The 124,523-nt window shown below is 43.8% G+C and overlaps 4 protein-coding genes across 8 annotated transcripts; 2 read left to right on the forward strand and 2 right to left on the reverse strand.

The window, feature by feature from the left end:
* The first annotated feature begins 43,775 nt into the window (after positions 1 to 43,775).
* LOC135524749 (thromboxane A2 receptor-like) lies at positions 43,776 to 61,122 on the forward strand. 2 transcript variants are annotated; one of them, XM_064952545.1, is made up of 4 exons: positions 43,776 to 44,080; positions 44,176 to 44,220; positions 50,743 to 51,619; positions 56,730 to 61,122. In XM_064952545.1, the coding sequence occupies exons 3-4, from the start codon at positions 50,834 to 50,836 to the stop codon at positions 57,048 to 57,050; spliced, it is 1,107 nt and encodes a 368-aa protein (XP_064808617.1). In that variant the 5' UTR covers positions 43,776 to 44,080; positions 44,176 to 44,220; positions 50,743 to 50,833; the 3' UTR covers positions 57,051 to 61,122. The 2 variants fall into 2 exon arrangements, with proteins under 2 accessions (XP_064808617.1, XP_064808616.1); XM_064952544.1 differs by lacking the exon at positions 44,176 to 44,220 and having other exon boundaries at positions 43,777 to 44,080.
* A 212-nt stretch (positions 61,123 to 61,334) lies between these two features.
* On the reverse strand, positions 61,335 to 82,355 carry gipc3 (GIPC PDZ domain containing family, member 3). The gene is made up of 7 exons (XM_064952823.1): positions 82,347 to 82,355; positions 81,697 to 82,038; positions 78,779 to 78,964; positions 77,623 to 77,803; positions 68,380 to 68,489; positions 65,166 to 65,247; positions 61,335 to 63,176 (listed from the first exon to the last, which is right to left on the reverse strand). Exons 1-7 carry the CDS (start codon positions 82,353 to 82,355, stop codon positions 63,025 to 63,027), a joined length of 1,062 nt encoding a protein of 353 aa, XP_064808895.1. The 3' UTR covers positions 61,335 to 63,024.
* A 5,913-nt stretch (positions 82,356 to 88,268) lies between these two features.
* Positions 88,269 to 113,175, forward strand: LOC135524750 (GRAM domain-containing protein 2B-like). Of its 3 annotated transcripts, none has more exons than XM_064952546.1 (12): positions 88,269 to 88,447; positions 104,696 to 104,833; positions 104,972 to 105,032; positions 105,162 to 105,234; positions 105,556 to 105,659; positions 106,725 to 106,823; positions 107,118 to 107,258; positions 107,390 to 107,486; positions 108,356 to 108,433; positions 108,642 to 108,741; positions 110,368 to 110,475; positions 110,995 to 113,175. In XM_064952546.1, exons 1-12 carry the CDS (start codon positions 88,356 to 88,358, stop codon positions 111,008 to 111,010), a joined length of 1,107 nt encoding a protein of 368 aa, XP_064808618.1. In that variant the 5' UTR covers positions 88,269 to 88,355; the 3' UTR covers positions 111,011 to 113,175. The 3 variants fall into 3 exon arrangements, with proteins under 3 accessions (XP_064808618.1, XP_064808619.1, XP_064808620.1); XM_064952547.1 differs by lacking the exon at positions 88,269 to 88,447 and adding an exon at positions 94,881 to 95,090; XM_064952548.1 differs by lacking the exon at positions 88,269 to 88,447 and adding an exon at positions 97,897 to 98,160.
* Positions 113,176 to 115,164: 1,989 nt separating this feature from the next.
* Positions 115,165 to 121,266, reverse strand: LOC135525344 (lens fiber membrane intrinsic protein-like). 2 transcript variants are annotated; one of them, XM_064953048.1, is made up of 6 exons: positions 120,828 to 121,266; positions 120,331 to 120,444; positions 118,365 to 118,587; positions 117,792 to 117,932; positions 117,178 to 117,312; positions 115,165 to 115,437 (listed from the first exon to the last, which is right to left on the reverse strand). In XM_064953048.1, the coding sequence occupies exons 3-6, from the start codon at positions 118,540 to 118,542 to the stop codon at positions 115,367 to 115,369; spliced, it is 525 nt and encodes a 174-aa protein (XP_064809120.1). In that variant the 5' UTR covers positions 118,543 to 118,587; positions 120,331 to 120,444; positions 120,828 to 121,266; the 3' UTR covers positions 115,165 to 115,366. The 2 variants fall into 2 exon arrangements, with proteins under 2 accessions (XP_064809120.1, XP_064809119.1); XM_064953047.1 differs by having other exon boundaries at positions 120,331 to 121,266.
* Between the last annotated feature and the right edge of the window lie 3,257 nt (positions 121,267 to 124,523).

Below are 124,523 nucleotides of genomic sequence, written 5' to 3' on the forward strand. Positions count from 1 at the left end.
CTCCAGGCAGTTAGATCTGGGAATGTCATTTTAGGCGGGAATTGAGATGAAGGGTCCGATCCTTAAGAGACCAGTTTGTCTGTCTCCCAGCAGTCAAGGGCAATAAACTAAATATGTATCTTCAGTACTGTTTATGTATCCTTGCTGAGGCTTTCTGCATCAATCTGTCTCTTCTTCCCTCCCTCCCTCCCTCCCTCCCTCCCTCCCTCCCTCCCTCCCTCCCTCCCTCCCTCCCTCCCTCCTCTTCTCTCTCCTTCCTCTGTCTGTGTTCAGGCTCAGCAACGCCACTGACTGATGGCTCCCATTAAACTTGGATCATGTTAGAGAGAGAGGGCCATCGGTAACACTCCCTCTCTCTCTCTAGCTCTCGTTCCCTCTCTATATTTCTCTACCTCTGCCTCTGCAGTTGTTTCTTTCTTGCTACCTCTCTTTGGCTACACTCTCATTTTAAATTTCTCCCCTCAACACCTCTCAATAGAATGAGGCTTTCTCTCCCTCTCTCAGCGTGCACTCTCTCCTTTCTCTCGCTATGTCAGTGTACACTCTATTCTCTCCTTCTCTTAGCGTACTCTCTCTTTTCCCTCCCCTGCTCTTGCTGTGTGAGAATATTAGTAACTGCATTTGAGTGTTGTCTCTAGTGTGAGTGTATATTTACAGTGCTACTAACAACCTGAAGTACAGTGCCTTCAGAAACTATTCAACCCTTTGACTTTTTCCACATTTTGTTGTGTTACAGGCTTAATTTAGAAACGTGAGAAAAGGCTACTGTCACATCCTGGCCTTAGTTCCTTTTGTATGTTTCTATTTTATCTTGGTCAGGGCGTGAGTTGGGGTGGGCATTCAATGTTTTTGTTCCATGTGTTGTATTTCTGCTTTTGGTCTGGTATGGTTCCCAATCAGAGGCAGCTGACAATCGTTGTCTCTGATTGAGAACCATACTTAGGTAGCCTGTATTCCCACTATGATTTGTGGGTAGTTTTCTGTTTAGTGTATGTCACCTTGCGGAACTGTTTCGTTTCTTCCATTCACTTCGTTATTTTGTTTTTGTGTGTTCAGTTAATAAATTAACATGGACACTTACCACGCTGCGCATTGGTCCGATATGTCATACTCGTCGTCAGACGACGAAGAGATGCGTTACAGCTACTGAGAAAAGGAAACATACTGTACACTGTACAATTAAAACATTGGAGAGTGCCCAAAGTTTAAATTTGGCGGGACTGTCATTGCGCAATGAGGTCTCCCCACTGGAAGCCCGAGGTAGGGGGGTGGGGGTAGGTTGACCTCAGGTCTCCTCACTGGAAGCCCGAGGTAGGGGGGCAGGGGAATCTATCAAATAGCCCACCTCTAACTTTGTACAGTACAAATGCAATTAGATGTGTAATTTAGTTTGTGTGTTTCTTGTTTGAAATTCAATAATGTAATGTTCTATTCTTTATAAGTATGTTATTATATTTGTGTATTTGTGTCATATAGGATTTGTGCAATTTAGTTTTATTTGTGTTTTTTGTTTGCAATAGGGTAATAATTAAATTCCCTTTTCTATTTGTATTTATATACTACAATTTGTTTCTATTTGTCTTTGTTAATTATTTTGGATATTTATGAATCTTATTTTTGTATATATTTTTATATTTATATAGTTTTAAATTACATTATTTATTTGTGTTGTTCCAAATGTCTGAGTAAAAATTACAATTTGTGCAGAATGGTGGGGGGATTTTTGTCAGGGGGGGCTGCAAGGGGGGTTCACCCAGGGAGCCATACAAGCGATGGGAGAAAAAACACACACAACATATCCCTCCCCACCGAGACTTGTCCAGAAACGTTTTTAACTGAAGAGGAAAAGTTCATTGTGAGGAATGTTCCCAGTGCGACACTGCGTGGGAGGAAGAGCCAGCCAAAGCAACCACACAGATACGGTATACCCAAGCTCCACTGAATCCAGACCCAGTGGTAGAATCTACATATATGTTTTATGAGTGGCTGGAAGATTACGTGAGGAGTTGAAGCATCTCAAATAGGCTATATTTAAATCTGCAAAGGCAGGCTCTGTGCTGATGATGTCATTAATGTAAAATGCAGCTCTTGCTGCTGCTAGATTGAGATTCTGCTTGCAGGAAATTGTGGGGATACTGAAGGATACTAGCAGATATCATGTTACCGCAGATAACCTTCGGCTCAATAGCCCTACTTCTATATACGTTAACGTTAAGGTCTGAGGTTTCTGCTTTAGGATGGAATACAATTGACTTTGTTTCCCAGAATTATCCTGGTTGAGATTGAATTGTGTTCAAATGTACCTGCTCATATTTATGTGGTGGGTGGCGATGACATTTGTTTGGCTTATTAACTGTAGCAGTAAAACGCCAAATAACATTTGCATGTCTGTTTACATAGTCTGAAACAGTGCAGCCTAGCAATAACAGAAGGCATGAGAAAGGTGGTCAAGTCTAATAGCAGAATGACACAGTGTGTGGAGTATGTGTTGTATTTATCAATGGGAACCAGTCCAATCCAGTGGCTTTTAGAAAGAAGGCCTGAAATGGAGATGTCTCTGTAATCCTGGAGTCAAACATGTATGTGTTTCACATGCACTAGCACCAGTTCTTCACATTTGGATCATGCGTGATGTGGAGCCGACCTTGCAAATGAGGTAGTGTTTTTTTCCGTCTCAATGGTGATTCAGAAACTTCATCAGAAATATAAAGTGAACACATCATCCCTGTAGGAATTCCTCCATCAAATGTCTCTTGTCCTTTTATGGACATTATCAAAGCCTATGAGATTAGATAGAACATGCTTCAAAGACAGGCCAAATACTTTTCATCCCATTACAGGATGATTTCCAAGTGCACTTGGCACTGTGTGTTATAATGCAAACAGCACTGTCTGGCATTAGTTGGCTCTGTTCAAATCAAATCACATGTTATTGGTCACATACACATGGTTAGCAGATGTTATTGGTCCCATACACATGGTTAGAAGATGTTATTGGTCCCATACACATGGTTAGCAGATGTTATTGGTCACATACACATGGTTAGCAGATGTTATTGGTCCCATACACATGGTTAGCAGATGTTATTGGTCCCATACACATGGTTAGCAGATGTTATTGGTCCCATACACATGGTTAGCAGATGTTATTGGTCACATACACATGGTTAGCAGATGTTATTGGTCCCATACACATGGTTAGCAGATGTTATTGGTCCCATACACATGGTTAGCAGATGTTATTGGTCCCATACACATGGTTAGCAGATGTTATTGGTCACATACACATTTTTAGCAGATGTTATTGGTCCCATACACATGGTTAGCAGATGTTATTGGTCACATACACATGTTAGCAGATTCTAGTTCACATGGACAGATTTTATTGTCCCATACACATGGTTAGCAGATGTTATTGGTCACATAAATGGTTAGCAGATGTTATTGGTCACATACACATGGTTAGCAGATGTTATTGGTCCCATCATGGTTAGCAGATGTTATTGGTCCCATACACATGGTTAGCAGATGTTATTGGTCACATACACATGGTTAGCAGATGTTATTGGTTAATACACATGGTTCAGATTTTATTGGTCCCATACACATGGTTAGCAGATGTTATTGGTCACATACACATGGTTAGCAGATGTTATTGGTCCCATACACATGGTTAGCAGATTTTATTGGTCCCATACACATGGTTAGCAGATGTTATTGGTCCCATACACATGGTTAGCAGATGTTATTGGTCACATACACATGGTTAGCAGATGTTATTGGTCCCATACAGATGGTTAGCAGATGTTATTGGTCACATACACATTTTTACCAGATGTTACAACGAAATGCTTGTGCTTCTAATACACACAAATCTAAAAAAAGGAATGGAAGAACCAAATTTAAAGGAATAAGAATATATACATTCGGAACAGTGGGTTAAATATATGGATGAGCAATTTTCACATTGTTAGCACAGGCATAGGCAATTTGATTCTGGTTAGGCTCGGTTTGGCTACCTAAATATCTAACATGAAATCTAACAATTCCACAACAACTACCTAATACACACAAATCTGTGAATGGAATAAGCATTTAAATATATGGATGAGCTCTGTGTGGCAATTTGATTTGGCTCGGTTTGGCTCTGTGTGGCACTATTTGGCTCTGTGTGGCACTATTTGGCTCTGTGTGGCACTATTTGGCAGTCTGTAACGATTTTGGTTGGTGGAAGAAGGAGTCGACCAAAGTGCAGCGTGGTATGTGTTCATATTTACTTTTAATACACTGAACACAAAATACATTCCTCCTTCCAAGATGGCGTAGCAGTAAGTCGTCCTGTCGTCCTGTCGTATCGTCTCTCTGTAAATATCGTCTCTTTTTCGTTTTAGATATTTTTCTTCGCATATCTTTAAAAACATTTTTGCTCGCTTCCAAATACTCTCCTGCAACCCGCCTCACCCAATGTAGCTACTTTTCCTAAAGTATTTATATTTACTTCGGAACCGGAACCCCTCAACTGAAGCTAGCCAGCTAACCACCTGCTATGCTAGCGGACTTCAGCTAACCGGTCATCAGGACAACGCGACGCTAACCAGAGCATAACGGACCTATTTTTTTTTTTAACCCCGGATTCCCACCGCAAACGGAACATCTTTCAGCCGGATCTTCACAACTAGCTATCAAGCTAAACCGCAACCCTGGTTGATTACTCCTGGCCAGCGTTTCCACCCACGTAGCTTGAAGCTAGCCCGGCCAGAGCTCCTGTGCTCATAGCATACTCCTGGGCTACAATACCCGGACCCACGACCGGTCTATCGATGTCACTGCATGAAGAGGAATAAACAGACTCACCCCATCGCGACGCCCTCCAAAGGCGAACTCTCTAGCCCTCGCTATCTCCTTGCTTGCTAATTCGGCATGCTAACTGCTAGCTTGTTTAGCCCAGGTCCGCTAACTACTACCTTGTTTACCCCGGCCTGTTAATCTGCTAGCACAGGCCTGCTAATCTGTTAGCTTGTTAGCACAGGCCTGCTAACCGTCTGCATTGCCGCGTCCCAAACACGCAGTGGCCCATATGTACTTTCTATCTCTTCCCGATTTTAATTTTTTTTTTATACCTTCCGGAAACCTGCCTCAACCAATGTGATACGGAATCGCTATTATTTTAAATTTTTAGAACACACTCAAGAACCTCCAGAAGCTAACCAGCTAACTAGCTACAAGCTATTTAGTCATTGTTAGTTTTTTAACCTGGATAACACTCGCCAGTCCAGCCCCCCTGCCCCATGGACTCTGATCACTTGGCTACATAGCTGATGCACGCTGGACTGTCCATTAATCATGGTACTCCATTCTGCTTGTTTGTTTTATCTGTCGGCCTCGTTGCCTAGTCAATGCCATTTTACCTGCTGTTGCTATGCTAGCTGATTAGCTGTTGTTTCACCCACTGTTTTAGCTAGCTTTCCCAGTTCAACACCTGTGATTACTGTATGCCTCGCTGTATGTCTCTCTCAATTGTCAATATGCCTTGTATACTGTTGCTCAGGTTAGTTATCACTGTTTTAGTTCACAATGGAGCCCCTTGTCCCACTCCTCATACCCCTGATACCTCCTTTGTCCCACCTCCCACATATGCGGTGACCTCACCCATTACAACCAGCATGTCTAGAGATAAAACCTCTCTCATCATCATCCAGTGCCTGGGCTTACCTCCGCCGTACACGCACCCCACCATACCCCTGTCTGCGCATTATGCCCTGAATATATTCTACCATTCCCAGATACCTGCTCCTCTTATTCTCTGTCCCCAACGCTCTAGGCGACCAGTTTTGATAGCCTTTAGCCGCACCCTCATACTACTCCTTCTCTGTTCCGCAGGTGATGTGGAGGTAAACCCAGGCCCTGCATGTCCCCAGGCACCCTCATTTGTTGACTTCTGTGATCGAAAAAGCCTTGGTTTCATGCATGTCAACATCAGAAGCCTTCTCCCTAAGTTTGTTTTACTCACTGCTTTAGCACACTCTGCTAACCCTGATGTCCTTGCCGTGTCTGAATCCTGGGTCAGGAAGGCCACCAAAAATTCAGAGATTTCCATACCCAACTATAACATCTTCCGTCAAGATAGAACTGCCAAAGGGGGAGGAGTTGCAGTCTACTGCAGAGATAGCCTGCAAAGTAATGTCATACTTTCCATGTCCATACCCAAACAGTTCGAACTACTAACTCTGAAAATAATCCTCTCCAGAAATAAGTCGCTCACTGTTGCCGCCTGCTACCGACCCCCCTCAGCTCCCAGCTGTGCCCTGGACACCATTTGTGAATTGATTGCCCCCCATCTAGCTTCAGAGTTTGTTCTGTTAGGTGACCTAAACTGGGATATGCTTAACACCCCGGCAGTCCTACAATCTAAGCTAGATGCCCTCAATCTCACACAAATCATCAAGGAACCCACCAGGTACAACCCTAACTCTGTAAGCAAGGGCACCCTCATAGACGTCATCCTGACCAACTGGCCCTCCAAATACACCTCCGCTGTCTTCAATCAGGATCTCAGCAACCACTGCCTCATTGCCTGTATCCGCTACGGTGCCGCAGTCAAACGACCACCCCTCATCACTGTCAAACGCTCCCTAAAACACTTCTGTGAGCAGGCCTTTCTAATCGACCTGGCCCGGGTACCCTGGAAGGACATTGACCTCATCCCGTCAGTTGAGGATGCCTGGTCATTCTTTAAGAGTAACTGCAGAACTAAGAACAGATACAGCCCTTGGTTCACTCCAGACCTGACTGCCCTCGACCAGCACAAAAACATCCTGTGGCGGACTGCAATAGCATCGAACAGTCCCCGCGATATGCAACTGTTCAGGGAAGTCAGGAACCAATACACGCAGTCAGTCAGGAAAGCTAAGGCCAGCTTCTTCAGGCAGAAGTTTGCATCCTGTAGCTCCAACTCCAAAAAGTTCTGGGACACTGTGAAGTCCATGGAGAACAAGAGCACCTCCTCCCAGCTGCCCACTGCACTGAGGCTAGGGAACACGGTCACCACCGACAAATCCATGATTATTGAAAACTTCAACAAGCATTTCTCAACGGCTGGCCATGCCTTCCGCCTGGCTACTCCAACTTCAACCAACAGCTCCGGCCCCCCCGCAGCTCCTCGCCCAAGCCTCTCCAGGTTCTCCTTTACCCAAATCCAGATAGCAGATGTTCTGAAAGAGCTGCAAAACCTGGACCCGTATAAATCAGCTGGGCTTGACAATCTGGACCCTCTATTTCTGAAACTATCCGCCGCCATTGTCGCAACCCCTATTACCAGCCTGTTCAACCTCTCTTTCATATCGTCTGAGATCCCCAAGGATTGGAAAGCTGCCGCAGTCATCCCCCTCTTCAAAGGGGGTGACACCCTGGACCCAAACTGTTACAGACCTATATCCATTCTGCCTTGCCTATCTAAGGTCTTCGAAAGCCAAGTCAACAAACAGGTCACTGACCATCTCGAATCCGAAAGCCAAGTCAACAAACAGGTCACTGACCATCTCGAATCCCACCGTACCTTCTCCGCTATACAATCTGGTTTCCGAGCCGGTCACGGGTGCACCTCAGCCACACTCAAGGTACTAAACAACATCATAACCGCCATCGATAAAAGACAGTACTGTGCAGCCGTCTTCATCGACCTTGCCAAGGCTTTCGACTCTGTCAATCACCATATTCTTATCGGCAGACTCAGTAGCCTCGGTTTTTCGGATGACTGCCTTGCCTGGTTCACCAATTACTTTGCAGACAGAGTTCAGTGTGTCAAATCGGAGGGCATGCTGTCCGGTCCTCTGGCAGTCTCTATGGGGGTGCCACAGGGTTCAATTCTCGGGCCGACTCTTTTCTCTGTATATATCAATGATGTTGCTCTTGCTGCGGGCGATTCCCTGATCCACCTCTACGCAGACGACACCATTCTATATACTTTCGGCCCGTCATTGGACACTGTGCTATCTAACCTCCAAACGAGCTTCAATGCCATACAACACTCCTTCCATGGCCTCCAACTGCTCTTAAACACTAGTAAAACCAAATGCATGCTTTTCAACCGATCGCTGCCTGCACCTGCATGCCCGACTAGCATCACCACACTGGATGGTTCCGACCTTGAATATGTGGACACCTATAAGTACCTAGGTGTCTGGCTAGACTGCAAACTCTCCTTCCAGACCCATATCAAACATCTCCATTCGAAAATCAAATCAAGAGTCGGCTTTCTATTCCGTAACAAAGCCTCCTTCACTCACGCTGCCAAGCTTACCCTAGTAAAACTGACTATCCTACCGATCCTCGACTTCGGCGATGTCATCTACAAATGTCATCTACATCTACACACATTGTATATAGACTCCCGCCCTTTTTTTCTACTGTGTTATTGACTTGTTAATTGTTTACTCCATGTGTAACTCTGTGTTGTCTGTTCACACTGCTATGCTTTATCTTGGCCAGGTCGCAGTTGTAAATGAGAACTTGTTCTCAACTAGCCTACCTGGTTAAATAAAGGTGAAATAAAAAAAATAATAATAAAAGTAAACCGAAACAGTCCCGTATGGTGCAAACACTGAAACGGAAAATAACCACCCACAAACAAAAGTGGGAAAACAGGCTACCTAAGTATGGCACTCAATCAGTGACAATAATTGACAGCGGCCTCTGATTGGGAACCATGCCAGGCCAAACACATAGAAATATAAACACAAGAACAAAACATAGAATGCCCAAGGAACTACAGTCAGGACGTGACACAGTCAGACTTAACTGGAATGCCTTCAGAAAGTTTTCATATCCCTTGTATTATTCCACATGTTGTTGGGTAAAAGCCTCCCATCTACATGTTTTTAGACATTTTTTCATATTTATTGAAAATTATATATATATTTAATTTGCATAAGTATTCACACCACTGAGTCAATGCATGGCAGAATCACCTTTGTCAGTGATTACAGTTGTGAGTATTTCTGGGTAAGTCTAAGAGCTTTGCGCAACTGGATTGTACAATAGTTGAATTGTTTTATGTTTTTAATTATTCAAGCTCGGTCAAGTTGGTTGTTGATCATTGCTAGACAGCCATTTTCAAGTCTTGCCATGTATTTTCAAGCCGATTTAAGTCAAAACTGTAACTATTCTAAAACACTCCCTAGTCCTTGCCAATGACAAGCATATCTATAACATGATGCAGCCACCACCATGCTTGAAAATATGAAAAGTGGTCCTTGGTGATGTGTTGTGTTGGATTTGCCCCAAACATAATGTTTTGTATTCAGGACATAGTTATTTTTTTTGACACGTTTTTTGAAGTTTCACTTTAGCAAAAAGGATGCATGTTTTGTAAAATTTTTATTCTGTACATGCTTCCTTCCTCTCACTCCATCATTTAGTTACTTGTCAGGTTTCAAGACTAGTCATTCAACTGAGACTGCTCTTCTCTGTATCATGGAGGCGCTCCGCACTGCTAAAGCTAACTCTCTCTCCTCTGCTCTCATCCTTCTAGACCTATCGGCTGCCTTCGATACTGTGAACCATCAGATCCTCCTCTCCACCCTCTCGGAGGTGGGCATCTCCGGCGCGGCCCACGCTTGGATTGCGTCCTACCTGACAGGTCGCTCCTACCAGGTGGCGTTGCGAGAATCTGTCTCCTCGCCACGCGCTCTCACCACTGGTGTCCCTCAGGGCTCTGTTCTAGGCCCTCTCCTATTCTCGCTATACACCAAGTCACTTGGCTCTGTCATAACCTCACATGGTCTCTCCTATCATTGCTATGCAGACGACACACAATTAATCTTCTCCTTTCCCCCTTCTGATGACCAGGTGGCGAATCGCATCTCTGCATGTCTGGCAGACATATCAGTGTGGATGACGGATCACCACCTCAAGCTGAACCTCGGCAAGACGGAGCTGCTCTTCCTCCCGGGGAAGGACTGCCCGTTCCATGATCTCGCCATCACGGTTGACAACTCCATTGTGTCCTCCTCCCAGAGCGCTAAGAACCTTGGTGTGATCCTGGACAACACCCTGTCGTTCTCAACTAACATCATGGCGGTGGCCCGTTCCTGTAGGTTCATGCTCTACAACATCCGCAGAGTACGACCCTGCCTCACACAGGAAGCGGCGCAGGTCCTAATCCAGGCACTTGTCATCTCCCGTCTGGATTACTGCAACTCGCTGTTGGCTGGGCTCCCTGCCTGTGCCATTAAACCCCTACAACTCATCCAGAACGCCGCAGCCCGTCTGGTGTTCAACCTTCCCAAGTTCTCTCACGTCACCCCGCTCCTCCGCTCTCTCCACTGGCTTCCAGTTGAAGCTCGCATCCGCTACAAAACCATGGTGCTTGCCTACGGAGCTGTGAGGGGAACGGCACCGCAGTACCTCCAGGCTCTGATCAGGCCCTACACCCAAACAAGGGCACTGCGTTCATCCACCTCTGGCCTGCTCGCCTCCCTACCACTGAGGAAGTACAGTTCCCGCTCAGCCCAGTCAAAACTGTTCGCTGCTCTGGCCCCCCAATGGTGGAACAAACTCCCTCACGACGCCAGGACAGCGGAGTCAATCACCACCTTCCGGAGACACCTGAAACCCCACCTCTTCAAGGAATACCTAGGATAGGATAAGTAATCCTTCTCACCCCCCCTTAAATGATTTAGATGCAGTATTGTAAAGTGGCTGTTCCACTGGATGTCAGAAGGTGAATTCACCAATTTGTAAGTCGCTCTGGATAAGAGCGTCTGCTAAATGACTTAAATGTAATGTAAATGTCTAACATACACAGAGGGTGTTCTTTAATGGAAGCCTCTCAAATATAATCCAGTTAGAATCAGGAATTCCCCAGGGTAGCTGTTTAGGCCCCTTGTTATTTTCAATTTTTTTTCTAACAACATGCCACTGACTTTGAGTAAAGCCAGAGTGTCTATTTATGCGGATGACTCAACACTACACACGCCTGATACTACAGCGACTGAAATGACTGCAACACTCAAAGAGCTGCAGTTAGTTTCAGAGTGGGTGGCAAGGAATAGGTTAGCCATAAATATTTCTAAAACTAAAAGCATTGCATTTGGAACAAAACATTTACTAAAACCTAAATCTCAAATAAATCTGGTATTAATGTGGAAATTGATGACTAAACTGCTTGGAGTAACCATAGATTGTGAACTGTCATGGTCATGCAGTAGTAGCTGAGATTGGGAGAAGTCATATTGACAGAGTAAGTCTGATTCCCATTGTTGACACTGCCTGGGACAAAAAAAAACATTTTTTTAATTATTGGACATTAAAATATTGATGTTTTGTTCACTGAGCCACTTATGTGCAATCATAATAATAATTGCCTTATGGCAAGGTGCTCCATCATGCTGTAAAAGGCATTGTTCGTCATCAAACTGTTCCTGGATGGTTAGGAGGAATTGCTCTTGGAGGATGTGTTGTTACCATTCTTTATTCATGGCTGTGGTCTTAGCAAAATTATGAGTGAGCCCACTCCCTTGACTGAGAAGCAACCCCACACATGAATGGTCTCAGGATGCTTTACTGTTGGCATGACACAGGACTGATGGTAGTAACACCTGACAAAAATATCTAAAGACACTGAAGCAGCAAACTTTGTGGAAATTAATATTTATGTCATTCTCAATACTTTTGGCGATGACTGTTCACACGGTCACTTATCGATGCACTTATTGATGAAGCCGATGACTGAGGTGGTGTACTCCTCAATGCCATTGGATGAATCCCGGAACATATTCCAGTCTGTGCTAGCAAAACAGCCCTGTAGCGTAGCATCCGCGTCAATTGACGACTTCCGGATTGAGCGAGTCACTGGTACTTCCTGCTTCAGTTTTTGCTTGCAAGCAGGAATCAGGAGGATATAATTACGTCAGATTTGCCAAATGGAGGGCGGGTGAGGGCTTTGTATGCATCTCTGTGTGTCGAGTAAAGGTGGTCTAGTGGTCTAGAGTTTTTTCCTCTGTTTGCACGTGGCATACTGGAAAAAAATTGGTAACACTGATTAAAGTCCCTGGCCACTAGGAGTGCCGCTTCTGGATGACGGTTTCTTGTTTGCTTATGGCCTTATAGAGTTGGTTGAGTGCATTCTTACTCCGGGCATCGGTCTGTGGTGGTAAATCGACGGCTGTGAATAATATAGATGAGAACTCTCTTGGTAGATAGTGTGGTCTACAGCTTATCAAAAAGTACCCCACCACAGGTGAGCGATACCTCGAGACTTCTTTAATATTAGATATTGCGCACCAGCTGTTATTGACAAAAAATACCCCCCCCCCCCCCCCACAGCTCTCATCTTACCAAACGACAGGGATTTGGGCTTGTTCCCAGGAAAGCATTATATCTTTCTCGTCAGACTCATTAAAGGAAAAAGCTTCTTCCAGTTCGTGGTGAGTAATCACTATTCTGATGTGCAGAAGTTATTTTCAGTCATAAAAGATGGTATCAGCAACATTATTTACTAAATAAGTCAACAAATGAAGTTACAGGGGTTTTGGAGGGATGCCATGTGCGACTGACATGTTTTCCGTTTGCTCCCGCGTTATTCTTAAAGTTTATGTGAATTTTGCAGCAGAACCGTATTTATTTTCAAATATTAGTTTGATGATCCCTGTCCGTAAATACCAAGACTACTTTGCTTTCAAAGTGTCAGCATGTCAAAGTGTCAGCATATCGACGAAACATAAGGCAAAAAACATGACTTTGAGAAAACCCGGCCTACAAGACCCACTCTCATCACCGCCATCTCCTGAGTCTGAGGGCCCGGGGACTCACACTTTACCGGGGGTGCCGCTTGGCCTGGTGGAGCTGAAATGAACATTCGAGGCCATCAAACTACTACGCTCTGAGATAGTTGAAATGAAAACGGAGGTGGTTGCTACGATTGAGGCCCGAATACAGGAGGTTTCTGATACTTTAAAAGCAGATCTAACCATCCTGCGGAACGAGACGGTGCCAGCAATCACATTACTCAAAACAACAACGGCGTCACACACTACAACAATTGCAGCACTGGAGACCTCCGCTACTAATGTCTCCGATTTAACTACATCCCTGGAGGCTGACGGGAAACGCCTAGCTGCGGATTTCAAAAAGGTGAAGGAGAGCTGTGTGAGTTTACAGGGATTCTCTCACCACAATAACCTGAGACTTGTATTGGTCCCATAGTCAACGGAAATGCCTCACGCCACGGATTTAGTTTCTTGGCTGCTGAAGGATGTTCTTGACTTAGATGAGAAGCCCCTGATAGATCACCGGTTGCTGTGCCCAAAGCCTGGGATGGTAAGAGGCCCCATGACATAATTCTTCACTTTTTCCATGAGAAGATGGAGATTCTCCAATGAGCCCGCAATACCACTCTGAGCTTTCAAGGACAGAGCTTCTCCATCTACCAGGACTACTCCCCCACTGTTTCCAGGCAGTGCGCAGCTTTCGGGCAGGCCAAATGACTACAACGGGACCATCCAGGTGTGAAGTATGGACTGCGATTTCCGGTCCTTTTATGGCATGATGGTAAAGACTACACATTTTAGTCTCCGGATGAGGCTACGGCTCACATTCAATGTCACATCAAGAAGTCTTGAACTTCCTCTTAGATCAGCAACTGTTGCTTGCGAACTGTGGATAGTAAGTAGCCCACCTGTGGTACAATTATGTTTAGATATAACATGCTAGTCTTGTATAGTTAGGGAGTTGGCGAAGCCATTCAGGCTTATTTGATGTGATCTAATGTTTTGATCATCTATAGTGTGCTTGCCTTACAAGAATTCAGTCATTTTAATTTAATTGTATTGAGGTTTTACTCAACTCCTGTGTTTCTAGGCTGTCTCATTCACCTATTCAGTTTGTCTTCATAGTGTCTCAGTGACTCAAAATATTTTGGGTTATTTGTTTACTGCGTCCGTTTGCCCCAGCCCAGTAAACAGTAAATGTTCTGAGGCTGCACGTTTTTGGGCGGTTTTCACTTCAATTTTAAAAGTTTTGAGCGTCATTTATGCCCAGCAAACGTTCAGCGTTGCGCACACGTAGTTTTTTGTTCTTGGTTGTAAGTTGTCTCAGCGTCAAACTTGTCACGTTCTGACCTTTATTTCCTTTGTTTTGTCATTATTTAGTATGGTCAGGGCGTGAGTTGGGGTGGGCAGTCTATGTTTGTTTTTCTATGATTTGGGTATTTCTATGTTTCGGCCTGGTATGGTTCTCAATCAGAGGCAGGTGTCATTAGTTGTCTCTGATTGAGAATCATACTTAGGTAGCCTGGTTTCACTGTGTGTTTGTGGGTGATTGTTCCTGTCTCTGTGTTTGCACCCGATAGGGCTGTTCTTGGTTTTCCACGTTTATTGTTTTTGTAGTGTTCGTGTTTATCTTTTTTTATTAAACATGAATCAATATAACCACGCTGCGTTTTGGTCCGCCTCTTCTTCACCACAAGAAAAACCGATCAGAATCACCCACCACAACAGGACCAAGCGGCGTGGTAACGGGCAACAGCAACAGCGGCGCAATGAGGAAAGGACATGGGACGATGTATTGGATGGCAAGGGTTGCTACACATGGGAGGAGATCCTGGCGGGAAAGGATCACCTTCCATGGGAACAGGTGGAGGGCAGCGAGGAGAGCAGAGGCAACCGGAGAGAGGAGCCGGCGATATGAGGGAACACGGTTGCCAAGGAAGCCCGGGAGTCAGCCCCAAAAATTTATTGGGGGCCTCACAGGGAGTATGGCGACGCCAGGTAGGAGACCTATGCCAACTTCCTGTGCTTACCGGGGGGCGAGAGAGACCGGGCAGGCACCGTGTTATGCTGTGGTGTGCACGGTGTCTCCAGTGCGGGTGCATAGCCAGGTGCGGTACATACGGTTCCGGGTTGGAGCGAGCGGTCGCATCTACACTTCGGTCCGCAGGTAGTATAACTTTTCATTACATTTCATTATAGTACAACGGTTTGATTTGTCTAATCTTAGCAATTTCTTCTTAGCTAGCTACATAGCCGTCTTTGTATCAAAGATAATTGCATAATTATCGTATTTCGTCGTCCTAACGTATCTGCCCAGCAGCTAGCTAAGCAGCTAGCTAACATCCACTGTCCACCAGCACTGTAGAAACTATTACACTCAACTGAACGACTCGATTAGCGTAGTGTCAGCTAGCTACATAGTTGTCTTCGCTGTCTTCGTATCCAAGATAATTGTGTAGTTTAGAGTGTGTAGACTTAGAGTGATTATCTTAATTTACCGAGGTTAGCTAGCCAGCTATTTGTCGTCCTTAACGTAGGAGATGCTGCTAGCTAGCTAGCCAACAGCTAGCCAACCTCTACCGAATTGAACTTCAACTACCCGGTCAACATTCTGCGTCGCTCCACAGGTAGTATCACATTTTCATTTCACTTCATTACAGTACAACGGTTTGATTTGTTTGATCGTAGCTAGCCAGCTACATAGCCGTCTTTGTATCTAAGACAATTGTGTAGTCTAGAGCGATTTTCTAGGTTAGCTAGCCAGCTATTGTCGTTCTTTTAAGGTAACGTAACGCAATCAACCTGCTAGCTAGCCAGCTAGCCCCCGAATAGCAGCACTGTAGAAACTATTACACTCGACGGAACGACTTGATTAGTGTAGTGTCAACATCGCAGCCACTACCAGCTAGCCTACAAAGTCAACAACGCAGCCACTGCCAGCTAGCCTACTCCAGCAGTACTGTAGCATTTCAATCATTTTAGTCAATAAGATTCTTGCTACGTAAGCTTAACTTTCTGAACATTCGAGACGTGTAGTCCACTTGTCATTCCAATCTCCTTTGCATTAGCGTAGCCTCTTCTGTAGCCTGTCAACTATGTGTCTATCTATCCCTGTTCTCTCCTCTCTGCACAGACCATACAAACGCTCCACACCGCGTGGCCGCGGCCACCCTAATCTGGTGGTCCCAGCGCGCACGACCCACGTGGAGTTCCAGGTCTCCGGTAGCATCTGGAACTGCCGATCTGCGGCCAACAAGGCAGAGTTCATCTCAGCCTATGCCTCCCTCCAGTCCCTCGACTTCTTGGCACTGACGGAAACATGGATCACCACAGATAACACTGCTACTCCTACTGCTCTCTCTTCGTCCGCCCACGTGTTCTCGCACACCCCGAGAGCTTCTGGTCAGCGGGGTGGTGGCACCGGGATCCTCATCTCTCCCAAGTGGTCATTCTCTCTCTCTCCCCTTACCCATCTGTCTATCGCCTCCTTTGAATTCCATGCTGTCACAGTTACCAGCCCTTTCAAGCTTAACATCCTTATCATTTATCGCCCTCCAGGTTCCTCGGAGAGTTCATCAATGAGCTTGATGCCTTGATAAGCTCCTTTCCTGAGGACGGCTCACCTCTTACAGTCCTGGGCGACTTTAACCTCCCCACGTCTACCTTTGACTCATTCCTCTCTGCCTCCTTCTTTCCACTCCTCTCCTCTTTTGACCTCACCCTCTCACCTCCCCCCTACTCACAAGGCAGGCAATACGCTCGACCTCATCTTTACTAGATGCTGTTCTTCCACTAACCTCATTGCAACTCCCTCCAAGTCTCCGACCACTACCTTGTATCCTTTTCCCTCTCGCTCTCATCCAACACTTCCCACACTGCCCCTACTCGGATGGTATCGCGCCGTCCCAACCTTCGCTCTCTCTCCCCCGCTACTCTCTCCTCTTCCATCCTATCATCTCTTCCCTCTGCTCATACCTTCTCCAACCTATCTCCTGATTCTGCCTCCTCAACCCTCCTCTCTTCCCTTTCTGCATCCTTTGACTCTCTATGTCCCCTATCCTCCAGGCCGGCTCGGTCCTCCCCTCCCGCTCCGTGGCTCGATGACTCATTGCGAGCTCACAGAACAGAGCTCCGGGCAGCCGAGCGGAAATGGAGGAAAACTCGCCTCCCTGCGGACCTGGCATCCTTTCACTCCCTCCTCTCTACATTTTCCTCCTCTGTCTCTGCTGCTAAAGCCACTTTCTACCACTCTAAATTCCAAGCATCTGCCTCTAACCCTAGGAAGCTCTTTGCCACCTTCTCCTCCCTCCTGAATCCTCCTCCCCCCCCCCCTCCTCCCTCTCTGCAGATGACTTCGTCAACCATTTTGAAAAGAAGGTCGACGACATCCGATCCTCGTTTGCTAAGTCAAACGACACCGCTGGTTCTGCTCACACTGCCCTACCCTGTGCTCTGACCTCTTTCTCCCTCTCTCTCCAGATGAAATCTCGCTTCTTGTGACGGCCGGCCGCCCAACAACCTGCCCGCTTGACCCTATCCCCTCCTCTCTTCTCCAGACCATTTCCGGAGACCTTCTCCCTTACCTCACCTCGCTCATCAACTCATCCCTGACCGCTGGCTACGTCCCTTCCGTCTTCAAGAGAGCGAGAGTTGCACCCCTTCTGAAAAAACCTACACTCGATCCCTCCGATGTCAACAACTACAGACCAGTATCCCTTCTTTCTTTTCTCTCCAAAACTCTTGAACGTGCCGTCCTTGGCCAGCTCTCCCGCTATCTCTCTCAGAATGACCTTCTTGATCCAAATCAGTCAGGTTTCAAGACTAGTCATTCAACTGAGACTGCTCTTCTCTGTATCACGGAGGCGCTCCGCACTGCTAAAGCTAACTCTCTCTCCTCTGCTCTCATCCTTCTAGACCTATCGGCTGCCTTCGATACTGTGAACCATCAGATCCTCCTCTCCACCCTCTCCGAGTTGGGCATCTCCGGCGCGGCCCACGCTTGGATTGCGTCCTACCTGACAGGTCGCTCCTACCAGGTGGCGTGGCGAGAATCTGTCTCCTCACCACGCGCTCTCACCACTCGGCAAGACGGAGCTGCTCTTCCTCCCGGGGAAGGACTGCCCGTTCCATGATCTCGCCATCACGGTTGACAACTCCATTGTGTCCTCCTCCCAGAGCGCTAAGAACCTTGGCGTGATCCTGGACAACACCCTGTCGTTCTCAACCAACATCATGGCGGTGGCCCGTTCCTGTAGGTTCATGCTCTACAACATCCGCAGAGTACGACCCTGCCTCACACAGGAAGCGGCGCAGGTCCTAATCCAGGCACTTGTCATCTCCCGTCTGGATTACTGCAACTCGCTGTTGGCTGGGCTCCCTGCCTGTGCCATTAAACCCCTACAACTCATCCAGAACGCCGCAGCCCGTCTGGTGTTCAACCTTCCCAAGTTCTCTCACGTCACCCCGCTCCTCCGCTCTCTCCACTGGCTTCCAGTTGAAGCTCGCATCCGCTACAAGACCATGGTGCTTGCCTACGGAGCTGTGAGGGGAACGGCACCGCAGTACCTCCAGGCTCTGATCAGGCCCTACACCCAAGCAAGGGCACTGCGTTCATCCACCTCTGGCCTGCTCGCCTCCCTACCACTGAGGAAGTACAGTTCCCGCTCAGCCCAGTCAAAACTGTTCGCTGCTCTGGCCCCCCAATGGTGGAACAAACTCCCTCACGACGCCAGGACAGCGGAGTCAATCACCACCTTCCGGAGACACCTGAAACCCCACCTCTTCAAGGAATACCTAGGATAGGATAAGTAATCCTTCTCACCCCCCTTAATGATTTAGATGCACTATTGTAAAGTGGCTGTTCCACTGGATGTCAGAAGGTGAATTCACCAATGTGTAAGTCGCTCTGGATAAGAGCGTCTGCTAAATGACTTAAATGTAAATGTATACCAGCTCCGCGTATTGGCCGGGCTAGAGTGAGCATCGAGCCAAGTGCCATGAAGCCGGCTCTACGCATCTGGTCCCCAGTGCATCTCCTTGGGCCGGCTTACATGGTACCAGCCTTGCGCACAGTGTCCCCGGTTCGCCTGCATAGCCCAGTCCGGGCTATTCCACCTCGTCGCACTGGCAGGGCGACTGGGAGCATTCAACCGGGTAAGGTTGGGCAGGCTCGGTGCTCAAGAGCTCCAGTGCGCCTGCACGGTCCGGTCTATCCAGTACCACCTCCACGCACCAGCCCTCCGGTGGCAGCTCCCCGCACCAGGCTTCCTGTGCGTGTCCTCGGCCCAGTACCACTAGTGCCAGCACCACGCATCAGGCTTACAGTGCGCCTCGCCTGTCCAGCGCTGCCAGAGCCTTCCTCTCCAGCGTTGCCGGAGCTTCCCGTCTGCCCAGCGCCATCAGAGTCGCCAGTCTGCCCAGCTCCATCTGAGCTACCCGTCTGTCCAGCGCCGCCTGAGCCACCCGTCTGCCCAGCACCGCCTGAGCCACCCGTCTGCCCAGCGCCGCCTGAGCCACCTGTCTGCCCAGCGCCGCCTGAGCCACCCGTCTGCCCAGCGCCGCCAGTGCCGCCAGTCAGCCAGGGGCCGCCAGCGCCGCCAGTCAGCCAGGGGCCGCCAGTGCCCCTCAGCCCAGAAGCGCCAGAGCCCCTCAGCCCAGAAGCGCCAGAGCCCCTCAGCCCAGAGGCGCCAGAGCCCCTCAGCCCAGAGGCACCAGAGCCCCTCAGCCCAGAGCTTCCGCCCTTCTGTCCAGAGCTTCCGCCCCTCTGTCCAGAGCTTCCGCCCCTCTGTCCAGAGCTTCCGCCCCTCTGTCCAGAGCTTCCGCCCCTCTGTCCAGAGCTTCCGCCCCTCTGTCCAGAGCTTCCGCCCCTTTGTCCAGAGCTTCCGCCCCTCTGTCCAGAGCTGACCCTCTGTCCCGAGCTGCCCCTCTGTCTAGTGGGGTCATTTAGTAGGGACGCCATGGTTAGGAAGCCACGGGGGCGGACAATAAGGCGGACTAAGACAATGGTGAAGTGGGGTCCGTGTCCGGCGCCAGAGCCGCCACCGCGGACAGACGCCCACCCAGACCCTCCCCTATAGGTTAAGGTTTTGCGGCCGGAGTCCGCACCTTTGGGGGGGGGGCACTGTCACGTTCTGACCTTTATTTCCTTTGTTTTGTCATCATTTAGTATGGTCAGGGCGTGAGTTGGGGTGGGCAGTCTATGTTTGTTTTTCTATGATTTGGGTATTTCTATGTTTCGGCCTAGTATGATTCTCAATCAGAGGCAGGTGTCATTAGTTGTCTCTGATAGAGAATCATACTTAGGTAGCCTGGGTTTCACTGTTGGGTTGTGGGTGTTTGTCTTCCGTGTCAGTGTTTGTCACCACATGGGACTGTTTCGTTCATTTCACGTTTATTGTTTTGTATTTCAAAGTGTTCAGTTTATGTTTTTAAATAAACATTATGGACACTTACCACGCTGCGTTTTGGTCCTCCGATCCTTCTCGCTTCTCCTCCTCAGAAGAGGAGGACGAGGGTTGTTACATCAATGCCTATTATAAGACTGGGAATATAATTATTTACATCTACAAGTGGTGCTTTTGTAATTTTGTTTGCACAAGGAATTCACTTTTATTTTTTATTTTTCTCTCTTTTTTTGCTGTTTGATCCACTAACACAAAACGCGACTTTAAACAGCGGGACTGTGGGTTTAGGTTTAAGACCGCACTCTCACAGACACACTGTGCTAAGGGAACATGTTCTATTTAGGCTTGTACCTCGTTTGGGGAGGTACTATCTGGGATGGGGGGAGGGCGTTGGGTGGAGGAAGGTTGAATTGTTCAGTTCTAATGTTCTCATTCTGTCCTTTTAGTTCTGTAGTTTTTCCAAACATCATGCACTGTACATTATTACTCTGAGACAAGTTATTCTGGGGTTTTTGGGCACTCATTGCTTTTGCACTCTATTGACAGGGTTGTACAACGGGAGTGCCCAGGGTGGCCGAAATAATGCGATCAAGTACATTTCATGGAACATCATAGGGGTTAACAACCCTGTGAAGCGTAAGAGGGTGTTGACACACTTCAAGGGTTTGAATGCAAATGTTGCATTTCTACAAGAGACTAACTTAAGAATTGGTGAGCATTTTAGGATGCGTAGGGACTGGGTTGGTCATGTGTTCCACTCTAACTTTCATAATAAATAAAGAGGTGCTGCCATTTTGGTTGATAAATCTACTCCCTTTGTAGCTTCTGAGGTTATTGCTGATCCTAAGGGACGATACGTTATCGTAACCGGTAAACTGTTTTCTACCCCTCTTGTTTTGGCTAGTGTTTATGCTCCCAATTGGGATGACAGAAGTTTAATTTCTTCCTTTTTATCTGCTATACCCAATTTAGATTCTCATTTGTTGATTTTAGGGAGGGATTTCAACTGTAAAATGTCCACAGAACTACAGGCCCATCTAAATGTGCCCTACTTATTAAATATTTTCTTCAGAAATATGCTATGTTTGAGGCTTGGCGTTTCCTACACTATACAGATAGACAGTATTCCTTTTATTCTCATGTTCATCAAACATACTCCCGGATTGATTACTTCTTTTTGGACAAAAAACTTCTGCCTAACCTTCGGCGGTGTACTTATGAGAGTTTTGTTATTTCTGACCATCCACCATTAGTTATTGAACTAGAGTTTCCCCAGCGACCTCCTATGTGTTATCAATGGCGTCTTAACCCCATTTTACTCTCAGATAAGGAGTTTGTCAATTTAATTTCTTCTGATATCACCTTATTCCTAGAAACTAATTCAACACCAGGTATGTCCTGCTCTACCATATGGGAGTCTCTCAAAGCATACCTACGTGGCCGAATTATTTCTTATACAGCCAACCAAAACAGAGTTCGCTCTCAGCGACTTCGGGACCTGAGCGAATTCACAGCCACATGAGAGGAGAAGTATGCTACGGATCCTTCCTCTGATCTGCATAAAGAGCGTCAACTTCTCCAATCTGAATTTGATGAGCTTTCTACCTGGCAAGCTGAATGGTTACTCTTGCGAGCTCGATACAGAGTGTATGAACAAGGCGACAAGGCCAGTAAACTCCTTGCACATCAGGTCCGAAAATCTGAGGCCTCACATTTAATCCCACAAATAAGGACCCCGTCTGGTGCCACCACAGTAAAACATAAAGAATGTTTTATGGTAAATTACCGGGTGAAAAAGGGGTAAATTACCGGGTCCGGACGGTTTTCCAACCGAATTTTACAGGACGTTTTCTGGTCTGCTTTGCCCATTCTTGTCTCAATTATTTGCAGAGTGCCTTAATACCTCAAAGCTACCGCCTAGTCTTTATCAGGCTTCAATTTCATTACTATTACAGAAAAACAAAGACCCCCTGGAATGTGGATCTTATCGCCCAATCTCACTTTTAAACTGTGATTACAAAATCCTAGCCAAGCTTTTATCTATCCGTATGGAAGGTTTGCTGCACCAAGTAACACACTCTGACCAGACTGGCTTTGTGAGAAATAGGTATTTGTTTTTCAATATTAGGCGTCTCGCTATATGCTGACAACCTCCTTTTGTTTATCTCTAACCCTGATACCTCATTGCCACGTGCCTTATCTGTTCTTAAAAAGTTTGGATCAATCAAAATCTCAGTTTAGGATTGTCCGGGATCAATTCACCTACTTGGGAGTTGTGACAAGGAAATATTCAAATTTGTTTCAGGAAAACTTTGTTGCTCTAGCAGAGAGTTTGAAACAATCTTTGACTTTTTGGAATTCGCTACCTCTTTCTCTTATTGGAAGGATTAATGTCATTAAAATGAATGTGTTGTCCAAATTTTTAGATTTATTTCAATGTTTACCCATTTTTATTCTTTTTTTTATTCACTGGATCAAACCTTTCATGTATGTTACTTGGGATGGCAAGGTACCACGGATTGGTAGAAGACATTTACAGAAGCCTAGGTCATTGGGGGGTTTAGCTCTTCCACATTTTCAGACATATTATTGGGCTGCAAATTTTAGAGCCCTTCTGTACTGCAGACTGATCCTACTGGCCCTAGACCACTCTGGGTCCAGATGGAGTCTGAAACATGTAAACCTGCTGCACTTTCCTCTGTGTTGAGCTCATCTCTCCCAGTGTCCTTAGGCAAAAGGTGTGTCAACCCAATTGTAAAGCAGTTTCTTGAAATTTGGAATCAGTTCTGTTTAGCCTTTAGCCTTCGAGGCTTTTCTCTATCAGGCCCAATCAATCAGAACATTTTATTTCCTCCATCTTTGAATGATGGGGCTTTTGCCATCTGGCACTCACTAGGCCTCTCCTCACTAGCCCAATTATTCTTTGATGATACATTTGCCTCTTTTGCTCAGCTACAGGAAAAATTCAACCTCCCCCAATCCTACTTTTTCCGATATCTCCAAACTTGGAAGAATATTCTCTGATTTTGATCCTACCTGTGTCAGATGTAAAGTGGAACCAGCCACACTGTTGCATATGTTTTGGGGCTGTCATAAACTGTCAGGTTTATGGGAATTCATATTTAAATGTTTCTCTGATATATATGACACTGTTATAGATCCGTCTCCCCTTACAGCCCTTTTTGGAGTACTGCCCATTGGTACCCCCCCTATCAAGAATCCAGTCGGACACTGTTGCTTATACAACTCTTTTAGCTAGACGGCTAATACTACAGAACTGGAAGATGGCAGCTCCCCCATCTTATAAATATTGGAAGAGAGATGTGTTGTGCTCTCTGAAACTAGAAAAAATTACATTCAATACATGTGGGAACCCCAAACTGTTTAATGAGGCTTGGGCTCCATTCCGGTCTTACTTTAAACAGTACATCCTCTGATGGCACTCCTATTAAAACTAAAATAAGTCTGTATTTGACCCCATTGTGACTTAAGGGTTGGAAGAGCATTTCTTTGTGTTTTTTCTGGGATGGCACTAAGGTTGATGTGCTTATTGATTGTGACCAACGGATGCCTTGTTCATCTTGCCGGTCAGAGACTAAAATGTGAGCTTGTTTTTCCCAGTTTTTTATTTTTACATTTTGTTCACACCTACATAAAATGATTATTATTATTTTTTTGTTATTTGAAAGCATTGTAAACTTTTTCTTTTTGGTCCAGTGGATGGTCGGTCTGTGGTCATGACTGTCTGTGAGTGGTTGCATTTCTCCACCCCTATCCCTTGTCTGTTTACAGGAATAATGGTGAGGTGTTTGCTCTGTCCCTGTACTATAGATTGCCCTTTAACCTTTGTAGCCTTCTGCCTGGTGTGTTTAACTTGTCTAAAGTATGGTATCTTTAAAGCTAATTATTTATTTTTTATGTATTATTTGTATTTTTTTCTAGTTGAGTATATTATTTATATTGCTTTGTGTTGTCTTGGTCTTGTGTCTGTAAAACTTAATAAACATAGTTTAAAAAAAAAAAGACAAACAATGCAAAAAAACCAAACAAATAGCACAGTTGGTTAGGAGCATGTAAAAAGTCAGCCATCCTCTTCGGCGTCATCTTATTCCAAATGCAGTCGCAGAGAACCTAAAAAACCTTCCCAAGTTCTGGAAGCTAATCAAATTACGGTCAGGTTCTAATGTGTCCTCTGACCTTCCTGACCATTTAATGATGGATTCTAATGAAGTGAAGGATAAAGCCGATATTGTAGGGGTTTTAACAAGTACTTCATATCAGCTGGTGCAGTTTTTGATAATGGTGGGGCCCAGGCCTCTAATGTAAGCTTTGTTACAGTAAACTATAATATAGGCCCTCATGTGAACCATTTGAACTTTGAGCCTGTTTCTTATGCTGAGGTCTATAATGCACTAAAGGCAATAGACACTGACAAGTCTGCAGGTCCAGACAACCTGGATCCCTACCTCTTAAATGTAGCAGCTGGTATTACTGAATTATTACTGTGGCTCACAATTTAAAGTCAAGTCTCTTGACCAATTCCATATGCAGCATTTGGAAATCAGCTTATGTCATCCCGCTACTAAAGGGAGGAGATCCCTCAGATGCTAATAACTATGGTCCCATCTCTAAACTCCCTATCCTGGCCAAAGTCTATGAATCCCTAGTGAACTCACAGTTAAAGAACGTCTTAATTGAATACAACGTACTGAGTGGGGTTCAGTCTGGCTTTAGATTGGGGCACAGCACCACACCTGCAGCTATGGCAGTGGCAAATGACATCATAAATGCACTTGATAAAAGGCAACATTGTGCTGCCCTGTTTGTGGATTTATCAAAGGCATTTGATTCAGTTGACCATTCATTGTTGCTAGCTGGACTCAGTAATATTGTTCTCAGTGAAGGGGCAGTTAATTGGTTTAGGAACTATCTTTCTGTAAGAACACAATATGCATATATTGACAAGTCTAGCTTTCTTGAGATTAATAGAGGTGTGCCTCAGGGTTCCATTTTAGCTCCTGTGTTGTTCTCAATTTGTATGAATTATTTGGGAAATGGGATGCAACCAGCAAAGTTACCAGCAAAGTTATATGCAGATGATACAGTCATATATTCATGTGCTCTTTCTCAGGTTCAGGTTGTTGAAGAGCTCCAGACTGCTTTTCAGTCACTGCAGGCCTCCCTTTATGGTCTCAAACTGGTCTTGTACAAAAATGTAACAAACGTCGTCGGGAGAAGGAGAGGAGGACCAAAGTGCAGCGTGGTACGTCTCCATAATACTGTTAATCAAGAATGAACACGAACAAATCCAACAAAACGATAAACGAACAGTTCTGACAGGTGCAACAAACACTAACCAGAAAATAATCACCCACAACTCAAAATGGGAAAACAGGCTATCCAAAGTATGGCTCTCAATCAGAGACAACGATAGTCAGCTGCCTCTGATTGAGAACCATACCAGGCCAAACACATAGAACACGAAAACCTAGACCTTCAACATAGAATACCCACCCACATCACACCCTGACCAAACTAAAAATGTAATCATAAAAAGCAATCTACAGTCAGGACATGACAAAAAAAGCAAAATTCCTGACCTTTACCTGAGCTAGAAGTTAGCATTGACTCATCTGTTGGCTTATCCATTGAAAAAGTGTCATCCTACAAATACCTAGGTATATGGTTGAATGACAAGTTGTCCTTTAAAGTTATGAATAATCTTGTGAGGAAGCTTAAATTGAAATTGGGTTTTTATTTTTGTAATAAGGCTTGCTTCCCACTTCTGGCTACAAAGAATCTTGTTCAGGCAACTTTTCTCTCTGTAATTGATTATGGTGGCTTGTTGTATATGCATGCAACCTCCTACGTTTTACAGAGACTGGAATCTGTTTATCATTCATCCTTGCGCTTTAATACAAATGCCAAGTCATTCACCCACCATTGCACCTTGTACCAAATGGTAGGTTGGACCTCACTTTATATGCGCAGAAAGATACATTTGTTTGGGTAAACTCCCTCTTTACCTCTGTAGTCTGGTCTCCTTCCCCACCAGCAGTTACCATACCTGGTCTGCTAGGTGTTGCTACTTAAAGACCCCAGGACATTCACAGTATTAGGCAAGACTGCTATTCTTGTGCACCAGACGCATTGAATGATCTAAACTCAGAAAAAAAGAAATGTTCTCTCACTGTCAACTGCGTTTATTTTCTGCAAATTTAATGTGTAAATATTTGTATGAACATAAGATTCAACAACTGAGACATAAACTGAACAAGTTCCACAGACCTGTGACTAACAGAAATGGAATAATGTGTCCCTGAACAAAGGGGGGGAGTCAAAATCAAAAGTAACAGTATCTGGTGTGGCCAGCAGCTGCATTAAGTACTGCAGTGCATCATGTAGATATGTTAGTGCCACTGAATGAATTTAAAATATGCTTTTTTTTGGGCTGGATCATGCTGGATCATGTTGTTGTATTGTATTGTATGTTTTAATTCTGTAATGCATTGATTGTTGCTGCCTTCTTGGCGAGATCCCGCTTGAAAAAGAGACCCTTGGTCTCAATGGGCTTTTCCTGGTAAACGGATCAGTAGAGACGGCTTGCATTGCTGGCTTTGGACAATCATGCAGCCTGAATTTTGTGGAAGGTCGGCTAATAAGCAAAGTGCAACATGTGTAACATTCTTTAAAATAAGCGATGACAACAGGGTAGCCTAGTGGTTAGAGCGTTGGACTAGTAACCAGAAGGTTGCGAGTTCAAACCTCCGAGCTGACAAGGTACAAATTTGTCGTTCTGCCCCTGAACAGGCAGTTAACCCACTGTTCCCAGGTCATCATTGAAAAGAAGAATGTGTTCTTAACTGACTTGCCTGGTTAAATAAAGATAAAATAAATACAATCAGCCTACATGTGTTGTGTTGACAGTTACTATAACCAATAGGCTACTATTATGATACAGGTTCTCAGATGATATCTATGATCAATTTCTGCATTACTTGGTCTTGTAATTTATGTTTAAAACCTATTTTCTTTGTTCCTTTTTTTTCTCGATGTAAGTGTGCAATATTGCCTTATCTAGATATAGAATGTTAAAATAGTCAGGCTTAACATAGCAGTTAAACCAAACGTTTTGTTGGATGAAAGCTGACTTGAGAATGTCATGATTTGTTTGTTATGTTAATAACATGTATTTGTGGATCAAAAGAACTACTGTATTAATGTGGGGAATCTGTAAGTATCCTGTCAAATCTCATGATGTTGAAGCAAAATAAGTTTATGGAGTCCAGGTGAGTAGGGTATAAAATGTATTTAAACATGTCAGCATCACATGTATTTCGTTAGTGTTCTCGTTTTTCTGGGTGAATAAGGTTTGTAAAATATCCTTGTGGTTGGGGGTAATGCCTAAAGTATGGTCAGTATAAGTGGTCTCATCTCATTGGGAACAATAGCAAGGTACGTTTATGATTAAACTTACATGTGTTTTGATTAAGTTGATCACACAGTCAAACAATTGTTAATAATGGGATTTTCTCAGAATGTATTTTTTTGTAATAAACATTCTATCACAGTTGTGGCATGACTCAAGGAAGCTTTGAGTTACTGCAAGCTCAGCCAAGAAGGTCCCTGTCAGGGAATCCACCAACCCTGGTAAGTTTCTCCAGGAGCATCTGTACCCCAGGTTCCAAGGGAATGCAGACTCACGCTACGGGAAAGATAATGAGCAGATGGCCTCCCAGTGGCTGGAAAACTGTGGATACTCTGTGAACCACAGAGGCACTGTTGTCAGTGTTGAAGAGCCATGGCTATCAGCAAGCCCTGATGGAGTGTTGAACTCCAAGGAGCTGTGGGAGATCAAGTGTCCTGTCATGGGGAAGGGCTGTGATTCTCTGGATGATGTAATCAATGGGAAAGCCAGTGACGTGAAGGTGGTGCGGGGCACAACCCAACAACAACCACTACTACTACATGCTGGTACAAATTGGTGTGGTTTGCACAGGATTGAGAGAAAGTAAGTGGCTCATCTGGACTCTGTTCCAGCAAGTTGTCATTCCTGTTCCCTACGATGCACAGTTCTGTGCAGAGGCTGTCCTGAGGTTGAAGGCATTCTACTTTACACACATTTGTATTTGTATTTACTATGGATCCCCATTAGCTGCTGCCAAGGCAGAAGGAGTTCCCACACACGAAGGCCTGGTTCACGCAGTCTCCTCTGAAAAGTTGACGTTGAGATGTGTCTGTTACTTGAGATGTGTCTGTGAAGCTTATAATTGGGCTGCAATTTTTGAGGCTTGTAACTAATGAACTTATCCTCTGCAGCAGAGGTAACCCTGGGTCTTCCTTTCCTGTGGCGGTCCTCAAGAGACAGTTTCATCATTGCTATTGATGGTTTTTGCGACTGCACTTGAAGAAACTTTCAAAGTTCAAATATTCCGTATTGACTGACCTTCATGTCTTGAAGTAATGCTTTATTTGAGCTGTTCTTGCCAAAATATGGACTTGGTCTTTTACCCCAAAAATGTGTACATTTAAAATTAACGAGGCAAGTCAGTTGAGAACAAATTCTTATTTCCAATGACGGCCTACCGGGGAACAGTGGTTTAACTGCCTTGTTTAGGGGCAGAACGACAGATGTTTACCTTGTCAGCTTGGGGATTCAATCCAGCATCCTTTTGGTTACTGCTCTACCCACTAGGCTATCTGTCGCCCCAAATAGGGCTATCTTCTGTATACTACCCCTACCGGGTCACAACACAACTGATTGGCTCAAACTCCTTAAGAAGGAAATAAATTCCTCAAATTAACTTTTAACAAGGCACACCTGTTAATGTAATTGAATTCCATGTGACTACCCCACGAAGCTGGTTGTGAGAATGCCAAGAGTGTGCAAAGCTGTCATCAAGGCAAAGGGTGGCTACTTTGAAGAATCTCAAGTGATTTATTTAACACTGTTTTGGTTACTACATGATTCCAAATGTGTTATTTCATGGTTTTGATGTCTTCACTATTACTCTTGTCATGCCCTGATCTGTTTCACCTGTCCTTGTGCTTGTCTCCCCCCCCTCCAGGTGTTGCCCATCTTCCCCACTTATACCCTGGGTATTTATACCTGTGTTTTCTGTGTGTCTGTGCCAGTTCGTCTTGTTTATTCAAGTCAACCAGCGTTTTGTCTCTGCTACCTTTTTTTCTCCAGTCTCTCTTTTTCTCGTCCTCCTGGTCCTTGTACCCGCTCGCCTGACCACCCTGCCTGTCCCTGACCCTGCCTGCCGTCCTGTACCTTGGTCTCTACTCTGGATTACCGACCTCTGCCTGCCTTGACCTGTCGTTTGCCTGCACCTGTTGTTACAATAAACATATTTACTTCACACAGTCTGCACTTGGGTCTTACCTTGATTCCTGATAACTCTACAATGTAGAAAACAGTAAACATAAAGAAAAACCCTGGAATGAGTAGGTGTGTCCAAACTTTTGACTGGTTCTGTATGTACTGAAACTCTATTGAATAAACATTCTCAGAAGAAAAATCTGTTGGTCAGCAGGTGGAAGCGGTTTAATTAAATGTATTCAGCGTGAGCAAGGGAACCACGCATGCAAACCCTTTACGCACCTGCATGAGGGAAGTCTGAATACCAACTACTGAGAAGTGCGTTGGGAAAGACATGCGTCGGAAAGGCGTACATTTTATAAGTCTAAATAGGGCACTTGGTAATAAAGAGATTCTGACTTCTGATGATGCCTCTTAATTAGCTATTTCTGTTTGAACATGCCTCCTGTATGTGGTTGAAATTAAATCAGCCTGCAGACGTTTCTGTATCTCCTCTTTCATGCGTTTTTTTCAAGAGAGGAATATTGCACATTCCTGTCTCAAGAAGTCAAAGAGTAATTAGTCTCTCCTTTTCAATTGTTTCCTGGTTGTTTACGTGCATATTGAGATGAGGAATGTATGTCCGCCCAACCTTGAAGGGGCTCGGTCTTATAACATCAACAAGTTTGTTTTGCCTGTAATGATGATAGACTTGCCGCTGGTATGATCTTAATGTGTAAGGTTCAAGGGGAGTTTGTTTCTGCTCTGCAATTCTACAGCTCCTCATGGCTAACAACAACAACATGCTGCTGGGTTGGTTCCAGCCGAATGCTTCCACCAGTATGATAAGTTATTTAAGTTTGGTCACTCTTCCTGTCATGCTCTGTGTGTGTGTGTGTCTTTATCTTGGCCAGGTCGCAGTTGTAAATGAGAACTTGTTCTCAACTAGCCTACCTGGTTAAATAAAGGTGAAATAAAAAAAAATAAAAAAAGTGTGTGTGTGTGTGTGTGTGTGTGTGTGTGTGTGTGTGTGTGTGTGTGTGTGTGTGTGTGTGTGTGTGTGTGTGTGTGTGTGTGTGTGTGTGTGTGTGTGTGTGTGTGTGTGTGTGTGTGTGTGTGTGCCCATGTGTATAACTATGGTATTCATACTCTAACAAAGCCCTCTACACATGTCGGGGCACATCTCACTTGATCTTTGACCCCTCACCTCTAACCTCTGCCTCCTACCAACAGGTATTGTTTTCCATGCCCCGGGCAACTTCATTACTAACCTTTAGCCATACGAGTTACCATACCAGGTCTCGGGGATGGCCAACTCTGAAAATCTCTTCAGTCCTCTCAGAGTTAGGTAAAACCTGCTTTTTGTTTCTTTGCACCCCATGTATGGAACAATCTGCAGAGTTCCCTAAACCAGGATGTCCATGTATGGAACAATCTACAGCGTTCCCTAAAACAGGATGTCCATGTATGGAACAATCTACAGAGTTCCCTAAAACAGGATGTCCATGTATGGAACAATCTAGAGTTCCCTACAACAGGATGTCCATGTATGGAACAATCTACAGAGTTCCCTAAAACAGGATGTCCATGTATGGAACAATCTACAGAGTTCCCTACAACAGGATGTCCATGTATGGAACAATCTACAGAGTTCCCTACAACAGGATGTCCATGTATGTAACAATCTACAGAGTTCCCTACAACAGGATGTCCATGTATGGAACAATCTACAGAGTTCCCTACAACAGGATGTCCATGTATGGAACAATCTACAGAGTTCCCTAAAACAGGATGTCCATGTATGGAACAATCTACAGCGTTCCCTAAAACAGGATGTCCATGTATGGAACAATCTACAGAGTTCCCTAAAACAGGATGTCCATGTATGGAACAATCTAGAGTTCCCTACAACAGGATGTCCATGTATGGAACAATCTACAGAGTTCCCTAAAACAGGATGTCCATGTATGGAACAATCTACAGAGTTCCCTACAACAGGATGTCCATGTATGGAACAATCTACAGAGTTCCCTACAACAGGATGTCCATGTATGTAACAATCTACAGAGTTCCCTACAACAGGATGTCCATGTATGGAACAATCTACAGAGTTCCCTACAACAGGATGTCCATGTATGGAACAATCTACAGAGTTCCCTAAAACAGGATGTCCATGTATGGAACAATCTACAGAGTTCCCTAAAACAGGATGTCCATGTATGGAACAATCTACAGAGTTCCCTAAAACAGGATGTCCATGTATGGAACAATCTACAGAGTTCCCTACAACAGGATGTCCATGTATGGAACAATCTACAGAGTTCCCTACAACAGGATGTCCATGTATGGAACAATCTACAGAGTTCCCTACAACAGGATGTCCATGTATGGAACAATCTACAGAGTTCCCTACAACAGGATGTCCATGTATGGAACAATCTAGAGTTCCCTACAACAGGATGTTGTGGAACCTCTCGGGCAGTTCAACATGTTGATTGGGGACCTCTTTTTGCTGACGAATGTGATTATTTTTCCAAAGTATTTGTATTTTTTTATGTAAAGGATGTGCAGGGCTGCCTTGTGAAAGAGACATTTGTGCTCAATGGGACTCGGTTTAAAAAATATATATAAATAAATAAGGAATCCAGCCGGCACCCAGTGAAAAGGGTGAAAGGGTTAGCATATCAGCTTGTGGGCTTTGGCAGCCGGCCCTTAATGTAATTAACTGGCAAATTGGCAGATTACTAGGGAAATCAAGCAGAACCTGCCTGTTTGTTCGTACTGGTCGCCAGCCCTGCTTGAGTGACGGACGGGCTGAAGTTCCTGGTGCCACTCAATAGTGTAACTGTCATGTCCATGCTGGAGAGTATTTGTATTCATTATGGATTCCCATTACTTCCTGCCAAGGCAGCAGCTACTCTTCCTGGAGTCCGGCTAAATTAAGGCAGTTTATTCAATTTAAAAACAATTACAATACCTTCACAGATTTCACAACACACTGTGTGCCCTCAGGCCCCAAATCCACCACTACCACATATCTACAGTACTAAATCCATGTGTACGTGTGTGAAAAGTGTGAGTGTACAGATGTGAAAGGCAGTGTGTGATTAGGAAATGCTACAGGGAGATTTTGATGTCTTTAGTACATTGTAAATAGCAGTGTCTATGGAGCTGGTTAGAAAGATATCGCCCTGTGTTTCTTTTCCCTTCAAACATGCCATCATTTCCTGTGGTTCGGGGGAGTCCCATAGGATGCTATGGCCACAAGGGTATTTCTTAAACAAATAAGGTCACTTGGCTCATCTCTGCAACTCCTCAATGGGATCGGAGGAGGCAAAGGTGGAGTCATGCGTCCTCAGAAAAGTGACCTGCCTGGCTGCCTACTTCTTATCACAATGCTCTCTTAACCCAGATGTCAACCACACCACCGTGTCATAGGAAACACTGTTCGACTGACAACAAAATACAATTCTCAGGAGAAGTACATTTTTAATCTAAAAAGATATTCATATTTTTCCGTCATTGTCTTTTGATGAATGAAAACATGCTCTATCATAGTAGCTCAAATTTGATCATAAATTACTACTCTGCTTTGCTCTTTGCAATTTTGTTTTTTGTTCTTCCTCCTCCTTGTACCCCTATTTTTACAGTACTGTACCCTGCATCTCACAAACTTGTCCTTTGTCTCTGTGATACTGTAATTCTTGTTCTTTGTTGATATGAACCTGCAACCAGTCAAAATCTATTGAGCAGTCATGTCACGCCCTGGTCTATATTTATTATGTTATCTTCATTTATTGGGTCAGGCCAGGGTGTGACATGGGTTTATTTGTAGTGTGTTTCGTCTTGGGGTTGTGTGGGGTGTATAGATTAGTCTATGGCTGCCTGAGGCGGTTCTCAATCAGAGTCAGGTGATTATCGTTGTTTCTGATTGGGAACCATATTTAGGTAGCCTGGGTTTCACTGTGTGTTTGTGGGTGATTGTTCCTGTCTCTGTGTTTGTTGCACCAGTCAGGGCTGTTTCGGTTTTCGACGTTTGTTGTTTTGTATTGTTCGTGTTTTCTTCATCATTAAAGATGTATCTAACGAACCACGCTGCATTTTGGTCCGATCCTTGTTCCACCTCTTCGTCAGAGGAGGAGGAGATATTGGACGGAAAAGGACCCTGGGCACAGCGCTGGTTTGAAGAGGCAGCACGGCGGCGCGGTTGGAAGCCCGAGAGTCAGCCCCAAAAATTTCTTGGGGGGGGCTAACAGGGAGTATGGCTACGCCAGGTAGGAGACCTGCGCAAACTCCCTGTGCTTACCGGGGGGCTAGAGAGACCGGGCAGGCACCGTGTTATGCTGTGGTGCGCACGGTGTCTCCAGTGCGAGTGCATAGCCCGGGTGCGTTCTATTCCAGCTCCGTGTATCTAGATTGAGCGTCGAGCCAAATGCCATGAAGCCGGCTCTACGCATCTGGTCCCCAGTGCGTCTCCTTGGGCCAGCTTACATGGCACCAGCCTTACGCTCGGTGTCCCCGGTTCGCCTGCATAGCACAGTGCGGGCTATTCCACCTTGCCGCACTGGCAGAGCGACCGGGAGTATTCAAACAGGTAAGGTTGGGCAGGCTCGGTGCTCAAGAGCTCCAGTGCGCCTGCACGGTCCGGTCTACCCAGTACCACCTCCACACCCCAGCCCTCCGGTGGCAGCTCCCCGCACCAGGCTTCCTGTGCGTGTCCTCGGCCCAGTACCACCAGTGCCAGCACCATGCATCAGGCCTACAGTGCGCCTCGCCTCTCCAGCGCTGCCGGAGCCTTCCTCCTCTCCTGCGCTGCTGGAGTCTCCCGCCTGTTTAGCGCAGCCCGAGCCTTCCTCCTCTTCTGCGCTGCCGGAGCCTCCCGCCTGTTCAGCGCTGTCGGAGCCTTTCTCCTCTCCTGCGCTGCTGGAGTCTCCCACCTGTTTAGCGCAGCCAGAGCTGCCAGTCTGCATGGAGCAGCCGGAGCTGTCAGTCTGCAAGGTGCTGTCAGTCTGCAAGGTGCTGTCAGTCTGCAAGGTGCTGTCAGTCTGCAAGGAGCTGTCAGTCTGCAAGGAGCTGCCAGTCTGCATGGAGCAGCCAGAGCTGTCAGTCTGCAGCCAGAGCTGTCAGTCTGCAAGAAGCCGCCAGAGCTGTCAATCTACATAGAGCAGCCAGAGCCGCCAGTCAGCATGGAGCAGCCAGATCCGTCAGTCAGCCAGACTCTTCCAGATCTGCCAGTCAGCCAGACTCTTCCAGATCCGTCAGTCAGCCAGACTCTTCCAGATCCGCCAGTCAGCCAGACTCTTCCAGATCTGCCAGTCAGCCAGACTCTTCCAGATCTGCCAGTCAGCCAGACTCTTCCAGATCTGCCAGTCAGCCAGACTCTTCCAGATCTGCCAGTCAGCCAGACTCTTCCAGATCTGCCAGTCAGCCAGACTCTTCCAGATCTGCCAGTCAACCAGACTCTTCCAGATCCGCCAGCCAGCCAGGATCTGCCGGATTCAACTACCTGGCTGGGCTTCCTCTCAGTGCTGGGCTTCCTCTCAGTGCTGGGCTTCCTCTCAGTGCTGGGCTTCCTCTGTCCCGAGCTGCCCCTCTGTCCCGAGCTGCCCCTCAGTCCAGTGGGGTTCTGGGTGAGGACTACTAGGCCATGGTCGGCGGCGAGGGTGGACAATCCTAGGACGCGAGGAGGTGGGACTAAGACATTCATAGAGTGGGTTCCACGTCCCGAGCCGGAGCCGCCACCATGGACAGACGCCCACCCGGACCCTCCCTATTGTTTTGATGTGCGTCCGGGAGTCCGCACCTTGGGGGGGGGTTCTGTCACGCCCTGGTCTATATTTATTATGTTATCTTCATTTATTGGGTCAGGCCAGGGTGTGACATGGGTTTATTTGTAGTGTGTTTCGTCTTGGGGTTGTGTGGGGTGTATAGATTAGTCTATGGCTGCCTGAGGCGGTTCTCAATCAGAGTCAGGTGATTATCATTGTCTCTGATTGGGAACCATATTTAGGTAGCCTGGGTTTCACTGTGTGTTTGTGGGTGATTGTTCCTGTCTCTGTGTTTGCTGCACCAGTCAGGGCTGTTTCGGTTTTCGACGTTTGTTGTTTTGTATTGTTCGTGTTTTCTTCATCATTAAAGATGTATCTAACGAACCACGCTGCATTTTGGTCCGATCCTTGTTCCACCTCTTCGTCAGAGGAGGAGTTGGAAGAAAGGTGTTACAAGTCAATACTGTTAATAAATGAAAAGCACAATGTTCAGGGCCATACAATTTGTCCATTGTATAGTATACAGCCTACAATGCACTGTACTACAGTATCCATTCTCAGACTTTCTCCTTCCCACCTTCAACAACCTGTTTGCTCTCTGAACTGGCTTATATTGGTTGTGTCGCATCATTTGAAACAGGTTAAATCAATTTTGAGTGGTTGTGTTCAATCAATGACATATGTTCTCTATTTGTATTTGATTGTTGCCACTTGTGTTTACCAATATGGATGACATGTGCATTAGAGTGCAGAATGTGTTTTGAGAATGAGAATGTGTTTAGAGTTTTGCTGAAAAGTCTAAGTGAGATCTGCAAATTGTGTTTTACCATGTGAAATGGTTTAAGGTATTGACAACAGACTGTTTTACCATGTGAAATGGTTTAAGGTATTGACAACAGACTGTGTTTTACCATGTGAAATGGTTTAAGGTATTGACAACAGACTTAATTAGCTAAATGAGTCCAGGCAAATGAGAACTTTGTTCAGCCAATGGGTTTTAGTGTTTTAGCAATTGAGAAAAACTGTAATTTAATACACTTTACAGAAATGTCAAAAAATATGTTATTGCTTTGTCATTATGGGGTATTGTGTGTAGATGGGTGAAATGAAAAAGTATATTTAATCAATCAGGCTGTAACACAACCAGATGTGGAATAAGTCAGGGGTTATGAACACTTTCTGAAGGCACTTTATATTTTATCTTTATTTAACTAGGCAAGTCAGTTAAGAACAAATTCTTAATTTCAGGGCCTAGGAACAGTGGGTTACCTGCCTTGTTCAGGGGCAGAACGACAGATTTATACCTTGTCAGTTAGGGGATTTGAGCTTGCAACCTGTCCGTTACTAGTCTAAAGCTCTAACCACTAGGCTATGATGCCGCCCCAATAGGATGGGAAAGAGGAGAGATTTGTCCTCTTAGTTGTGTGAACTCCTTTCTTTTCATCATGGTTTTGTTGCTGCAGCCAGGGTACGGAATGGGACCAGAAATCGTCCCAGTTATTTATAAAAGATGTGATTATATTACTCCTGTGCTAGCCTCCCTACACTGGCTTCCTGTTAAGGCAAGGGCTGATTTCAAGGTTTTACTGCTAACCTACAAAGCATTACATGGCTTGCTCCTATCTATCTTTACGATTTGGTTCTGCTGTACATACCTACACGTACGCTACGGTCACAAGGCGCAGGCCTCCTTGTTGTCCCTAGAATTTCTAAGCAAACAGCTGGAGGCAGGGCTTTCTCCTATAGAGCTCCATTTTTATGGAATGGTCTGCCTACCCATGTGAGAGACGCAAACGCGGTCTCAATCTTTAAGTCTTTATTGAAGACTCATCTCTTCAGTAGGTCCTATGATTGAGTGTAGTTTGGCCTAGTCTAGGGGTATCATCGGATGGGGCCACAGTGTCTCCCGACCCCTCCTGTCTCAGCCTCCAGTATTTATTCTGCAATAGTTTATGTGTCGGGGGCTAGGGTCAGTCTGTTATATCTGGAGTATTTCTCCTGTCTTATCCGGTGTCCTGTGTGAATGTAAGTGTGCTCTCTAATTCTCTCTCTCTTTTTCTCCATTTTCTCTCCTTTTTTCTTTCTTTCTTTCTTGTTTTCTCTCAGAGGACCTGAGCCCTAGGACCATGCCTCAGGACTACCTGGCCTGATGTCTCCTTGCTGTCCCCAGTCCACCTGGTCATGTTGCTGCTCCAGTTTCAGCTGTTCTGCCTGCGGCTATGGAACCCTAACCTGTTCACCGGACGTGCTACTTGTCCCAGACCTGCTCTCTAGAAACAGCAGGAGCAGGAGAGATACTGAATGATCAGCTATGAAAAGCCAACTAACTCCATGTTCTGTTATAATCTCCACCCGGCACAGCCAGAAGAGGACTGGCTACCCCTCATAGCCTGGTTCTTCTCCAGGTTTCTTCCTAGGTTCTGACCTTTCTAGGGAGTTTTTCCTAGCCACTGTGCTTCTACACCTGCATTGCTTGCTGTTTGTGGTTTTAGGCTGGGTTTCTGTACAGCACTTTGTGACATCAGCTGATGTAAGAAGTGCTTTATAAATACATTTGATTTGATTTGATTTGATAACACCGTCCAATTTTTCTACTCGAGGCCCCCATTATCAGCCAAATAATGGTCATTTTGACAGGTCCACTGGGCCTAAAAGGGACCTGCCCACCTGGCATTGCCTGAACTGGAGAATGACCAGTCCGACCCTGGCTGAAGCTGTTTCTGTCCAATTGGGACGCGACATTGGCATGAGTTTGATGTGACTAAGCTAATATCCCAATGTTTTATGCGAGTCTAAGGGATCATTAGGAAGTTCTCCTATCAGTTCATCATGTATCATAATCCACATGCCTTCGTGTTTTCCAGATAGTTTCTCGAGAACTGTATGGTCAGTACCAGGAAACCTAATAAGGGTATCTATCCAGAATCCAAACCATTAGGCACACAACAACATTTCAACACGGAAATTGCATTGTAGAATAATAGTGAAGACATCAAAACTATTAAAGAACACATGGAATCATGTAGTAACCAAACAAATCGAAAAATATTTTAGATTTTAGATAATTCATAGTAGCCACCCTCTTGATGACAGCTTTGTTCACTCTTGGAATTCTCTCAACCAGCTTCACCTGGAATGCTTTTCGAACAGTCTTGAAGGAGTTCCCACATATGCTGAGCACTTGTTGGCTGCTTTTCCTTCACTCCTATTCATCCCAATCCATCTCAATTGGGTTGAGGTCGGTGATTGTGGAGGCCAGGTCATCTGACGCAGCACCTTATTGGCCAAGTAGCCCTTACACATCATGGAGGTGTGTTGGAACATTGTCCTGTTGAAAAATTATAGTCCCACTAAGCGCAAACCAGATGGCATGGGGTATAGCTGCAGAATGCTGTGGTAGCCATGCTGGTTAAGTGTGCCTTGAATTCTAAATAAATCACTGACAGTGTCACCTGTGATCAGCACAGGGAGAATCTGTCAGAGGCAGAGGTGTGTTTGGCAGATCTGAAAGAGAGTGTACAATGTTTTTTAATGAAAGTTTAGCCCACTTGACAATTCAACAGAATTCAATCTTTTTCCTGCTGACGATCTGTACAACATGAGACAGAAAGCAATACAGTGCAAAACACAAATAGATTAAAACATGTGGAATATAGTCCACCCTGTTCATAACTGAGTTTAGTTTTGGGAATTTGCAAAATATTGGCCAAAATCCATCTCATTCCATCTTCTCCCACTGCCGGCCAGTGGGCTTCCTCTCACTACCATATTTGGTAGTGAGTGGAAACACCAACTGGATGCTTCACATTTATACATCCGGTGAAATATCTGTCTCATTGTTCTGTCTGTGTCTTAACAAACCATCAGTCCTCCTACTGTAGCTAGCTATTATAAAAATCTAATTCAACTACACCAATAATCTTTTCCATTCGACTTTAGCTTTCAACAGCAGCACAAGCATAGAACATTTAAGTATAAACTTCATAGCAGTCAAATACTGCTGTGCATTATAGGGACATAATGCAGACTTTAGAATGCCCTTCAAGCCAGAGTATTCAATAATGCTGTGGTATAGATAATATTTTAAACCAGTTAGCTTGTGTCCTGGATGCTGATTGGCTGAAACCTATAATATATCAGATATTATAAACTAGGTTTTTTGAGCCCTGAATGCGGATTGGCTGACAGCCGTGGTGTATCACATATACCACGGGTATGGTATTTCACTGGTATGACAAAACATTTATTTTACTGCTCTAATTACATTGGTAACCAGCTTATAATAGCAATAAGGCACCTCGGGGGTTGGTGGTATATAGCCAATATACCACGGCTAAGGTCTGTATCCAGGCACTCCGCACACTCCGCTAAAAACAACCCTTAGCTGTGGTATATTTAGCTTAATTATAAACCAGTTAGCTTGTGTCCTGGATGCTGATTAGCTGAAACCTATGGTACATCAGACAATATACCATGGGTATAATGCAAAAATACTTGTTTACTGTTGTTACGTTTCTGTGTTGTGGTTTTGTTTGCATGTGTGTATTTCAGGATGGCTTCCTGAAATTCCCCCAAGCAGCTGATTGGTCGGTCCCATTGCTAATTGGAGCTGACCCCGCCCTCTCGTCAGAGGATACAGCTGTATCTCATTACAGACTCCTTCTCCAGTTAGAAAAGCGAGTGTTCCTTTGTCGGAGAAAGCTGATTGGTATGTCCTATGTTGGTTGTTGCTGAGAAAGAGAGAGCGGATTGTTATGTTCTATGTTGGTTGTTGCTTATCGAGGGATATTTGGTATGTCCTATGTTGGTTGTTGGTTGTTGCTGAGAGAGAGAGCGCTGATTTGATGTCCTGTCTTGGTTGTTGCTCAGAGACAGGTTTTGTTAAGTATTGTGCAGCCGCTGCTTCTGAGGTACGTGTGTGCCAATTGGATGCAGTGGTTTTGATGATTGTTCACTTACGTTTGTGTTATTCTGTTTCATTTGTTCCCAGGGGGGAAGGGGAAGACACCTAGGGAGTGCTTAGGCAAGAGGCCTGCGGGCATTCATAACCCATAGTATTTACTGTCTATGCACACTAGGTAAGTCCTGGGCGGACCACCCCCTGTATTTAGGTTAGAGCACCAGGTGGTGCTAAGTTAGGTAAGTAGTGGGGCGGCAGGAGAGGGAGCTTTGACATTTACTTTCTTTGCTTTGGTTCCGTCCAGCCCCTTTTCCCCAAAATTTACCGTGTGAAGGAATAAATAAATTCCCAGTAAGCGGTCAATTCTCTGCCTTTGTCATCCTTACCCACACCTACAGTCCCATACCTCTTTCACACCACGGGGAGTTGCGATGTAGCAGGGTGTTGCGTTCCCTCTTTCTAGAGGCGTATGTAACAACTGTTGTAATTATGTTGGTAACCAGTCTATAATAGCAATAATGCACCTCGGAGGGTTTGTGGTATATGTCCAAAATGCCACTGCTGCCATATACCACACCTCCTCGGGCTTATTGCTTTAATATCACCCACTGGAAGAGGACTGTCAGTTGTCCGGCCCCCGTGCAACCACCTGACCCTAGCAACCTTTCAGTGGCCACAGGCCCAGTCCTGGCCACTCTGCCGCCCATAGGGGAGGCCAAACAAATTGCCCTTATCCTACCCCTCCATACTAGAATAGTGTAGCCTACACTGTCGGCGGCAAACAAATTGTATTTGTTACATCCGCCGAATACAACAGGTATAAACCTTAGCGTGAAATGCGTAGTTACAAGCCCTTAACCGACAATGCAGTTTGGGAAATGTTATGAATGCCTATCCATGTAACAGGCCTACCGTTTTTAAATGGGCAGTTCCATTGGCTTTATTAGTCTTTCTGTGACTGATCATTTTGGCTATTTAAGCTCAATGTCAGATAACAAAGTGGGCACTGCATATCACGGGGCGGCATCAGCTCTCACCTAAAAAGGCCATATGCCACTGGGTAAGAGGAAATTGTGATTGTTTTTGGGTAGTATTATTTGCGGTGTTCTGTGTTGTTGGATGTGCATTTTGGCCAGTTTAGCTCGAAAAATGCCTCCCTGGTCAATCTGCCGTACTAGCCAGCTGCCTAATGGCCAGGTCACAGAGGTCACTGGGACTTTGGGGAGCCAGTTTACGATCCCCCCCCCCCCCGGCATCTTCTCTTCGGTCTGCCCCTCAACAAGGCAGCTAACTCACCGTTCCCTTGGCCTTCATTGAAAATAAGAATTTGTTCTTATTAACTGACTTGTCTAGTTAAATAAAGGTTAAAAAAATAATAATAATGTTATGTCTGTCGTCATGCACGAAAAGAAAGATTCATCTAGAACCACTGGAACCACTGAGTAATCTATGACAAATTACAAATTACACTGTAATGCACTAGAACATTTTGTACATTGTACATTCCTATTGTGGGAACAGGAAATCCTGTATGTGATAAAAGATGGGTGCTGTGCTCACTCTGTACCAGGGAGATTTAACCCTGGTGAGACCAACATGCTACACCAATATAAATGTTGAGAATCTGTATGATTGTGTACATGCAGTGGCTCCCTTGTAAAATAAGCCTGAGTCTCAATGGGATCTCCCTGTTTTAAATAAAGGTTCAATTAAAAAATCTAACATATTGTAACATCTTACAGTCCATTCACAGACATTATGGTTGTACAAAATGTCTAGTTTTCTTGCTGTAATGCTTATTGCTCTTATCTAAAGTATGCAGCAGGTCAATAAGATGCATATAATGTCACAACGTTCAACTGCATGTTGTCAGGGCCTGTTAGAAGCAGACAGGCAGAAAACATTGATGAAGGCATCTGTTCATCTTTACAGGATAAGACGATAGAGTCTGACTGCAGGAGTATCTCCCTTTGAAGATATCTGGTGTAGCGCCTAAACTGCATAATGCCTGTTTAAGAGGACATTATCTGGATGAGATTTAGGAAAGCCAAACTGTAGGATCCTTTTCACAGAGGGTTCTACACGGAACACAAAATAGTTCTACCTGAACTCATCAAAGGTTATCCCATGGGTCAGCCGAAGAACCCCTTTCAAACCCTTTTTTTCTAAGAGTGGTAGCCTATATTGGGAAGTTGTTTGACCCAAGAGGATGGTGTCCTTTCAAAATGTCAGTTCAATGTGATCTTCAAATGAAGACTGAGGATACAGTGGATACATAATGGCCTTTGAAATAGCTTTCAGCTGTATCACTTCAACTGGAAAGTCAATAGTTCATCTGCCCATTAATCATCTGGCAGTGTCTGGTACCTCAGGCCATCCCCGTCTCGTTCGAAGGCGTCGCCCTCCTCTTATCACGAGAGAGTGTTTAAATTCACTCAGTCACTACTCATAGATGGTGTACAGATTAAATGTTGCCTTGTGTACATCCTCTTGTTCCCGGACTGGAGAAGCTGTGGACTGTTGCAGCTAAATGCTACTGAGCATTGATGTAACTGCCGGCGTTAAAATGTCTCATATTAGTGACATAAGATTGTCTATATGGTTTTGTTGTACGGGCTCTGTTTCCTTCAGACTAATGGGCCTCCCTCATTGACCGGTGAAGTAGGCTACTGCTGAGATCATTAATAACCATAATTGTCTGTTTACACCCTCATAAATATTTCACATTTAGGATATTGTAATGTACATAGTCATCATTAACCCGTGTATAAAGTTGATTGGACTTGTGGGGCCTCTAATGGAGCTTGTCAATTAGGAAATTATTTAGAAAATATACATGTCAAAAATGCTAATACGTAAAGGGACAATCAGCAATTTAAACAATAAAAAAAAATCCCTGTCACTTTTACTGTAAAAAAAGCTGGAGAAATGCATCCTCTCAAATTCAAAGACAGAACTATGAATGCATTGACTGAGCATCATCCATATCAAAAATATAGTTTTACCCATGTTTTAAGGCTATACAGTGTTTGGTCAGACTTTGTTTACAAACATTGAAATTAACAAGTTCATATTTTTGGTTCAGATGAGGTACAACACTTAAAGCAGCAGTTGAAACAATAACAAAGTGTCCTTTCCACCCCTGTTTCAATAACTAGCTGAGGGATAGGTCTGGAGAAATGTAACCACTCTCAGATTCATAGGCAGAGCTTTGGATGCAAGGATTGGCCATCCACCATAACAACATCATAGTTTTAACTACGCTTTGAGGCATACAGTGTTTGTTTACATTTACTTTGTTTACAAACATTGGAGTAAAACAAGCTTATATATTGTGTTTTGATGGGGTACAACAGTTGAACGAAGCTCATGAAACATTTATAAGTAAAACATGTAAAGAATCAATGGGTACATATTATAAATGTATAAGTAAAAAATTCAATGTAGAAACTGCAGATTGCCCCTAATCACATTTTTTTCTGAAAGTCGCATTTCAAAGCTGTAAACATGTTATGATCATTATATTCACACTTTTTTCTATCTACAAGAAGTTTCAATGATTCAATCATCGATGTTGTATTATCTCGCTGCCTATTATTTTGCTGATTAGCGACATTTGCATTTGGATGCTCCCCACTGTCTTCCCGTTAACTTCCAGGGACGAAAACAAATAACGTTTTGACTGCGGCAGAGAGGGAGTTCAGACTATTTTTGCATTGGCTTATATCAATTGTGTATATTTTCATATACCGATGTCACTCGTGAGGCCCATTACCGTAAGCCTACAGCTGTTACAACGTCATTAAGATAGTCTCGTGTGGACACGGTGGACTAGAGTCTACTAAACGGACCACGACCGAGGCGCGCGCACAGTAGCCGGCTGAGACGCATTCTACTTCGCCCTGATGTTTGAGTGACTGAGTGACTGCTGTAAAAAGGTAGGCTACATGTTACTTATTATCTTTTCTAAAAATAGATAGGTCCTTCTATGCTTTTATATTTCTATAATGTCCAGATATTCACTCTTTACAAGGTTTCTATGCCTCTAACATATCCAAGGAGGATAGGGAAGAGTGGGGTAAGTTAAGCACTTGTTTCACATTCAGTATTACTCCCTCAAGGGAAAAATAGAATTCATTCAAACAAAGATATCTACATATATTTCATGATGTTGTGTATCCCTGGAAATAATCAGAATTCATGTAAACATTACAGTTCTGAAAACAGCTTGTTTTTGTATGGGGTAAATTAAGCCACCTACACATGTCTGTACTGAATTAAATATTACCTCTACCTTTTTAAAACCATGTCAATCTTTATTTCCCAAACACAATTAATCACAATCACTTTTTTTGTATTTTAATAATTTTAAGCATATTCATAACACTTATTTAAACACTTTTAACATACTCCAGGCCCTGTTGTTACCTCATATCCCACCAATAATCCCTTATCAATTTGCTCAACTTGCCATTGGCTCAATCATTGGCTCAACTTTCTCCAAAGCAAACATTTTGACTATATTATCCCACACAGCTACAGGAATGCACTTTCATGCTAGGTTTATGACCTCATATTGGAGCTGATAGAGATCCCAACTGATGTATAAAACAATATTTAAATGATCTACTTTGGTTTAAATACAAGCATCATGTAACCTGTAAAACAAACTAATTTGACTTAAATTATTATTATTATTATTATTAAATAATGTTTTATTATTTAAATTTTACTTACCAATTATTCCATGTGATTTCTTCCTACAGACTCCATGAAATGATGACCTCTTCCTAAATATTTGTCCAAAAATATATTTTGTGTATGGTTTCCTAGAAACAAGGAAGGCTCAACTTACCCCTTGACTCAACTTACCCCATGCTTCCCTACCAGGAGTTGCTCCCCAACAGCTTATTTGAGTGTAGAAAATAGTTAGTGTTTTGCATGCCTACATTACACTGTTTTCTAAGCAGTTTCTTAAACCATTTATCATGTCTTTTTTAGATTTGTTTTATTTGCTTATTGCTGTTTTTACGGCCTCATGGTGGAATTGTTTTTTAAATGAATTTCTCAGTGTTTGAAACTATCAAGCAATCCCAAGCTTAGCATAAAATAATAAGGGTAGAACAGGCTCTGTGCAAACGATACATTTAGGCCCTATAGGCTATTTAAAACTGGTTAGGTAAATTAGTAAATTCATTGACCACAGCCAGATTTCAAAAACTATACATCAGTCATCTGGTCTCACTGAAACATTTTGAAAGTTCTAAATCACCTAAAGTAAACAAAAGGATTCAGTTATCTGGCTGCCCATTCTGTAAAACTGTTGATTGTTTTTTGATAATATAGAGTTGTATGATGTTACAGTGTTTTGAGGTTGGACTTTTAGGATGTTTAGCTCGTTAGCACGTAGCGCACATCAATTGGTGTTGGTGAACGTAACAGTAATGTTGTAGCATTGTATGAAATTGTAGAGTTGTAAGATATTATATGCAGCGTTAGTTGGCACTGTACTGGCTATACCTGTGCAAAAACTCTGCTATTTTTCATAATTTTTTAAAATAGTGAGCCAACAGTTGCGAGGTCAAGCAATATGGAAATTAACTAGCCTTTATGCTCAGATGGGGATGGTTATATATAAAATGTTGTATTTACAAAGTACAAGCAGTTGAATATTGTTAAATCAAAATCAATAGCCCAGCTATTTCTAAGACTGTAAGCTCCAGTAATTTGTTAATTACTGTTAATTGACAGTGTTTTAATAATGAATGGGAACCCATTTCAACCCAAGACCTTGTTCTTTACAATAATTGTTGACAAAAGTCAAAAACAAAATGTGAAAAGTGACACACAACCCCGGTCTCCCCTAATCTAATGAGTTGTGCTGTTTCCCACGGTGTTTTCGGAGAAATCAAATGATACCGCCTGTCATTCGTCTAATTCAGCACTGCATGCGCTTTCTATCATGGGCAACAAAAATATGTGTTGGGAACGCCCTGCGTTCTGCGGTGATTTGCTAGCGTCAAAGGAGGTCGACTTGATGGGACAATCAGATTCTCTGGAAGAATTTCAACCAACAGTCTCCATCACACTCGGGACATGATCACGAAATGCTCCGAATGAATTCACATACAGTGGAGAGAACAAGTATTTGATACACTGCATATTTTGCAGGTTTTCCTACTTACAAAGCATGTAGAGAGAGGTCTGTAATGTTTATCATAGGTACACTTCAACTGTGAGAGACAGAATCTAAAACAAAAATCCAGAAAATCACATTGTATGATTTTTAAGTAATTAATTGGCATTTTATTGTATGACGGAAGTATTTGATCACCTACTAACCAGTAAGAATTCCGGCTCTCACAGACCTGTTAGTTTTTCTTTAAGAAGCCCTCCTGTTCTCCACTCATAAACCTGTATTAACTGCACCTGTTTGAACTCGTTACCTGTATAAAAACACCTGTCCACACACTCAATCAAACAGACTCCAACCTCTCCACAATGGCCAAGACTAGAGCGCTGTGTAAGGACATCAGGGATAAAATTGTAGAACTGCACAAGGCTGGGATGGGCTACAGTATAATAGGCAAGCAGCTTGGTGAGAAGGCAACAACTGTTGGCACAATTATTAGAAAATGGAAGAAGTTCAAGATGACGGTCAATCACCCTCGGTCTGGGGCACCATGCAAGATCTCACCTCGTGGGGCATCAATGATCATGAGGAAGGTGAGGGATCAGCCCAGAACTACACGGCAGGACCTGGTCAATAAGCTGGGACCACAGTCTCAAAGAAAACCATTAGTAACACACTACGCCGTCATGGATTAAAATCCTGCAGCGCATGCAAGGTCCCCCTGCTCAAGCCAGCGCATGTCCAGGCCCGTCTGAAGATTGCTAATGACCATCTGGATGATCCAGAGGAGGAATGGGAGAAGGTCATGTGTTCTGATGAGACAAAAATAGAGCTTTTTGGTCTAAACTCCACTCGCCGTGTTTGGAGGAAGAAGAAGGATGAGTATAACCCCAAGAACACCATCCCAACCGTGAAGCATGGAGGTGGAAACATCATTCTTTGGGGATGCTTTTCTGCAAAGGGGACAGGACGACTGCACCGTATTGAGGGAAGGATGGATGGGGCCATGTATCTCGAGATCTTGGCCAACAACCTCCTTCCCTCAGTACGAGCATTGAAGATGGGTCGTGGCTGGGTCTTCCAGCATGACAACGACCCGAAACACACAGCCAGGGCAACTAAGGAGTGGCTCCTGTAAGAAGCATCTCAAGGTCCTGGAGTGGCCTAGCCAGTCTCCAGACCTGAACCCAATAGAAAATCTTTGGAGGGAGCTGAAAGTCCGTATTGCCCAGCGACAGCCTCGAAACCTGAAGGATCTGGAGAAGGTCTGTATGGAGGAGTGGGCAAAATCCCTGCTGCAGTGTGTGCAAACCTGGTCAAGAACTACAGGAAACGTATGATCTCTGTAACTGCAAACAAAGGTTTCTGTACCAAATATAAAGTTCTGCTTTTCTGATGTATCAAATACTTATGTCATGCAATAAAATGCAAATTAATTACTTAAAAATCATACAATGTGATTTTCTAGATTTTTGTTTTAGATTCCGTCTCTCGCAGTTAAAGTGTACCTATGATAAAAATTACAGACCTCTACATGCTTTGTAAGTAGGAAAACCTGTAAAATCAGCAGTGTGTCAAATACTTGTTCTCCCCACTGTATAAGCTACGGTACTTCTGGCCTTTGCCTTCAGTTCCCAGCATTGGTCCCATGTTTAGGTATTGTGTTCAGCAACATAAAGATATTCATTTGATATCATGATAATATGTTATTTTCTTAGAAGCTTTGATCCAAAATTACTTATAGTACAGTAAATGCATTAAAAAATTGTAAATGTGATCCCTATTGCTACCACCATGGTCCTACCAAATGAACCACACTAGAGCACGTAGGCTATTTCAACTGTAATATGGATAGTTTGGGATTGCAGGTGTATTTAAGCAAAAAGGCTAAGGATCAACACCAGCTTGTTTGTTATTTGTAGAAGTTTAATTTCTCTTGTCCTCTCGGATTTCAGTGCATTTATCCAGTGGTAATCCACTCTCATTAGTTGGAAAACAAAATTGAATAAGTATAGAAATTAGGATATTGGCTGATTAATTCAATGTAATCACTCGTGATTCTGTAGTCAAAACATGCAGGGAGACGGAATACTGAAGCCTGATTGCAACAACATAATGTCATTCCTCCAAGGAACACAGGTTAAATTTGACCTGATAACTATTCCGAACCTGGTCCCAGAAAGACTGACTGTCTAGCTGGGGATGGAAGGGTCTCAAACAGTAAACACAAAATCAGTAACTAAAGTGCATTCGTATTCAGACCCCTAAACTTTTTCCGCATTTTGTTACGTTACAGCCTTATTCAAACATTGATTAAATATATTTTTTCCTCATCAATCTACGCACAATACCCCCAGAATTACAAAGCAAAAACATGTTTTTAGTATTCAGACCCTTTACTCAGTACTTTGTTGAAGCACCTTTGGCAGCGATTACACCCTCGAGTCTTCTTGGGTATGACGCTACGAACTTGGCATACCTGTATTTGGGGAGTTTCTCTCATTCTTCTCTGCAGATCCTCTCAAGCTCTGTCAGGTTGGATGGGGAGCGTTGCTGCACAGCTATTTTCAGATCTCTCCAGAGATGTTCAATCAGGTTCAAGTCCGGACTATGGCTGGGCCACTCAAAGATATTCAAAAACTTGTCCCGAAGCCACTCCTCCGTTGTCTTGGCTGTGTGCTTAGGTTTGTTGTCCTCTTGGAAGGTGAACCTTTGCCAAGTCTGTGGTCCTGAGCTCTCTGGAGCAGGTATTCATTAAGGATCTCTCTGTACCTAACCTCACTACTAATCCTGGCTAGTCTTTCAGTCCCTGCCACTGAAAAACATCCCCACAGCATGATGCTGCCACCACCATGTTTCACCGTAGGGATGGTGCCAAGCTTCCTCCAGACGTGACACTTGGCATTCAGGCCAAAGAGTTCAGTCTTGGTTTCATCAGACCAGAGAATCTTGTTTCTCATGGTCTGAGAGTCCTTTCGGTGCCCTTTGACAAACTCCAAGCGGGCTGTCATGTGCCTTTTACTGAGGAGTGGCTTCCATCTGGCCACTTTACAATAAAGGCCTGATTGGTGGAGTGCTGCAGAGATGGTTGTCCTCCTGGAAGGTTCTCCCATCTCCACAGAGGAACTCTTGAGCTCAATCAGAGTGACCATCGGGTTCTTGGTCACCTCCCTGACCAAGGCCCTTCTCCCCCGATTGCTCAGTTTGGCCGGGCAGTCAGCTATAAGAAGAGTATTGGTGGTTCCAAACTTCTTCCATTTAAGATTGAGGGAGGCCATTGTGTTATTGCGGACCTTCTATGCTGCAGAATTTTTTTGGTACCCTTGCCCAGATCTGTACCTCGACACAATCCTGTCTCAGTTCTCTCAGTTTTTCATTTTTATAAATTAGCAAACATATCTAAAAACCTGTTTTCGCTTTGTCATTATGGGTTTTGTGTGTAGATTGATGAGGAAAATGTTTTTTAATCAATTTTAGAACAAGGCTGTAACATAACAAAATGAGGAAAAAGTGAAGGGGTCTGAATAATTTCCAATCTTAGCAACTACATATTTAGCAACTACATCTTAGCAACTACATCTTAGCAACTACATCTTAGAAACTACATCTTAGCAACTACATCTTAGCAACTACATCTTAGCAACTATATCTAGCAAACCCAACTATCTACTAAGCTTGGTGAACTTCTTTGATGATTTTATTTTATTGAAATGAGAGCGTATGATTTTCTGGACTCAGTGATTTGGGTTCATACCTAGAATGCAGTTAGCACAAGTTCCTCGGTGATAACGTGGTAGGATGGCATTTGGAGAATCGGTTTCCTGTTAATGTCCCCATGATAGTCTTTCATTTTACCGGTAGGCTATGTGATCTCCATTTAGTTTGATGGCAGAAGTGAATGACTAGTAAGCTGACCTCTGACCTCTGTTAAGGACATCATTATATTAACGTTGACGTAATATTGATGTAACTGCATTTCCTGCCAAGAGATGGGCAACTATAGTTGTGTGTTTTTACTGTCTCCCACACTTTGGAATTCATGGGGTCAAAGTCTCTATCTACCATTGAGTTTAGTCCTCTAGAGAGGCTTGATTAAGTCTGTTTATTAAACATTGTCAACATGTTAAGATGAGTCTGGTGGAACCAGCCTTATCGCTGTGTTCAATAAAATGGTAAACGTAGCAATCAGACTGGTTCCAAGAGGCTATGTAGACAATGACACTATGGCAAACAAAAGTTTTCAGTCGGTTTCTGTGAACATTTTTGAAAGTTGTATGTAGTTTTCTAGGTCAGTCGAGTGTAAGCATTCCAGTTCTGTCAACTAATTAACATTCTTCCCGCAACATATCATATAATCTTTGCTGAATGGAAGTTTATTATTCTGTCCTGTGAGCTAAACCAAAAAGTTGTTAAAAGTCTTGTTGAAACGCTTCTGTTACTAATGCAGAGTTCTGTCCCATTTTTCAGGAGGAAGAATAAAGACAACGGAAATCTTAAATGAACTAGTTCCTCCTCTTCTGACGTGTTGGGAATAGCCAAACTTCCTGCAGCCGCCACCATGAACCTCTCCAACGAGACGACTCCACAGTGCTTCTCCATCAACAATCCCCCCTTCAACTTCCCCCACACCATTGCTTCTGTCTACTTCTCCACTGTGTTCAGCCCTCTGGGCCTCACCTTCAACCTCATCGCCTTTGTGGTCCTCCTCAAGTCCTTCCAGCGCACGCACAGCCGCTCGCGCTCCTCCTTTCTCGTCTTCCTCTGCGGCCTGGTGGTCACCGACTTCATGGGCCTCCTGGTCACCGGCATTATCGTGATCACCTTCCACTTCACCCAGTTCAACTGGCGCCGCCTGGACCCGCACTGCCACTTCTGCAACTACATGGGCATGTCCATGGTCTTCTACGGCCTGTGCCCGCTGCTGCTGGGCGCCACCATGGCTGTGGAGCGCTTCGTGGGCATCAACCGGCCGTTCTCCCGCTCGACCAGCATGACCAAGTCGCGGGCCGTGTGCATAGTGCTGATGGTGTGGGCGGTAGCGGGATGCATCTCACTACTGCCCCTGGTGGGTGTGGGGAGCTACCACATGCAGATACCAGGCTCCTGGTGCTTCTTCAACATTAGCTCTAAGGCTAGCGACATGGTCTTCTGTCTACTCTTCTCTCTGGTCGGGCTGCTGTCCATAGCCGTGTCCTTCCTGCTCAACACGGTGAGCGTGGTGACCCTGGTCAAGGTGTGCTGCGGCCAGGACAGCATGCAGCGTCGCCGCGACTACGAGGTGGAGATGATGGTGCAGCTCATCTGGATCATGATGATCGCTACCATCTGCTGGTGCCCTCTGCTGGTGAGTAGTGGCAGCCTATTAAAACGTGCACGCACACACGCACATACATACACACTATACCAAGCACGTACAGTACATGTCAGGAGGACACAATATCCACTGAAACACATCATTATAGTCATCACTCAGTATTGATATGTAAGAAATTCCAACATTTGTTCTTTGTAACATATTTAAGCAACAAGGCCCAAGGGGTTGTGGTCTATGGTCAATTTACCACGGCTAAGGGCTGTTCTTATGCACGATTCAATGTGGAGTACCTGGACACAGTCCTTAGCCGTGGTATATTGACCATATATCACCAACCCCGAGGCGCCTTATTGCTGTTATAAACTGGTTACCAAAGTAATTAGAGCAGTAAAATACATGTTTTTTTATACCCGTGGTACACGGTCTGATATACCACGGCTGTCAGCCAATCAGCATTCAGGGCTCGAATACCCAATCTCTTCATTCAAAGCTAACGACTGGAACGATCTGCAAAAAATACTCAAACTGTACATTTTTATCTCCATCTCTTCATTCAAAGACTCAATCATGGACACTCTTATTGACAGTTGTGGCTGCTTCGCGTGGTGTATTGTTGTCTCTACCTTTTGCCCTTTGTGTTGTTGTCTGTGCCCAATAATATGTGTACCCCGTTTTGTGCTGCTACCATGTTGTGCTGCCTCCATGTTGTGTTGCTACTATGTTGTGTTGCTACCATGCTGTGTTGGCATGTGTTGCTGCCATGCTATGTTGTTGTCTTAGTTCTCTCTTTATGTAGTGTTGTCTCTCTTTTCGTTATGTGTATTTATCCTATATTTTTATATAATTTATGTTTATTTTTAATTCCATCCTTTTGCATTTTGGTAGGCCGTCATTGTAAATAAGAATTTGTTCTTATCTGACTTAACTAACATATATAATGCAATAGACCATCACTGCTGCATACTGTATACGTACTGCATTTGTATGGCAAATTAAGTCAAGAGATAATGATCAACTCACACTTGATACAGGCCCCAATACATGTGTATCAATATGTGCACACAAAAATCTCTGATAATTGAGGTTACTCTCTCGATCCTCCGCTAACTGAACTGTCTTTGGCAAACTTTTCGGTACCACTGCTGACTTGCCTCTAAAGCTAAGCAAGGTTGGTCCCTGGATTGAAGAACAGCTGCTGCTGGAAGTGCTGTTGGAGGTCCAGAAGGGTTCTGGTCTATGGAGATTCCAATGCCCCAGGGCAGCGAAGGGGTCATTGTCCTGCGTAAGGTGCCGTCTTTCGGGATGGGATGTTAAACGGTTGTCCTGACTCTCTGTGGTCACTAAAGATCCCGTGGCACTTATCGTAAGAGTAGGGGTGTTAACCCCAGTGTCTTGGCTACATCACCAACCTGACCATCATAGCCACCTAATCATCCCCCAGCTTCCAATTGGTGGTTTTATCCCCTCTTCTCCCCCTGTAACTCTTACCTAGGTTGTTGCAATAATATGTTCTCAGTCAACTTACCTGGTAAAATAAGGCTGAATAACTGGCTGAACAGCATAAACTGTGGGGTGTCTTTGTAAGCAATGTGCATTGTTTACAGCTAATGTCAAGTTCAGGAAGTGGAACTGGCCCTGTATTAGGGAGTGGGGCTGTATGCTGGCTGGTGATAAAGCCTGTAAGAGAGGGCCATCTCCGGCTGCAGACAAAGGGGGATATCCGGGCCAGAGTCTTTTTCCTAGATCTGCCTCTGTCCTTCTGTGTCTTTGTGTTCAATCGATTCAATTCAAAACTGATACAAAGTTTTCAATCGCACAGTGAATGTTGATAAAAGTACTAACAAATACAGAACTGTTATAGTACATAAACATAAACTAACTCTGACATGTAATGTACAGGAAAGTATTCAGAGCCCTTCCTTTCTCCATGTTGTTACGTCTTTATTCTAAAATTGATTAAAAATCATTTTTTTCCCCTCATAAATCTACACACAATACCCGATAATGATGTAGTGAAAAAAGGTTTTAAGAAATGTTTGCAAATTTTATTTAAAAAAACAAAAAACAGAAATACCTTATTAGGCTACCTGGGACAGAAGGCCTAGTGGTTAGAGCTTTGGGACAGGTAGCCTAGTGGTTAGAGCGTTGGGCCAGGTAGCCTAGTGGTTAGAGCGTTGGGCTAGTAACCGAAAAGTTGCAAGATTGAATTTACCTGACAAGGTAAAAATATGTCGTTCTGCCCCTGAACAAGGCAGTTAACTCACTGTTCCTACACCGTTATTGAAAACAAGAATGTGTTCTTAAACTGACTTACCTAGTTAAATAAAGGTTAAAAAAATCAAATGGATAAAGTATACAGTTCTCTGCAGCATTCCACCAATCAGGTCTTTATGGTAGAGTGGCCAGATGGAATCCACTCCTCAGTAAAAGGCACATGACAGCCCACTTGGAGTTTGTCAAAGACACCAAAAGACTCTCAGACCATGAGAAACAAGATTTTCTGATCTGATGAAACTAAGTTTGAACTCTTTGCCCTGAATGCCAAGCTTCATGTCTGGAGGAAACCTGGCACCATCCCTATGGTTGTGGCTGTAGGAATGTTTTTCCACGTCTGGAACTGGGAGACTAGTCAGGATTGTTAATCTTTCCCTCGATCCTGACTAGTCTCCCAGTCCCAGCTACTGAAAAACAGCATGATGCTGATATTTGATGAAAACCTGCTTCAGAGCACTCAGGACCTCATACTGGGGTGAAAGTTCACCTTCCAACAGGACAACGACCCTAAGCACACCGCCAAGACAATGCAGGAGTGGCTTCGGGACAAGTCTCAATGTCCTTGAGTGGCCCAGCCAGAGCACTGACTTGAACCCGATTGAACATCTCTGGAGAGACCTGAAAATAGCTGTGCAGCCATGCTCCCCATCCAACCTGACAGAGCTGGAGGGGATCTGGAGAGAAGAAACTCCCCAAATACAGGTGTGCCAAGCTTGTAGCGTCATACCCAAGAAGATTCGAGGCGGCAATCGATGCCTAAGGTGCTTCAACAAAGTACTGCGTAAAGGGTCTGTTTACCTATGTTAATGTCATATTTTTCTTATACATTTGAAAAAAAATGTAAACCTGTTTTTGCTTTGTCATTATGGGGTATTGTGTGTAGTTTGATGGGGGGGTGAAGTAATACATTTTAGAACAAGGCTGTAACGTAACAAAATGTGGAAAAAGTCAAGGGGCCTGAATACTTTCTGAATGCACTATATACACATTTTGTTATTTCTCACTCTCAAAAAATGGGGCTTAGTCTGGTCTAAGCTACCAGTCTCTAAATGCCTCATTTCTCCTAAGCAATGCAGGCTAAATTAGCTGACCTCAAAGTGCTGTAATACTTCTGGACCATAGCCATTCAAGGCTCTTTGTAATCAACATTGTGGCTGAGGTAGTTGGGATGGCCAAAAACCACATCAACTCACATCACAGCCTCACAATGTGGGTGTATGATGTGCTACTATTCCACTGCTCTTTGTGTGTTCTGTAACACTTTATTTTGAATACGGTTGAGCGTCTATCTACACGGTACCTACCATCAAAATAAAGTGTTTACTGTCAGTGTTTGACAGTGTTTCCGTCAGTGTTTCCGCTAGATTATTTTCTAGGCGCCACCAAATCAATATCGAAGGCCTTTTTTAACAAACATTTTGATTTAAAACCTAAAAGGGGCACAAGTGAAGCCTAATTATTTTTGGAAGGAAGGGGGAAAGAGTTCGGTGGGGAGGTGGATATAATGGTAGGGTAACACTTTATTTCATACCAGTATTTAACCAGGCAAGTCAGCTAAGTACAAATTCTTATTTTCAATGATGGCCTGGGAACAGTGGGTTAACTGCCTGTTCAGGGGCAGATCAACAGATTTTTTTTTACCATGTCAGCTCGGGGATTTGATATTGCAACCTTTCGGTTACTAGTCCAACGCTCTAGGCTACCTGCCGCCCCACTATCATATGTTCTTCAGCACTTCTGGAGCCCTTTATCCAGTCTAACCTCCTGACTGTTCTGTACAGATATATAGTCTGAAATGTGCTGTGTACGCCAAACCCGTAGAGCCTGACTTCATGTTACTCAGCCTGCGGATGGCCACCTTCAATCAGCTATGTGACCCCTGGGTATACATCCTATGTCAGGAGTCCAGACTAAGGCGAGTAAAACCAGCTAATGTTTATACCGCCCCCTATCTTTACTCACCACACATTGCTTTGTGCTGTGGCTCCTCCGGACTGTCTGGACCCTCATCCATAGCCAGACCATCCAAATGAATGCATAATTCGTGCCACAACTATGGACTCATCTGCTTTGGACCACCAACTAAGCCGCTTCACTTCTCCTTAACAGCTTCTGAACTACATTATTCAGAACCCCCAACTGGATCATGCTCAGTCCAAAGAATATTTGAGGGATATTCATTTCTGTTCTACTCCAGATCAGGCAGGCAATAAGCCATTCACTTGCAATCTCAGCTTCTGCCAGTGGACCCCCCTCCATGGACCAACGATGGTGATATCTAAAAATGTTTTTCTTTAAAACAATCATTCCAAATCATAAGCAATGCTTTGGACCTGTGGTCGTTGTGTATCTGCGTACTCTATTCGTGTGTATTCCGTTGTTAATGATGCATGCGTGTGTATTCCGTTGTTAATGATGCATGCGTGTGTGTTCCGTTGTTAATGATGCATGCGTGTGTGTGTGTGTGTGTGTTTGAACACAGCAACTCACTGCCAGCTGCGATCCTGAGACACTAAAAGGGACTGTTAGCATTTTTTAGATGCATCTGGAAAATGCTAATAATTTGCTAAACACAAGCGCATATGTCATTTCTGAGGAGTAGAGCTTATTTGTGAGTGTGTGTGAGTGTGTGAGTGTGTGAATGTGTATGAATGTGTGTGTGCGAGTATGAATGTGTGTGTTTGTGCGTGTATGAATGTGTGTGAGAAGGCCCAAACTGCTGCCCTCGTGTTCAAACTACTGATGACAAATCATTCTCACTCTCACTTCCCCACTCTCTCTCTAACTGTTATTCCCTCCATCTCCCTCCCTATTCTTCTAATTGTCTTTGTCTCTCCATCTCCCTCCCTCCCCCTACATTCCACAGGTGTTTATTGCGCAGACTGTGTTGTCAGAGAGCCCACTTCAGGTCCGCAACCTGCTGCTCTTCATCCGTTTCGCCACCTGGAACCAGATCCTGGACCCCTGGGTGTACATCCTGTTTCGGCGTGCCGTCCTTAAGCGCCTCTACCCCAACTGGGACTGGTCCCGGGGCTCCATAAGGACCCTGTACCCGGCCTCCTTTGTCGGCACCATCCGCCGGTTCACCCGTTCTTCCCTGGGCGGTGATGTCCTGGGGGGTGGCGAAAGGCGCGTGTCAGTCGAAACCCAGTCATTTAACGTGAAGGCTCCACCTTCATCACCTTGACTGTTTCCTGTTGTTGTGCATTGGTACTCCTCCTCGTCAGTGACATTTTTATTTATATGTTTTTTAGGTGCTGTTTAAACAGTTCTAAAAAGAGACTGAACATGGATACTGCTGTGGCATTCCACTGGGCACAAACAGGTTGAATAAACGTATTATGACGTGGAATCTATACATTGGAATTGAAAAAATGTCAAATGTTTTTTTCAACCACAAGGTTATGTTGTCATTGAAACCAATTTTCAACATAGACAAACCTTGTATGAAATATGTTGCATTTGTATCTTTGAAACAATGGCAGAACTTCAACGTTATATCCACTATCAGAAAAAGAAAAAAAACAACAGGCAGAGCAGCACCTCCTACTGGAGAGATGATCTATCTACAACTATAAATTTAGTTTCCCATCCAGGGTTTCCACCAAGCTCAGCCCTACTTAGTTGTTATGTACTATGTCACTGACTACTACCAATGTGCTATTGTGAGAATGATTGTTGAGAGATCTCTTAATAACTAAATATATTCACTGTTGCTATCAAAGTATTTCCATAGAGTAGGTTCTAATGAAATGTAACCATACTTTATAAGTCATGTATCATCAATTATACTATTTAGGCCGATATAGTATTTGCAAAGTCATCAACATCTATTGTCTCAATTCAACCATGGTAAAAAAAATATATAGAAACTGGGTGGTTCGAGCCCTGAATGCTGATTGATTGACAGCCGTGAACTTATACCACGGGTATGACAAAATATTCATTTTAACTGCTTTAATTACGTTGGCAACCAGTTTATAACAGCAGTAAGGCACCTCAGGGGTTTGTGGTAAATGGCCAATATACCACTGCTAGGGGCTGTATCCGGGCACACGTTGCGTGGTGTGTAAGAATAGCCCTCGGGCTGTATTGCATAAATAGACAATACATATAGGCTTAGGGTTTCAAGCTTTGGTTCATTTCAAATTTACTCATCAAGGTCATTATTAATATGTTGTATTCATGTTTCCATCTCAACCAAAAATTTAAGTTAAAGAATATGGACTAAATTTAAATCAAAGTTTATTTCATGTGCATTTAAAGTTTGATTTGATTTAATTTAGTCCTATTCTTTAAATTAGATTTTTGTTTGAGATGGAGACGTGAATCCAACAATTAATTTGTAGACAAACTGAGTGTTGAATTGGGTTTGACTGTCTACGCAGTTTAATATCACCATTTGAAAGAGATATTCTGTTTGGAAGATATAGTGCTGAAACAAATCTTGGGTTGCTAGAGACGCGACCCAGTCGTTCAGTCTTTTTGTTCTGTATCTATGGACCCGTCCCAGTCATTCAGTCTTTTTGTTCTGTATCTATGGACCCGTCCCAGTCATTCAGTCTTTTTGTTCTGTATCTATGGACCCGTCCCAGTCATTCAGTCTTTTTGTTCTGTATCTATGGACCCGTCCCAGTCATTCAGTCTTTTTGTTCTGTATCTATGGACGCGTCCCAGTCATTCAGTCTTTTTGTTCTGTATCTATGGACCCGTCCCAGTCATTCAGTCTTTTTGTTCTGTATCTATGGACCCGTCCCAGTCATTCAGTCTTTTTGTTCTGTATCTATGGACCCGTCCCAGTCATTCAGTCTTTTTGTTCTGTATCTATGGACGCGTCCCAGTCATTCAGTCTTTTTGTTCTGTATCTATGGACGCGTCCCAGTCATTCAGTCTTTTTGTTCTGTATCTATGGACGCGACCCAGTCATTCGTTCTTTTTTTCCTGTATCTATGGACGCGACCCAGTCATTCAGTCTTTTTGTTCTGTATCTATGGACGCGACCCAGTCATTTGTTCTATAGCCATACTGGCTGACAACGTTCTTATCCCTTGCTCGCTAGCTAGCCAACTACGTCTAACTTACAGTTACGTCAAAAAGTGCAGCCAGAATAACAGCAAAGTAGCTGCATTTGTTTAAGCTGTTTTCTAGTGACATTTATTTGGATATAGTACATCCATTACAATAAGCTGGTGAAATCGAATTTGAATATTGAAACAATATTGCGAATGTCGGAGAGACTGACAGCAAGGTTTATACAAATCTCCGCTGTTGAAAACTACATTTTAGTCTAAAAGACATTAGATAATATCTAGATGTTTTTTATAGTGGAGATCAAGTGTATAAAGTGCCTGGCTGGGCTGATGAGACAGTGGAATGCACAGTCAGATGGAACAAAGTAAACAGGCATTTTAAAGTCATAGATTTAGCCGGTGAAAATTTGTGGAATAGACACCGGCTGGAATGCGATTTTAACCAATCAGCATTCAGGATTAGACCCACCCATCGTAAAATACTTTGTAGAAGCACCTTTGGCAGTGATTACAGCTGCACTTTAGTTTCTAGGCCCAACTGTTCGGACGCTACAGACATTTTCGTGAGAAGACCGATTTTCTGACAAACACAGCTGTAGCTCGGCCACTTTCCAACACAGATGAGGAAGTCCGACAGAGGTGGATGCGGTGAATTAAGACACATCCGTAATCATAGAAAGCGAGCATGTTCGACATAGCATTCAAAGGTCGCAGGTCTGTGGAAATCCTCCCAATTGCTATAATAATCTGCGCAGAATCTCAAACAGCATTGATCACTTGCACCATGCTCTTTTAATGTAATCTCAACTACAATCCAGGTAATTTGGTTGTGCTATTAGATAAAGCACATTGATAAAACATTTCAGTAGTCGTATAATTACAAAATGTCTGACATTGTATTCCCATTTGAACTTTGGTGTGCTTTTAAATGGTTCAAATTGCTGTGAAAACACATTTAGATGACAGCTAAACCAGAAATCAGACATTGTTTTTCCATTGGAATTTGGTTGCGCTTTTAGATGGTTAAACGCATAGTGAAAACACATTGGGAATTCAACAAACATCTGGCTGTCTTTTAGAGTGGGTCCGTAAAGGTTGAAATCTCATTGATCAACGTCTCAACCAAAAATGTCCAAGTTGAAATGGCACGGTGTGCCCAGTGGGATGGCATTGGAGCTGAGAGCTGGCTATTTCTGTGCCCTAAGCACATGATGTTGCCAGTGGGGTGATATTGTGTGGTGGTATTCAGCATTGTTTAGTAGAGACCAAGGAAATGTGATTAGAGCCTGACAGCAGCATCTGGTTTAGATTTAGACTGTGTGATGTATCGCTGTGCTCATCAGTCACACATAAAAATGGACAAATGAAGTCCCTTCCTACACCAGAGTTTGTATTGAGGATGCACTTCCTTATCAGATTCCATGCCAAAGACCACCACGTCATGCTGTGTACGTGACTATGTGAGTTTTTATGTGTTCATGTGAACGTGTGGGTGTATCACTGTGGTTAAGTGAATGCTTATGTGTGTGTGTACTAACTTTCTCCTGTTGCTATGCAGCGGCTTCACCTGACATTAATCAACCACAGTATTCATCACCAAAAGGACAACTGTCATCGGCTCTGTTGAGGTATCTGGCCTCCGCTGGCACAGTGCCCTTCGTTGGTTGGCTGACTGCCCTATCTCCCTGTCTGCTTCTTGAATCCTATGACCCTCTGTTCTGTCCTCATGTTCAACTATGGTTGACTTTTATACCAGTGACGCATGGATGGGCCGAAGAAGAGGTGTTACTATGTAGTTTTGCGTCTACACTTCCTATGAAAGATGAGGAGAGATGGTCCCTGATGATATGGACATGAATTCATCAATATGTTAATCATACGCATGTACATATACTCTTCCTTTTTAAACAGTGTTACAAATTCAAGTGATCAAGTTTCAAAGTCAACCCAAAGCTAGGAAAAGTGTTAAAGACTGTGAAATGATGGTGAGGAAGAATGCATGTCATGTTGCATGTTAGTTCACTATGTATGTGTATAATGTGTCTTCTATTTTTTGAAGGAAAACCGATGAAACGATGTAATGTCTGGCTGTGTGGGGTTTGATGTATGCTATGATGACACAGGTGTCTGAGCATGTGCAATGCAGATGTAACATGTATACAGTCGGTGGAAGTTGGTCTGTATTTTCTCCCAGGGGAAATAAAAGCTGAAAGGTTCAACTAAAAGTGAGCTTTGTTTATGGTTTGTTTGTATTGATTCAAACACCGCACTGATCTATTATTTTTTGACTTGGAAGTTTGACTAAATTTGACTTTTAAGTTGGTGTTTTTGGGGCAAAAGTACTTCCTAATAATAATTATCTATAAAAAAAACACATAGTATAAACTGTTATTGATACTGTAGTTGCTCTAGGAAGCACACAAGAACATTTGAACTTGAGAATGAGTTATACCATTTTTATTACTAATTGTAACAACACACATGAAATATGCCTTATATTTTCAGGTCTCAATAGAGTGATGTATCAATACACAGCAGACATAAAGTCTACCGCACAACATTATGCTGATGTTCTGGTCAAGTCAAGATTACATGTCATTTGTTTTCATACATTTAAGATTCAAAACGTATTTATTTCTGAACTTTTCACACATATTTGACAATTCAAATAACTCTTATTTACATTCTGTTTCTAAAACAACACTGAATCATAATATAAAAGTCGTATTTGATGAATAAATTCCTGCATTATGAATAGTTGAAATGAAAAGCCTTCGAGAACAAAACATGTGAGCACATGATAACGTATAAAGAATATGAAGACTCCTTTTTTCAGGCAAACAATACTCTGCAATTAAACAGGAAGTTTCAAACATGTTTTTCCAACTTTCTTCACCATTCATCTTGAAATCATGTTGTTTTTCCCCATTTCAAATCAAATCATAAATCACATTTTTTTGGTCACATACACATGGTTAGCAGATGTTATTGCGAATGTAGCGAAATGCTTGTATTCTAAGGTCTGCACAACTAATTTCCTGGTTGTGAGTCAGAGTAGCCTTTGTATTCGAAATATGTTTACTCAAGTTCCTTCACCGTAGGAAACTTATGGGTTATGTTTCCTATAAGAGGACATTTTAATGCTTGTTATGGTCGTAGAACAACTTTAGGGAATTCTAGCATATCAGTATCGAATTTGGAGATCTTTCCAAGGGTCATTTCTGAAAAAAAGGTACACTTGACCTCTGTTCTTTCTCAGATGTCAAGAAGATCACTCTACTGACTTCTAAGTTACCTGTTGCTGGGTGAGTCTGTACACGGCACTCATTCATTGGGATGAAATTAACAACAACACTGGTGGGGATGTGTAATGGGGGTGCTGTTCTCAAAATGAGGCATTATACTAAACTCTTTCATCACTCTGGGTATTTGAAATGACCATGCAAATACATATTGTATAAGGACGCACCTTGATGTCTTGGCCAAATACCCAATTTAACACTCCAGCCTCCCTTGTTAAGAAGGCTAAATCAATCAGCTCACTATTGCATAACTAATGTATGGGGAGTTCTTTGATTCAAAATGGCCACCATGGGGGTTTCTCAACCATGCTGGTGGAAGATGAAACGCCACACTAATGGTGCCACCCAAGGGTCAACTCTTTGATCTCTGGTCTTATCCTGGTCTCTCTGTATCTGGAACAAACAAGCTCTTAACTCACTTCCTGGTTTCAGAGATGGATGGCCGATAAGTTCTTATATTGTCTGTATAAATATACAGTATGTTCACATGCATGTGCCCATGGACAACAGTGATTGGGTTTTGTATACATTAATGACATAACAGGGATATTTCCCTCTAGTATGGTGAGCCCTGAGCAGTATCCAAGAACACAATCAACACAATGCCCACTGCAAAGATTACGAAACCCACTTATGAAATGTCATTCTAAACTTAACGTATTCGGGAGGAACTTGTTTCATACCAAAGTAATAGAAATACATAGAAAAAATGTTTGGGGAAGAATGGCTGAGTAGGCCTGCGTTGACCATCTAATACGGCCATTGAGATGACAATTGTAAAATAGAGATGTTTGAAAGACATGAAAACAGTAATAAATGACTGACACCTCTACATTCTGTCCTCCTTCACATCTCCAATGGCACCCCACACATCAAACAAGAAGACATCTGGGAAGGCAAAGTCCCCCAGCACTGAATCCATAGCCTCAGCAAAATCATCTGGGTTCATCTTGTCTTTTCCGGCCTCCACGATGGTGGTCGCTGCAAGAGAGTGTTCCCACATTAATGGAAAATAGTAATTCATCTCTTTTTGGTTTCACACAGTTATTAGAAATAGGCCTAGTCTTGTGTTGCTTCACTTTCAAGTCTTATTCACTCATCTATTTAAATGAGTCTGTTTCTGAACGAACATGAGAAAGCCTGAAATCAAGGTTCGATATATAGGCCTAACTATGTTGATTGATCTGACACGGTGCTTTTCCTTGGATTTGTTGATGTTTCACGGCACGTCATGCTATTATGTCAGTTGCCAATAGTGTTCTGTCTACGTCGCTCGCTAGCCACTATCTTCCGTACAACTGTACTGGAAGTCAAATAGAAAAAAAAGATGTTTATATTTAATGACAAATTATTCAACTGAGTGTTTCAGAAAAGCCTGGCAAATGTTTACTGTTTTATTATTAGAGGCGAGCTCTTCTCTTTCCAGACTTAAGAGTCCTCCAATTCCCTCTGATTTATCTTACTGCCAAGAAGAAGAAAGGCTCCAAAGGAATAGTATCAAAACACCAAAAAGCACTGCAACATCTATATAGATTAGGATCTAAAGGTAATAGGTATTTTTTACTTGGCGCTCATGGAAAACAGCTAACTCATGTCTCTGGTATGCAACCTTTAAGATGTTGGGTTACTCTGTATAGTGTCTGACTCTCTAACAGATGTCTTTGGTATGAAGGATTTTTTATCAGCAACCTTTTTATCAGCAATCTGCAACCTAAGATTGACATGTCCCTGTATAGTTGTAGAGTCAGCTGTGTTCTTCATGTCAGTGTCCCTGTATAGTTGTAGAGTCAGCTGTGTTCTATGTGTCAGTGTACCTGTCTAGTTGTAGAGTCAGCTGTGTTCTTTGTGTCAGTGTCCCTGTCTAGTTGTAGAGTCAGCTGTGTTCTTCATGTCAGTGTCCCTGTCTAGTTGTAGAGTCAGCTGTGTAATTTGTGTCAGTGTCCCTGTCTGGTTGTAGAGTCAGCTGTGTTCTTTGTACCAGTGTCCCTGCCTGTCTAGTTGTAGAGTCAGCTGTGTTCTTCATGTCAGTGTCCCTGTCTAGTTGTAGAGTCAGCTGTGTTCTTCATGTCAGTGTACCTGTCTAGTTGTAGAGTCAGCTGTGTTCTTTGTCTCAGTGTCCCTGTCTAGTTGTGTCCTCTGTCTACTCTTATTTTTATTTATTTTAAAGCACTTTGAGATAGTTTTTCATTGAAAAGTGCGTTATAAATTCAATGTATTATTATTATTGCTGCTGTTACAGTATTTATGACAATATCTTGTGGGAGTAGTAAATAGTGAGTGGAGATTGTCCCTTTAGTTGCTTAGCGGCTCAAATGCTGGAGAAAGTTGGATGTGCCTAAAACCGTCTCCTTTCAACTGTGGTGAGTTTTTCCCATTGCAATTGTAGACTTTATCGTACAGATGTAGGATCTTAATTTTATTTCTATTGTCACATCAAAAACAGGATTTGAACATTTAAAGTAGGCTACATGAAAAGTGCAATATTGTTCATATAATCGTGTGCTAGTGTGAGTTTTCAGTGAATTTATGTAAATCACAAAGCCCATCTGCATGTCCTGCATTGCAGGAAAATTCTTAGCGAAAATAAAGAGTGATCAAATTAAGATCCTACATATGTATAGTTCACAAATAGAATCGAAAACCCAATTCTGACCCTAGACCTTTGCTTTGGCCATTTTGACCAACCCTAACCCGAATCCAGAGGTTAAACGGCTTATAAGGTTATAGCTTATTCTGTTTTCTTAAAAATGTGAGTAGCCATCTTACCTAACTGGAGGTCTCAGATGAGCAGCCATCTTACCTAACTGGAGGTCTCAGATGAGCAGCCCTCTTACCTAACTGGAGGTCTCAGATGAGCAGCCATCTTACCTAACTGGAGGTCTCAGATGAGCAGCCATCTTACCTAACTGGAGGTCTCAGATGAGCAGCCATCTTACCTAACTGGAGGTCTCAGTTGAGCAGCCATCTTACCTAAGTCGAGGTCTCGAATACCCATGTAGCTTTCCAGTAGATCATCCACTTTCTTGGTGGCTCTCTCCTCAAACTCATTCGGCTGGTGGGGAGAAGGCAAGTGTGTTTAGGTAACTGCATTTTAAGGGTACTGCAGAACATCATGCTAAAGTTACAAGATTATTACTGGCATACCGACACTAGACAGTCACTACAATCGCATGCCAGGCCTCTGCCTGTAAAAAAGTCAAAGGTATGTCGCCCACCAGTAAATACGTGTTTGGTATGTATGTACTGTCATAAGTGTACTACAGAACAGTGGCGGTTGGTGCCGTTTAAGATGAGGGAGGATGATTTTTTTAGATTTTTTTGTTAACATGGACTTTTTTCTATTACAGCATATTGGATGACTCTCATTCATATTCTATTCACCCAGTTCAATGTAACATCGATAGATTTAGGCTACAACATGATACTCAAATGTCCCCTGTAACCCATAATGATGCTACAACCTAGCCTATGAATGAAAGTTTACAACGTAGGTGCACACAGGTCGAGAGAATTTTGAGTGATCAAGGTGACAGACAGTGACACATTCAATACAGCGTTGCACATGCTTGCATCTAGCTAATCAAGGTTGCAATCATTAGTCCAACAGATGCAAACAAGTTTCTATTGGGCAAATTCAGGTGTGTTTATCCCCGGTTTGTTAATTTTGCTTCCGTTTAAGAAACATTTTTTATCAGAATCGGCACAATGAATATACCCCTGATCACATGCAAAAACAGTTCACTTTCATACCAGACACATACAAACAGCTCGTTGTATATACAGTGCTGTGAAAGTCTTTGCCCCCTTCCTGATTTATTTATTTATTTTTCACATTTGTCACACTTAAATGTTTCAGGTCATCAAACACATTTTAATATTACACAAAAATAACCCAAGTAAACACAAAATGCATTTAAGTGATGATTTGATTTATTAAGGGAAAAAAGCTATCCGAACCTTCATGGCCCTATGTGAAAAAGTAATTGCCCCCTAAACCTAATAACTGGTTGTGCCACCCTCAGCAGCAATAACTGTCAGCGTTTGCGATAACTGGCAATGAGTCTTTCACATCGTTGTGGAGGAATTTTGTCCTACACTTCTTTGCAGAATTGTTTTAATTCAGCCACATTGGAGGGTTTTCGAGCATGAACCACCTTTTTAAGGTCACGCCACAGCATCTCAATCGAATTCCGGACTTTTACCAGGCCACTCCAAAACCCTAATTTAGTTTTTTAAGCCATTCAGAGGTGGACTTGCTGGTGTGTTTTGGATCATTGTCCTGCTGCAGAACCCAAGTACGCTTCAGCTTGAGGTCACGAACTTCAGGATGTTTTGGTAGAGAGCAGAATTCCTGGTTCCATCAATCACAGCAAGTCGTCCAGGTCCTGAAGCAGCCCCACCATATTTGACTGTTGGTATGATGTTCTTTATCTGAAATGCTGTGTTACTTTTACGCCAGATGTAAAGGGACGCACACCTTCAAAAAATATCAACTTTTGTCTCGTCAGTCCACAGAATATTTTCCCAAAAGTCTTGGGGGATCATCAAGATGTTTTTGCCTAAAGTGAGATGAGCCTTTTTGTTCTTTTTGGTCAGCAGGGGTTTTCGCCTTGGAACTCTGCCATGGATTCCATTTTTGCCCAGTCTCTTTCTTATGGTTGAGTCATGAACACTGACCATAGCTGAGGCAAGTAAAGGCCTGCAGTTCTTTAGATGTTGTTGTGGGTTCTTTTGTGACCTCTTGGATGAGTCGTCGCTGCGCTCTTGGGGTAAGTTTGGTAGGCCGGCCACTCCTGGGAAGATTCACTACTGTTCCAAATTTTCTCCATTTGTGGATAATGACTCACGTGGTTCGCTGGAGTCCCAAAGCTTTAGAAATGGCTTTGTAACCCTTTCCAGACTGATAGATGTCAATTACTTTGTTTCTCATCTGTTCCTGAATTTCTTTGGATTGCGGCATGATGTCTTGCTTTTTGAGATCTTTTGGCCTACTTCACTTTGTCAGACGGGTTCTATTTAAGTGATTTCTTGATTCAACAGGTCTGGCAGTAATCAGGCCTGGGTGTGGCTAGTGAAATTGAACTCAGCTTTCCAAATGTGATTAACCACAGTAAATTCATGATTCAACACATTTTAGTGTGACAAATGTGCAAAAAAATAAGAAATCAGGAAGGGGTCAAATACTTTTTCACAGCACTGGATATAATTCCTTCTCGCATCTATATACGTTCTCTCCTTCTCCCTTCGCTTGTGGACTTCAGTACGCAACACATTAGCTGTCATAGTCATAGTTAACATAGCTACTAGAACTAATGTGTTAGTAAACCCATTACAATTGTGCAGTACAGTAGACAGTCAGCAGCAAGCAGTTTAGCAGTTACACTGGTGGGCCCCGGTGGCAACAAATTAAATCTCTCTCTTGCTTCACCTTAAATTTGGAATAAATTAATTTGTTCAACACTGTTAAACTATTGTCTTTCTCTTTGAGTCAACTACTCACCACATGTTATGCACTGTAGTGCTTGCCAGCTGTAGCTTGTGCTTTCAGTACTAGATTAATTCTCTGATCCTTTGACCGGGTGGACAACATGTCAGTTCATGCTGCAAGAGCTTTGATAGGTTGGAGGACGTCCTCTGGAAGTTGTCATAACTACTGTGTAAGTCTATGGAAGGGGATGAGAACCGGCTGTGATTAGGAGTCCCATAGGACAGTGTACAATTGGCCCAGCGTCGCCTGGGTTTGGCCGGTGTAGGCTGTCATTGTAAATAAGAATTTTTTTCCTAACTGACTTGCCGAGTTAAATAAATAATTAACTATTTTTTTTAAAGACGTTTGTGTGTGTCCAAACTGTTGTCATCAGAATTCATGTGAAGCACGGGTGGTCATCGACATAGTGAGATCACCACCAGGGTGTGGGAGTTGACAGTGTGTGTGTGTGTGTGTGTGTGTGTGTGTGTGTGTGTGTGTGTGTGTGTGTGTGTGTGTGTGTGTGTGTGTGTGTGTGTGTGTGTGTGTGTGTGTGTGTGTGTGTGTGTGTGTGTGTGTGTGTGTGTGGTTGGAGTTGATATTGTGTGCGTGTGCGTGAATGTCTGCATGAACGTCTGCGTGTGTAAGCTGCTCTGGGGTGGCCCGTCGGTCACTGAGAAGGTCATTGGCCAGAGGAACATGTGAATTGAAACTCACCACTTCCTGGACTGTAGCTGACCCCTTGGAGCGCAGACGCAGGGTCTCCTTCCCATTCACCATCTTTCCCTCGCTCGACTTGGGTGCCCTGGTCCTCATGCCGATCATATCTGGCACAAACGCACACACACACACACACACACAGTTTTAGTCATTTTGCCATAACTTTGGAAGTATGCTTGGGGTCATTGTCCATTTGGAAGACCCATTTATGACCACGCTTTAACTTCCTGACTGATGTCTTGAGATGTTGCTTCAATATATTCACATAATTTCCCTTCCTCATGGTGCCATATATTTTGTGAAGTGCACCAGTCCCTCCTGCAGCATAGCACCCCCACAACATGATGCTGCCACCCCATGCTTCACTGTTGGGATGGTGTTCTTCGGCTTGCAAGCATCCCCCTTTTTCGTCCAAACATAACAATGGTCATTATGGCCAAACAGTTCTATTTTTGTTTCATCAGACCAGAGGACATTTCTCCAAAAAGTACAATCTTTGTCCCCATGCTTTCTTTGGGGCAGTTTTGGAGCAGTGGCTTCCTCCTTGTTGATCGGCCTTTCAGGTTATGTCGATATAGTACTCGTTTTACTGTGGATATAGATACTTTTGTACCTGTTTCCTCCAGCATCTTCACAAGGTCATTTGCTGTTGTTCTGGGATCCTTTCGCACTTTTCGCACCACAGTGCGTTCATCTCTAGGAGACAGAACACGTCTCCTTCCTGAGCGGTATGACGGCTGCATGGTCCCATGGTATTTATACTTGCGTACTATTGTTTGTACAAATGAATGTGGTACCTTCAGGCGTTTGTAAATTGCTCCCAAGGATGAACCAGACTTGTGGAGGTCTACAATTTTTTTCTGAGGTCTAGTCTGATTTCTTTTGATTTTCCCGTGATGTCAGGCAAAGAGGCAATGAGCTTGAAGGCTTGCCTTGAAATACACCTCCAATTGACTCAGAGGAAGTCAATTAGCCTATCAGAAGCTTCTAATGCCGTGACATAATTTTCTGGAATTTTCCAAGCTGTTTAAAGGCACAGTCAACTTAGTGTATGTGAACTTCTGACCCTCTGGAATTGTGATGCAGTGAATTATAAGTGAAATAATCTGTCTGTAAACAATTGTTGGAAAAATTACTTGTGTCATTCAAAAGTGGATGTCCTAACCGACTTGCCAAAACTATAGTTTGTTAACAAGACATTTGTGGAGTGGTTGAAATACTAGTTTTAATCACTCCAACCTAAGTGAATGTAAACTTCCGACTGTACATGCCAACAATTCTCATGAGCACAAAAATATCCCACAAATCTCTATCAGGTGAGATCCAGTTGACATGACAACGCCAACGTCCTGATCAGCGTAACCTGTGAGGATGTCCATATGTTGAGGGCGGTGAATGATTGCTCTGATTCTATGAGAAATGCAGTGGGTAATGAAATGAATCAGAGTTTCCTGCTTTGCTCCTTCCTGTCTGTTATGACTCTGTTCATCAAAACAAGGCGCACACATCCTGTCTGTTATGATTCCGGTCAGCAAAATAAGGCACCACACACATCCTGTCTGGTGTGGCTATGATCAGCACAACAAGGCAGACAATTGTTTTTGTCCAGATCTGTATACAACATGGTGGAGTGAGAGAGACTACGGCAAAGGTGGACACGGACTGACTTTTTGATAAGTCATGTCAGCTGACCACAAATTGTTAGCTTTAAAGTCTATTCCACACTTAATTATCCAGGTAGCATACTGTTCACAAGTTAGCTAACAGGCTATATCAGTCTAAGAGAGTTTATCCATATATTTGACAATAATATCCATATCTTTGACAAGAATTTCTATATAATTTCCAGTCACAGTTTACCTCACCGCACATCACGGTTTTCCATATCAATCAACAAATGACCAGATTAAGAGAATGTGTCCTCTGAGGTTTTCTGAGTGCACTCAGCAGTGTAATAAAGCATGCAACATAATCCATCATACTCAACCATCCATTTAGCCAATGTTATAATGGTAAGCAAAGGCTCTTCAATTATTAACAGCTCTCATTTACTGCCACAGACAATGGAAAAATGTAACTGGCAGCCTCCTATGATGTGCATGGATCCATGTTTGCTTAGTTTTGATGGGTTCTAAACTTGAAATATCCTTACTCATGGAACTGGGGGAGAGTGGGGAATGCAGAGAGTTTACAATCTGTCAGAACATGACATTGTTAGATACTAGGTTATAACGACACAGGGCGAGACCCAGATGCAGACACAGGAGGCAGATGGTTAGAGTCTCTACTATTTATTCAAATACAAGGGAAAGGCAATAGGCAGGTCGAGGACAGGCAGAAGTTCATTAATCTGGTCAGAGTCAGAAAGGTAGAGGGTGGCAGGCAGGCTCGAGGTCAGGGCAGGCTGAATGGTCAGGCAGGTGGGCTTAGTGTCAGGGCAAGTGACACTGGACTAGCGCACCTGAGTCTTTAGGGTGTCACTATCAAGATATGTTTAGGTTCAAGCTAGAAATTAAATGTTTTGGTTTATCTTTGTTAAACCCTTTAGGACCATAGTTTGAGGATTCCTTTTTGACTCAGCCATGCCTTCTTCCCCGGCCAACATTTCTTCATCTCCCAACCCTTCTAATGCGACTATCCCCGATGCTCCTCCCTCTTTTTCCCCTGCCCCGCTACAAAGTTTCTCCCTGCAGGCGGTCACTGAGTCCGAGGTGCTAAAGGAGCTCCTGAAACTTGACCACCAAAAAACATCTGGGTCAGATGGTGTCGAACCTTTCTTCTTTCAGGTTGCTGCCCCTATCAACGCCAAGCCTATCGCCAACCTTTTTAACCGGAGATTGGTGTAACAGTATAACTTTAGACCGTCCCCTCGCCCATACCCGGCGCCAACCAGGGACCCTCTGCATCCATCAACAACACTCACCCACGAAGCATCGTTACCCATCACTCCACAAAAGCCGCGGCCCTTGCAGAGCAACTACTAGTACTACAACCACTACTTCAAGGTCTCAGAGCAAGTGACGTCACCGATTGAAACATTTATTTAGTGCGCACCACCGCTAACTAAGCTAGCCGTTTCACATCCGTTACACTCACCCCCCTTTTGACCTCCTCCTTTTCCGCAGCAACCAGTGATCCGGGTCAATAGCATCAATGTAACAGTATAACTTTAAACCGTCCCCTCGCCCATACCCGGGCGCGAACCAGGGACCCTCTGCACACATCAACAACAGTCACCCTCGAAGCATCGTTACCCATCGCTCCACAAAAGCCACGACCCTTGCAGAACAAGGGGAACTACTACTTCAAGGTCTCAGAGCAAGTGACGTCACAGATTGAACCGCTATTTAGCGCGCACCACCGCTAACTAAGCTAGTGTTTCACATCCGTTACATTGGCTTGGCGATGATAGGGGCTTTTTAATCCTCTCTGAGGAGGATCCCACTGCTTGGAAGGCAGGCACGGTGCGTCTTTTATTTAAAGGGAGAGATCAAGCTGATCCTAACTGTTATAGGCCAACTTCTATTTTGCCCTGTTTATCAAAAGTGTTGGAAAAACTTGTCAACTGACTGGCTTTCTTGATGACTATGCATTCCAGAGAGAATACTAATCTGGTTTCAGCTCAGTTTATGTATGTGTCACTGCAACCTTAAAGGTCCTAAATGATGTCATCATTGCCCTTGATTCTAAGCAATGTTGTGCTGCTATTTTTATTGACTTGGACAAAGCTTTTGATACGGTAGACCATTCCATTCTTGTGGGCCGGCTAAGGAGTAGTGGTGTCTCTGAGGGACCTTTGGCCTGGTTCGCTAACTGCCTCTCTCAAAGAGTGCAGAGTATAAAGTCAAAACATCTGCTCAGCCATCTGCTCCTAGGCCCCACACTCTTCTCAATTTACATCAACAACATAGCTCAGGCAGTAGGAAGCTCTCTCATCCATTTATATGTAGATGACACAGTCTTATACTCAGGGGGCCCTTCCCTGGATTTTGAGTTAAACACTCCACAACTAAGCTTTCAATGTCCAACAAGCTTTCTTTGCCCTTAACCTTGTTCTGAACACCTCACGAAACAAAGGTCATGTGGTTTGGTAAATAGAATGCCCCTCTCCCCACCGGTGTGATTACGACCTCTGAGGGTTTAGAGCTTGAGGTCGTCACCTCATACAAGTACTTGGGAGTATGGCTAGACGGTGTCCTTCTCTCAGCACATATCAAAGCGGCAGGCTAAGGTTACATCTAGACTTGGTTTCCTTTATCGTAATCGCTCCTCTTTCACCCCAGCTGCCAAACTAACCCTGATTCAGATGACCATCCTACCCATGCTAGATTATGGAGACGTAATTTATAGATCGGCAGGTAAGGGTGCTCTCGAGCGGCTAGATGTTCTTTACCATTTGGCCATCTGATTTGCCACCAATGCTCCTTATAGAACACATCACTGCACGCTATACTCCTCTGTAAGATGGTCATCTCTGTATACCTGTCGCAAGACCCACTGGTTGATGCTTATTTATAAAACCCTCTTAGGCCTCACTCCCCCCTATCTGAGATATCTACTGCAGCCCTCATCCTCCACATACAACACCAGTTCTGCCAGTCACATTCTGTTAAAGGTCCCCAAAGCACACACATCCCTGGGTCGCTCCTCTTTTCAGTTCGCTGCAGCCAGCAACTGGAACGATCTGCAAAAGACACTCAAACTGTACAGTTTTATCTCCATCTCTTCATTCAAAGACTCAATCATGGACACTCTTACTGACAGTTGTGGCTGCTTCGCGTGATGTATTGTTGTCTCTACATTCTTGCCCTTTGTGCTGTTATCTGTGCCCAATAATGTTTGTACCATGTTTTGTGCTGCTACCATGTTGTGCTGCTGCCATGTTGTTGTCATGTGTTCCTGCCTTGCTATGTTGTCATAGGTCTCTCTTTATGTAGTGTTGTGTTGTCTCTCTTGTTGTGATGTGTTTCATCCTATTATATTTATATTGTATTTAGGAGGCCTTTTGGTAGGACGTCATTGTAAATAAGAATTTGTTCTTAACTGACTTGCCTAGTTAAATAAAGGTTCAATATAATGTACAATTTTTAAAAATAAGGCTGTAACGTCATTTACATTTATTTTTTTTAGGTCAAAGGGTCTGAATACAGGGTAGCCTAGTGGTTAGAGTGTAGAGGCGGCAGGGTAGCCTAGTGGTTAGAGTGTAGAGGCGGCAGGGTAGCCTAGTGGTTAGAGTGTAGAGGCGGCAGGGTTGCCTAGTGGTTAGAGTGTAGAGGCGGCAGGGTAGCCTAGTGGTTAGAGTGTTGGACTAGTAACTGAAAGGTTGCAAGTTTGAATCCCCGAGCTGACAAGGTACAAATCTGTCGTTCTGCCCCTGAACAGGCAGTAAACCCACTGTTCCTAGGCCGTCATTGAAAATAAGAATTTGTTCTTAACTGACTTGCCTAGTAAAATAAATATATACTTTCTGAATGCACAGTACACTCTCTAACACTCTAAATGTATCCCAACATTTTAATATCCGGACTTAATACAGTATTAATAGGCATACTTCTCACAGCATTTTAGCAATGGGCATACAAACATAAATACAGTTGCCCATTGCAACAAGTTCAAGTTCAAGTTTACCTCACAGTAATTATGTTTCCTAACTATTTTTATCTTTGATATGTGATGTGTTTACTCCGACAGAGTAATTGAGTGTTACTGATTGTTCACAGGAAGTCATAACATGGCGTCAGGGTTTTGTTCCCTCTCTGGACAGATGTTGATAAGGAATAGTCATTTACTGCAATCAACAGTTGGCTCCAGACCACCCCAAGGCATTTCCCCTGTGAATTAGTATGAAACCATTTGCCCATTGACTCATTTACCAGTAAATCTTGTTCAAAAGTGAAGTATGTGTTTTCAAGCTCCCAGGGGTACATTTTAGTTCAGTGTTCATAAACTCCTGACAGCAGGTCTATCTCAGAGGGATTGTCAGAGGGATTGTAAATCTGTTTTCTGACCAGGGGAGGGTGCTGGCAGGTCTCTCCAACCCTGTTCCTGGAAAACTACCCTTCTGTGGGTTTTCGCTCTAACCCCAGTTATAACTAACCTTGTTCAGTTTATCAACCAGCTAATTATTAGAATCAGGTGTGCTAGATTAGGGTTGGAGAGAAACCCTACAGGATGGTAGCTCTCCAGGAACAGAGTTGGAGAGAAACCCTACAGGATGGTAGCTCTCCAGGAACAGGGTTGGAGAGAAACCCTACAGGAAGGTAGGTCTCCTGGGACAGGGTTGGAGAGAAACCCTACAGGATGGTAGCTCTCCAGGAACAGGGTTGGAGAGAAACCCTACATGATGGTAGCTCTCCAGGAACAGGGTTGGAGAGAGAACCTACAGGATGGTAGCTCTCCAGGAACAGGGTTGGAGAGAAACCCTACAGGATGGTAGCTCTCCAGGAACAGGGTTGGAGAGAGAACCTACAGGATGGTAGCTCTCCAGGAACAGGGTTGGAGAGAAACCCTACAGGATGGTAGCTCTCCTGGAACAGGGTTGGAGAGAGAACCTACAGGATGGTAGCTCTCCTGGGACAGGGTTGGAGAGAAACCCTACAGGATGGTAGCTCTCCTGGGACAGGGTTGGAGAGAAACCCTACAGGATGGTAGCTCTCCTGGGACAGGGTTGGAGAGAAACCCTACAGGATGGTAGGTCTCCAGGAACAGGGTTGGAGAGAAACCCTACAGGATGGTAGCTCTCCTGGGACAGGGTTGGAGAGAAACCCTACAGGATGGTAGGTCTCCAGGACAGGGTTGGAGAGAAACCCTACAGGATGGTAGGTCTCCTGGGACAGGGTTGGAGAGAAACCCTACAGGATGGTAGCTCTCCTGGGACAGGGTTGGAGAGAAACCCTACAGGATGGTAGGTCTCCAGGAACAGAGTTGGGGAGAAACCCTACAGGATGGTAGCTCTCCAGGAACAGGGTTGGAGAGAGAACCTACAGGAAGGTAGCTCTCCTGGAACAGGGTTGGAGAGAGAACCTACAGGAAGGTAGCTCTCCAGGAACAGGGTTGGAGAGAGAACCTACAGGATGGTAGCTTTCCAGGAACAGGGTTGGAGAGAAACCCTACAGGATGGTAGCTCTCCTGGAACAGGGTTGGAGAGAGAACCTACAGGATGGTAGCTCTCCTGGGACAGGGTTGGAGAGAAACCCTACAGGATGGTAGCTCTCCTGGGACAGGGTTGGAGAGAAACCCTACAGGATGGTAGCTCTCCTGGAACAGGGTTGGAGAGAGAACCTACAGGAAGGTAGCTCTCCAGGAACAGGGTTGGAGAGAGAACCTACAGGATGGTAGCTCTCCAGGAACAGGGTTGGAGAGAAACCCTACAGGATGGTAGCTCTCCTGGAACAGGGTTGGAGAGAGAACCTACAGGATGGTAGCTCTCCTGGGACAGGGTTGGAGAGAAACCCTACAGGATGGTAGCTCTCCTGGGACAGGGTTGGAGAGAAACCCTACAGGATGGTAGCTCTCCTGGGACAGGGTTGGAGAGAAACCCTACAGGATGGTAGGTCTCCAGGACAGGGTTGGAGAGAAACCCTACAGGATGGTAGGTCTCCTGGGACAGGGTTGGAGAGAAACCCTACAGGATGGTAGCTCTCCTGGGACAGGGTTGGAGAGAAACCCTACAGGAGGGTAGGTCTCCTGGGACAGGGTTGGAGAGAAACCCTACAGGATGGTAGCTCTCCTGGGACAGGGTTGGAGAGAAACCCTACAGGATGGTAGGTCTCCTGGGACAGGGTTGGAGAGAAACCCTACAGGATGGTAGCTCTCCTGGGACAGGGTTGGAGAGAAACCCTACAGGATGGTAGCTCTCCAGGAACAGGGTTGGGGAGAAACCCTACAGGATGGTAGCTGTCCAGGAACAGGGTTGGGGAGAAACCCTACAGGATGGTAGCTGTCCAGGAACAGAGTTGGAGAGCCCTGAATTAGAGGTTACAGCTCCAGAGTCAGACAACATTTCATCTTCATGCTGTGGAGTCAAGATGTCTTTGCAGTACTTATCACTCCATATTCAGAAAATGCATAAACTGTACTGCAGCTGTTCATTAAAAACTAAATGAAACCGGAACTACTAGTAATAATATGCCATTTAGCATATTATCAACCAGCTAATTAGCGTTCAACAGACACATCTCAACATCAGCTGTTCAGAGAAGACTGTGTGATTCAGGCATTCATGGTCAAATTCCTGCAAAGAAACCACTCCTAAAGGACACCAAAAAGAAGAAGAGACTTGCTTGGACCATGAAACACGAGCAATGGACATTAGACTGGTGGAAATCTGTCCTTTGGTCTGATTTTTGGTTCCAACCGCTGTGTCTTTGAGGCGCAGAGTAGGTGAACGGATGATCTCTGCATGTGTGGTTCCCACCGTGAAGCATGGAGGAGGTGTGGGGGTGCTTTGCTGGTGACACTGTCAGTGATTTATTCAGAATTCAAGACACACTTAACCTGCAAGGCAAACACAGCATTCTGCAACGATAAGCCATCCCATCCTCCCATCTGGTTTGAGCTTAGTGGAACTATCATTTGTTTTTCAACAGCACAATGACCCTATACACCTCCAGGCTGTGTAAGGGCTATTTGACCAAGAAGGATAGTGATGGAGTGCTACATCAGATGACCTGGCCTCCACAATCACCCAACCTCAACCCAAATGAGATGGTTTGGGATGAGTTGGACCACAGAGTGAAGGAAAAGCAGCCAACAAGTGCTCAGAATGTGTAGGAACTCCTTTAAGACGGTTTGAAAAGCATTCCAGGTGAAGCTGGTTGAGAGAATGCCAAAAGTGTGCAAAGCTGTTAACAAGGTGGCTACTTTGAAGAATCTCAAATATAAAATATATTATGATGTGTTTAACAATTTTTTGGTTACTACATGATCCCATGTGTTATTTCATAGTTTTCTATTATTATACAATGTAGAAAATAGTAAAAAATAAACCATTGAATGAGTAGGTGTGTCAACTTTTGACTAATATATTTACCCCCAAAATATATGGGGTATTGGAAATGATGCAGACAAGCACATTGATGGTCGCTACAATCTATCCGCAATATTAAAACTGATCTACCCCTCCCCCCCAAAAAAATCCAAATCATAAAAGATCCTTCAAATAGTCAATGAATGAGTATTGCCTCGGATGAAATTGTTATCTCAACATCATCCTATGAATTAATTCATTTGGTTACTCACCAAAGGCTTTCTTGGGCCCCACCAAGCGTAGTGTGAAGGGTGTTCCCCTTGGTTGCTCCTTTAGCATCTTGGCTACTTCATAGTGCCGACACCCGACAATGCTCTGGTCATTGATGGCCTCAATGTGATCGCCCACGCATACAGTCTTGAGCTGGTCAATGGTGCTCTCTTCCTTTATCCTCTGTAGAAGAAACAGACCGGGTTTGGGTAGGATGTAGTCCATCTACCTAATCCTATTAATTGATGACATCTTGCTAAGTATCTAGGCCACACTACTACATTTTCGTCATTATAACCTGAGTGGTTCGAACCCTGAATGATGATTGGCTGAAAGCCGTGTTAAATCAGACCGTATACCACGGGTATGACAAAACATTTATTTTTACTCTTCTAATTACTCAATAAGGCACCTCGGGGAGTTTGTGGTATATGGCCAATATACCACGGCTAAGGACTGTATACAGGCACTTAGCATTGCATTGTGCATAAGCACAACCCATAGCTGTGGTATATTGGCCATATACCACACCTGCTCTGGCTTTATTGCTTGGGCATAAGTCGGGGAAATGTTACAGCGAAGCTTCAGTCAGGTGGGAATCAAAAATATTTGACTGTTATTTTGTGGTTAAAATGCATTGTTTTGTTCCAAAAAACACACTGTGTAGGACAGATAGGCCTTTATCATGTAGGCTACAGTTCACCTCAAAATCAGCCTTGAGTCTGCTTTGTGACAAATGTTACCATAGTAACATAGTAATAGGGAAAGGTAACAGAGTGTCATGGAAGCGCAGCCACATCCAATTGTATTTCCCTCTCCTAAAATATGGCACACTCCTTAAATGTTTTAATCCGGTTTCACAGTATGTTTCAGGGTGCGTTTCTCTGCCCAGGCATTGCTGACTCATGTCAGAACTACCTGGATAGGTAAATATCAGCTAACCACATCATGTTATAGCAATCTGGTGCCAGACTGCACAGAATATGACATGGCACGCAACCATTGGTTGATACATGCAAAGTCTGAGCAGGGGAACATGACCTCTCTCTTCACTTAAAACCTGGCCTTTTACTCTGACCTTTAACCTCTGGCTTTTACGTCTATGGAACGTTCTGACTCGGATAAGGTTTACTTACCTACTTTACGTCTGGCTATTACCTTAATGAAAGCGTACCCTGCTCCGTTGTCAGTGATGGTCAGCCCGAGGGCGTCCTCCGTCTTGGTGACCTCCACCTCTTTGGTCTCGCCCCTGACGTGGGCGAAGATGAAGTCCTCCAGGCCGATCTGACCACCTAACAGCTTCTGCATATCCACCTTGTGGGAGTTCAGAGTGCAGAAAAGGATCTAGTCCACAGAGAAGAAAGAGGAGCAATGGTCAGCAGGAAATACATGAGGGTAGTTTGGAACATGAATGATTGTCATCCCATCAAATCAAATCAAATGTATTTATATAGCCCTTCTTACATCAGCTGATATCTCAAAGTGCTGTACAGAAACCCAGCCTAAAACCCCAAACAGCAAGCAATGCAGGTGTAGAAGCACGGTGGCTCTGAAAAACTCCCTAGAAAGGCCAAAATCCCATTCAAAAGAAGAACCATTAAAATGTTAATCTGTCATCCACCTTAATTTGTTAAGTCACAGCAATATGGAACAACCTGAAGTGGTGTGAAAGAATGGATGTGGCTTTTATCTTAATTCAGTAAATATGCCTACATTCCTCTAAATGGAGAGTACTGTAGCTCCGCAAAATGTAATAACATCTAAAGATCTGTATGGACTTTAAGAAGGCTCGTCAAGATCAAAGGAGATTACAGGGTCGTGTTCAGTAGGGAGAAAAGTTATTAACTGAACTTGCCCAATCAGAACACAGATTTTTGTTTTCTGGTCAAACAATCAATCAATCACATGTATTTATGAACCCCTTTTTACATCAGCGGTTGTCACTAAGTTGTTTTTGACGGTGACCTGGCCTCGACCCCAAATAGCAAGCAAAAGCAGAAGCAGGGGAACTTTGGCACAAAAACTTTCTAGAAGGAAGAAACCTGCTCTGAGGGGTGGCCCATTCATCCCCTTCTGGTAGTATTGAAACTTTTCCATAACATTGTGCCCTACACTACTACATTCAATGACTCACAAACCGATCCTGACTCCCATGTCATACTACTCAATCCCAACAGCAGAGGGCAGTGTTCTAACATAGATTCACCAAAGAGACTGCCCTTCACGTGGCCATTTTGTGATCTTATCTGGACAGGACAATTCTGGTCCTGGAGAGCCACAGTGTATGCAGGCTTTTCTCCAGCCCAGCACTAACACATTGGATTCATCTAGTGGTCAACTAATTATAGTTTTCAATCTTGTTAGTTTAATGGTTGTTTTGGGGACAGAAATATAAGCATGCACTCACTTCCTGGATCCTTCTGGATTTGCCACTCCTGCTTTTTTTACTCCCTCTCAATTCTGCATTTGTTACCTGTAGGCCATTTGTTACCTATACTACTGGGGGCTGCTGAGGGGAGGACAGGTCATAATAATGGCTGGAATGGAGCTAATGGAATGGCATCAAACCATGTGATTGATGTATTTGATACCGTTCCACTGATTCCGCTCCAGCCGTTACCACGAGCTTGTCCTCCCCAATTATGACCCCGCCAACCTCCTGTGGTATAAACTCTTGTCTCAGCCTTGCTGGGTGTCATTGACACTAGTTCAAGGACAGGCATAAATAATCCTGTGTGGAAAGCTTTATTGCAGGTTGTGATGTGAAATGCTGCCAGCTTGCTCACTTTACTTTTTATGCCTATGAGCACATAGATTTCCTGTCCAAACGCCTAGAATATGATTGGAATATGATCAGAAATATAATAAGAATATGAATAGAATATGATTAGAAATATCATCAGTAAATAATCCGAATATAATCCGAATATGATTAGAATAGAATCAGAATATGATTAGAATAGAATCAGAATATGATTAAAATAGAATCAGAATATGATTAGAATAGAATCAGAATATGATCAGAATATGATTAGAATCAGAATATGATTAGAATAGAATCAGAATATGATTAGAATATGATCAGAATATGATTAGAATCAGAATATGATTAGAATAGAATCAGAATATGATTAGAATAGAATCAGAATATGATTAAAATAGAATCAGAATAGGATTAGAATAGAATCAGAATATGATTAGAATATGATCAGAATATGATTAGAATCAGAATATGATCAGAATATGATTGTGCTGTTCACTTCTTTTATTTGTCCTTTTTGCTGGAATGTGTTTGACATTCAAGAGCACTGATGAAAATACAAGGGCACAAATGAAGACATTTATGAACATTTCAGTGTATTCCCACTAATAAACCTTCGGTATTACAGTAAAAAAAAAGGAAACTTCTTTATTACAGTATCAAATGTGTTCTTGAAACTACATTATATAATTATCTTGACCTACCTTCGATCATCATATCTTTCTGTCATCTGTCATGGCATTGAGACAGCAACAGGTGGCAGTGTGGATGGCCGTGACCCACTAAAAGGTTGTTCATTAGACCAGATCAGTAGATTTCGCTCGAGGACATTTTGTATGTCCTTCCAGCTGTTTTTACGACATTACTAGAAGGTCATCCTCACATTGGAGATGTTCCACGTTAAAATCATTCATTGGTTACCATATAGACAACTCAGTAACTACTATTTGTTTTACAAACTTTGCACCTGTCACTCAGAATTCGGCTCTGGAATGTTCTGGAAATGTTTAATCAATTATTTTAAAACTGACAATTTTTATCTGTGACAGTTAATCAAAAGTCAAAATGATCAAAGTCCTTCAAACTATGAACATAATCCTGAGCAAATGATTGTGTAGTACATCATGAAACAGGTCTAATTTGAGACAAAAATAGTCAATCAACCTTAACCCAACAAGGAGACTATTTATACATGACATAATAATTCAAACTGTCAGCATGACCTAAAAGCAGAACATCCAAATGATCAGATCTTGTACTGTAATGGCCTAACCAGTCAGCAGAAATGAACAAAGAACAGCCTAGCCTACCGTACCTCCGAGGGAGAGATATGAAACACCTCAGCGATCTTGGCATACAACTCCTTGACATTGGTGAAGCCATGGATGCGGCCTGTAGGGCTGCCATGTGCCAACTGGGTGTGGAAGACGAGCCTGGGCCTTGGGTACTCAGGCGGCCCAGACGGAGGTGGGTCTGAGGGGGGCAGCGGCGGAGCGGAGGGCTCCACACCCCCATGTGTCTGACTCTTCATCTCTTCCTCTGAAGCCGGCCCTCCAGCCTTGTTGCTGTCCTGCGCTAGCGGGCTCATCTCTTCTCCGTTCTGCATCGGCCCCAGCTCTGGGTTGGTGGTCCTCTGTGAGTCCTGGTGTATGCTGCCCTAGCTGGCCAGAGAGAGAGTTGGGACCCTAGGTGCTGCTGAATTAGTGATGAGAGTAGCCAGGTAACGGCAGCCAAAGGAGGCCTGCTCGGCCAGGTGGAAACCCAACACCCAGATGCTGAGCATCGTATGTGTGACACCGGAGACCGAGAGCAGATAGGGAGAACAACAAACATATCACACCAGTTAAGCTGCCTTTATAAAGACCTCGTATAACACCATTAGTGTCTGTCTGGGCACCAGGTAAAGGGACTCACACATGACCCCAAAAGGATGGTACGTTTGTGGTGGGGGCTAAAAGCTCTGACCATATCCATGATATCATGTGTCACCTGGAGTCGGTAGACAGACAATGTCCCGATGTTAGTGGTAAGGAGACACTCTGTACTGAGAGTAAAGTCCCTCCAGTCCTCATTAATGAAGAATTAGTAAAGTCAGGGTGGATCCTCCTCAACTTGTCAGCCTTTTTAACCCTACAGCCAGTCCACAGATACACAAGAAGAATACTTAGCCTGATAAATGGTTGTTTAATTCGACCCCATGCTGAAATGTGTGCCAACAACTACTTAGAAGTTAACAAATATATTGTGATGTAACGATAGATCATAGTAAGACCGAGCATTGATATGTATGTCTGCATTTTTATTATCTTATTCACAAAACCGTAGACCAATCCTGCAAAATGATGCACAGGACATTCCCTAGGTTTAGGAAACTGGAAGTAAAACATTACCGGATAGTTGTGAAGTAGGAGAGAGAGGCAAATATCAAGAGGTGTACAGGAAGTGGCCAAGCGGAGCTCGAACCCGCCCTCGCCAGGGGTCATGTGATTGGCGATTGTTACCACTACAGCACACTGGAAATACACTGAGTTAACAAAACATTAAGAACACCTGCTCTTTCCATGACTTAGATCCCTTATTGATGTCACTTGTTACATCCACTTAAAATAGTGCAGATGAAGGGGAGGAGACAGGTTAAAGAAGGATTTTCAAGCCTTGAGACAATTGAGACATGAATTGTGTTTGCGTGCCACTCAGAGGGTACATGGGCTTGACAAAAGATTTAAGTGCCTTTGAACGGGGTGTGGTAGTAGGGGCTAGGCACACTTTCTACTTTTAAATTCGGACAAAACAGAGATGCTTGTTCTAGGTCCCAAGAAACAAAGAGATCTTCTGTTGAATCTGACAATTAATCTTGATGGTTGAAGTCGTCTCAAATGAAACTGTGAAGGACCTCGGGCGTTACTCTGGACCCTGATCTCTCTTTTGACGAACATATCAAGACTGTTTCAAGGACAGCTTTTTTCCATCTACTTAACATTGCAAAAATCAGAAACTTTCTGTCCAAAAATTATGCACAAAAATTAATCCATGCGTTTGTTACTTCTAGAACCAAAACATTTGATCATGTTCCTCCAGTGCTAGCCTCTCTACACTGGCTTCCTGTTGAGGCAAGGGCTTATTTTAAGGTTTTACTGCTAACCTACAAAGCATTACATGGGCTTGCTCCTACGTATCTCTCTGATTTGGTCCTGACGTACATACCTACACGTACGCTACGGTCACAAGACGCAGGCCTCCTAATTGTCCCTAGAATTTCTAAGCAAACAGCTAGAGGCAGGGCTTTCTCCAATAGAGCTCCATTTTTATGTAACAGTCCGCCTACCCATGTGAGAGACGCAGATTCGGTCTCAACCTTTAAGTCTTTACTGAAGACTCATCTCTTCAGTGGGTCATATGATTGAGTGTAGTCTGGCCCAGAAGTGTGAAGGTGAACGGAAAGGCTCTGGAGCAACGAACCACCCTTGCTGTCTCTGCCTGGCCGGTTCCCCTGTCTCCACTGGGATTATCTGCCTTAATGATCGAAAAGCCTATGAAAAGCCAACTGACATTTACTCCTGAGGTGCTGACTTGCGGCACTCTCGACAACTACTGTGATTATTATTATTTGACCATGCTGGTCATTTATGAACATTTGAACATCTTGGCCATGTTCTGTTATAATCTCGGGAGTTTTTCCTAGCCACCGTGCTTCTACACCTGCATTGCTTGCTGTTTGGGGTTTTAGGCTTGGTTTCTGTACAGCACTTTGAGATACCAGTTGATGTACAAAGGGCTATATAAATACATTTGGTCAAGAACTGCAACGCTGCTGGGGTTTTTCACACAACAATTTCCTGTGTGTATCAAGAATGGTCCACCACCCAAAGGACATCCAGCCAACTTGATACAACTGTGAGAAGCAATCGAGTCAACATGGGCCAGCATCCCTGTGGAATGCTTTCAACATCTTGTAGAGTCAACATGGGCCAGCATCCCTGTGGAATGCTTTCAACATCTTGTAGAGTCAACATGGGCCAGCATCCCTGTGGAATGCTTTCAACATCTTGTAGAGTCAACATGGGCCAGCATCCCTGTGGAATGCTTTCAACATCTTGTAGAGTCCATGCCTCGACGAATTGAGACTGTTCTGAAGAAAAAAAGAGGGGGGGGGGTGCGCATCTCAATATTAGGAAAGTGTTCCTAATGTTTAGTATACTCAGTGTATATATATATATATATATATATATATATATATATATATTTAGCATTAGTGATTAAATCATTAATTTGCCTTCTTTTAAATGTGAATAAACATTAATATAAGTAGGTTTAGGAGCAGGAATATGTGCCGGCATGTCCTGTGATCCCTGACATGTCTGGGCTTTTCCCAAGACACAAAGGTATTTTATCTCCCTCTTGCATATGGAAATACCAGCAAATTACTCTCACTCTTGTTGATGATACTGTACTTGTACCATACCTGCATGCTCTTGAATTGTGAGACCCACGCTGATGATGAAAACATTGATATGGAAAGCAATTGTGTGTCAAGAAGAATGCACTATTTAACCACGATATACAGTATATACTATACTTCTGTGTTTTGCTTGTCTTGTAACAATGTCCTATTTATGTCATCCAGTTGTTCTTTTACATTACAATATGTTACATTTATACTGGGATGTACGTAACTTGAAGCATATTCGTGCTTAGATTCCTGCTTAGATCAACAGCAGGGTAGCCTAGTGGTTAGAGCGTTGGTCTTGTAACCGGAAGGTTGCAGGTTCAAATCTCTGAGCTGACAAGGTACAAATCTGTTGTTCTGCCCCTGAACAGGCATTTAACCCACTGTTCCTAGGCCGTCATTGAAAATAAGAATTTGTTCTTAACTGAGTGACTACTTGCATTCTCTTTTTCCTCAGGCTGCGTGTTGTACATTGTTGTCGTCATGCTGAACCTGCGATTCTGCAGCTGCTGTGGCTTCGCTGGGTCTTTAAAAGTCAAGGTGTCTCTTATCACAAGGTTAATGCTATTACTCACAAGAGAATGATAATGAGGAATGTTCTGATAAAACAGCAGGGCAGGGTAGCCTAGTGGTTAGAGCGTTGGACTAGTAACCGAATGGTTGCAAGTTCAAACCCCGGAGCTGACAAAGGTACAAATCTGTCGATCTGCCCCTGAACAGGCAGTTAACCCACTGTTCCTAGGCCGTCATTGAAAATAAGAATTTGTTCTTAACTGACTTGCCTAGTAAAATAAATGAATAAAAAACATACCCTTTTTCCATCTGATATAATGTTCTCTAACCAAAGGACATCTTTCTCTTTTCCTTGAAAAAAAAAAAACAGACACAAGACCAAATTTTTGGAACATCTGTGAAATTTATACACATGGGATATCTTCTTACGTTTGCATCATATGCCACAAATTAAATAGTTACTTATCGTGTTCTTCCTTCCAATAAACTCTTGGTCTTCTCTTAAGTCCCCATGATATTTCCTCCTTCTTTTGAGGTAGTGAATAATATTTGAACAGGCCAATGTTTGCCATAGGCTTTGTCAATAAAACCATATGAGCATATATCATTTTTATGAGTCATATGGTCAATATTGATAGATGAACAGAATAAATAAAGACAGGGTTGAAAGGATTTATTGATATCAATCATTTATAGGCACTGACATTTTTTGTAGATAGTTCCCAATGTTTAGTGCCTTTAAATGTTTACAATAAATTGAAATATTTTATTCAAGCTATTAATCTATTATAATTCTATCTGGTTGTGAACTTCAGTTCATCTGTGTTCCTGTGTGGACAATCCAATGCCTGGGATGAACTATGGTCTGTCGACTATTACTAGAATATGACTGGTGCTGTAGGGAAAGATACTTACATTAAATAAATAAATATCAAATGCTCTTTCTGTGTAAGCCACAAAACACTGAACAAGAATATACATGTAATTTTCAAAAGTACAATCCATCCTCATGCTTCATTAAAACTCCACTGAGCAATTGGAAACAATGACCACCACACCCATATTATTATCAAAGCTGATCTGCATTTCCTTTTCAAAATATCATCAATGTATCGCCATCAACCTCGCCCAGCTCTATAAAGGTTTCAGTTGATACAGTTCGGAAGAGTTCGTGCATATATTCTGACGATTTTTGTGACGTTTTGGACTTTGGTTTGGGTTTTTTCGGCTGTTCGAACACACAACAATTTTTCTAGACGTAAGCAGAAATTCTAAGCCATCAACCTCTCTCAGCTCTTTTTTATTTTATTTAACTAGGCAAGTCAGTTAAAGACTAATTATTATTTACAACGATGGCCTACTGGGGAACAGTGCCATGTTCCGGGGCAGAACAACAGATTTGTACCTTGTCAGCTCCGGGATTCAATCCAGCAACCTTTGCTGGCCCAACGTTCTAACCACTAGGCACCCTGCCGTTCTATAATAAAACTAGTTTCCTAAGCCTCTACTTTAGGCACCCTCTTTATCTTCCTGGTCAGGCAGATTTTAGGATGTATCCCTTATGAAAACAGATTTCAGTTTTGAAACAGCAGTATTTTGGATGCAGTAAATACAGGATAACTGCAGTTACACTGCAACATTTCTGCAATAAATTTTAAAAAGTATTAGTTTGGGCGCAGTATTTCCTGCATACTGTTAAACTGCACAAAAAAGGGCTTCGTGTTTGCTGTGGCATTACAGTGCCTCCTCGGTTTCCTTATCTGAAGAGGTGGTTCCAACATATACTGTAGTCATATGCCTTAGCCTTTAAAAAAGAAGCCTATTCTACTTCCCCCCAAAACTAACACTGCTGATGAGTCGTTTTTTTTTTTTTTTTTTTTTTTGGTGAAACGTCTTGAGGATTTCCAACATATTAATGATTCAACGTTCTTTCGAAATGAGGGTGAAATGGCAAGTAAATGTGCATTTTCAGGGAACACTATAACCAAATGCCATTGATATGAAAAAGCGGTGTTATCATGACCATTTGGTGCTGCAGTTTCTGTCTCACAGGAAATGAGGGGGAAGGGCGACAGACAGAGGTCACTGGCCACAGTCCTGTGGTGTAAAACAAAAGGCACCAACATACTTTTGAATGCCACTGCAGTCTTGTGAAACACTCATCTTTGGTTCATTTGTAACACATTTTTGTTGATTTAAATGCATTCACTATTCAGACTTGATGCAGCTGACTGCTTTTAGCCAACCTCTTTTTTGGGGCATAACGTAATTCCTTTTGGAGCCACTGTTTAAGAGGATGTCATGTTGAAACACAACAATACTATAAGCAGATGCTTTTAAAAAGCTAGAATTTAACGTCCACCAACATTCACTAGTTAAATACATCAAATAAAAAAAACGTCCACCAATGTACAAACACAAGCCACTCTACATAGGATGTGCATAATATACCATAGGGCAGGCATGTCCTTGAATGTTTAAGGAATTTCCACATAAAAACTACCTGCTGCGGTGGTGATTGAACCAGGTTCATAACTCCATATAATATTCGTCATACAACAGGCTAATTAATACCTGTAACACACTTCTTCTCTTCGCTAGAGATTATACATTTAAAATATGAACTCACTGAAATGACCATAGAATAGATAATTGAAGTAGACTGGCCTACTCGGCCTAAAGAAAGAAAGATCCAAACGCTTTCAAATTGTTGATACAATATCTTCACCACGCTTTCTCGTTTTGATAGCACAATGACGCGATTTTGTGTCCAATAAAAAGCAATGGGCGGAGACGAAGAGACAAGTACTGCGAACTGATTGGAAGATTCGTTTGCCATGACATTTTTTTAAATATAAACTTGCCTCCTCTCCCATTGGTCGATTGGCTTGGTCCGCTTTAAGCCAATTTAATGTGTCGTCATAGCTAGAGTGGGAGAAAAACAAACCCAGGAGTTGGCGTGCAACATCTCTGGTGGAGCGGGGTTTTGGAGTCGAACACCGGTTGGAAGAAGAATGCTGGAGAACCGGACAGATCGATTGAAAACCTTCCTGAGGAAGATGGATGAAAAGGCAATCGTTAGAATCAAGCACTTCATGAAAGAAAGGTAAGGATAGATAACCTCACTAACTGTTCTACAAAAAACCGCTAGCCCCAGCTTTAGCGCTCTGTACTAATGAGGGGATGTGCAAACAAACATATGCTAACTTGACTAACGTTAGCTGGCTATCCGCTTCTTATAAAAGACTAATTTAGCGAGCTAATATCAACGTTTTGAATTCAATATGACGTAACTAGACATTTGTATCATTGCATTAAGCATGTGCACTGAATTGCTTTATATAGTTATTACTATTGTTGCACGAGTCGTTTATGTTCCTCAAGCGGTGCATATACAGCCCTGTGCGATATTTAACTGGCTTGTTATGAAACCAAGCCTTGCTAGTTAGTTACATCCTAGGTGACATGGCTAGCTATGTAACTAGTTGTTTATTGAACACATTTCAAAGGTATTCATATGTACACTCACAAATAAATGCTCGTCAGCTGTCTGTAGTGTCTCAAATGAGCATTCGTTGTGCAAACAGCTGGAAATAACATATATTTTGATGCATAGAGCTTCCTGACTAAACATGGCTGGCTGTGCTGTATAAATGTAGCTAGTGTTGGATGTTATGCTTTAATTAGGTCGCAGTGGAATACTTGTTACACTCAGACCTTCATGTTATCATTGCCACCTTAACTAGCCAAACTCAGAAATTACACAAGCCTACAGTCAAGGAAAGTGAGTATCTTTACATTCAAAACAGGCCCATAATATTAACTTTTCACCACTGTTAACAGAAAGGGGTATATGTTGAGTTTTTTTATTTTTATAATGAAAATGGACAGCTTACATTGTTATGCTATTGCATCTTCCAATGCTCAGGTTCAGAACAGTTGTAAATCTCATTTGCCTCTCGCAGAGTAAAACACGATTACCTCATCTTCCTCCTGCACCTCTATGTGGATCAGAATGACAACACTGTTTATTTCTCCTGCTGATGTCGGTGATGATCCTGCTCTGCGAATAACCAGAGACTGTATGGATCGATGTCACAGCAGGGAACACACGCATGTTCTCTTTTCCGTTGAGACTTAGCCCCACATCAGTGTGTCACCGGGTTTTTATGTTAATGTCAGCTCTAGTGTTATTGTTTTCATCAGCAGTGTGCCACTACAGACTTGTGGCTATCAGAATCAACCATCTCTGCATCATTCAATACAATTTCTTTGTGACAAGGTGTTGAAGTTCAGTCAGCCAGTTATGTAAATGTCGGTTAAAGAATCTGGAGGCTTGGCCCCATTGCAGGGCATGTCTGCCGGAGCCACGAGACACGGTTGCCGGTCCGTGTAAATATAAACAGAAAAGGCTGAGTCTTTAGGGTAAATCGTCAATGGAAACACATCTTTTTGTTAGTCCCCATTGGTCAACCACAGGTGGTCTTTCCCTTTTTACATCATGGCCGTAGCACATCACCGTTTAAGCCCCATAGAAATCCTGTTCCTTTCCATCCCCAGTCCCCCGGAAAACAATTGGATTTCCTATTATCCCGACCCTCTAGGCGATCTCTTTCACTGTTACTGGTATGTGAACGTGACATTGGTGGGGGTGATCTCTCAGGTCCTCAAGTGTCCAGTTATAACAATGTGTACTTGTCTAAGGGAGGATGTGTAGTTTTGAAGTTCAAATAGTCCTACGTTGAAGCTGGGAATAGACTGGGAGGGGCTGCAGTCCATGGGGAGAATTTCAATCGGATTTCCTTGATTTCCTCTGGTCCTCTCGCCTCCCTCTCAAAACCCATTGGATGAGAAGGTCTGAGGTCCTGCCCCTGTGACCTTCTCATCCAATGGGTTTTGAGGAGGAGGGAAGGAGAGAAGACATGACCAATCAAGGAAATGTAATTGAAATTCTCCTCAGGTGTCCATCTGGCTCCTTGGAGGTGCTTTTTATTTTACCAGGTAAGTTGACTGAGAAGACATTCTCATTTACAGCAATGCTTTTGGGCATAGTTACAGAGGAGAGGAAGGGGGGAGAATGAGCCAATAGGAACCTGGGGGTGGTTAGGTGGTTCACAACCAGGGGCAGGGGAGGCTTACATTACCAGACTAAGGGGACTTAACCAAACCTATGAATTGTTGTTATTTAAGGCTAAGCCTAACTCTTGAGGTTTTGATATACTCATTTTTGTACTTACATGGTGTGAGAGCCAGGTGGGAGTTTCCTGCTTGGTGGTGTGACTATCGTGAGGCTCTGCTGGAAGAATTGCCTTCTGTCTGTGTCTGCTGAACATGGAGGAAGTGGCAAGAGCCCATGGGGTGGTATGACACTCCCAAAACACATTGTTCGGCTGGGCCTGACGGCACGTTGTTTGGCACCCTGCCTTGTCCTGTTGGACCAGTCTGCTGCAGAGCAAAGCTGCACCCTCCTTGAACCCTCACTGGCCTCGTTCACATCACTTGATTAGTTGACTGTTTTGCTCTTGCTCAATACTGGGACGTAAAGTAGATTTGGCATATTTGCTTGACTTGAACTGTGCTGTTTGTTTGCCCTTGTGGCACTTAGATTAGGCTGAACAAAAAATGGTTTTGGATTGTTCTGCTAACCTTAGTTATTTGTACAAAATATTGATGTATGTCTAGGCCATGTGTGAAAGCTTTGGAATTTGTACTTTCCCTTGCTTTTAATCGGCGCACTGTAAAACCATTTATTTTAACAAGTTCAGGAGAGCCCATCTTTTGTCACCTGGTCTTTGCGTTTGGCTGCAACCAATATGATTGGATGATAAATCAGCAGTTTACCTGACTGGACATCTTTTTTTCCCCCTGTTCTGAGGACCACCACATCTGTCAAAGCTCTTGAGGACCACCATTCGTGGAGTTGTGGGACAACTTTTGCTGCTCTGAAATGCCCCTATCTAGTCCACACTTTAGCTTATGCAATGCAGTTGCTTTTGCATACATGAGGAGATATCGTATACCACCTCAATGAGGATAGTGTACTTACTACCAGATCTGTTCCCATCTGCACAAACTGATATTAATAGATACTTTTCTATGTCATTCACCACACATCTCAAAGCCCGCTTCTATTGGGAGGCCTGGTGTTTTGTTTGATACCCGGAAGTGTGTTTTAGTTTAGAGCCCTGCACGGGCATACATTTTAAGACTGCGCCATGCCTGCGACATTCAGACCCTACCTGGGCTCGATGCTTCTATCAAATGTAAGGCCTGTCCCTGCTGAAATCAGAAATAACTTCCTCTGTGAGGATAAATTAATTAACTGTGCCTCTCTCACTCGCACCCTGTGCACAGCTCGCTCCTGCATGTGCTCTACTCATGGCGAACTGAGTCTGGGTATCCATAGCAACGGCTCGGCTTGGGCTGATCTGCTCAGTGAACATATGAGAGCAGTAACTGTTAGCTACTTTTCATCACTTAACTCGGACAAATCTCAAGGAACATTTATTTTCTGTGAAATAATGTCCACTGTCTTATATTTGACGAGGTTGATGAATTTGACACCATTTAATGATCGTAGTCAGATATAACTGTACTGCGTGGCAGAGCACACGAGGATGGCTCAGCTTCAAAATGTTAGCTCTACATTCTGTGATACCCGAGCCCTGCCCATCCCATACATAACCCCATGTAGAATGGCAATGGTAAGAGCTGTTCTGCGATAAGTCCTCTCACCTCCTTGTGACCACAGCAGCCAATACATATCATACCCGGTGATTTTAAACTGAAGCAGACAAATGAAGGCAGAAATCAAGTGGATGGGGCTGCTGTTGGTCCAAGCTCGTACAATGTGTGCACAGGTCGACTTGGCCTAATGAACTAGACAGTGTTATTTATTTATTTTTTCAGCAGAGAAGTGGTCAGTAGCCACCCTGCTTAACATTGCAGCCCTAAAGTACAGAGTCGACTCAGAGTTTAAACCATATTTTAGTTTGTCTTGTTGCCAAAGCAAACAATTGGCCTTTTGACATGCAAGTGTGAAGTCCTTTTCAATTTCAAATGTCATTGAATTGGCCTGATGGGGAAGAGCTCTTCAGCTGATAGGCCAATCTGCGTCTTTGTGGTCCACCAATGAGACTCTTGACAACTCTCTTCGTTATGCAAAAATGTCATTCATGCTAGAAAAGTAACTTTTTGCATTTGACTCTTTCACAGTCCTCAGTAAAGGCCTGTTAAGTGGTCTATGTTAAGTGGTCTTCTGTAGCTCAGTTGGTAGAGCATGGCACTGGCAACGTTGAGGTGGTGGGTTCGTTTCCTGCGACCACTTCTATGTAAAATGTATGCATGAATAAGTCTCTTTGGATGAACGTGTCTGCTCAATGGCACATAAGTGGATTTACACATACTAGAAAGTAGGATAAGTAAAGGGCTAATTTAAGACTGCTGGCTGTTTATGTTGTGGAATCTCTGTCCAGGAGGTGTTATTAAATATGACAATCCTTGGGCAGACTTACATTTAAAGGGAGAATTTTTATTCATTTTATTTTTTTGCCTTTTTTTTGTACTTACCCAGAGTCCGATTTTAACTGATGAATACAATTTATGTCTTTACATTTTTAAAGGTAGTTTCTGGACCAATTTGCTAATTAGCATTGGCTCAATGACTGGAAGTCTCTGGGATCAGCTAGTGTCTAAGTTGTGCGAATGAGTCGCTAAGTTATAGCCTCAGCCCCAAGTGGCTACCTCTCCTTGTGTCCTCTTGAAAACACAGATGCCAATGTTTATTATCTCCACCCCCCCCCTCCCCCACCACCACCAACATTAGTTGTGACTCCCAAAGGTGTAAAAAAAAGAAAAAAGAAAAGTGCGTTCAACCAGAAGACTCAAATTTGGATCCACCTACGGGCTTAATTTGGATCCACCTACGGGCTTAATTTGGATCCACCTACGGGCTTAATTTGGATCCACCTACGGGCTTAATTTGGGGCTTAATTTGAACTCGTGCCTCTGAAAGGTGTCCTTTTTTTAACCGGCACCATTGTCCATGTGTATTTTGATTCCTTGGACTCATTGTACTGGTTGCTTTGTAGCACCATCCCCTTGAATCGTTTTGAATTTGACTGCCATTTTAGTGACTCGATGTCATTTGAAGCCATTTTCATGCTGCGGTGAGAATAGAGGCTGGTGTTACTTCCACACCTCACACTCTTCCCTTCCCAATGTCAGCTGTTTCCAAGGTAATGCCAGGTGACACTATGAGCGGGGTCAGTGTGGCTTGGAATCCAACCCTCTTGTTTTTTTTTCATCCCCCCCACTCTCTCTGTCACTCTCACTCACTCTCTCTGTCTCTCTCTGTCACTCTCACTCACTCTCTCGCAATTCAATTCAAGGGCTTTATTGGCATGGGAAACGTGTTAACATTGCCAAAGCAAGTAAGGTAGATAATATATAAAGTGAAATAAACAATACAAATTAACAGTAAACATCACACATACAGAAGTTTCAAAACAATAAAGACATTACAAATGTCATGTGTGTGTGTGTGTGTTTTAACAATGTACAAATGGTAAAGGACAAGAGAAAAATAAATAAGCATAGATGTGGGTTGTATTTACAATGGTGCGTGTTCTTCACTGGTTGCCCTTTTCTCGTGGCAACAGGTCACAAATCTCGCTGCTGTGATGGCACACTGGAATTTCACCCAGTAGATATGGGAGTTTTTCAAAATTGGATTTGTTTTCAAATTCTTTGTGGATCTGTGTAATCTGAGGGAAATATGTCTCTCTAATATTGTCATACATTGGGCAGGAGGTTAGGAAGTGCAGCTCAGTTTCCACCTCATTTTGTGGGCAGTGAGCACAGCCTGTCTTCTCTTGAGAGCCATGTCTGCCTACGGCGGCCTTTCTCAATAGCAAGGCTATGCTCGCCGAGTCTGTACATAGTCAAAGCTTTCCTTAATTTTGGGTCAGTCACAGTGGTCAGGTATTCTGCCGCTGTGTACTCTCTGTGTAGGGCCAAATAGCATTCTAGTTTGCTCTTTTTTTGTTAATTCTTTCCAATGTGTCAAGTAATTATATTTTTGTTTTCTCATGATTTGGTTAGGTCTAATTGTGCTGTTGTCCTGGGGCTCTGTAGGTTGTGTTTGTGAACAGAGCCCCAGGACCAGCTTGCTTAGGGGACTCTTCTCTCTCTCTCTGTCTCACTCACTCACTCTGTCTCTCTCACTCTCTCTCTGTCTCACTCACTCTCACTCTCTCTCTGACTCACTCACTCTCACTCTCTCTCTGACTCACTCACTCTCTGTCTCTCACTCACTCACTCACTCACTCACTCACTCACTCACTCACTCACTCACTCACTCACTCACTCACTCACTCACTCACTCACTCACTCTCTGTCTCACTCACTCACTCTCTCGCTCTGTCTCTTGCTCGCTCTCTCTCTCTCTCTCTGTGTGTGCTGCTTCTCTTCCTACCCTTCAATGTTGTTTTGAACTGCAGCTGTAAAAGAGAGACCTTTACACCCGTTGACTGTCTGCAGTTGCTCCCGGGTTCAGCGGAGAGGAAAAAGTCCACTCTCCTTTTTCTCACACACACACACTGCTTGTGCTCGGACCAGCGGGCGCTCTCTCTCTGTAGCAGCTGAAGAAAAGGTGGTTTAGGACAAGCTTGGCTGATCATGGAGAGAGGAAACAGCCAGTGGTATGACCAGGATGCTGCAGACTGTGGCCGTGCAGGGAATGGGGCGAGGTAGGGCTCTTTATCCTCTTCACCTGTCACAGCCTACTCACTGCCTGTTTATATTCTGGACTGATCAAGGTGTAGCGTAAGTGTGAGTGAATGCCATCAATGCTTTTCCATTTTACGTGAGTATGACTTTTCTCACTCGGTGTCGACTGCGGATTTAGCCAAACGGCTTCCTTGACTCCAACCACCAGTGCGTTCAGCAGGACGCAACGTTTTGAAAAGTTCAGATAGAAATAGGCTATGTAGAACAAACGTGCCTCTGGCGTGTAGAATAAGGAATAGCATCAGCTCTAAATCGTGGCATTTCTATCTGCGACGTTCAACAACGATTGATTGCTGAACCGTGGCCCAGGATTAGTCATGGACGAAGTCCAGGACCACTGGGAGCGGAACCACTTCTAGATCACATCCTATTGGCCTCAAGTGATCTGCTGGTGTCTTCCTTGGGGGCATACAGCGGGTTGGCTACGCTTCCAGGATTACAAGCTAGTTACCTTGGAGGTTATCACCCTGATCTTTTAAAAAGTGCTTCTGGGCGGTGGGCTGCTGCTAAACCGATATAGAGGACATCATAGAAACTATGGGGGGAAACACTGTTGTATGACAATGTGAATTACTTTAGTAGACTACAGTCTCCCTTATACAACTTCTAGCATGCAACAAATTGGTTGCTTGACTTTGTTATTCCCCCTGCATTTCATTGGCTGTTGCATTTTTATTTTTATTTTTTTAATTGTATTCTGTGATTTGGACCTCACTGACCACATGTTACAAGTAGGCTACAGTACGGTGGATTCTCGTCTCAAACTTAGCAAATGTATATATTTTTTGGAAGGCCTCTACAACAAACAGTGTAGCCAGCAAGTACTGTGTGACTGGCTGCCAGCCAACACTCCAAATAAGCACACGCACATATGTTACGTGGCAGGATCTGAGAGTGAAACCGTCCAGGCATGCACATTCCATCCCCATGTTGGCTTTGAGACCTGGCCCATGTGTTCTGTCTCCTGAACCACAGACGGGCCGGTTCGATCAGATCCTCTCATCTTCCTCATTTTCGTTTATAGAAAAAATGCGATGACGGGCATGATCTAATTGGCAGACATTCCTCAATGAGGTAGAAATGTTGAAATGTATGTGTTCACTGTAATGCCTATACGTAACATGTGTTTTCTTGCGCAGATGGTCGGGGCGGAACATAATTACAAGTAATTTGTAGACTGCAAATTGACCGCAAGAAGCCTGACTAAAACATAATTTCAAACCTAGCTTACAGTTATTTGTATACGATCCTTTGTCTGTTATGCATGATAATACTTGAACAGATTTCCCAAAAAATCATGAGTGTTTTTAGTCTTATGACCAATTTTTAAAAGTAAGTTTTGCTCACAAGACAGTGTCGGGGGGGTGGGGGGTAGGAATGAAACCAAATTGTGTGCCAGCTGGCTGCTCGTTGAGGAATCTTGCTTTCGGTGTTCTACCTGGACTGTAAGCAGCCGAAAGGAAACCATAAAGCCTTTAACCTGTGTTAGGTTTTGCTGGTCATTGTTTGCCTTTATACAGAGCTGATCATGTCATCCCAATGACGTAACGGTCACATGGTGCGTGATGTAAGTAGTTTTCCAGTCAACTACAATTTTGTAATTGTCCGTGACTTATGTTTTATACAACACCTTACTGCTATCTGATATAACCTCGGCCTAATGCTTTTTGAAAGTGATGTGTGCCTGTGGTATAATTGGCAGTTCATACATTAGTGAGAGGCATATTGACAATTATAAACTAGGTAGTACAAGCCCTGAATTCTGCTTTGGCTGAAAGCCATGGTATACCAGGGGTATTTTTACTGCTCTAATTACGGTGGCAACCAGTTTCTATAATAGCAGTAAGGCTCCTCACAGGGTTTGTGATTATATGGCCAATATACCACGGCCAAGGGCTGTGTCTAGGCACTCCACGTTGCGTCTTGCCTAAGAACAGCCCTTAGCCGTGGTGTATTGGCCATATACCACACCTCCTCGGGCCTTATTGCTTAATTCATGACCACTGATGTATGTCATGTAGCTAAGGATGCATGTCCTGAAGGAACCAGTGCAAGTCTCGGTAGACCACGGCATATAGACAATGCTGGTATGCCATGTCTGTCACCAACGGTTAATTTGATACCGGTTTTGTAAACGGGACTCACTTGGCAGGATTTATAGTTGCGTGTGTGGGTGGACATCGTAGAAATATTATTAAATGCATTTCAAGGAAATTACATTTAGTGGGCGGGGGAGGAGGATGTCAGAGTAAATTCATCAGACCAACTCTTGAATTTTTTTTGCTCAACAAACTTCATGCACCTTTCTCACGAAAAGCAAGCGCAGCAGCATACATTTGTATCATTTATCTGGTTCTACTGCAGCAGTAGAGTTTGGATCTGTACAATTCAGTTAAAATGACCCGTGACTGTCAGATCCGACACGTACCCGTGACATTATTTTGAATTCTTGATTTGGACCTGCTCGGGTCCAGATTAGGTCTCGGGTATTCGGGTACAGGTGATATTCGGGGACACCTCCCTGGGTTTCTCAAACTGTCCCTGAACTAGATGTCTTCAAGCTAAACAAGATCCACAGGCTTGCCTATATAAGAAGGATCTGTAGTTCATTCATTTTCACTCTGAGCTAGTGGAACTTTTTTAGATTACGGGAAGGGCTATTTTTTTGGGTTTTTACATGTCCCCCCCACCTGTGCATTGCGCCACTAAGTGCAGGAGGCGTGGGCCCTTAGGCTTACGTCACCCACTACGAAGTGTCACACCATTTCAACACACAGCCACATCCTTTAGGTAATAGAACTGCTTTCACTTGAAGGATATGGCCAGACTGAACTGGTTCAGAAGTCACTCAGAAAAAAACCATTCCATTGCAGCAGTGTTGGAAAGAAAAGAGGACCCTTTAAAAGTTTTCTTCAACTGTTGTTTTGTCTGACGGCACATAATGGATTGAAATGCGCTTTTATTCAGATAAGGTCTTGCTATGAATCGGTATATGGGGTTTCGGTCATCTGGGAGACTGCGTCTGAACGGGTGAGACTTTAGACAGCAGTTTACTCGTTTGATTATATCATTCTTTTCAGGCAAATTATTTGGACTTCTGCACAGACATTCACGATTCAGGTTGAGACCTGTTTTGTCATGTTACGTTGATCTTCGTCTAGTGTGGGGGGGGGGGGGGGTTTGTAGCCTAAATCCATTGAGATTTCTATGTTCTATTTCTGTCCTTTGGAGAGAGAATATCAACCCTGTTCTATGATTGCCTTCATGGGATTTGACTTGGGCTTGCGTACATTCTGAAATGGAAGTGATTTGAAGATGTTTACTGCAATCATATATGTTGTGATTCTCACAACTGGCACTATATATCTATAATTCCTCTTGGGCCGCTAAGGTTAGGATCTGTATCTCTCTATTTTAATGATAATTATGTTTATAGATCAGATAATACGCATTTTACCACAATATCCACAACTACCAAGGCAAAAATGATCATTCTTGTTTTTCATTGCACACCTCATGTAAAAAGCTAAACACAACACTGAAAACAAATAGATTTCAAATTTAATTAATGGAGTTAATTTATCTCATTACTGCAACACAATATAGAGTTAAATACCATAGATCAGTATGTATTTTTCTATTATTTTCAAAGTAATAATGGGCAACGTGAATACATGACCGCCAAAGGGGTCCTGCTGAAAGGTGAATTTGTTTCCAGTGTCTGGTGGAAAGCTGACCGAAGCAGTTATTAAAAATAAAAGTGTGTGTATATTTATATTTATATATTTATATTTATTTTGCCGGTGCTTAGCTCCATCTCTCGTTTATTTTTATCCTTATAACGTGTCAAGAATACCCAAACCACGATGCAATGTTTTGGAATATTTTTGTATTCTTTTGTTGTTTTCAAACTGTCATTTAGGTCATTTTAATGTTGATTTAATATATCTCCCATCACAGCCTAGGAACTCTGTAGCTGTTTTAAAACCACTAATGATCTCATGGTAACGTCTCTGAGCAATTTCCTTTCTGTCCAGAACAGTTCAGAAGACTATTTTTGTGTATGGGTGGTTTAAATCATCAACAACAGCCTGACCATGCTTAGAGATACATATTCAATGTCTGATTTGTTATTGTTACCCATCTACCAATCACTGCCCTTTTGATGGGTTTGAAAAGTTCCTTGGTCTTTTGTAGTTGAATCTGTGCTTCAACACTTTGACTGAGGGACCTGGCGTATGTAAACTCAGCAAAAAAGAAACGTCCTCTCACTATCAACTGCGTTTATTTTCAGCAAACTTAACGTGTAAATATTTGTATGAATATAACAACTGAGACATGAACTGAACAAGTTCCACAGACATGTGACTAACAGAAATTGAATGTGTCCCTGAACAAAGGGGTGGTCAAAAGTAAGTCAGTATCTGGTGTGGCCACCAGCTGTATTAAGTACTGCAATGCATCTCCTCCTCATGAATTGCACCAGACTTGCCATTTCTTGCTGTGAGATGTTACCCGACTCTTCCACCAAGGCACCTGCAAGTTCCTGGACATTCCTTGGGGGAATGGCCCAAGCCCTCACCCTCCGATCCAACAGGTCCTAGACATGAGACATCTGGGCTGCCCATGGCAGAACACTGACATTCCTGTCTTTCAGGAAATCACACACAGAATGAGCAGTATGGCTGGTGGCATTGTCATGCTGGAGGGTCAGGATGAGCCTGCAGGAAGGGTACCACATGAGGGAGGAGGATGTCTTCCCTGTAACACACAGCGTTGAGATTGCCTGCAATAACAAGCTCAGTCCGATGATGCTGTGACACCGCCCCAGACCATGACGGACCCTCCACCTCCAAATCGATCCTGCTCCAGAGTACAGGCCTCGGTGTAACGCTCATTCCTTTGGCGATAAACGTGAACCCGACCATCATCCCTGGTGAGACAAAACTGTGACTCGTCAGTGAAGAGCACTTTTTGTCAGTCCTGTCTGGTCCAGCGATGGTGGGTTTGTGCCCATAGACAACGTTGTTGCCAGTGACGTCTGAGGGCCTGCCTTGAAAAATTAAAGGAGAGCCGCACACTCTAGAAGCTCCGATGCAATAATTTGAGCAGTGATGGAGGGATTGTGCGTTCCTGGTGTAACTCGGGCAGTTGTTGCCATCCTGTACCTGTCCCGCTGGTGTGATGTTCAGATGTACAGATCCTGTACAGGTGTTACACATGGTCTGCCACTGCGAGGACGATCAGCTGTCTGTCCTGTTGCGCTGTCTTAGGCGTCTCACAGTATGAACATTACAATTTATTGCCCTGGCCACATGCAGATGAGCAGGAACACGGGGAATCTTTCTTTTGGTGTTTTTCAGAGTCAGTGGAAAGGCCTCTTTTGTGTCCTAGGTTTTCATAACTGACCTTAATTGCCTTCTGTCTGTAAGCTGTTAGTGTCTTAACGACGTTCCACAGGCGCATGTTCATTCATTGTTTATGGTTCTTTGAACAAGCAGGGGAACAGTGTCTAAACCCTTTACAATGAAGATCTGTGAAGTTATTTGGATATTTACGAATTATCTTTGAAAGACAGGGTCCTGAAAAAGGGACGGTTCTTTTTTTTTAATGAGTTTATGGAGGAAGTCATTAAAAATCATGTCAACCCTTATTTCACAAAGTGATTCCATGTAACTTATGTGACTTAAGCCACATTTTACTCCTGAACTAATTTAGTGAATAAATAATAGTATGTGAATACAAAATTAATTTTCAAAATTAAAAAAAGTAAACATTTGTTGTATTTTCTTTTCCCTTTGACATGATGGAGTAGCCTGTTGTCTACATCAATGACAGTCACCAATCCATTTCAATCCCACTTCGTAACGCAACCAAATGTGAACATTCAAGGGAGGTGAATACTTATGATACCCACTACATGGGGATTATACACCCATATTTACCCATATTATACACCCATAACCCCTACTTAATCAAATAACTGGTTTACAAAAAAAACTCTACAATGGGTGTAAGCAGGGGTCCTAGTAATTAATTATACCTCTTCTCTGTATATATCAACGATGTCGCTCTTGCTGCGGGTGATTCCGTGATCCACCTCTACGCAGACGACATCATTCTGGATGCAGCTGGCCCTTCTTGGACACTGTTAAACGCTAGTAAAACTAAATGCATGCTTTTCAACCGATCGCTGCCCGCACCCGCCTGCCCGACCTAGCATCACTTCTCTGGACGGTTCTAACTTAGAATATGTGGACAACTACAAATGCCTATGTGTCTGGCTACACTGTAAACTCTCCTTCCAGACTCATATTAAGCATCTCCCAATCCAACATTTTAAATCTAGAATCTGCTTCCTATTTTGCAACAAAGCCTCCATCACTCATGCTGCCAAACATCCTCGTAAAACTTACTATCCTACTGATCCTCGACTTCGGCGATGTCATTTACAGAACAGCCTCCAACACTCTACTCAGACTACATCCAATTGTCTATCACAATGCCATCTGTTTTATCACCAAAGCCCCATATACCACCCACCACTGCGACCTGAATGCTCTCGTCGGCTGGCCCTCGCTACATATTCGTCGCCAGACCCACTGGCTCCAGGCCATCTGTAAGTCTTTACTAGGCAAAGCTCCGCCTTCTCAGCTCGCTGGTCACCATAACAACACCCACCTGTAGCACGCACTCCAGCAGGTATATTTCACTGGTCATCCCCAAAGCAACACCTTTGGCCACCTTTCCTTCCAGTTCTCTGCTGCCAATGACTGGAACGAATTGTAAAAATCGCTGGAGTTAGAGACATAACTCCCTCACTAACTTTAAACATCAGCTATCTGAACAGCTTACCGATTGCTGCAGCTGCACACAGCCCATCTATAAATAGCCCATCCAACTACCTACCTCATCCCCATATTGTTTTAAACTTTTTTTGCTCTTTTGCACACCAGTATTTCTACTTGCACATCTATATCACTCCAGTGTTCATTTGCTAAATTGTAATCAAATCAAAAAAAATTGTCACATACACATGGTGAGCAGATGTTAATGCGAGTGTAGTGAAATGCTTGTGCTTCTAGTTCCGATAATGCAGTAATAACCAACGAGTAATCTAACCTAACAATTCCAAAACTACCACCTTATACACACACTAGTATAAAGGGATAAAGAACATGTACATAAAGATATATGAATGAGTGATGGTACAGAACGGCATAGGCAAGATTCAGTAGATGGTATCGAGTACAGTATATACATATGAGATGAGTATGTAAACATTATATTAAGTAGCATTGTTTAAAGTGGCTAGTGATATATTTTACATAAATTCCCATTATTAAAGTGGCTGGAGTTGAGTCAGTGTGTTGGCAGCAGCCACTCAATGTTAGTGGTGGCTGTTTAACAGTCTGATGGCCTTGAGATAGACGCTGTTTTTCAGTCTCTCTGTCCCAGCTTTGATGTACCTGTACTGACCTCGCCTTCTGGATGATAGCGGGTTGAACAGGCAGTGGCTCGGGTGGTTGTTGTCCTTGATGATCTTTATGGCCTTCCTGTGACATCGGGTGGTGTAGGTGTCCTGGAGGGCAGGTAGTTTGCCCCCGGTGATGCGTTGTGCAGACCTCACTACCCTCTGGAGAGCCTTACGGTTGTGGGCGGAGCAGTTGCCGTACCAGGCGGTGATACAGCCCGACCGGATGCTCTCGATTGTGCATCTGTAGAAGTTTGTGTAATTTTAGTGACAAACCGAATTTCTTCATTCTTCTGAGGTTGAAGAGGCGCTGCTGCGCCTTTTTCACGACGCTGTCTGTGTGGGTGGACCAATTCAGTTTGTCCGTGATGTGTATGCCGGGGAACTTAACTTACTACCCTCTCCACTACTGTCCCATCTGTGGATAGGGGGGTGCTCCCTCTGATGCTTCCTGAAGTCCACAATCATCTCCTTTTTGTTGACGTTGAGTGTGAGGTTATTTTCCTGACACCACACTCCAAGGGCCCTCACGTCCTCCCTGTAGGCCGTCTTGTCGTTGTTGGTAATCAAGCCTACCACTGTAGTGTCGTCTGCAAACTTGATGATTGAGTTGGAGGCTTGCATGGCCACGCAGTCATTGGTGAACAGGGAGTACAGGAGAGGGCTCAGAACGCACCCTTGTGGGGCCCCAGTGTTGAGGATCAGCGGGGTGGAGATGTTGTTACCTACCCTCACCACCTGGGGCGGCCCGTCAGGAAGTCCAGCACCCAGTTGCACAGGGAGGGGTCGAGACCCAGGGTCTTGAGCTTGATGACGAGTTTGGAGGGTACTATGGTGTTAAATGCTGAGCTGTAGTTGAACAGCATTCTCACATAGGTATTCTTCTTGTCCAGATGGGTTAGGTCAGTGTGCAGTGTGGTTGAGATTGCGTCGTCTGTGGACCTATTTGGGCGGTAAGCAAATTGGAGTGGGTCTAGGGTGTCAGGTAGGGTGGAGTTGATATGGTCCTTGACTAGTCTCTCAAAGCACTTCATGATGACGGAAGTGAGTGCTACGGGGCGGTGGTCGTTTAGCTCAGTTACTTTATCTTTCTTGGGAACCGGGACAATGGTGGCCCTCTTGAAGCATGTGGGAACAGCAGACTAGGATAAGAATTTTAATCATGACATTTTAGTAATGAGAATTTTTTGGGGGGTGAAAATGTTTGTAAAAAAAATTGTCAAGTGTAAAATGTATTTAAAATGAGACATCTTAGTCTTCAGAGTGATATTTGATTGTTGGCAGATGCATCATGGGTTTTCTAACTCCATTTACTACTGCCATAGTGAAACGCCTCATATATATATATATATATATCTGTAGATCTGGGTATTGTACTTTCTGTTTTGCACACCAACTGAAAATACAATTTTTTTTGGTTATGGAAATTATTTTTTTGCAGTGGTTTAGATGGTACAATGATTATCTACACTATACTTGCTTGTTCTGTTTCAAACTGAAATTAGGCGAACTATTAGAATTTTAGCAACCAGGAAATGTTGGGGTGATTTCAGCATAGTGCATCTTTGAAACTGGTTTCATGAGAATCACCCATGTGATTTGCCTACAAGGAAGCTCGTCACCAATCACCTTGCTTTGCTGTGTTTACCAGAATGCTGTGGTTTACTAGCTAGCACCTTGCAGACTTGTCACAGTGTGTGACACACCATTTTGACTGATATGATAATTCAGGCTACAGAAAAAGGGTCACCTTTTCCACTCATCATAATGAACTTTTCTCTCATTTCACAATGAACTTGTCTCCCAGTGGCTGAAATATTCATATCCATCTTAATGGCTTGTATTTGAGGAAGCCCTGAAGGAATTAGGCTTGACGCCGTGGTTGGAAAGCAGCTCTTAATTACGTAATATTCATATTCGATACTTCATGGTTCGACAATTGTCAAGTCTAAATACAAATGGCACGTCAGAAAAAAGATGTATATGTTGTCTCTCTTTAGCCCTTCATACATCAGTGGCTTAAGATTGACAGGTGCTTTTGGTTGATCTATTTTTGCCCTGTCACTGAACCCTTCTGGTCCTCTCTTCCAGCTACCAGGTGGAGAGCGGAGGACTGTCTGTGAAGGAGAGTAAGACGCTGGAGAAGACCAGGAAACCCTTCAGTCTGGAGGAGACCCAACTGGAGCTGCTGCAGCAGAGTAAAACTTTCACCAGACAAGCCCCTGTCAGGTAACTACACTGACCCTGTGTAACCATGTACACTCAAGACTTGGGCCTTTCATAGTCTCTTTGAAGCTAAGGCCTCTGTGACTGTCAGCAACTTGCTAAAGCCAGTAACGTCATGCTGATGATCTCGGTCTCCCACAGGTCTCGGACGTTCGATGTGGACAGAAGTTTGGAGAGGACTGCAAGCATCGGTTCACAAAGTGTACGTTCACTCCTCTGACCTTCTGACACTGTTTGTGGTTGGGATAGCTGTCCTCCGCTGCTTTTATCAGGTGTCCATCAGCACTTTAACATGCTCAACTCAGTAAGCTTTTCCTCTTCTGTTCTACAGAGTTTTATAAAGCACAACAAAACATTCCACAAGCTGTTTCCTGACATTCCAGAGACTGAAGACTTGCTACACGGTTTGTGAAGTTTTGAATATTATCGGTGGCCAATGGTGACTCTCCAAACGACATGTGACGCCTGTGCCAAATAGTCATGTCATGCTTTTCAAAGTCCTAAATCACAAAAACATGAGCGGTGACTTAAACATTTATTTATTTAACTAATCGTTCAAACGATGACACGGTTAAGTGAATCTGCAGGGGCCATAGTAACTGACAATGATTTACCTGGCAGTCATTTTGGCCTTTACCCACGCTGACTGACAGTGCTTGCTGTGAGTCAATCACGCTGCCAGGACTTTTGTAACTAACTTCCTATGTCCTCCCTCTCTCCCCCAGCATACATCTGTGCCCTGCAGAAGGAGGTGCTCTACCACGGCAGGCTCTATGTCACCAAGCATCACGCGTGCTTCCACTCCTCTGTGCTGCTCAAGGACACCAAGGTAAGCAACCCTTGATGGGCGACCCTGACCCTTGATTGTTCGTCTGTATACTTTCTCTCCATGGCATAGCAGTAGGCTGTTCTGTGTGGAATATGGACTGGGCTGTTCAGTTAAACAACATGGTTTGAACTTTGTCCTATTTGTCAATGGACAGTTTAGAAGTCCTATTACTAGCTAATGGAGAAATGTCTACATATCTTTCCCAATGGCGTGCTAATGTTTAACACACAGTTTATTTATATACTGAACAAAAATATAAACACACAACATGCAACAATTTCAGAATTTTACTGAGTTACAGTTCATGAGGAAATCAGTCAATTCATTCGGCTCTAATCTATAGATTTCATATGACTGGGAATAGAGATGTATCTGTCGGTCACAAATACCTTAAACAATGGGCCTCAGGATCTCATCACAATATCTCTGCATTCAAATGGCCATCGATAAAATACAATTGTGTTTGTTGTCTGTAGCTTATGCTTGCCCCATAGCATAATACAAGTGCCACCATGGGGCATGTTCACAATATTGACGTCAGCAAACTGCTCGCCCGCACAACGCCATACACGTGGCCTGCGGTTGCGAGGCCGGTTGGACGATACTGCCAAATTTAAAAAGAAAATAAATTGGAGGTGGCTTATGGTAGAGAAAGGAACATTAAATTCTCTGACAACAGCTCTGATGGACAGTTCTGCAGTCACCGTGCCAATTTCCCGCTCCCCCAATTTGAGACATCTGTGGCGTTGCGTGCGACCACTGTTTAAAGTGGCCTTTTATTATCCCCAGCTTCTTGATATGACACACCTGTCAGGTGGATTATCTTGGCAGAGAAGAAATGCTCACTAACACTGATGTAAAGAGAAATAAGCTCATGCTTATGGAACATTTCTGGGATCTTTTATTTCCGCTCATGAAACACGGGACCAAAACTTTACATGTTTATATTTTCGTTCAGTGTGTTAGTTTAACTTTGTACATCTAAAGTCATGGGGGGGAAAAAGCCATACGTCACAATGCAGTAAGTATCAAGTGAAGTTTTGTTGCTCTTATCTGTTTCTACAGTTAGTGATCCCTGTGACCAGCGTGCAAATTGTGAAGAAGCAGAACACGGCCCTGCTGGTGCCCAATGCCCTGTCTATCCGCACCACTGAGGGAGAAAAGGTTAGGGGTCACTTTCTCAGTTGTCCCATTGGCACAGCGCATTGTCCACCATTCGTCTGCCACCTTAATCAGATGATTAGATCTATACTGGTTTAAATATCAATATTTAATAGAGGGCTGTCTAAGTCATCAGACAAGTTACGTGCCACACATTGACCTCTGATGGATGACATGTAAGATTTGAATCTGATTTAATGACTGGCTTATTTAACAATGTACATTTTGAAGGTGAACGGTTGCAGCCTCAACTGTTCCAGGGCATCCAGGCTAAATGTCTCTCCTGTGTGTTTTCAGTACCTGTTTGTGTCTCTGCGGAACCGAGAGGCGTGTTACAAGCTCCTGCGGTCCGTGTGTCCTCAACTGAAGGACGGAAGTGCCAACAGCAGCCCTCTATTCTCTTCTGCAGAGAATAGTTTTGATCAGGACAAGCTGGTGGTAAGTGATAACCTTCAAATTCATAAAGATGTCATTTTATAAAGTTTAAAGTCGGCCTAATCGATTTCCCTGGGCGACAGTACTGCAGCTGGTTTTAACCCACTGTCTCTCTCCATGGACCTCTCTCACAGAACTCCAGTCAGTCCAGTCTAGAGGACGGTTTTGACCAGCCGGACGGGTCCGACCCGAAGCTCTTCCTCGACTCACCCCCACCCAGACCAAACAAAGGTGAGTAAGCCTAACTGGAATTACCAGAGCGGTATTTTATGAAGCAGGTTTGAGGAGTTGACGAGGTAACTTTGGTGGGTCGCGTTTTAACCAGGTACATGTCTATGGCAACATCCCTCAGCACTAACCTGCTAATTCCATTTATCCTGAAGGAAGTGTCTGAGCTGTAAATTGAGGACCAATGAAATCAGATTCCCTCCCTCTTGCAACTTTGTATGACTTAATACAATTATTCTATTGATAGGAGTTGGGAGGGGGGGAGGTTGTGCATTGATAAGCACACGGCTGTATTAACCATATATAATCAAATAAAGACAGCATAATAAATAATAAAATAAAGCCCATTTCACACCATAGCCTGCTGAATTTGCAAGATACATTTTCTTTCTTTTTGATTTTGGCACAAATGGAAAATGTGCCACTGACTCTACCATGGATTGATGGTCCAGCATTGTCTCAATGAAGAGTTCTGTGTTTGACTAGCCACGTGCAAAGTTACAGCCTGGTAGATTTTAATGTAGGATGAGCAATATCCACCGACCTAGTACGGATGACGCCGGAGTTGGAATGTGAAGCTAACTGAAGCTGGTTAGCTTCAGAAAACCCTGAGTAGATGTAGCTTGCTTCGTAGGATACCCCTCAGGCCATTACTGTTACTCAGTCTAGGACTAGGTTTCATATTAAGCACAATGTTCACCCTCTCCTATACGTCCTAATGTGTAGACTAATAAAGTTTACAGTTGGCTACAAGTCAGCGTTATCTGTTGTGTATGTACCTGACCTCTATATGCAAAGTCCAAGGTCATGTTTTCAGAGATGGACTAATGTGTATTCCCCCCCCCCCCCCCCCTTGTTCTTCTCCGACCTAGTGCCTCAAGGGAGCAACTCCACCCCTAGGAGCATAAGCACGCAGCAGAGAGAGAGCTCCTCAGAGGACCACATGCAACGTAGGTCTATGTTTCCGGCTGGCTCCTTTTCTTACAAACAGAAATGCACGTGACTGTACAAAAACTTTTATGCAGCGAGCCACTGACAAGCCCGTTGTGTGTGCTGAAGTGGATTTCATTTTATTTGCCGATTTTTAAATAAAAGCCGTTCAGGCTGGAGATGACCTACAGATGTTAACCAAGTGTCGTTCCATCTCTTCCGGGTCAGGTGGCTCATGGGTGTGGAGTGTGACACAGAACGCCTGCTCCCTTCTCATCCAGAGAGACGCCAGCAGCCTCAACACTCTCCTCTTCATCTACTTAATACTGTAAGTGACCTCTAAATAACCTTTAACCTGCTGTAAGTGACCTGTAACGTCTCAATCAAAACCTATTTATAAAGCCCTTCTTACATCAGCTGATGTCACAAAGCACGACCAGGTGGACTGGGGACAGCAAGGAGTCATCAGGCCAGGTAGTCCTAGGGCTCAGGGGACAGGGGGAGGTGAAATACTCCAGATATAAGACTGACCATAGCCCCCCCACGACACACGCACACTATTGCAGCATAAATACTGGAGGCTGAGACAGGAGAGGTTGGGAGACACTGTGGCCCCGTCCAACGCCAAAGCACAGCCCCCACACCACTAGAGGGATATCTTCAACCTCCTGAGACAAGGCCGAGTATAGCCCACAAAGATCTCCGCCACGGCACAACCCAAGGGGGGGCGCCAACACAGACGGGAAGATCACGTCAGTGACTCAACCCACTCAAGTGACGCACCCCTCCTAGGGAAGGCATGGAAGAGCACCGGTAAGCCAGTGACTCAGCCCCTGTAATAGGGTTAGGGCATAGATTTCATGACTAGAAGCTCAAAAGATGAAAAAGCAGTCTATTTTTTTATTTATTTGCTATCGTAAATGTTAGCAACACCTCCGTTTGCGGGATGCGTGGGGGATATGGTCACTAGTGTAACCAGGAGGTGAGGCCACATTTAACACAGTAAATTCATCAGGTTTCAGTCAGGCCAATCACATCAAGATCACGATCGGTGATTAGTTCATTGACTATAATTGCCTTGGAATTGAGGGATCTGCCGTTTCCTGATTGCTAAGATTCTAATAGTTTGACAAATTTCAGTTTGTGACATCAAGCAAGTATAGAGAATCATTGTACCATCTAAACCGCTGTGAAAAATATTTTCCATAACCCAAAATATTGTATTTTTAGCTGTACAAAACCGAAAGGAAGAGGCAGAAGAACGGGAAGCATAGAAATAGCGCACATAGAACAGATCTACAGCTTCTTAGACTGGCTTTCAATGAGTGATATCTATAACTCACATTTCTTTGAATTGTCAGGGCGCCCCAAACAAAGTGACATATTGCAGCAACAGTTCTGACCTGTGAGTGACATAAGGTCCAGCAGCACCATATCTAGATATAGTACTACTACCTGCTGTGTGAGACTACGTTTAAGCATTGGAATGTGCTCTTTGAAGACTAGTGCCTTCGGAAAGTATTCAGACCCCTTGACTTTTTCCACATTTTGTTACGTTACAGCCTTATTCTGAAATGGATTAAATTGTTTTTTTCCCATCAATCTACACACAATACCCCAAAATGACAAGAAAAAAACAGGTTATTTTTTAAACTAATTTATAAAACATAAAATAAAAACATCACATTTACATAAGTATTCAGACCCTTTACTCAGTACTTTGTTGAAGCACATTTGGCAGTGATTACAGCCTCGAGTCTCCTTGGGTATGATGCTACAAGCTTGGCACACCTGTATTTGTGGAGTTTCTCCCATTTCTTCTCCATGCTCTACCACACGATGACAATAGATTTGGAGGAAACTCATTTTTGCATGACCTATATCTACTTTGAATGATGTAAAATAAATCTGCATGAGAGTGTATGGGGAGTTTGAATTAACATTGTGTTTTTAGGGTGGTACTGCTGCTGCTATCGTCGGGGTACATCGGCCTCCGCATCGTGGCTCTGGAGGAACAGCTGACCTCTCTAGGCGCCCTCCCTGAATTCTCCTCACAGAGTGGGTAAGACAACCCCCACCCAACCATACCCTCCACATAACATGTCACAACCACGATACAATTAGCAACCATGTCATTTCGTTAATTTAAACTGGCCCTTTTTTATATGAACGTAAGAATGACTATTTTCATTGCCTGGCTCCAGATTCTGATGGGCTTTAGGCAACTATAATTGAAGGCTTTACAGTGGTAGGACCTGGTCAGTTGGCTCAAGTAGATTGAGCAGCAGCTTGGTCCAAGATCTCTCTGAGAGACACATGCTGTATATCTGTGCTGTAGTTATACACAGGTGTGATTTCAGATAATTATTAACTGAGACTTCTGATGACCTAATATCTTATCTGCCCTTTGTGGTTGTGCAAGTTGCCTCTCCCTCCCTTTCAGAGTTCTGACTTTCAAATTCCCGTAAGAGATGCAGCTCAGCTGATGCAAGGCTAAATCCTTTTGTATCGCAAAGAGGTGTGTTCAGGCCTTTTATTTTTTTAAATAATTATACTCAACTGCTTTCTTTCACTTTCTTAGGTATAAAGACACATAACCCTGATTGGACAGAGGAGATGTTGGATGACATGAGTGGAGGATGTGACAATATGGTGTCAGTTGAAGCTCTAAAAGAGAGAACTGGAGCTCTCGTGTTGAAGATATTCTTTCCTCTTCCTAGAAGAACTAGGAGACATTTTGATGGTGTTCTAGTGATGGCCCGTCACCTCCCTGTATGATTTCAGAGACCAATGGGTATCTCAAAGGGCTATATTTAAGAGGGCTAGACCCGGGCCAGCCACGACTCGCAGGAAGCGGAGCCAAGCCAACACGGGACACACACAAATGACCTGCTGTGTGTCTGACTTGAAACCAAAGCCAACTGGCTCACACTGAGCACCAACTGAAGAGGGGAGGCGATAGTCAACTCAATCTGCTCTCAGATCAGATTGACAAGAAGCAATTTCTCAGAACTCTGGAATGTGTGCTCGTTTCCATTCTACGTATTCTCTTCAAGAGCATGTAGTCTGTGCAGACGACTTGACTCCAGCCTCGTCCTGGGTTTGCTTTTTTTAACACCTAGCTTAATGTGCAAGTGCTATGCAAGGCCAATGATGCAGAGTGCACAGAGATGACTGACTCTTATCTCCTACTATGGTATCACTTCATCAGGGTGTTACAAGGCGATCTGTATTTAATCTTTCACTACTAAGTCATCTGCGGGTACTCTTGAAGGATTCTTCTGGTATTCGGCCATAATGATAACAATGAATATCTTCTCTTACACGGATTAGCTAGCAGAGCAGCCATTTTGATTTCCTCTCCCGAGTCTCTTCCTCTCCTCTCTTTTAATATCAGCAGTATTAATCCTGCCATTGGCATGATTTAAACCTGTTTTAATGATCAATCGTTTGGAGGCCGCTCCCTTGATTCTCACGGGATGTATGCATCTTTAACGTGCCAAGAAGAGTACGATCAGGTTGAATGTCACTTTTGTAGAGGTTACATTTTCTACTACGTCCATTTTTTTTGTCCTCCTCTACTACTTTCATAAATCAAAGTAGTTTTGGATATTCCAAACCAATACTATTGTCTTGTTCAGATTTTAATATATCTGTTGATGACTTCTGTACTGTTTTAGAAGGAACTGACATGTGAAAAGCAAAGAATCAAACCTCTAGTTGTTGACAGGCCTGTTGAGAACAAACACTGATTCAGATGTTTCGTGACTGTTCAAGAGGCAACATACTGTATTGTATGTTATCGCACGTGTCTGGAACATCGGACACTTGACTGATATATTATGCACACTCGAGTCATCTTGTTTGAGAGAACAACCATAAAGGTTTAACTATCAAGTGATGTTAGTGAGGTCCTAATTTTAAACAAAGCAAAAAATAGGTGGTCTAGAAAATGTATTTCAATATGCAATAAAGATTATCCATGGGGGGGATTAGCAACCTGTGGCTGTTTTTTTAAATGGAGTCTGTTGTGGTGAGAATTGTTTGTTTAAAAAAAAAAAAGCCAAAATAATGGCTCTGGTGAGCAAGCGAGGGCGCTTTAAAAGTAGCCGAACCTGCCCAAATCCAAAGACATCAAATTTGAATGAGGTGGTGAGGAAGCAGGCGTTTTCATTCTTTAGTGTAGTAATTTGATGGTGCTAAGACCTTATGTTCTTCTCAGGGGTGCAACCTGCCAGTTTCAGGGTCACGGCACCACTCGGGGGTTGGGGGTTATCACACGCATGGCGTTTGTCCTTGTCCACCACAGAGATGATGCTCAATCCACTCTTCATTGAGAATCTCATTGTACTGTTGCAATATCAGTCTGTGACTTGTTTTCCCACGACTGACAAATTGAAACACATCTACAATCTAACATCTGCCTGACTAGCTCAATACTGGGTACTCTTAACGGCACATGAAGAACGTTGAAGTGACGTCTGTTGTAGTTGTCGTCAGATGTTGGGCTAAAAGATGTATACCATAAAGCAGTAGTCAGTCAGTCGCCGTCCTTCCCCACCAGTGGACAGCACATGTATGTCTTCAAATGGCAACAATGCAAGAATCTCAATGTATGTGTGCTTTTGCATTATTGAAGTGTTGTAAATAATTGTTCTTTTATTCTATTTGATTCTTGTATTTATTTGCATTCTATGTAAATCAAAGTCTCTGTGAGATTTTGCTTTGGTATTGTTCAAAAATAAATCCACTGTTGCAAGAAGTACTGTATGTATCCTCTTTGTTTAGTGGCAAAGTATGAGCCCTTTCGGAATTACCTGGAATCCTGCATAAATTGGTAATCAAATTTGATCTAATTCACAACCGACAGTGTGCTTAAACTAGTAACAAATTATGTACATTTGTCTGTATTAAATACATTCAGTGTATGTTGGGAAAAGTATGTGAACCCCTAGGCTAATGACTTCTCCAAAAGATAACTGGCGTCAGGAGTCAGTTAACCTGGAGTCCAATGAGACGAGATGTTGGTTTGAGCTGTCCTGCCCTATTTAAAAAAAATAAAAATAAAAAAATAAAAAACTCCCGGAATTTGAGTTTGCTATTCACAAGAAGCATTGCCTGACGTGAACCATGCCTCGAACAAAAGAGATCTTAGAAGACCTAGGATTAAGAATTGTTGACTTGCATAAAGCTGGAAAGGGTTACAAAAGTATCTAAACGCCTTGATGTACATCAGTCCACAGTAAGACAAATTAAATGGAAGTTCAGCACTGTTGCTACTCTCCCTAGGAGTGTCCGTCCTGCAAAGATGACTGCAAGAGCACAGTGTTGAATGCTTTAATGAGGTTAAGAAGAATCCTAGAGTGTCACCTACAGACTTACAGAAATTTCTGGAACATGCTAACATCTGACGAGTCTACCATATGTAAAACACTAAACAAGAATGGTGTTCATGGGAGAACACCACAGAAGAAGCCTCTGCTGTCCAAAAAAACCCATTGCTGCACTTCTGAAGTTTGAAAACGTGCACCTGGATGTTCCATAGCGCTCATGGCCAAATATTCTGTGGACAGATTAAACTAAAGTTGAGTTGTTTGGAACACACAACACTGGAGAGAAAAGGCACTGCACACCAACCTCATCCCAACTGTAAAGAATGGTGGAGGGAGCATCATGGTTTGGGACTGCTTTCCTGCCTCAGGGCCTAGACAGCTTGCTATCATTGACAGAAATGACTTCCCAAGTCTATCAAAACAGTTTGCAGGAGAATATTCGGCTGTCTGCCAATTGAAGCTCAACAGAAGTTGGGTGATGCAACAGGACAAAGACTCAAAACACAGAAGTATATCAACAACAGAAGAAAATGTGGCCCAGTCAGTCCTGACCTCAACCCAATTGAGATGCTGTGACATGATCTCAAGAGAGCAGTTCACACCAGACACCAAGAATATTGCTGAACTGAAACAGTTTTGTAAAGAGGAATGGTCCAAAATTCCTCCTGACCATTGTGCAGGTCTGATCTGCAACTACAGAAAACGTTTGGTTGAGGTTATTGCTCCCAAAGGAGGGTCAACTAGTTATTAAATCCAAGGGTTCACATACTTTTCTCACCCTGCACTGTGAATGTTTACACAGGGTGTTCAATAAAAAGACATGAAAACGTATTGTTTGTGTTTTAGTTTAAGCAGACTGTTTGTATATTGTGACCTAGATGAAGATTAGATCAAATTTTATGACCAATTTATGCAGAAATCCAGGTATTTCCAAAGGGTTCACATACTTTTTCTTGCCACTGTACATGCAAAAGTTCCATTTAGAACGTTTGTCATTTAGCAAACACCCTTATCCAGAGCACCTCACAGGAGCAATTAGGGTTTAAGTGTATTGCTCAAGGGACAGATTTTTCATCGAGTCTGCTCGTGGATTCAAACCAGTGACCTTTCGGGCTACTGTCCGAACGCTCTGAACCGCTAGTCTACCTGCTGCCCAGTTACATGCATATGTTAATGTAGGGATATTTTCTGGCCTGCAAATGTAGCCTACAGTATTTTTAAGGCTCCTGTTGCGGTTTGGCCCTCTATCGCTCTTCTCTGTTGCCTTTACACAACTAAAGTGCCATCCAGAGGTGAGTAGGGATGGATTTGTGGAAGCACAACCCTAACCCTGCTTTAAATCACACCCCCGGGCTTAAGGGTGTGATTCAGTGACCTGGAAGGTGGTCAATTAGCATTTGTTTAAACAATTAGTACATAGCTTCATTGTCTTAACCAGAAAACAGATTAAAAGACTAAGCAGTGAACTAGAGACCAAGTCAAGCAGTCCTATTTATTCTGTTCAGCAGATTTTGCCAGACATGTTTCCACAGCTGCTGTCACATTGCTATCAGTGACAATAGTAAAGACGAGTGGTTGGTAGCTGTTTCTTTAGTGTGCAGGTAAACGATTACTTCCCATTTAGCTTTCTTGAACATTGGTAGGAGGTGGTTCGGCAATGTTCTTCTGATAGGCACAGAGGTGGAACCCACCTGAAAGATCGAGCAACAAGGAATTGGTCACTGCCTTACATTGACAATATGCCAAGACCCTGTACTTAGAGGGACTAAGCCTTCTGGCAAGTCTGAATTTGGATGGCCTGAAAAAGCTATTTGCAGCCCATGTGACATTGACACAATCTACAGCACCTGCACTATCTGTTGAAAGAGTGTGAGCATTGCTAATCGAAGATCGATTGCAGAGGATTCTAACCCCACTACAGACTTTACACAACATAGCAATATACACTGCTCAAAAAAATAAAGGGAACACTAAAATAACACATCCTAGATCTGAATGAAATATTCTTATTAAACTTTTCTTTACATAGTTGAATGTGCTGACAACAAAATAACACAAATGATCAATGGAAATCAAATTTATCAACCCATGGAGGTCTGGATTTGGAGTCAAAATTAAAGTGGAAAACCACACTACAGGCTGATCCAACTTTGATGTAATGTCCTTAAAACAAGTCAAAATGAGGCTCAGTAGTGTGTGTGGCCTCCACGTGCTTGTATGACCTCCCTACAACGCCTGGGCATGCTCCTGATGAGTTGGCGGATGGTCTCCTGAGGGATCTCCTCCCAGACCTGGACTAAAGCATCCGCCAACTCCTGGACAGTCTGTGGTGCAACGTGGCGTTGGTGGATGGAGCGAGACATGATGTCCCAGATGTGCTCAATTGGATTCAGGTCTGGGGAACGGGCGGGCCAGTCCATAGCATCAATACCTTCCTCTTGCAGGAACTGCTGACACACTCCAGCCACATGAGGTCTAGCATTGTCTTGCATTAGGAGGAACCCAGGGCCAACCGCAACAGCATATGGTCTCATAAAGGGTCTGAGGATCTCATCTCGGTACCTAATGGCTGTCAGGCTACCTCTGGCGAGCACATGGAGGGCTGTGCGGCCCCCCAAAGAAATGCCACCCCACACCATGACTGACCCACCGCCAAACCGGTTATGCTGGAGGATGTTGCAGGCAGCAGAACGTTCTCCACGGCATCTCCAGACTGTCACGTCTGTCACATGTGCTCAGTGTGAACCTGCTTTCATCTTTAAAGAGCACATGGGCGCTAGTGGCGAATTTGCCAATCTTGGTGTTCTCTGGCAAATGAAAAACGTCCTGCACGGGGTTGGGCTGTAAGCACAACCGCCACCTGTGGACGTCGGGCCCTCATACCACCCTCATGGAGTCTTTCTGACCGTTTGAGCAGACACATGCACATTTGTGGCCTGCTGGAGGTCATTTTGCAGGGCTCTGGCAGTGCTCCTCCTGCTCCTTCTTGCACAAAGGCGGAGGTAGCGGTCCTGCTGCACTACCTGAGCTACTTGTGTGGGTTGTAGACACAGTTTCATGCTACCACTAGAGTGAAAGCACCGCCAGCATTCAAAAGTGACCAAAACATCAGCCAGGAAGCATAGGAACTGAGAAGTGGTCTGTGGTCCCCACCTGCAGAACCACTCCTTCATTGGGGGAGGTCTTGCTAATTGCCTATAATTTCCACCTGTTGTCTATTCCATTTGCACAACAGCATGTGAAATTTATTGTCAATCAGTGTTGCTTCCTAAGTGGACAGTTTGATTTCACAGAAGTGTGATTGACTGGGAGTTACATTGTGTTGTTTAAGTGTTCCCTTTATTTATTTTTTGAGCAGTGTAGCTTGTGTACAATACATACTATCTAAAACACATTAAAGGCCTGATGGGTTTATTAGAGAAGGAGTTTACCAGCAGCGAAAGATAAGATGATGGCCACCCAAGCTACGATGTAGGACCAGGAGAAGCGCCAATCAAGGAAGCGCTTGCCAAAGAAGTTGACCGTCACGCCAGTGTAGATGGCCAGAGCTAACAGAGCTAGGAAACCTGAGGGATGAAACAGAGTGGTGGAGGAAGAGAAACACCTGTTGTGGCCAAAGCAGAAACACCTTTTGAAGAATGGTGATATTAAAGTCTATAAACAAATCTATTAAATAACGTACTAAAAATAATTATAGACTGCTCCACTATCCCATACTTCCTACTTTCATAGTCTCCTTTCCTCTCATCCACCCCATCTCTCCCTCTCATCCACCCCATCTCTCCCTCTCATCCACCCCATCTCTCCCTCTCATCCACCCCATCACTCCCTCTCATCCACCCCATCTCCCTCTCATCCACCCCATCTCTCCCTCTCATCCACCCCATCTCTCCCTCTCATCCACCCCATCTCTCCCTCTCATCCACCCCATCTCTCCCTCTCATCCACCCCATCTCTCCCAGAAGGAACTGGACAGGTCGAAGTAAAACCCCTGTAAGGTCTTACATGCTTTTAACTTTCCTGTCTTTTCAAATCGGGTGTTTACCTGACAGGAGCAGAGCGAAGCCCCCAGTCCGAACCCTCCTGCTCTTGGTGCCATTGCCGAAGGCACTCAGGCCCAGCAATACGCCAGCAAAGCAGCTCAGCACAGACAGCAGCATGAAGGCCCTTGTCGCATCCCAGAAGGCTGTGCAGAGAGGACACCGTCTTATAAGTATATTAACATTGGTAAGTAATCTCTTTCCTCTGTGTAGCTATAATTTCTTGATCTGTCAGTATGTAGGACCTACATGTGTATTGGAGTTGTGTGATTCATACATTTCTAAATAGTTGGCAGGTCTGTGTTTACCAAAAACTGGTAATCATGTTAATGTCAGCTGACATTCATAACACTGTCATGAAAGACAAATTGAGAGCGGATGCTAAAACACAGGTTAAAAGGTCGAAGTAAAGGTCAAAGCTGATCCTAAAACACAGGTTAAAGGTCGAGCGGATCCTAAAACACAGGTTAAAAGGTCGAAGTAAAGGTCAAAGCTGATCCTAAAACACAGGTTAAAGGTCGAAGCGGATCCTAAAACACAGGTTAAAAGGTAGATTGTACACTCTACTCGGTACTCACCCACAGTGATGGTGTGGGCGTGGCACTTGTGATTGATGCAAAACCTCCAGAGGCCCTGATTGGCCGACGCTCCCGAATAGCGGTACTGCATCCAGAAGTCGGTCGCCGTGGACACGATGAGGAGCACGAGGGCGGCCACCCCACAGAGTGTACCCCCTCCTGCTAAAGTGTACAGCATCAAGGAGAAGCCTGGGATAGCACAGTCCTCCTAAATGCACCACAACTATTTGATGTAGAAAAGTGAGAGGGGAAGACAGTTAATCACTACGTATCACTCTAACCATATGTTGTTATATCCTGTACATCACCAAGTATAGGAAAACATTTCAGTTACTTTTCAAAAAGTTAACCATGTGTTAAGTTTTGTACAGCCTGTTTTTAAAATAGATCAGAGGGAACCGTGCTTCATACTCATGACATACATTTGATAGAAGAGACTTGCCGTTGAATTAATAGATTTCCCCTCCTCTGAGAAAACCAGCCAGAAAGTTTTATAATCACATAGAGAAGCGACAGCTTGGGCCTTTTATAAAACAGGTTCAGAGACATTGAAATACATCAAACCATTGTCAAATGTTAAAACTTTTTTCAAACTCCCTTCAACAGTTGCAGTCTAACCCGAGCAAGTCTAAGTTCAAACTAAATGTAAAGGAGGAAGGTCCCTTTTAAAATGTGCATGACAGAATTATGGTGATACTAGGTTATTGTTTTTGGCTCTCAAGGTGATGGTGATGAACTTTCCACACAGCTCAGATCAGCACATTGTTCCCACTAGAACATCAGCCCTTTGCTTTACCCTCCCCATCTGCAGGGGTGGACACGTGCAGGGGAGGACACGTGCAGGGGAGGACACGTGCCGGGGTGGACACGTGCCGGGGAGGACACGTGCCGGGGTGGACACGTGCCGGGGAGGACACGTGCCGGGGAGGACACGTGCCGGGGAGGACACGTGCCGGGGAGGACACGTGCCGGGGTGGACACGTGCCGGGGAGGACACGTGCCGGGGTGGACACGTGCCGGGGAGGACACGTGCCGGGGAGGACACTGCAAAGGTGTGTGGGCATTGTAAACTGTTTCAGCCATGAGCTCAATTTGTTCAAATGCCTCCGTCCTTGGGTCTAATCTGGCATACTTACATAAGGGAACGCAGTGTAGTCTGATCTGTGATGAGGTTTAAAAGGAAGGACTGAAGGAAGGGTGCATTTTGTAAGTATTCAAGCAGGGCCTTTATTGGGAAGTCAACCTTAACGCTTTAGAGTGGACACATCTCCAGTTTTATGGCATGTGAAGGTTGTGTGAAGGTGGTGACACTACCATAATATAAGCACACTCTGCACTTCTAGTCATGCTAAGTGTTAAAGCAAAACAAACATTTCTAATCCATTCTAAAAATGTCATTTCATTTCAAAACCTTTTGAATGCACATTTCCATCTGATCAAGAGCAACCAAACACCAAAGCAAACACAGCTATAAAGGCATGTTAATGAGAATGCTGAACAAGCTGATTCAATCCATTGTTTCCAAGTAATTCCCCCCCCCCCCAACGCTTCACAACTAATCTTCTGATGCTAAGCAATAGATCTGTCAGCATGTTGCTCTGTGACCAGCATGATGGGGTGCCATACCGCGCTGGCCTAGTTATGCATCCACTCCACCATAGCTGCTGGGAAGGGCAATGTGAAGAAATATCCACGTCAGCCCAGTACAGTTCAGGGCAGCTCAACAGTAAGAAAAGGGTACATTATTCCATAGTTGCCATTTCAATTCCTGCAGCAGCCTCAATTCATCAGAAGACCAAAAGCTCTAAAACAAATGAAAATCGCCCACCCCCCCAAAATGTTTTTTTATTATTATTTATTTTCAATTCTTCATAAACTTGAATAACAGGAAAGGACCCCAAACTCCTAGGGTGTCTCCAAAGATATGGTTTGGTATAAAGTCAATTTAAAGTTTGCAGATAGATACCTGTTGGTTGCTGTCTGTGTCCAGGGTTGTTGGCTGTCTGTGTCCAGGGTTGTTGGCTGTCTGTGTGCGTCTATCCTTTTTATGGCCCTCCACCGATTGGCCCTTATTGTCTGCCTGTACAATAGAGGGAATGATCGAGTGCAACATGTGAACGATGGTAATCCCTCTCTCGTTTACCAGCTCTCTATTGCACACCATTACCCCCGGGCCCTGTGCCTCCCCTCTCTTCCTCTAACCTGTACGCTTGCTCATTCTCCCCATGTCTCTAACCTTTCCCTCATGTCCTCCCCCCTCTCACCTGTATTCTCTATATGTCTTTAACCTTTCCCTCATGGCCTCCCCCCTCTCACCTGTATTCTCTATATGTCTTTAACCTTCCCTCATGGCCTCCCCCCTCTCACCTGTATTCTCTATATGTCTTTAACCTTCCCTCATGGCCTCCCCCCTCTCACCTGTATTCTCTATATGTCTTTAACCTTCCCTCATGTCCTCCTTACCTCTTCTTCACTGTCCTCTTTGTATCTTTCCTTTCAGAAAGTGGCTGATCAGCCCTGGCAGGCAGCGCTCTACATCATGGGACTTTGTGGCGAGGACCACGACCCCCCGAGGTCAACCATACCCGGCCTGGGTTCACTATGTTTATTACTGCAGTAGTGGGTACCATCCAGGGTCAGAGTGGTGGTGGGTACCATCAAGGGTCTGGTCCAGGGTTCTCCAGGACTTAGTCCAGGGTCCTCTAGGGTCTGGTCCAGGGTTCTCCAGGACTTAGTCCAGGGTCCTCTAGGGTCTGGTCCAGGGTTCTCCAGGACTTAGTCCAGGGTCCTCTAGGGTCTGGTCCAGGGTTCTCCAGGACTTAGTCCAGGGTTCTCTAGGGTCTGGTCCAGGGTTCTCCAGGACTTAGTCCAGGGTCCTCTAGGGTCTGGTCCAGGGTTCTCCAGGACTAGTCCAGGGTCTAGGGTCTGGTCCATGTTCAGGGTCCCTAGGGTCTGGTATTAACACCACTCTCCAGAGGGTGTCTCAGGACTTAGGGGGTCTGGTCCAGGGGGGTCTATGTCCAGTGTTAAAAAGAAAACTTTCCAAGGGTTTCCACACATTTATAAAACACACTTGTACACGTGTGAAATAGAACAAATATAAGTACCCACCACAGCATCTGTTTCAGCTAAATATGGTTCAGAGACCATAATAGTGAATATGTGAATCTGGTGTGTTATAACAGAGCTGGATTGAAAGCCTGCACAGCCAGCAGCTCTTCCGGACTGGAGTGAAACAACCCGTCAGTAGTAACCCTCTGGTTACTGTCTGCTGTCAAGTATAGGTCTTGGAGGTCCCTGGAGTAGTCACTGTCTGTTGTCAAGTATAGGTCTTGGAGGGCCCTGGAGTAGTCACTGTCTGTTGCCTGTTATAGGTCTTGGAGGTCCCTGGAGTAGTCACTGTCTGATGTCAAGTGTAGGTCTTGGAGGGCCCTGGAGTAGTCACTGTCTGTTGTCAAGTATAGGTCTTGGAGGGCCCTGGAGTAGTCACTGTCTGTTGCCTGTTATAGGTCTTGGAGGGCCCTGGAGTAGTCACTGTCTGTTGCCTGTTATAGGTCTTGGAGGGCCCTGGAGTAGTCACTGTCTGTTGTCAAGTATAGGTCTTGGAGGGCCCTGGAGTAGTCACTGTCTGTTGTCAAGTATAGGTCTTGGAGGGCCCTGGAGTAGTCACTGTCTGTTGTCTGTTATAGGTCTTGGAGGGCCCTGGAGTAGTCACTGTCTGTTGTCAAGTGTAGGTCTTGGAGGGCCCTGGAGTAGTCACTGTCTGTTGCCTGTTATAGGTCTTGGAGGGCCCTGGAGTAGTCACTGTCTGTTGTCAAGTATAGGTCTTGGAGGGCCCTGGAGTAGTCACTGTCTGTTGCCTGTTATAGGTCTTGGAGGGCCCTGGAGTAGTCACTGTCTGTTGTCAAGTATAGGTCTTGGAGGGCCCTGGAGTAGTCACTGTCTGTTGCCTGTTATAGGTCTTGGAGGGCCCTGGAGTAGTCACTGTCTGTTGTCAAGTATAGGTCTTGGAGGGCCCTGGAGTAGTCACTGTCTGTTGCCTGTTATAGGTCTTGGAGGGCCCTGGAGTAGTCACTGTCTGTTGTCAAGTATAGGTCTTGGAGGGCCCTGGAGTAGTCACTGTCTGTTGCCTGTTATAGGTCTTGGAGGGCCCTGGAGTAGTCACTGTCTGTTGTCAAGTATAGGTCTTGGAGGGCCCTGGAGTAGTCACTGTCTGTTGCCTGTTATAGGTCTTGGAGGGCCCTGGAGTAGTCACTGTCTGTTGCCTGTTATAGGTCTTGGAGGGCCCTGGAGTAGTCACTGTCTGTTGTCTAGTATAGGTCTTGGAGGGCCCTGGAGTAGTCACTGTCTGTTGCCTGTTATAGGTCTTGGAGGGCCCTGGAGTAGTCACTGTCTGTTGTCAAGTATAGGTCTTGGAGGGCCCTGGAGTAGTCACTGTCTGTTGCCTGTTATAGGTCTTGGAGGGCCCTGGAGTAGTCACTGTCTGTTGTCAAGTATAGGTCTTGGAGGGCCCTGGAGTAGTCACTGTCTGTTGCCTGTTATAGGTCTTGGAGGGCCCTGGAGTAGTCACTGTCTGTTGTCAAGTATAGGTCTTGGAGGGCCCTGGAGTAGTCACTGTCTGTTGCCTGTTATAGGTCTTGGAGGGCCCTGGAGTAGTCACTGTCTGTTGTCAAGTGTAGGTCTTGGAGGGCCCTGGAGTAGTCACTGCCTGATGTCAAGTGTAGGTCTTGGAGGGCCCTGGAGTAGTCACTGTCTGTTGCCTGTTATAGGTCTTGGAGGGCCCTGGAGTAGTCACTGTCTGTTGTCAAGTGTAGGTCTTGGAGGGCCCTGGAGTAGTCACTGTCTGTTGTCAAGTGTAGATCTTGGAGGGCCCCAACAGACAATGCAGAGATCATCCATGTTCAGATACAAGTTGGGTCATTGTGAGTTCAGTTGGAACAAGGTCCTGACACCTTACATGGTCCAGTAGTAATAGGATGCAGCAGAGCAGTTCAGAGTACTGCAGATGGAAATGTAATGGACACGTTTCTCTATCATGTGGAGTAGAAGGTTGTGTACACCTTGCATTTCTATCTGCAGTGTCCAGAGATACAACCTCTCTCATCATCACCCAGTGCCTGGGCTTACCTCCGCTGTACCCGCACCCCACCATACCCCTGTCTGCGCATTATGCCCTGAATATATTCTACCATGCCCAGAAACCTGCTCCTCTTATTCTCTGTCCCCAATGCTCTAGGCGACCAGTTTTGATAGCCTTTAGCCGCACCCTCATACTACTCCTTCTCTGTTCCGCGGGTGATGTGGAGGTAAACCCAGGCCCTGCATGTCCCCAGGCACCCTCATTTGTTGACTTCTGTGATCGAAAAAGCCTTGGTTTCATGCATGTCAACATCAGAAGCCTCCTCCCTAAATTTGTTTTACTCACTGCTTTAGCACACTCTGCTAACCCTGATGTCCTTGCCGTGTCTGAGTCCTGGCTCAGGAAGGCCACCAAAAATTCTGAGATTTCCATACCCAACTATAACATCTTCCGTCAAGATAGAACTGCCAAAGGGGGAGGAGTTGCAGTCTACTGCAGAGATAGCCTGTAAAGTAATGTCATACTTTCCAGGTCCATACCCAAACAGTTCGAACTTCTAATTTTGAAAATTACTCTCTCCAGAAATAAGTCTCTCACTGTTGCCGCCTGCTACCGACCCCCCTCAGCTCCCAGCTGTGCCCTGGACACCATTTGTGAATTGATCGCCCCCCACCTAGCTTCAAAGTTTGTTCTGTTAGGTGACCTAAACTGGGATATGCTTAACACCCCGGCAGTCCTACAATCTGAGCTAGATGCCCTCAATCTCACACAAATCATCAAGGAACCCACCAGGTACAACCCTAACTCTATAAACAAGGGCACCCTCATAGACGTCATCCTGACCAACTGGCCCTCCAAATACACCTCCGCTGTCTTCAACCAGGATCTCAGCGATCATTGCCTGTATCCGCTACGGAGCCGCAGTCAAACGACCACCCGTCATTTACATTTACATTTACATTTAAGTCATTTAGCAGACGCTCTTATCCAGAGCGACTTACAAATTGGTGAATTCACCTTCTGACATCACTGTCAAACGCTCCCTAAAACACTTCTGTGAGCAGGCCTTTCTAATCGAC

Source organism: Oncorhynchus masou, chromosome 31 (assembly GCF_036934945.1).
Source record: "Oncorhynchus masou masou isolate Uvic2021 chromosome 31, UVic_Omas_1.1, whole genome shotgun sequence".
Classification (NCBI taxonomy): domain Eukaryota; kingdom Metazoa; phylum Chordata; class Actinopteri; order Salmoniformes; family Salmonidae; genus Oncorhynchus; species Oncorhynchus masou.

What these genes read in the sequence shown, in the direction of transcription:
- LOC135525344 (XM_064953048.1), bottom strand. Translation starts at nt 118,542, where the DNA reads ATGCTGTACACTTTAGCAGGAGGGGGTACACTCTGTGGGGTGGCCGCC. An exon ending in CGCCCACACCATCACTGTGG is followed by an intron (nt 117,933 to 118,364) that starts GTGAGTACCGAG and finishes CTCTCTGCACAG; the next exon opens with CCTTCTGGGATGCGACAAGG. An exon ending in CATCTTATCTTTCGCTGCTG is followed by an intron (nt 115,438 to 117,177) that starts GTAAACTCCTTC and finishes TCGATCTTTCAG; the next exon opens with GTGGGTTCCACCTCTGTGCC.
- LOC135524749 (XM_064952545.1), top strand. Translation starts at nt 50,834, where the DNA reads ATGAACCTCTCCAACGAGACGACTCCACAGTGCTTCTCCATCAACAAT. An exon ending in TCTGCTGGTGCCCTCTGCTG is followed by an intron (nt 51,620 to 56,729) that starts GTGAGTAGTGGC and finishes TACATTCCACAG; the next exon opens with GTGTTTATTGCGCAGACTGT.
- LOC135524750 (XM_064952546.1), top strand. Translation starts at nt 88,356, where the DNA reads ATGCTGGAGAACCGGACAGATCGATTGAAAACCTTCCTGAGGAAGATG. An exon ending in AAGCACTTCATGAAAGAAAG is followed by an intron (nt 88,448 to 104,695) that starts GTAAGGATAGAT and finishes CCTCTCTTCCAG; the next exon opens with CTACCAGGTGGAGAGCGGAG. An exon ending in ACCAGACAAGCCCCTGTCAG is followed by an intron (nt 104,834 to 104,971) that starts GTAACTACACTG and finishes GGTCTCCCACAG; the next exon opens with GTCTCGGACGTTCGATGTGG.
- gipc3 (XM_064952823.1), bottom strand. An exon ending in TTCATATCTCTCCCTCGGAG is followed by an intron (nt 78,965 to 81,696) that starts GTACGGTAGGCT and finishes TCTGTGGACTAG; the next exon opens with ATCCTTTTCTGCACTCTGAA. An exon ending in CAGCTACAGTCCAGGAAGTG is followed by an intron (nt 65,248 to 68,379) that starts GTGAGTTTCAAT and finishes TCTCCCCACCAG; the next exon opens with CCGAATGAGTTTGAGGAGAG.